Source organism: Neopsephotus bourkii, unplaced genomic scaffold, assembly GCF_033783945.1.
Source record: "Neopsephotus bourkii isolate Nb327-2 ecotype Australia unplaced genomic scaffold, CSIRO-AGI_Nbou_v1 NB_360, whole genome shotgun sequence".
NCBI classification, from domain to species: Eukaryota; Metazoa; Chordata; class Aves; order Psittaciformes; family Psittacidae; genus Neopsephotus; species Neopsephotus bourkii.
In genome coordinates, this window is record NW_026900866.1 from 475,042 (window position 1) to 619,220 (window position 144,179).

The following is a 144,179-nucleotide window of genomic DNA, read 5'->3' on the forward strand; positions in this document are numbered from 1 at the left end:
AGTCGCAGGCAAAATCCAGTCCCACTTTCAGCTAACTCTCAGAGCAGGAGCAATGTTTGGTAAAATCTTTGATCCAGTGTTTTCTGCCTTTCAAGCACACAAGCACTGAGTCCTCTACTCCTCGTAAGGATAGCACCTTGAAGGCTGAGAACTGAATTATAAAAAGAAAAGAATGTAAATGGGAATGGCATAGTAAACAGTTTTCTCAGACTGGCAAGCCCGGGGGAAAGGGAAATGAAGCATTTATGAGCCTTTACTTGAAGGTACTTTTTTTTCTGGTTTTCAGGTTCTTTGGAACATCTGTTTTATGATCACTTCTGGAGACCTCAGTTGTATCAGTGTTTTCCTTCCAACAAAATATCTCAGTGAGTTAAGCAGTAGTGACAAGAATAAAAACTGTTTGCTAAGGTGGATGTTGGTTTAGCTGCTGATTTCAGTACAGTAGGACTGCAATTAGTATTTTGACACTTTTAGTGTTTTCAATTACTTCTGTATGAAATAATGTAACTAATCATCATCATAAGCTGATTCAAAAGCTCTCTTGGCAACACTGTAACACAATGGCTACCTAAATAGTAAATGAAAACATAGCTAAAGTGAGTCATTGTGTCTTTTCATATCCTCACTTGGCTTCCAACCCCCCCAGGTTTAAAAGCATGTAGCTGGTGGTATATCTGTCATTACCTGCTCAGTGTTACTTAGAAGGTTTACTAAAACTGAAACTCAAAAGGTTTCATATAAGTGGGACAGGGCTGCCACTGCTAGTGGTATTTACAGGACCTAGCACATTTCTGGTACTTGACTAATAGTGGATAATAGCAATAATGAAAAAAGAAATTGTTGATCTGAACACTGCTCTATGCCCTGTATAGCATAGACAGTAAGAGCTTCTACTGTAGCAGTTGTGTAGTTGTAAGATATCAGTAACAGTCCAGTAAATTACTGTTTCAGTGAAAAAAGATACTTACAGACACAGCTTAAAAGGAAGATTTATTAGTCAATATAAGCTGGTGTAGCACAAAAGTGGTATTTCCTATTAATGCACGAACATAATTATAGAGATTGTGTACTGAATGACTATTATTAAAGTAAAATGGAACAAAATCTGGAATAATATTTCCTGAGAACCAGAAAGATGCACTTCAGGGGTTTTATTAAGTATCTTTTCTTACTTCTTGAACTGCGGCCTGATTAAAGCTTAATCATTGGCACCTAACAGTCCCTCCTTGGGATTAGCCAAAGCAAGCCCCTCCTGAGCTTCTCTCTCTTCCTGTCCCTCTTACTCCTTGTGCCTTGTGCCTTGTGCACACTGCTCTTTATTTAGGGACCTGTCTCAGAGATCAGCGATGGACAAGGTGTGAAGATGAATCCTGGGAAGGATTTTGGTAGTCCATCAGTGCATAAACATTTATTTAAGTAATAAGAATAACCACAACTTTGTTATTATTAATTACAATAATATTGCAGAGTGAAAGTAGAATGTTAACCTCCACCTCACCAGGACTAGAGAAAGGCTTTTACCATTGTTGCAGTGCAAATCTCTCAGCACCAACTCAATTTGGCTAAGAAAAGAGGGTAAAAGCATGAATGGGGATGATTTCCTTAAGCAACTTAGCAATCAATATTCAAATAAGTAACAAGCCCGTCAATGTAAAATGGGATTTTCTTTGTATAGCACTGACAAATAATTTCATCCATGAAACACTTACAAGAGAGATGAAACTATAAAGGATCTCTTGAATATTTGAATCCAGGCCTCATTATTATGTTACTACATGAGTAAAAAAATATTAGCAATATAATTTGTATATATTCTCAGTTTCATTTTAATATTAGAATTAGTTGTCTTGTGCTCTCTTCCTTCAGCTTTAATAAAGGTTAGATATAATCATATCATTAAATGGTGGTCACATTGAACATTTTAAAAGTATTTTTATGTGTTTTGAACACAGGAAAAGAAATCCAAACACAATGTAACCATGACACGAAGTAACTATTATGTCCATGAAAGAAGACAGTTATGTTACTGACATTGGAAAAGAGGATGAAATCTTCCCACATCCAGGCCAGTATTTTGGGTAAAAACATTTTTATTGAAAAGTAAAATTAAGATTGAGCTTTGTTTGGTTGAGATTTGTGTTTTGTTTTTTTTTTTTTTTTCCCCAAATAGAAAGTTCCAAAAAAGAGTCCAAATGAGTGCTATAAATTATTTCATAAGACATATTACAAAATAACTAAATCAAACTAACCAGAAAGCCCTGGGATTAAGCAGATGAAAAGCCCATTCAGATGGAAAATAGCCAAGAAACAAAGCTGCCCAGAGTCCAGAATGCTCTGTCAAAATTAGGTTATATTACTGTAGTCTTAAAAAGGAGGTTTGGAAAAGAGGCACAGTTAATACAGCAGTTAAACTGTGCTTGACAGGCTAAATGGAATACATTTTCTAGCTCAAATGGCTGCACAGATCTCCTGTAATGGGTGTTTTGCTCAAAGGATAATGAGAAGTGAAGAGGGAAAATTATTTCATTTGTCCAGACTATAATCAGTCACTTCCAGGAAAAGATGCCTTTCATGATTTTCCAGCAGCAATAGGAGTTTTTAAATATATTAACAAGTTGCACAAATTGCTTTGTGAAGGAAAAATATAAAAAGTTATTAGTAAAACAAGAGGCACGGAATTAATCTGTAATTTTCTAACTATTAGTCATTCTGCTGTCTTTGTGCCTTTTTTCTTTATTATCTCTAACCTTCTAATAGCCTTAAAAGCATGAAAGTAATAGAAAGGATGGAGAAGTCTCAAAAGAAAAGGGATTTTTCATCTGGCAGCATATCCAGCCCAAAACCTGTAAAGGCTTTTACTGAAACTTTAGGATTACGGAAGTTTATTGAGTTTTGCCAGATTATTTGTTTCTGATAGAAATTCCCTACTTGTACTGCTGGTTTCTGGACTGTGATAGAAATGATTACATAAAGTGATGGTAGGCATCTGATTAAAAAATACTCTGCACACCTATACTATCCAAGAATTTCTGAGCACCTAAATCTGTGTTGTCTAATCTAGTAATGAGAATATTATCTTTCCCAAATTTAAACAGCAGGAAAGTTAAATCACAGGCAAGCCAGTCTTGTTCCTATTGAAGACAACACTATAGTTCCTACAGTCTATCTTTGGTATACAGGATGTGAGACTGAACCCAGGATAGTAAGGATGTGATTTTACATGCCTGTGTGCACTTAAAAGAGCAGAGAACTTCTCCTTTATTTTTATGTTTGCTGCATGCTCTGAAAGCCACTCAGGGAGCACAAGAATGGATTCAGTGTTTCTGTCTTTCCTAAGCTCTCCAGGGGCTTGGACAGAGGGAAAAAAGGTTGAGCCCAGACTAATGTCCCCATGTCCATGAACCAAGTAAAGAGAAGTTAGCAGGTGCACTAATTATTAGCTTCCAGAAATTTCCTACACAATATTATGTCTAAATGCAACCCCCTGGAAGGCCCCCTGCACAGACTAATGTCAGGTAAAGTTATAAATGAAGGAGCAATGGATGGATGGAGGTCTGTGGTCCTGAGCATGACTACTCAATGCTCTCTTGCTTTGTAGATGTCAGATAAGTCAACTCTTGTCATATCATTCTCCTTTCAGTGCCACCTGAATAAATCTAGTATCTTGGAAAAGGCTGGGTTCTATAAAATAATGTCAGTTCTGAAGCAGAAAGCTCTAAAGTGTATCTTTCAGCATTATGTAGCTGCACGCCAATTTTATGGACATAATCCTTCAGTTTTAACAGGGCTTTTTAATTTCACTTAAAAAAGCCAGTTGCATTCTTCCAACACCATTTAATTCCCATCTCTGTGTGCACCTTTGCTTTGTTTCTTGTAACAAAAAACGCTTTTAAATTTGATAAATGGCTGCAAAGATTTTGCTTTTACTTTGTTGCTTTTCTGTTTATTTAACCAAGAGCGGTTCTTTTTAGTTCTGACCTCAGCCTTGTCAAAGAGACTGTATTTGTCAAACTGCTTCTGCTGCCATTAACTCAAAACTGTTTCAATTGTCACGCTTGATGAATGGCTCAAATGCTGAGCATCATTAAAAGCAGGGATACTGAGGGAAATATTATGTTATACTGAGTACAAATGCACACCAGAAATAGGAAAATTCCAAGCACAGAAAATCTTTTATTGCATAAAGGAAATTGCAAGTGGTTTAAACTAATCTCTTTTAATGCCATCTTTCATATGTGGAGAATACAAGAAAAAGCCCCTCAGGTTTCATGGTTGGTATTATCTCTTTATGGTTAAAGAACATTAGTAGTTTTATAACTTTATTTATACAGAGTTCATGCATACAGCACTTGGGTCTGCTTGAGGGAACAGGTCTGCTTAGTGTGAATCAAAGCGGCAGAACCATTCCCAACAGTGCTCTGTAAGTCCAGAGGGTCTGTCCCTTCCCAACACAGAGCCTGCTGTTGCTGTAAGTTAGGGCTTCCTCTGCATAAAGTCATTCAGCACAATTATCATGCATTATTTCTCCTCCTAGATGGGTGGGAGGAGCAGCTCCAGGGTGTTTGTCCTGGCCCACATCCAGTGCTGCCCTTGGCTCTGCCCACCTGAGCAGTAACCACACCTGAACTTTATCTAATGACCCACCTGGAAAAGCTTCACAAGTTTGGGCTTGCTAGGGACTAACAGGACTTGGTTCTCCAGTTGTCCTCGAGTTAGGATTTCAGTTTATGCTTTCTGGTGCTGTCTTCTGCCCTTTGCTGTACTTACAGCACAGTGGGAGCAAGAACCAGAGTTCAGGATTAGTGCTGGGAAGTTCGATAATGGCCTCAGCAGAAACAATGAATATTGTTATTGGTGTTGTGGCGTTGGTTTGGATTCTGGGGTTTCTTTTTAACTGTTGAAGTCCAGCTAAAGGCCAAAGAATTTCTGTTTCGATAATGTTTTTACATTCTTAAGGCAGATAAAATGATTCAGATGAATATTTATACAGATACATTTCAATATGAAAAGTTAGATGCTTCTGGACTGGGAGCTGTGCTTATCAGGCTTAAGACAGTTACTGGGGTGTTCTTTCATAATTTTGCTTAAATTGTAATTCTAACTACATGTGCATATACTTGTAGGCTGGTTCTGATATTCCTGGTTGTTACTCATGTGGAATTTTCATCATGAATAAGTACACTGTTGCAGTATATTTTTCCTGGACTGTGATACAAACCATCACAATGAGAACAGCAGACAAACCATTAAAGCAACTCTGTAATGGCATCAGAAGTAGGCCCTCAAAATTTATTTTTTCCTAAGCTGCAGCAGCATCCTGTGGTTTTTCCTTAGTAGTGGATAGAAGCGATTTATTGATCTCTGTCTTTTATGAAACACAGAGAAAGCAAAAAAACTTCCAGTTGTGTCAGAAACTCAGCCAGCTTCAGTGTGTCTCACTCTGCTCGGTTGCTTGAGTGCAAGCAATGGCAGAAACTGTTTCTCTGCTATCACAGGTAACTCAAACTTTAATTTTGAAGTGCCGGTTACTGTGCTCTAGGCATCATACCCAAAATTAATAATTTGCATCACAGTTAAAGCATAAAACTTTAAAGATGTTGTGAGAAGCATTAGTAATTAATGGATTCACTTGAGACCTTTTTCCCTTTCTTAGATGCCATAAGCAGCAGAACACAGAGGTGGGCTGTGGGTTGCCAGCAAGTTACTGCTGCCAGCTCTGCAGAAGTGACTGCGCCTTGTATATTCAAACTACCCCTCTCACCTCACGCACCCATGGGGTGATTGATAGTGTTTGTTGTTTCCTCGCAAGTGGAAAGGTACTCCACTTTGTCTGCACTAGATTACTCAGGTGTGTATGTATTTAGATTGCGGTGATCTGGAAATTGACAATACAAAGGTAATGAAGACTTTCCTTTCAGGCAAACCATAAAATAGTATTTCTGTATATAATCATGAATGTGTGTTTCAGTTCTGGCATGCATCAGGTAACTGATGCTTGTTGCCTAGGACCATAAATATATATTTGGTTTCCTAAACAGTTTCTTTAAATCAATGGAGTTCACAGTTTTTTTGTTATTGACTGAGTGGTAATACAGTTAGGAAGCAAAATACTTTCCTTAGAACAAGTGCTTTTTTTCAGCCTCAAATGTATTCCTTTTTGTGTCTGTATCAGAATTAAATATTAATCAAAGTAGGAAAGCTGCAATCATTTCCTGGTGAGACTCACTGCATTTTTAATCACAATTTGTTAGTGTCACTGGATTTCTGTTACTCTTAGGAGTACTGAAACCTGCAGAACATGAATTGATTTGTCTAACCACATTCAAAATGAGTCTATAGCAACAGCTTTTGTACTTAAAATTGCTTCTATGGGACAGGATTATAACCATCAGGGTAGCTGCATCTCAGAATTAAATGTAAGTATGTACTATACACAGGCAGGTACCAAGCCCCAAACCCACACATGCTTCTCACTAAAATCCATGAGATTTCTCCATTTAGGGAGAAAATAGACTTGGAGATCTGCAGACTCGATTGGTCTCTAGAGAATTATGATCTTACATAGAAAAGTTAGATTGGAAATGTCAGTATCTGCACACTTCTTAAATTAGTGAAATGTAGAATTTGGCTCGTAGTTCACTGGTAAAGTGTCAGTAAGGTTCAAGCAAAACATAACAAAAAGTTTGTTTGCTGTGCTCCCTTGTTCAGCACATAAATGATGTTTCAGGAGTCTTGAAGTGAGTGCTGCAGGCTTTGCCTGAAAAGCATCAGAAGCAGAAAAAGAATTTGCAACTGTACTCAAGAACTGAGGGTTAAAAACGGCATAAATCAGTAAATGGTTGACCCTCAGGCCACTAGAGAGGCCCTGTTTCCTATGGGTTTCTGTCTCTTCAGCCTCTCTGTCTGCTTTTCAAACCTCTACCACCACCAGCCCTCCCTTGTCCTTCATGCCTCCAGTGCCTGGCAGGCAGGACCCTATGTGTGACCAGCGCAGAGCTGCTGCATGTGTTCATGGGCTGTCCCCATTTTGCACAGGGCTTGTAAGAATTTGACATTCATTGAGACCTCTGCCCTTGCGTAACTGGGGATAAAGAACAAACAGATGACAGGCACACATTCATACAACACAGTTATGTTGTAACCTCATTTTCCTAAGGAACTGTATGGTTTTGAGTATCTGATATTTTTGGAGGTTAGATATTATGCTTATTTTTAAAAGCAAATAAAAAGATGCATAGAAACAATCACAGGGAGGTGGCACCATGCTTTCCCTGAGTGAATATAACCACAAAGCCATTCTGGATTGTCATAACCCGCTACATACATATCCTAAACCTACTCCTATACCCCTTGGATTAGGCTGCATCTCAGACATTGAGAACTCAAAAAACAGAAGCCCTGTAGCAGACAAGTCTGCCTTCCCTGTGTGGTAGTCTCTAGGACTGCAGCATTTATGCCATCTGGACATGCTAGCATTTGATAGAGAATTAAAAATTAAAGGAATGAATCCTACTTGACAAAACAAAGGACACCAGCTTCTCCCTGGGAATGATGCAGTTGGTGTCAGTGTTAGCGTAAGAACTGACACATAACCACCGGAATGGTTATATGAGGTGCTTTATTGCAGCGCTGGGAAACCAGGGGCATGGGCCCAAATCTGGCTTTGACCTCCATCACATCGTGTCCTCAATTTATACACTATTCAATACAGATTACATCACTGACTTATACATATGCATCAAGGATTACCACATCAGTCTATTACGTCATCAGCCTCCTCTGCGCTTGCGCAGCCCCCTCTGGTGGTCGTTCTGATGAAGTAAGGAGTCTTCCTTGGATGAAGTAGGAAGTCCTCCTCGCTCTGTCCTTTTCACCTTTCCGTTCTTTGGACATGTCCCAACCATTATGTGGACGCCAGCATTCTCTTATCTTCCCTAGGTTCTGCTTGGGTAGAGTTTCACAATATGCTTCTCTAAATTCACCCATATACCCTTCACCATATATGGGTATGTTAGCTCTTGCTACCAAGACTGCCATTGTAACATTTGTTATAGAGTAACCATGATACAAGACCGCAAACCAAGCTACAAAGTTACAACATTTCCTAATATACAAAACCACACTATTGATTTATAAATTTCTCTAATATAATCATTTCTACTATTTTATATGATTATTTTATCTTAAAAGCTTTGCCCTTTTCTAACATCAGTAGGATTGCAACTTTTTAATGTATTCCAGCATTTCAGAGCTGGGGGGTTCTCTTTAATAATGTATGCCAGATTCCCTTTATAATGACTAACTAAAATTATAGGACCAACTTGACATAGCTGTGATACCCTCAGTATCCTGCAACATAGCTGGCAGAGCAAGTACATGCTTAATTTTCTCTACTTGTTTTTCTTGCTTTCTTGTCACTTCAATTTGCCCCCGAGTGTTTGCCTTGCTCTCTTCCCACCCAATAAGAATACTAGGACTGGATGGTAAATGAGGGACAAAAATAGTATCAAACATAAATAAGACTGAGATTTTGTGCATATGCCCTTTAAGAGAAAAAAAAAACCATGTTGTGTCATTTGAAATTTTCTAGCTTTTATTAAGCAAAATGACAATTATATGTTTGCATTTGTATTCAGATCAATGAAGCCAGAAGTGGGGGGTTTTCTCTGTTTTGAAATTCATAAAGATGTGACTGAAAAGAATGATTTTCCCTTGCATTAAAATCTTAAATCATCATGAGAACATTCTTTTATAGCACAGGTGTTCTTATCGCCTGTTCTCTATTTCACTCTCATCTCACATGCATAACACAAGAAGCGTTAATCACATATTAATAATTTAGACATATTAACCTGGACCTAAATTGTGTTCTTTTCTTTCACTTTGTCATGTATGGACTAAGAAAAGCACTTCTAGCCATAGCAAAAATATTGGCATTGTCCCACAGCGCCCAGAAATCAAAATAAAGTCTAGCCAGGGCAATTGGTAAATTAAGGTTTTAGTCGCATTGTGTGAACTCCAGCTCTCACCAAAGAGAAAGAAGTTGGAAATTCCTCCTGTTGTATCTCTGTGCTATAAAATATGATGTTGCCTGGGCTGCATCAAGAGGAGCGTGACCAGCAGGTCCAAGGAGGTGATCCTGCCCCTCTACTCTGCTCTCATGAGACCCCACCTGGAGTTTTGTGTGCAGTTCTGGTGTCCTCAACATAAAAAGGACATGGAACTGTTGGAACAAGTCCAGAGGAGGGCCACGAGGATGATCAGGGGACTGGAGCACCTCCCCTATGAAGACAGGCTGAAAAAGTTGGGGGCGTTCAGCCTGGAGAAGAGAAGGCTGCATGGAAACCTCATAGCAGCCTTCCAGTATCTGAAGGGGACCTAAAGCGATGCTGGGGAGGGACTCTTCATTAGGGATTGTAGTGACAGGACAAGGGGTAATGGGTTAAAATTTAAAGAGGGGAAGTTTAGATTGGATATAAGGAAGAAATTCTTTCCTGTAAGGGTGGTGAGGCACTGGAATGGGTTGTCCAGGGAGGTTGTGAATGCTCTATCCCTGGCAGTGTTCAAGGCCAGGTTGGAAGAAGCCTTGGGTGACATAGTTTAGTGTGAGGTGTCCCTGCCCATGGCAGGGGGGCTGGAACTTGATGATCTTAAGGTCCTTTCCAACCCTAACTATTCTATGAAAGTTCTGAATTTATTATTTAATGCTACTTTCTGCTTGCCCTTTTGGTTGTTTTCCTCTATAATGGTGGGAATTTTCAGTCCACCCAGCTTGACTCAGCATTTTTGTCTGGAAGCATATTGGAAGCAGCTTTCTTCTGAGGTACCTGACACTTACTGCTTTAGCTTGAGCATGCTAATAATTCAGAAGACTTTAAACGTGAGAGCTTCTGCACTCAAACTGTAGTTTTAGAGGTGAGTAATCAGCTGATTACAGGACTATTTCAGTTGGCTTCCCTGTGATTCTGTGTTGCTGCTGTGTTTTCATCTCTAAATACTCTGTTATGGATCAGCTCCTACAAAATATTTAGAGCCGTCTTCCAGACTAGGCCTTTGTCCAGCTTTAAATTAAGTTTTTATGGGTTTCACTGGGCTATCTGGTCACTGCTTGTTTTGAGTCTTCACTGAGACTTGACTGATTCAGAGAACCTGACTGACTCACAAAAGCTGAGAGTATTCAAGTGGCTATGGTCTGGCCATAACTGTCCTAAGAAGGAGTTAAATATCACAAAGAGCTGGGAATCCCCATGTCGGAATTCTGAACCAGAGTTATTAGATTCTAAGTCATCACAAATGCTTGTTTTTCCTATAAACACATACATCCTTCTGACATCTCTGATTTTCTGGTATAGATGAAGAATCTTTTAATGGTAATCAGAGTCACGTATCAGTTCCAGAAAGCCATCACTATGCATTATAGGCACTTACGCACATTAGAAAACAAAACAAAGCAAACAATCTACCATTTTCCAGGATTAATGCTATGAAACATTGTATGGGTGGTCCATAAGTGGACAGAATGTTGCACTAATGTGTGACTGCATGGCAGTTAAGCTTAATTAGGGAAGGGCTTGAAAAAGCAGATGAAAGTAAGTTATGGGAATGAAAGCAACTGTGCTTTTGGGGACCACATTCTGCTACACTGGTTACCCTTATATGCCCTTAATGCTCAGCTCTATGGTTTAGTTTAGCATTCCCATCTTGTAATTTTGTGCCCCCCCCTTGTCTCACTCTGTTCTACATGGAGTAACAGAGGTAACAGTGAATGTGGATGTTTATTTTTGTGCGTATGCTCTCGGGAAATTTCTGCACAATTTGATCTTTTCAGTGCTTTCTGAGCATCTGATCCTGAGTCCTGTGGTTTTCCCTGGTGGGAATACCCTGGTAAGCAGACCTGGAGTAATTGCCAGGCTTCCATGCTGCGTGGTTCAGAGGCATGTCATCAGACTCTTTCAGAGCAAAGGAGTTCAAGGTTTCTGTGCTCAGAGTCAGACTGTTTCAGTGCTAAGTGTCTACTCCCTCTCCAAGGGAATTTTAAAACAAACCAAATTTAACATGCTGAAATCCTCAATAAAACCAAATTGCTTTTTAATGTTCTGGTCTGATAGGCTATTACTGCAGGCACCATTCTGTGGTATGCTGTGTTATACTGGGTATTATTTAATTATGGAAAATAATTAAGTAGAAAAGCAGGGAAAAACATTCTTTGCAAACAGCAGTCAGTCGTTGTTAGGTTGGATAGGGTTTGGCTTTGCTTTCCACCAGGACACTGGGATGCATTTTTTCCTCTCATGAGCTTTTCACGTCCAAGATGAAATAAGTATTCTGTGGACAGCTTATTTAGGAAAACACCAGGTTCACATGACGAGTTCTCAGGGAATTATATGTGGAAATCACACATGGGTACAGGGAAACACCACATAAAAAGAATGACTATATGGTCAGCAGCTGTGATTTATGTGCATTCCTTTTTAACCAAAAAAAAATGTGTGTTCAGACCAATTTTTCTTTCTTCATTGCAGCTCAGCAAGGTGGCCTTGACTGCAGTTGTTTTACCTTCCCATTCTCTTTGTTTTTGAAAACAAGAAAGCTAAACCTAGCATTTTGTGTTTTCCGTTACAAAGGTTATTCACATATGAAAGGTGCAGAAAGGACACCTTTCTCCACTGAAGAAAGCTGAAGTAAGTGTTGAAAAAGTATCACACATAAAAGACCATGTCAAAAATGAAAACAGGGAGACAAAAGGATTCCTGAGCTCTGTGTGTTTGATCCATATTTACCTGCACATACACAGATGTAAAATGTGCAAATAATGCATGTGAATGTTTCCTACAGGTCAGATTTTGTGGAAATCAAATTACAAATTTTATCTCTAGAAAGGATTCTCTTGCAAAGCCTCTAGGTGGGAATCTCATATTTATTTAGCACAAAGTGCTATTTCTGAAGAGCACCCTTAGCTGGGCAGCCTTGCTCAGATCCTCTACTTGCTTCCACATCTGTAGCTGGAAAGCAATTGCTCAGCTAAAGCGTTGCTGGACCGTGAGGTAATGAGAAAATCCAGGGTATGCTTGGATCTGTGGTAACATAACACTTGCTGGCATGGTCTCCTTGGCAGAGTTTTTACAAGCCCTCCATAGACTCATTCTTTCATGGAAATGATTAGATACTGGCGAAAGGCTGAAGTGGTTATGAAGGAGTAGGTGAAAAAGCCATTTCCGTACTAAAAGCTTAAAACCAGTGTTTATTACTTCCTGTTAGGTGACCAAAACATCACTCATCTGTTATTTTGATGATAGTCACCCTCTTTTCATCTCCTTCACTGCCTGAAATTCTCTGTCCCACACCTCTTTTCAACATGCTGTAAGTGCTCCCCTCCACCAGGTTTCTCGGGATCTGCTGGCACCTTCTGCAGCAAGCAAACTTCTGCAGTTACTGAGATGGACTCCAGAGGGAAGTCTCTGAGTTGAATCAATTAGTCAGACCAAAAGCTGGCATGCAGCTTTTGCTCAGTTAATGACAGGGAGAATACAGCTGGATTGGTACTAGCTACTTAACAAGAATCTACATGGCATCAGGATGTGGTCTTCTATGATTTGGTATTTTTTTAAGGTATATTTGATGCCAGGATGTTGCAGTGTTACTTGTTGGAACATCCTGGGAAAAGTGAGTTTTTACAGCTCAGAGTTTGAGAGATCTGTGACAGCAGCTGGAGCTATTCTCTCTGCTCTCCCCCCAACACCACAAGCCTTCATGAGGCCAGAGTCATTGAGGCATATGAAAGGAGCCTGCTGAAAAAATACACTAGAGGATCAAACAAGTCCATTATTTCCAGTGTTCTAGTAGATGCATTTCAGTCCCTATTTCTGTAAGACATGTTTGTTATTTACAGGTGAAGAAACTCATGCTTGCTGGTATTTTTGGCCTCCTTCTCCCTACGCTACCATTTCACTTTCCCCACCTCCTTCCCCCTCTTGTGGCTTTCCGGTGTAAGCTGCCACAGCAACCCCCTGCTTGGGATCCAGGAGCACTGCATCACCCCTGGCCCAAGGTGAACCTTCATGACAAACACCTTGATCTCATGTTCCCAGCACTCTGCCCTGCCAGCAGCAGGAGGAAACTCCAGTATATGTTAATAATGTGTGGAGGGTGGCCAAAATGTTTTGTGAGTGTTCTGGCTTGAAAGGGTAATGAAGCTGCCTCTGTCTCAGTGAGCTGGCACGCAAGCAAGCTAAACCGCTGGGGAGCATGTTTCAAAGAAGTACAGAGCACAAACTCCCTGGGTTTTGCACTTCCACTGCGGGCTGAGCTTTGCCTCTTTCCACCTTTCTCTAGGCTGACTGGTCCCTGTCACACAAAAAAGTCATGGATGGGAGAGGGTGAGTGGCTGTTTCAGTGCATTAGCTTCAGACTGAGAGTTACACTGGGAAGCATTTCTTAGTTTATACTAAAATAATGAACTGTTTAACATGTAAAGTAAACCCAGAAAGTTATTCCTATAAATCTGGTTTAAAATCTACCTATTTATGAGCTCAGAGCAAAAGAAACCTCCACGATGCTACAAGCACAGCCAGATTCCTTGGGCTTGCTTCAGAAAGCTCATTCTTTTTGTCATTCCTCTCTGACCTCCTCCCTGCTAGCTCCAGGATGAAAAGTGAGCCAAAAATCTGCTGAGAAATGGGCTGAGCCACTGCCGACCTTTGCAAATCCAGCTTCTTCAAAGTGAGAGCTAATAGACGTGTTCCCACTCTGTGTATTGCTGAGACTTACAATGCAATTCAAGGAATTAATTCACTGTGGTGCAATCTCATTTTGAATCCAGTTCTCTTGCTATGTGTCAGAGAGTGAAGGAGGCAGAGTGTCGTACAAGTTATGAAGAACAGTCACACATAAGTTTCACAAACCATGTAAGTCTGTCTGTTGGATTTTGTACTTTAGAGGGTCTCTTCCCTTACAATTTAAAATGCATTAGCCTCTCCCTGCTTCTATTTTCCTCCCCCTCTAAGAGAGAGAGACATTTTGCAGTGATTTAAAAGGAAAATAAGCCCATAAGAGTTTGTACTGAATAGTCTGCAAATAAAGAAAAAAGAAATAATGGTTGTCTGAGAGTATTATCTGAGAGGTGAGGTGCATGTCTGGAGAGATCTGTGTGCACAGGATCTATAGGTGAATGGAACAGTGATTCAAGGAGAGCTTTAAAATTGATATCTACAATTCAGATTCTCTCTCTCACTTATGGTATCTGGCATGAATGCTGCTCCTGTTTTACAGTGGTGGGAACAGTCCACTCTGTATTTTGCAGTCTCTGCTGGGTACTAAAAGAGTGCCCGCAGGATCCACACAGGAAAAGCGTGTTGACATTCCTAACCTAAATCCTATACTCTTGTTTTAACATTTGCATGCAGACTGGTCTCTTCACTCTGTTTTCCAAAAGGAGCTGCACTTTGTTTCCTGTGCAGCTGACCCCATCGCAGGGTAGCCTGATGCACCAAACAGAAGCAAGTAGCAAGGCACTGCAGCCTGCTTATGTGTCCCAAGAGGTGCCTGTTTGAGTTACGCTGCTGCTATTTTGTCTAGGGCCAAAGGGACAGAAGAGGTCTCTTGTTCCTCATTTAATTACTGTGTGGCATGTGTCACAGGTAGCACATCTCAAAGCCCTTTCATCAGTGCCAAAGAGAGGAGCTGTGTCATTTCCACTGAAGGGCTGGGTTTGGTATGCCTCATTGGGGAGCCATGGGAAGCCATGTCATGGCAGACAGAAGCTAAGCTGCTCCATGCTTGGTGCCTTTCCACGGCCCTCCAAGCATGTGGTGTACCTGCCCAGTGTGGTTATATAGTAGAACCAGAAATATTGCAACCTATTTATTTATTTAATTGTTGTCTTCATTGCATAATGTCATTCCTTTAGAGCTGATGTAATGGAGAATCAGGCCCTTGGTCTAGTGGGCTAAGTATGTGCTGGATGTGTAAGCGAAAGACTTTCAATGCTCTCATTTTCTAGTTGTCCCTAGCAGAACAAAGGAAAATATATCATCGTTCTCAAGACTGCTGAATAAAACAAGTCCTTTTTTAGATTTTAGTTCCGTAATCATGAATAGTAAGTTTAATCCATTCATGCCTAGTTTATAAAAGAGCCTGCTAACTAACCAGATCTGGAGAGGTCACTTTCTCAGCAAATATTGCAGCAAGAGAATTGTTTGTGTTTTCATTGATTTCTCAATATTTTTGTTATTCTCTTTCCCAGGACACAATTAGATTTTCTAGTCTTCTGGACATCAAAGGTTTTGGAAAAGAGACTGTATGAACTGGATAGGTAACAGCTGTTACAGATGGATTTGCTGGTGGAAAGGGGGGAGGGCTAATTTGTTTTATGTGCTTTCTACCACTGCTGGCACTTTTCACTGTGGCACACTGTTCCTATCCTGGGACAGGAAATGGCTTTGCACAGGAGTCCTTGTCTACAGGCTTATACCTCCCTTTCGGTTTCGCTCTTGTTTATGAGTAACTTTTCCAAATGCCTTCATCATAGCTCTTTCACCTGCTCTTCCAGTAGTTAAATCGAGTTAATAGCACTAATTGACAGATTTTCATTTCTGACTTTTAAAAATCAAAATATTTTGTTTATTCCACTTCTGGATATTTTGGGGCACTTTAAAATGGATTTATTTCTGTGAAGTGAATCCTCAAGAAAGTCTACACAGGTCTGAAACAGAGTTTCAGCTTGAATGAAATGCAGTGTCTCTGCTGTGTGCTGCCATTTCATGTGGGAATGAAGATTTGCATAAATCTTTTATATTTTCTCATCTGGTGTAAATTTCCTTGAGCTCCTCTTTTAGACTACTCACTGTTTAGGAAAGATCTTGGAGGAGAAATGGTGATTTGTAGTATTGCAAAGTACTAGCTGGTAAAACAGTTTGTGTATAATGATAAGATTTTACTTTGCCAACAATATCTGCTTTTATTCAGCTAAGAGTAAAGAGACCTACAGTTTTAATCAGATTCAAAGAAAGTCACGCTACTACTTCTTTTTCTTACTTTAGATTTGTATATACTTTCACATACGCATGTTGTGGGTTTAAGCACTTAGCCTCATGTTCTCCAAGCTTCAGCAAGACAGCATTTTCATTATATACCATCTGAAAAAGATGTTCTATGTTGTATAAATATTATAAGACATCTAGTCTAATCTAAAAATTCAAGGGGGACTAGTATGTTCTCAATCTACTCTTCCTGAGGTAGCCTTGATTAATATTTTCTTCTTCCCTGCTTTGAGCAACATCAGAATCCATTGCTGTTGCAGAGAGGAGACTGGCTTTACCCAGTCTGTGAGGATCCATCCTCAGACCTTTGCAAAAGCACTCAGGATCTTACAGAGTTTGAGCCTTTTCTGCAGAATGGCCTGGGGGCACGGGGCACCTCTTCTTGGAGAACACTAGGGGAGGAGATAGTCTGTGTCAAAGGCTGCTTGGGCTGCTGTTGGAAGAATGAATCCTTATCTGGAGACAGACGGAAAGGGAGCCATGTACAGAAAGCTATCTCTAATGGAATTTGGGGTTTTGTTTCTTGTTGGGTTGTTTTCTTCCATCTCTTTAATTTGCTCCTGACTTATGCTCTGTATGTTTCAAGTAAATGGCCCCAGAAAGGGAGGAAGTCCCTTTAAGAAATAGCTACTGAGCTCTTGTGCAAAGCACAGAATAGTGTTTTCTGCACAACCAGTGGAGAAGTGAGAACAGCTCTGCCAATGTCAAGAAAAAATTCTCCATCTTTAAGGATTATTTATAGACTGTGCAGTATAGAACAGACAACAAAGGAGATTGGTTAATTGAGGAAGATCCTTGATTTTTCTTCAATGCAAACCAGTTTGCTGTGTACAGTTCATGCAAATAGGGAGAGAAGAAGATGTCTAACTAATCATGAAATATATGGTGAGATCTAGATTGCAGGCTCTGCTTTACACATAGCCTATTCCATATGCCAAGTAAGGATTCATGAAGGTGAATGTCACCCTAACGGCCTACTTACACTGAAAAATTACTCCTGTTATCTTGAGTTCCTCGGGTCATGTACTAACACACACAGAATTAAGCACTCTTACTGCTGGTACATTGACAAAGGCTGGTGTAAGTCATAGCCTTTTAATGGTGTGTTACAGGACAACCAGAAGAGCAGCCTAAGAATCAGCAGGAGCTTGTGCAAATGATCACACCGAAAGATTGACAACCTATGAACACAACAGGTACTTCATCTGCAGTAGCTCACAGACTATTGTAGTTTTTAAAGTTCTCCTTCTCTGGGGACATCTAAAACCCACCTGGACACAATCTTGTGCAGCCTGATGTAGGTGAATATGCTTTAGCATGGAGATTGAACTAGATGATCTTGGGAGGTCCCTTTCCAACCCAAGCATTCTGTGATTCTGATTCTTTAAGCGTTTCCCACAAAAGAACACTTATTTGTGGTGACTTTAAAATGTTATAACACTGCTCTGAAGCAGAACAGAAATGGTGAAGTTTAATGTGTGTAATGAACATGGAATTAAAGTTCTATGTCTCAATAACTCCACTATGAACATGTATAATATTTTTCCTCTCACTTGCACCTTCATAGAACATGTGAAACTGTAGCTTGCAGAGGAAAGATAAAAGTACAGGGCAAATTTATCTAACCAGGGCTGTATTACTTATAGGAATAAGTACCAAGTCTATAGATTGTGTACTTGGTCATAGATACTTGGACAGGCACTTTTCAAATGAGTTTAATCATGTTTCATTGTTTACAGCTTGTGTCTTTCTTTGACTATTACATCCATAATTTAATATAACTTAAGAGCACAACCTGCTTGTAGGCTTAGGTGTGGGCAATATTTGAAAGAAAAGGAAAAATTGGTTAGTTATCACAGTTTGTAACTCCAAGCCATTCATTGTTTACAGCTTGTGTCTTTCTTTGAGTATTACATCCAGAGATAACTTAAGAGCACAGCCTGCTTGTAGGCTCAGGTGTGGGGAATGTTTGAAAGAAAATGAAAAATTGGTTACTTATCATAGTCTGTAACTTCAAAGCATTCAAGCTTGACTTTCTTGGTGTTTGCTTTTTTTGTTAAAGAATTTTTTCTTTCTATGAATTTCTGTCTGTAATTTTGTCATTTCTGTTCCTGTAAATACATACATTATCATGTAGTTTAGGAAAGAATGATAGAATTACAGGGATTTTGGACAGATTTTGAGCTCTGCTACTTTGCTAGAACATCTCAGAATTTCCAGGGGCCTCAGATGGGTTGATCCAGATTTACAGTTGTGTAATGGCACAGAACTTAATACATTTACATTTGTTTCAGAGCTAATGTTTTAGTCATCCAGGTCCCTAAACTGGTTATCCAGTCCAGTTCTTCAGTAGTGTTGCGCTCACAACTTTTATGAATCTCATGTAAAATTAGATGATGGCAAATAGGTATAAACTGAGCTTTTCAAGATGGAAACTGCTGATATTTTATATTAATTTCTAGATATATTATGACACTGGGGCTCTTTGGGAAAGTTCTCATTTTCAAAATATGACTTTATGGTGTGTTTTATCTTATTGGCTTCTTGCCATATTGCCAGAATGTAGTGTATTAAAACAGAGGCAACCAAAATGTAGGCTTCAGCAGCATATACATGCAGAGAAAGTGCAAATCTGGTTTTAATTTTGTAGAAACAGACCATGGTTACAGTATACCTCCATCTGAATGTCTTTTTATTATTGGTTTTGTGGTTTTGATTTTTATTGGGGTTTTTTTTGTTTAATGTTTTTGAGGCATGTATATCATATGCTCACAGAAAAAGTCCAAGTTTTAGAAGTTTTCTTAGAGTGACTCTAATGTTTTTGAAAGCTTTACTAAAAACCATCATTCTCTGCCTGCTAACAAATACAGCACCTCCAACCCTTTCTGCAGTCTTTGTGAAAGATCCCTTAAGAAAGAGACCCCTGAGTGCCTGGCTCAGGTGATACTATTCTTGAGAAGAAAAGATGGACACTTCGCTCCTATGCTGAGTTTCTAAGACTATCAAAAAAATTCTGTGTGAGGAAGGTCAACTTAAGAAATAATATCTTGAAGAAGATATTAACTTATGAAAACATATTTTATTACTAACCTTTATGAACAGCTGTTAGTTTTCAAACTTCTGTGTAGTTCAGCTGAACTGTCAATTCCCTGCCCTCAGTAATTTAAATCCCATATTTTCCATAGAACTATCCTGCATTATGCAAAATGTTATTAGCAGAAGGGGAGAAAAAAGGGATTCTGATCAGAAATCAGAGCTGCCTCAGTAAATCCTGGTTCAAATATGTAACGAATGGGGATTAAATTGCCAGGAGCAATCTGTGGGCAGTTCTTGGGAGATCACTTACAACAATCTGGGTTTTCAGGAAAAGGTGTGGGGATCAGCCACTCAGTAATGCTAGTTCTTACCTTGAGCATTAACATATATTTCTCCTTGTCATCTTTTTGTCTCTTTTCACCTAGCTGTATTTATAAAATTGGTAATAGATGGTTGTAGATACAATCATTTCACGTTTTTTGCTCTCTTTTTCCTTCGTATTTTATTTCTGTTGAAGAAATGTAAATATTATATTCACTTCTCAGATGATTTTTCATACCAACAGGATTTGAATGGCTAAAAGTTAAAAAGCTGATTTTGCCATACCTCTGGTGGTGTGGACTCCTCTTGTTTATTTGTATTTAGGCTCCTGTGATAATATTCTGGTAAGATCTGAGATGGGATTTCATTTCCAAGAAGTAGACTGAACATCACTGCAAGTGGAATACTCAGTACAACTTCTCAGGTGATAAGACAGGGATAAGATCAAATAACTCAGTGAAACAGCAAGATGTGTTCAGCGGTTTTGCAGAAAGAATTATCTTTCTGAGAGTGTTGAATCCAGATAGAACCAGGAAGTTTAACCATTGTTTAGCAGTTCATGCCCTCCTGAAACCTGGTTACTGTCTAGGTCAGGAGTTACACAAGGCTAGGAAAGGTTCACATCCGGATGGCTTGCCATCCATAGGTGAAAAAGCTTATATGAAGCTGATAAGAGCAGCTTATATGCAGCTAGTATACAGTTCATTTATTCTGAACTCTGCTAAGTACTTCATTTTAAAAATCTTCCTCTTTTTCAGCCTGAATGATATTTCTCTGACAACACCTTTTATGTGGCTTTAGAGCTATGCCCAACAACTAGCTCTTGTTTCTGGAGCATTGTCTACAATTTCTACCAAGTTATTGGTATATATGAAGAACTGTGCATTTGTTGAAATCAAGGGTTATTTCAATTTTGTAGGTTTATTCAATAATCATCAATTAAGCATGATTCAGATGCTTGTACAGGAGATGGATTACTTTATGTAACAGGTTAAATTCTTAGTCTTACCAAGATAAGCCTGGAGTGATTCTTGTAAGCAGAGCTGACTCTACAGTCTGTCTCTCTGTTAATTTGACTACAGTGATGGAGCTGTTACGCATATTAGACAACACCAGCAATGTGGTATCTGGTCCTACATTAGCTTAGCAGGAAGAGGGTGAATTTGTCAGCTTGATCTGTGTCGGCCCCACTTACTTTCATTCAGAAAATCATTTGAAAAAAAGCATGTCAGTTCCTCTCTGTTATGTCATAGATGGTTAACCTCCAAACAGCTTCCTTTATTGATAATTTCTCAGTTAGAATGTAATGCATGTTTAGTACTTAGAAAATGTGTATTTCACAAACTGCCTTGATGACTGAGAAGCTTTGGTTACTTTTTTTTTTTTAAAACAGCTACACATCCTTACATTCCCAGATGGACAAAGCCAATGAAGAATAATCATTCTTATAATCTTTCTGAAATATCAAACTTCTCATGGCAGAATATACCAAACCATCCAGTGAGAAAGCAGGCCATGTGAATAGCCTTTCTGAATTCCCAATTGTTTGCTCTGGCAGTTCCCAGTGAAGAAGCCTGTTGTCTTTGGAAAGCTATGCTTGTTTTGGGTTTGAACATCATGTGTCTTTAATTTTCAGCCCTAGCCACAGGGATAAGTATCACAAATATCTGCTTGAAGGCCTTTTGCTCTCTATACTTGGCAGCCTGTTTGACAGTGGGACTGAGGGGAGAATCAAAGTTAACTCATTGCCTTATACCCCCTTAGGGAGAAGAGAGAATAAAAAGGTCAACTGCTGCTTCCTTCTGTTGCCTGAAGCAAGTCTTTCCTGTTTTGCAGAGAATAAACTAATGCCATATTCTGAAACAATCTACCCTCTATACGAACAACTTATTCCATTCAGTACCATACAGCAATTCTGGAGCTTGCCTTCCTTGTATACCAGTGCCATCCTGAGTGGAGTTCAGAAATACATAACCCCATGCATAAGAAGAAACAGATACATCTTCCATTCGAGACTCAGCTTTGACAGAATCTACTGTCATGTTCTTCAGCTCAATGTGCAGTAAACTCTAATGAAAATGAATTTGTAGAGTGCTGTGTACTCTTTCAGATGGAGACACTGCAGTGCATGCTTTGTTTATTGTGCCCAAGCTGTTAACATATTCTGATCTCCTATTGCGGGATTAGGACTCGTACAAGAGAACATCACCCTATAACTTTCAGTGAAGGTATGTTCATTACTCTGCCTGTGGATATAACATCCCAAATATTCCCCTTCATATGCCACACTGAAATGAAATAGTCATTAGTGACTTGGTAACATCATAATATATAGGGGGAAGCCCAAGCCCTAATGTATGCATTTGCTCAAAATTAAGCAGGATGCCAGGTGAGCTTTGATTCATTTTAGAAATAATGCTAGCAGAGCTCCAAGCTCACATCAGTATGTCAAGATATTTGCTCATGTTTCCATTGCCCCTTATCGCAAGTGATGCAACTGCCAGAAATAATTTTCCTTAATACAAAACTTTCACACATTTTGCACAGTGCTCTTTCCTGTGTAAATCTCAACAGTTTATGCTTCCCTTTGTGTTTGACACTGTTTTGCATGATATCCTTGTCTCTAAATTGGAGAGACATCAAATTGATACATGGACCACTCGGTGGATAAGGAGCCAGCTGGATGGCCGCACACAAAGAGTTGTGGTCAATGGCTCAATGTCCAGCTGGAAACCAGTAACGAGTGGTGTCCCTAAGGGCTCAGTGTTGGGACCGGTCATGTTAAACATCTTTGTCACTGACATGGACAGTGGGATTGAGCGCGCCCTCAGCAAGTTTGCTGATGACACCAAGCTGTGTGGTTTGGTTGATACGCTGGAGGGAAGGAATGCCATCCAGAGGGACCTTGACACACTTGTGAGGTGGGCTGATGCCAACCTCATGAAGTTTAACCATGCCAAGTGCAAGCTCCTACACCTGGGTCAGAGCAATCCCAGACACAGCTACAAGTTGGGCAGAGAAGAGATTCAGAGCAACCCTGCAGAGAAGGACTGGGGGGTGCTGGTCGATGAGAAACTAAACATGAGCTGGCAGTGTGCGCTCACAGCCCAGAAAGCCAACAATATCCTGGGCTGAATCAAAAGGAGTGTGACCAGCAGATCTAAGGAGGTGATCCTGCCCTTCTACTCTGCTCTCGTGAGATCTCAGTTGGGGTATTGTGTACAGTTCTGGTGTCCTCAACATAAAAAGGACATGGAACTGTCGGAACAAGTCCAGAGGAGGGCCACGAGGATGATCAGGAGACTGGAGCACCTCCCATATGAAGATAGGCTGAGAAAGTTGGGGCTGTTCAGCCTGGACAAGAGAAGGCTGCGTGGAGACCTCATAGCAGCCTTCAGTATCTGAAGGAGGCCTAAAGGGATGCTGAGGAGGGACTCTTCATTAGGGATTATAGTGACAGGACAAGGGGTAATGGGTTAAAACTTAAAGAGGGGAAGTTTAGATTGGATATAAGGAAGAAATTCTTTCCTGTAAGGGTGGTGAGGCATTGGAATGGGTTGTCCAGGGAGGTTGTGAATGCTCCATCCCTGGCAGTGTTCAAGGCCAGGTTGGAAGAAGCCTTGGGTGACATAGTTTAGTTTGAGGTGTCCCTGCCCATGGCAGGGGGTTGGAGGTAGATGATCTTATGGTCCTTTCTAACCCTAATTACTCTATGGTTCCCATTTGAAAATATAATTCAGCTCCTATATTTTAGATCTGAAAAGCAAATTCCTTTAAGACAGCATTTTCATCTTGCTAAGAAACCTATTCTTAATTTATAGTCAGTTCAACTCAGCACAAGAATCTTCTAAAAGAAGGTAGTAATTACCAACTGAGAGTCCATAATTTTCTTTTTCTTTCTAAGAGTTCGAGTTTTGGTGTTAGTCCTGAGCTTCAGTGCTTTTCTAGGGAGTATCCGTTTGAGTTAATGGGGGGGAAGCTGGGGAAGAAGCTTTCAAAGAGGAATGAATGTATTTGCTTAGCATGAATTTGAACTTTGTCTTGCAAAACACTGCACAGCCTTTAAGTGATACAGAGCCTGCTGGAATCAGCTGCTGTCTCACAGCTGAAAATAATAGGGCTCTAAATGGTTCTAACTCTTCCAGATTTGAAAGGCAAGTTGGTATGACTTTTTAGATGCTTCATTTAAATATACTTGTATATTTATCATTAATATTATATAATTATATAATTATATGTATTTAATCACCCTTTACATATTAATATATGTATTTCATAATCACTTAATCAAGATGTATTTCATCCGTGTCCAACACAGAGAATATATTCTTGATCTGTAAGCAAGATCCACTCTTTACAGTTTCAGAGGTGTATGCCTGGACCTAAATGTTTAATTAACACTTTGGGTTTGCTTTGTGACAAGTTACTTAAGTTATAAGTTCTTTAGGTTTCATCAGCATATGGCTCTATTAACGTATTTTATATGTATTTCCAGCAATTTATTGACATGCAAGGACAAAAGCTCCTAAGTCAGGGTTGTATATTTTATATGGAAGAGTGAGACAGAAGTGTGGCAGAAGGTAAAGTCCAGTTGTTTGTTCTTCTTTTAGCCCTGCTTCACACTGAAGTATGGAAACTGTCTTGCACAAGATCACTCAGATACTCTGTACTTGAGCAAGGGCTGAAGTGAGCAAAAAAAAACCCAAGTGTGATGTTAAGAGCAAAATACAGCAGAAAAGACTTTAGAGAGGATCTCTAAAAAGTTAAAATTGGTAAAACATGTATGTGAGTGCGGCAGAAAGAATAAAGTGTAATTAATTTACTGAAGCCTCAGCAGGACTCTGACATTGTTCAGTGTGTGCTACAGTTGGCTTTTAAGAAATCTTAAGATTACCCACATCTTTAGAAAGGGGACTCTTTTCGAATGAGTGCGTGAAGTTTGTGCTTTCTGGCTGTGTGTAATTCTGCTGCCGGGTACTGAGTGTATTACAGGAATGTGCAAATGCAAATATCCCACCTTCCATGAACTGGTGACAGAGATGGTTGATGTACAGCTGAAAACCAGGAGGGAACTTCGTCATCCTGCACTAAAAAAGGGCACTGGGATGCATCCTCTTTTCCAGACTGGCCTGGGAGCCAGGCTCCTGTCTCTGCCTTGGTGGGGTAGCCCCCTGTGGAAGTGTCTGCCTGCACACTAATAGCAAGAGAAGGGTGGATGAATGAGAGGGCTAGCTTTTCCCTCTCTTCCTTAGAAGTAGTGGGAAGCAGAGCAGAGTGCCAAACACAGAAAAGTTTTACTATAGCTACTAGAACAGCATTTCTAATTGCTCTACAATGTGGACAGTTTCAGTCTGATATCCCCATGCCGTGAGTGACCTCTTCTGCCCTCTTCTCCCCTTTCTTGCCCTTCTCTTTTGCTGGAGCTTCCCAAGGGTGACCCTGAGTGACAACCAGAGCAAAGGACAACAAGCTGCTCCTGTGTTGCACCTGAGGATCACAGAAGAGAGCAAGACTGTGAGCTTCATAAAACTCTCAGAAGTAACGTGGTTTATTGAATGATGTTACTTCTGCAGTCACGGCAGCAGACCAGACCTCCTGAGCCTGACCGTGTGAGTGCCGCTGTGCACACATAGGTAGGTGGCAAGCTTGGAGTCAGACAGGGGTTTTGGTCCCAACTAAAACAGGCAGCCTCTCAACTGACTGTCCTCATGGTCTCCAAAGCCCAAGGCCACCGGGAATCTGTCCTGCCCCTTGTCCCTTATTCTGACATATGTGTAGGGAAGTCAGAGTTGTGTCATTTTTTTCCCTGGGAAGAATTAACATACAGTCCCATGTAAGGGGAGAGGCCAGAGCTGTATTCCAGCAGGTCAGTGGACGTGAGGCATTCAGACTGCAAGAGAAATGCAGTTGGGCCCAGCTGTGGGGAACAAGGTTATCTGTGCAGGACACTGCATGAGCAGCGTGCTCCAGGACTTCAGCATTTGCCTACACAGTGTCACAAAAGAGATGTAATTCAGACGTTTGAGCTGCAAAGTCTGTCTGCACACCACACAACTCGTTTTGCTCATTGACACCCATGTGAATGTTAATGGCTTGCACATTCTTTAGGTGATTTGGAATGGACAACAGAGGAAAGGAAAGTTGGATTAAAAGAAAGGTATGAAAAATGGAGTAGACAGTAAAAAGAAACCCTGGAATCAGAATTCAAGAGCATAGTGCAGTATATAGCAATGTAAATATCAATACAACCAATTAGGCTGTCTGGTTCAGTGAAAGAACATCACTTTGTTTTTAAAATAATAAGTTCCAGCAAATATTTTAGTGTTTTGAGAGGAGATGGTCATGATGATAAAACAAAGTAGTGATGTATATGGATTGCCTGCTGCTTTACTTTCTTGTTGAAACAAGAAACAAAATTGTTGAAGGACAATAAAGAGGAAACTTTATTGTGGAAAGAAAATAGCCACAGTATGTAAAGGATTTTCTCTTCAGGAAGTACCTTTTCTTTAAGTGTAGGTGTTTTCCTTTTCAAAAGATATCAGAGAAAACAGATCTCGTTCTCTTATTTAGTTGGGACTCCTATGGATTCAAAGACATTGAGGCCAACAGTCTGTTATGACCACTGGTTCATCTGACTCATATATTTCAGCTTGTACAATTTCCCCCCAGTAATTGTTTCACCAAGCTTATAACAACATACTGCTAATTAAAAGGTTGTGATCTGATAGTGTTTTCACTTATGCTGAGTCCCAATGACTTATAAAGAACTGATCACACCACCATTAGGGATGCAAAATACCACATGTATCTTATAATATATTGATACTAAAAGCATGATGAAACTACCATCATCACATATTCTGGGTAAGGAATCAGCAAGGAGGATTTGGGCCTTGTTTTATAGTTGTGGGCTAGGTGCATAATGCAGATTTACTAACAATTGTTATGATTGCACAAACATGCAACAAGGAGCATTAAGACAGATTTTGCTCTAGAAAGTCAGTTAAGGTCCTGAGAGGAAAACATGGTAGCTAGTGAATTCTGTGACTCATGGTAGTTCAGTGAAACATCGTTTGGCACTCCCAAGAATCATAGAATCAGCTAGGTTGGAAAAGACCTTTAATATCATCAAGTCCAACCATTACCCCCAGGAAATGTGACTAGAAGAATAATTCCTAAAAGACTCCTCAAGAGCAGTACAAAGCTACAGGCCAGACTATTTGTTTTAGAAGACTAATGACTGAGCCCATCTATTGTTGGGTCTGCTGCAGCTTCTCTTTTATTCTTATCAACTTAGTATCCTCAGATTTCTAGTAAATAATTTAGTAGACATTGAAAATGTGCCATGGTGGAGGAAAGAACACCACAGTATGTGTTTTTTTTTTTCTGAACAACTATCATCCTTCAGGTTCCAAAAAGCTAAAAATATCTTCTCTTTTGCAATATTGCTCCACACAATAAAAACCCCAGTACTCACTGGTAAAGCAGGTTCCCTGGAGCTACAGAGCTGTAGTCTGATTAGTTTCGCAGATAGAGCTAAGAAACAGTCAAGCACTGTATCCCACACACTAATGTGAGTTTTAACAACACAGTTCATGAATGTTTTAGAAAGCACAGAGGATACTGAGGGTGGAAACAAGAGAAGTTTTCAATGGAGGGATATAGGAGTCACATTTCAGTAAGCTCCAAAAATGCATTTTCTGATAAAGGTGCTTTTGCCAGCACCATTTCTGCTGGCCGTTTGGGGGATTTTCATTAGATGTATGAACTTCATAAAGGTCAGGCACTATTGTGCCTCTTTATGATACTGACTAGTACAAATCATGCATACAAACTCAGGAAATATTTATTTATGTGGAATACATACTTAAATAGTGGACTACACATCATTTAAAGATGCCTATGATAGGAATCATATCACAATTTCATGGATAATTGGAAACATTATGCAACTTACTGAGTTTTTAAAGCACTAACAAATGTGAACTATACAGCAGATTTGAGCTGGACCTTTTCACCCCTTCTAATGTATGCTGTGACTATTTAATATTCCTTACTGGGGAGTTAATGCTATCGTATAAGTCAGCAATATATTAGGCACTGGAGCCATGAACCTGGGGAGAAAATAAACTAAACTGATTTTCAATTCTGGTACGTTACAAAAAGGACTGTTATTGTGAGGTTAAAGATGTCAAAGTTGGTGACCTGCTATAATGAAGTATTCCCTGCCACATAGTCAAGCATGAAAAGTAACTGGGAGGTGGTATCAGCTTTTAGAGGCTTATCTGTTGTTGGGGTTTTCTTTCCCTCCCAAATTAAATATTCTTTTGCACACTATTTATTTACTGAAAATAGTATATTTTGTTTGTGAAGCATTATAAAAGGTGGAAGAATGCTCCTGTGAAGTTTGCCATCAATGGGGACTTGAGGTCACATCTTAATGCTTGGGTTACTTGCATAAGGCACTGATGAAAAGCAAGCTGCTACCTGCTGGCTAGGAATGACATTAAAAAATATAGCAGCATGTGACCAGCTTTAGAGCTTAAAATCCCGAAAAGACACAGACAATGCCCCCTTTGAAGAACTTTCCTGATGATCACTTTACAGTTCCTACTAAGCTTTAAAACAGCGTGAAATGTCCTATGTCTAAGCAGCAATTTTAAGAGTTGCTACTTAGCTGCAACATTTAGATCTGAAAAACCACCACTAAGTGTGCACAGGTCTCTCAGCTTGTCTGCCAGAAAAATGGTTAGCATTCAGTCTAGGGAATGGGGTGTTAGTACTGGGAATCCCATACGCTTGGCTCCACATTCCAGTTTACTGCACAGGCTGGATTTGACCAAGTTATTCCTAGTTTCTTCTGGCATAGCTTTCTGTGAGCTGGCACAGCATCACTCCCCAGGAACAAGACTGCAGAGGGCACTCCTACATAGGAATGAATTGCAATCTCCAGGCTTATTTACTTTTAGCCTCCATGATCTATTGTTATTTTTTCTTCTTTAATAATTCATGACATTATTATTACACTAAAAGCAAAATCTTATTATTCTTGACAATTGGTTTTGTTATGATTATTTAGTTTCACCCCCTCTTTCTCCCCACAAGTTTATACAATTACAATGTCTGTCAGTGCTCATACCATGTTCAGCTCATCAGCCTCAGAAATTAAACTTACACAGAAAGGCGACCTATTAACATACCATCCCTAGGCATAACTTGAGCAAAGCAGCACAGGGAGTGCATGGATGAAGATGGAGAGGGCTTTTGCCATGTGCCTGGGAAGCCAGAGAAAAGCTGTCTGAGGCAGGCCATCCATGGAGCATCATGAATTCCACCTTCCTCTTGTCCCATCTCCAGGAAGGTTTCTTAGGAGCATGACTTTGATCTGGATTTCACCTGTGACAATGAGGAAGGATGTAACCTCTCAAACAAGATCCTGAGTCTCATGAGGATGTTTTCTGCCCCTTGAGCTGCTCTTCAGGAGATGAGCCTGGAAGAGCAGGCTACAGATAAACGTGGTCAGAGATGTGCACTTTGGTGTCACAGCAGAGGCAGAGTGATGGACTGGGGACTCTGAATAGCAGGCAGCTGGCTTCAGGCTGCCATAATGCAAACAATTTTCTAGAGCTGTTATACTAGGCCATTAAAATCCTGAGATATCCTCAAAGTAGACAGAAACAGTGTAACTTACAGATACTTTAGCCTTCCCCTCCTTTCCCCCACCCTTTTTATCTCTTAGAGGTAAAGCCCATAGTGGCATCATACAGCATCTCAGCCTTAAGGCTGAATAGTTTAAAGCCAACAGAATTAATTCTGGACATTCAGCTGGAGCTTATGCAGCTCCTACATTGCAGTTTAAATGTGCTTCCAATTTTTAGCTTTGTTTAATGATAACAAGTCCGTACTAGATTTGGCTTCTGTGGGGGATACAGCTCATATATCATTTAGCTGACAACAGAAGGGTCATTTCATTTCCTGTGGGTAATGGAAAGTGACCTGCCTTTTCACACATCTGGAAACTTGTCACAGGGAAAGTAGAAGATCTGCTTAATTCTGTGCTAAAGAGCTGACTGAGCAAGGATAGTGGGACCTGGCTGTCAGAGCAGCAAGTAGACTTCCACAGCTGAGCCTTGAATCATGGTTACTCTATTCTGTTGCCTTGACATTTTCCTGCCTTTCCATGAACAATTGTGTCTGACCCAGTCACTTTACAGGAATCTTTTGATAGGTTTTCAGATTAGTGTTTAACCATCTAGTGACTGCCATGACATAAAATCGGCAGCCTCCCTTGCCAGCACAATGGGAACCATTTCCAATACTGTTGCATATAAAGCATGAAAATGTAGCATACCATTTAAATGATTAACCCACTTACTGTTAGTAGGCTGGAAGGTAATTACAGAGTGATTCGTAACAGTTTGTTATTGCAATAGCTGCTCCTATTTGCATTGCGGCAACACACAGAAGTTGTTTAACACAACTGCAAAAACACTGTTGAACTCTATAAATACTTCCCAGGCAATCAAAGACAACACCACTGTGTCACATTGCACATGCTAAGTATGGAAGATCCTCAAACTAGATAGATTTCCTTTTTTCTTTCACAATTTCTGCTTTTCACCCCTCCACCCCCCCGCTATTTTTTTTACCTGTTTACTGTAGTTAGCATTCAGTGAGACATTTGCTGTTTTTTTGTAAGACTCTGGAAAATACACTTGACTGGTATATATATATATATCATATGAGTATGTTATGAGTGCTATTAGATCATCTCTTTACTAATTCAAAATTCTAAGTAGAATGTATCTCCTGTACCTCATCTGCCCAGTTTCAGCAATGCCTCAATCACCGAGTTCTTTTAATAACAATGGTCAGGGTGATTTTCAGGATCCTTGTCCTCCCTATCCTGTTTTACTCCTCAAGGTACTGAAAAGGGGTGCAAAATATAATTGTATTTCTTCTAAAATCTAGCTTTAGTATCTGCACCTAACTTTAGTCTACTTCTGTGTTTGGATATCTTTTGTTCAGGAATAGGGAACAGAATGATCCTATTATCCTATAATAGAACAGAATAGGGGTTCAACAGATGTGATTATAATATTGTAACATCCATTAGGAGTTTCTCACCTTGTTCTCTGAGGGGCCTGGGGAAAGTTAGTTATTATGTGTTTACTGGGATTTGCTCCACTCCTGCAATATGAGCAATGCTATTTAATAATAATAAACCTGACAATGAACCTGATGATTGGAATGCTTCCTGACATTATTATGCCACTTCTTATGTCTGTTGACCAGATTAGCGTCTGTTGAATGAGATAAGAGAAGGTATAAGTGCAAGGGTTTTCTTAAGTGCCTTGGAGGTGGAGGCAAAATGGAACACTGGCAGTGGAAAGGAAATAGGAAGAGATCCCTTAAGGCCCAACAAAAAGACTGAGAAGCTTGAACTAGTGTTTTCCTCCTTTGAAGAAATGTAATAATGACAAGTCTGCAAGACCTCACTTTTCCTGATATCCTGAGCTATGGCAAAGATTGTTGGGCTTGGTTCAAGACTTTCTCAACTGAAGACTTGTAGAAATAACTAAGGTGTTTTGCCAACTCCCTTCTGTGCCATGCATGACAACTCAAAACAGAACCAAAATTGTCAATTTAGAAACAACAGTTAAAGGACCCAAAAGAGAGCATTTCCATCAAGCATAAGTTATTTTTATGCTCAGTCAGGGGTGTTTGAACTATTTATGAAATCCAGATAGAGAAATGAACATTTCTGACTAATCCTATAACAAATTACGAGGAGTGAGATCATACTGGGTTGTATGACATTTTCTTCTATACAAATGATTTCCATTCCACTTTGTGGGACATTTATAACCCAAAGGATTCATGAAAAAATAGAGGGAATTATTGTAACAATATAGAGAGAAATAAAACATAGTAGAATGATAGTTGTTTAGCATGAAGTATGGATTAAAGTGTGGTCAATGCCTTTGCTTGCTTCTAACTTTTGAATGAAGGCACAGTAATACCATGGCCTCCATATAGTGGGAGCAAACTTGCATGCAATGCAAACTCTCTTCTAGTACTTTTTAAATTCAACTGAGTTTTATTCAGAATATTAAACCAAAGAGATAGCACATAAAGAATATAACTCTATCAAAAATATTTATCCATCTAGGGGATGCACAAAGGAGACTGTTTTCAACATAATCAGTTGTGCTGCAAATGCATTGTACAAAATGGTTGAAAGAAGGACCCTAACCCTAATTACATAATAAAAAGGTAGTTCTTGCTCTGAATTTTGTGTTTAAAATGCATACATCAGATGGCCAAGGAGAGGGAGGAGGAACACCAGCCTTTGACGGAAAAGTTGGAATTTTGGGGGATTGGTTTAATTTTGTTCAACTGCAAGCAGACAGCAGATTTGGAAACAAGTTTGGTCTTTAGTGGAGACTGAAGCCTAAGATTTCTCAAACAGAAAAGAGGTAGGTAGGTTAGCTGGAGTGTGGATGTTGTTGCTGGAATCTGCTTCTCGGGAACACTGGGTGTGATGAGATACTGACTCCACCACTATCCGCCACCTCTGGGCGCTGCTCATGTTATCATTCTGCTTCTCAGTTTCCCCATCTGCCCCTAGGAACAACAGTGCCTTCAAGTGTTAAGTGCCTTCAAGTGCCTTAAGTGCCTTCAAGTCTGCTGGTGAACAGCTTTACATAAGAGCTTCATTCAGTCAGAGGCCAGACCAACCCAGCCAGATCCTGCCTCTTTGTGAGTACTTTACCCTAAATTAAAACTAAGGTTGATCCTGTCTTACTTTTTTAATGCTCAACAGTTTAAGTTGAAAAGGTCACTCCTTTCTCTGGTAGTTCGAGTTCTGTTTTTAAATAGCTTCAGGATGTATCATGTCAGAGGATGTCAGATATTGCATTCCTCCACACTATTTAAATCATTTCTTCTTTCTATAAGAAAGTAAAATTTTATTGGAAGCCCACTCAAGTCTGTTTTCCTTTTGAAAAAAAAAAAAAAAAGTATTTTATTTTACAAAACATTTCCTCATCCAGAGCTGATTGACATTTGCCAGATCAGGTTTTAGACAAATGTGAACTTTAATAGGGATTTATCACTCATTAAATTTGATCGAGAGAGTCTTTTTTTTTTTTTTTTTTTTTTTGTAAGAACCATTTCTCAATTATTCTCCTCTTTTGAAGACAATCGGACTTTTTTGAACAGAATGGAATAATGACATAACCTTCATTCTAACATCTCAAATGCTACAATATAATACATTTGCTTTAGTCTGGGAGAAGAAAAGAAAACCAATATATTATAGCCTGTTGATTCACACTCACATGCTGTGAAGTTTGTGTGAAGGTCCCATTTACTTTTTCACATGAACTGCCACAGCATGGTTTAAATAGAGATTTCTCTAGCAGCAGTGTTAAGGTTCCTCATTAACATCATTTCTGGAGTCACTGGGCCAAGTATATCCCTAGTGCAATTCCACTGATCTCAGTGGGGTTATCCTTGAGATATTTTTGGTCCATTGTTTCTACAGAATCTCTTTGTTCTTTTTGATCTCTAAGAATTCTGTTACTTTGAACATTTCTCCCATAGCAAGGCACCAGCTAAAAAGTTTGCATCATCTATAAATAATTTCTCAGCTACTTCTACCTCTTTGTACACTGCAATAAGAGATTATAGCCAATAACAGTTAGTTATTATTTATATTTTACAATCTACGCATATCTCTTGCTTTCCAGGAAAATCAATAAACATTCTAAAGTTTTCTCTTCTTGTTTATTTTTCTTTTTAATGACAAAACTTATTGCAACCACCAAAAATAACTTCAGACAGTCTGCAGAGGCATTGGGTGCTGTTATTTTCTTCCCAGCTCTATCCCTTGCAATTTGGAAACAAACCCCAATTGAATAGATACTCCCAAGATGATATATTCTCCCATAGAAAACTCTGATCTTGCCTGATGTTCTATATCAATACTGATTGTTTATCTTCTTTAGGTTGTTTGTTGAGTTTTGGTTTGGTTTTATTTGGGTATTTTATTTCTGTTAGAAAATACATGTTAACATAACTGAGACTCTAAATTTTGCACAAGTTGGATTTGCAGTTAATGGCAGTTCTGTACATTGTGCATATACATGGATTTACATGGCTTACTTGGGTTTTTGTTAGGAGAATGAAAGGTCTGGCTAGGGAAGATAGCATACAAATGGGGATAGAAATGCTAGCATGGTAACTAACTCTACTGCCAACATGGCCTTTTCTTTGCACACAGACACACATTCAGGAAGGACCTGCAAGAGAAGTGTCCCTCTAAGCTGCATTACTTATTCAGATACTTCTTCACAGATCAAGCTGTGATATATTTATTGCAAACCTTCCAGTCCCTTTGGGTATGTTATTGACATTGAAGGCATAAATGATACAGCATCTAAGTAAGGATATGAAAAACTCTAAAGCTGCTCAGAAGCAGAGCTTGTGTTTGAATTGCACACACAGGATTGGTTCATGTTTGTAGGGATTTATGTGTGTGACAGAACGGGAAAAATGTAATTTAGTTTTATTTAACATCTCTCTCAAAATCCTAAAGACTGCTTTCAAATTAGGTGCTAGTAAGTACAGTGACTATGTAGGCAAACATTAACAGCCAAGCTTTAGTAACAGCCCCACACGTTGTATTATGTGTTAAGAAAGAGAACGTTAGAAAACTGGGGTTGTCCCTGTACCCTTTTCAAAAGTGCAGTGTGATCATTTATCTACACAACACTGGAGCTCAGATAAAGAGTTTAAGGTCTCCTCTGAAAGCTGGTGCCTTTAGGCAACACCTGGCATATCACTGAAGTGTTTGTACTATTAGCCTGCTCCAGTCTGTGTGTGAATTCATGTCTTCCTGGTACACAGATCACTGAGTGAATGGCAACCTGTTGAGCTATCTTTTAACTCTGATCTTTGCATGCAAAGTGATCCATGAACAGCATAATCCAGGAAATGAAGCAGTAATCTGTAGTCTCCACTTCTCCATCAGCTTTTTGAATTTCCTTATGTTAGCATTGGTTGATTTACAGAGCGTGTGAAGGCATGATTTTGGGTCATGTAACATCTGGTCTTGTGCAACACATCAGAGCTTCCTGAAGCACAAACATAAGAAACAGGTCACACAGTGTATGCTGAGCGTACCCCCTCGGGATGTACTTCCTGTAAAACACAGCAGAGATTCAGAGAGTCAAGGTGCCATTTTGACATGTGCAGGGTGCTCCTAGGAGGCTGATAGCTCCTCTTCTCCCACTGAGCCTCAGGGCTGCCATGTGTGGCGCATGACTAGAAATTAAGAGCACATAGGACCTTTCACTAGTAGAACTTTGCATGCATGTCCTAGGGGTATTTCCAGTTGGTAGCCATCCTTGGAGCATTATGGCTTTGTCTATATTGTGCTCCTAAACACTCTTAACTCTCCTCCTGAGAGTGAGGAAGCTGGGGAGCTCTTCATTGATGCTATCACTGCAGGATTTCAGAGAGCTCCTGAGCACTATGGGAACTTCACATCCTCACTGTACTTTGGCACAGGGGGAAGAGTGAGCTGAAAGACTTTTCACAATCAGAGGTACTGATTTTTATTGATGCTTAAGGTCTTCATTGCAAAGGTAAAACCCAGGCTTTAGTTAAGGGGGAGCTTACATGCTAACAGCTTTCTCACACTGGAAGTATAAGAAAACTCTATGATATTTTTTCACAACCTTTCTTAGCTCAGGAGCCTGCCCTTAGAGTGGAAAGCCTCAGTTACGCCAGCTTTATGAAGGGAGGAAAATACCAAGGACTTAGGGTCTCAAACTGCACAGATCTGGATGCTGTGTTGTAACAAACCAATTCAGGGCACTGGTAAAATCTGCTTTCCAGCTAAATAAAATAGAATAAAATGAAAATAAAATTACCTCATCAGATTTTGTGTTTATTATAATTAAAGAAAACCCACCCCAAAACAAAAAAACCAAAGCCCTATTTGAAGACTCAAGCATGGCCTTTTTAATAACAGTGTTAGTTGAAAGACACAGTTTCTTGGATGAAGTACTGGAAATTATTTTACTGTTTTCAGTAAGAATAACTAGCAGTGATGAGTAACTTCCTGGATAATAAGTGCATCAGGCAATGCACATTGTTCCTCAATCAGGGTTGCTGCTCTGCCCTGGGCTTTTGTCTCTTCAGAACAGGCAGACCTGTGTAATCTAGAGTCAAATGCTGAACAATTAGTACCACCAGAGCAGTGTTTTTAATGAGAAAAGTAGTTAAATAAATGGAATGTCATTAAGACATACAAATGTTTTGGAGATTATGCCAGCTGTATAACAGAAAGTTACTTTAAAATATTACTTGCTATACATTTATTTTTAATGCATACAAAATTATACAAACAAATCACTTTGGCTAGCTGAAGAAATGGAGACTTTGCACATGCTGTTTCAAATCCCAGTAGTATTTCAGCCTCTTGTCTCTTGAGCTGTCAAAGAGGGATCTGGACAATGTCTCAGTGTCTCTGACTATTAAATCCTTAAGTCACATGTGTAGATGCTCAAGGGAAGGGTCATTTGCAGACAAAAATGTCCAACTAAAAAAAAAATAAGGAATAAAGAAAAGATGAGGCAGATCAGTGGTTCAAACAGTGCTGAGAAACCCTTGCCCTCAGTTCACTGAGTTTGTTCCAAGATTCAGTGTTCATTTAAACATGGTATGAAAAAGAAAAGTGATGTGGCCAAATATTCCTGTCATATTTTGCTTTTGACAATGCTTTGTTGTGTGTCTGTTTAGTTCAATGCAGTCAACATTCATTTCCAGACCTGCCGTACCATTCCTCCTGCAGCAGTCAGAAATCTAAAGATATATTAACCTAATAAGAGGCTGTATGTTTCTTGTTTTGTGTTTATAGCTAACTTTTACCATCCAGAAAGGATCATTTTTGAATGCAATTGGGCATATGCTAAGGCCTAGTTGTCTTCAGCATGATAGTAAGTACACATATAGTAATCCTCTTCAGGGTCTTGCACCCATCCTCCTCATCTACCACTTCTTTCTTCTTAGCTGTAAATCTTCCATATAACTGCAGCTCTGCCAGAGTCACAATGTTATTAATGAACCAGACAAGCTTAAATTCTAGTTCTTGCATTCTTCCCCAGGTGAAATGAAGATCATCACTTTCTCTGAAAATCAACCTTTAAGTGCTGTGGTTTAAGACCACAGTTCTGCAAAGTGCTGATTCACCAGTACTGAACAGTGGGAACTGGGAGAATCACTCAAGAAAAGGGAAAGAAGAAAAACAAGGGTTGAATATCAGAGTCCCTATACCTGCTGCTTTGGGTTGTTATTTGTTTCTCTGTTCTAAAGATGGGAGGGCTCTTTGGTTTTCACAGTAGGAGCACCACTAGAATTGTATTTCTTTTACTTTCTTAGCAAATGTTAAGAAACATTTTGTACACATGGTAACACAGACAACATGACAGGACCTTCTGTGAGTTATTGCTGTCATTCTCGTTAAAGTTCTCAGACAACAGGGCAGAATCTGTTGAGAGTCATCACTTTCATTCTCAAAGTTCATTATTTCTCAGCTTTATGGCAGCCTCGGTGTATCCTCCATGGTGACCACAATGATGATATAATTATGCTGGTTTCACCAGGATATTTAGCGCCTTTTTCTGACATGGAACTGAAACTCTTGGTAAGCAGAATCTTCCCTGCTATCCAGGGACAAGAATCAAATTGCTCAAGCTGTTGGACTTTACACAGCTGCAAGGAAGACCAGCTTCAGGGAAGGACAATTAAAGTTATTGCATGACAGGTTATTTCTTATTGCATTGTAATTAAATGCAACATCATCACCTGGAAGCAACACTATAAACTAGATAGCATGGGATGAAAGAGACTATGTTATTATTTTCAGCCTAGATTCCCCAGATATCAGATTCCCATGAGATGCCAAATAAAGTAATATGTTGATTGATGCTCATATCCTCTCTCTTTTTTCCAGGAAGTTCAAAAAACTCCACATGACAGAGTCAGATGGGGTGCAACTTTAACAGTTGTTACAGACAAGGCAAAAGGAACTTAGATGATTGCAAAATGTTGAAGGAATAGAGTTGTTTAGATTTCCTGCAGCCAGCATAGCATTTGGACTCTTATGGTATCTAGCACTGAATGGTTTTGCATATCATGACATCTACATCTAAACCAACAGTGTTAATATTAGCAATGCCAGCTGCTCCAATGTAATCTAAAGCACATATAAAAAACAAATTAAAGGATGAAAAGGTGGCTCCACCATCTTTCAATACTATAGACCTGTGGGAATAAAAAAGGCATAAAACCAATCTTTAGCAGCTTTTTACTGTGCACTTCTTGAGGGTACAATTAATTCCCTGCTTTTGGGGAAGAGGGCAAAGAAAAACCTACCTACAGTTTTACTTGAAAAAGTACGTCCAAATTCTTTGCCTCTGGAAATATCCTTGCAGAAGAGAATAGTGTGAAGGCTACTTCAGCAATTGGAAAAGCTCAGGACAGAATGTAAATGCATTTTCTACATACTGAAATTGAATCACCCCAAACAATGTGACCAGCATGCATTGACAGAGCAAAGAACTTTCGTTCCTAAGTTTAGACCAAATGGGGTCCTGAAGAAGGTACATCACAGCTTCCAATCCATATAAGCACCTTGCTGCAGCAAAAGGCTTTCATGTCCTGCTACAATTAGCAGAGGGTTTTCCTTTAAGTTGAATAGGAATTTGATAAAGAACAAGAAAATACCTAGTTAGAGGTGAAATCCAGAGAAGGAACTCATAAATACCTTGATTCACTAGACTCCAGTTAGGTACAAGCCTGTGTTGGGCATGTAAGAATAGGCTTTTGCAGAACAAACTCTGACATAATGTCTGGAAAGGCACCAAAGCCAGGCAACAGGAAATGTTGAGCACTGAATTCTAGATTTCCCTAGAGTTATGCTGTATTCATACCCCTCACCTAGGTTGGGGTGACATATAAAAGAGAAAAACCAAACAAAGAAAGAAATGTGTGAATAGGACTTCAAAGTAAGGCTTACTTGGAAGGAGAATGTTAGAGGTCTCTCCTTGGATTAACATAAAATAGCAAGGTATTAATCAGAGCAGGCTGAAATATTCATGTCTCCACTCCCAGGCAAGTTCTGAAACCCCAAAGCCAACAGTTTAACAAGTATTTAATTATTTCATTCCAAATGGAAGAGTTTCAACAGAAATATTGGGAGGCTCCTCCCATACCAGCTTGCCCCAGGGCACCTTTTGGATAGAGCTTTTAAATTAGAATTCTGTTGCACAAAGGGAAGAAAATCCCAGGTTTTTCAAATCCCAAGGGGTTTATTTGACTGCTGAGGTGTGAGGCAAAGACATTGAAGCATAACAAAAGGCAGTGTGCTAAGAACAGTCAAAAAATCCATGAATCTTCAGATATAAACTTTTCATGACACACAGGGCTGACTGAAATATGAGGACTATTGTCCCAAAGGCTCTATTGAGACTTCTTGTGGATAGATACTGGTGAATAGATACTGGTTTGCGAATAGATACTGGTTTAGCTCTACTTTCTTCTGGGGGGAGCTGGGATTTTCGTTTGGTTGTTGCTGCTTTTAAACCATTTCTGTTTGTAGGTGTTTTTAAACTCTCGGCCATCATTTCATTTTCTTCTCAGAGCTTTATTTGTTATTGCAGATGGTCAGTATAGATCAATGAGTGAGGTAACCATTGTCAGAACTTCTTTTCACCTCCTGTCATTCTGTTGTCTTGTTTTTTACTTATCTACAATATCCTCATGTTCTGCAGCTATCCTGCACAATTTGAAGAATAGTAAAGAAAGTCAGGATGAGGTTTCTAAGGGAGTTTTAGCAATCATCTCACAGAAAAAAAGTCAGAATCATTGCTTTGGAAACTACCTAGTGGAATTGTTTATATCCAGAATATTCACAACAAGTATTTGTCTTTAACACGGTTTTAAAAACTTCTCCTGAAAGAAACTCCACGACATTTCAGGAGCTTGCCAGAGTGACAGAGAGACTGGAAAGTAGAGATTCTTAGAGGAGTCTGATTTCAGAAGATACATGCTCAGGCTTCCATAGAAATCACAGGCTTCATTTTAGGCCCTGCTCAGCTATCCAGTGGTTTTACATAATCATCAGTTTAACAAACTACATGTGTAAATGAATTTGCTGTTGACTTAGATTGCATGGGCTGCAGGTTAGGAAAACACAAGAGCAGCAAGTCAAAAGCAGGTGAATTGAGGGTTTGGAGTTAGCAATCAGTTCATTCGTCACCCTGATTTCTTTCTACAGTTGTTGGCTTTTGCTGGGGCGTGATGGCAGGGGTGGGGCAAGTTCCCTCTTGACAGTTTTTGTTGTGATTTGATGGGAATGTCACAGAAGTGTGTTTTGAGGAAGATGCCAAAGAAAAATTCTCAGTAAAATGAGAAGTGGATGAAAATACTGAGAGCTGAGTAGTAATAGGAGGATACAAGGTTATGTTTTTTACTGAGCACTGAAGAAGTGTATTGAAGAGAACAGACCTTAACTGTAGTCTCCATGTGGCCTCTAATGTCATGGTAATCGTGTCACCATTGCTAACCACTGTTTACCCATACTACCAGCAACAGTACTACAGGCAACTTTATCCTCCAGCAATAGAGCAGGCACCCGATTCATCAGGAGAGGAGAAGGTTACAAGTACACAGTGAGTTTCCCTTAAGTCCACTGGGGATGCATGCCCAGGCCCCATCACACTGGCCAAAAAGGAAAGGGAAGTACTCAAAGAATAAACCCTGATGGTTTTAGGTGAAAAAAGAGTATTTCTGAGAGTGGGATGCTCTCAGACTGGAAAGCAGCAGCAGCTCCAGCATGATGAAAAGACAAAAAGGACTGAGAATTGGGTGCTTTGTAAACGTAAAGAATTTAAAATCAGTAACTTACACAGTGTAAGTAACTGGGCATAAAGGAAGTGTATGAAAAAGAGGGAAGGAGATTAGGAAGTCTCCCAAACAGGAGACTGAAGAAAGATAAAACAGTATTGCAGGCTTCAGTGTGTTGTACCAGGCCTTAAATAAAATAAAAGACTGGCATCTAATACAGAAATTGAAAAAAGGCATAGAAAGGGATTTCTAGAATGCCTGATTTGAATAATGAGGAAGGTACAGATCACTGGGTATCAGTTCAAGTGATGCCTCTGGTACACACAGGATGATGAGGAAAGATGCTGCTGTGACAACACAGAGGTGTAGTGGTTTTGCATGAACCATTTTTATCCTGGACTATTTCTTATTCAGATCTCAAAAATATCAGGGGAGTTCTCTCATTTACTCTTTGTTTCTCTCCCTAGAGTACTACAGCCAACAAAACAAGCTACAGTAAGTTGTAGGTACCGAGCCAAAGTTCTGTAGATGCTTTGTTTTTTACATTGTTATGTGGCATCTTCCAATATATGTAAAGTACTAGAGACAGCTGTCCAGCTGGAAACTTGCTCTTCTCAGCTAAAATAAAACAGCTAATTGACTTGGTGTTAGCATGAATGTCTGTGGATTTCAAGGGCTGGTGGTTGGGGCATCCTGCCAGGCACAAACAACTTGCATGGGAAGAATATTATCTGTAAGAATTAAATGCAAACTCTTTATTGTTGATTATGGACTCATTTTTGCAGAAGAAAAGTCACTAAGTTCAGAGCAGCACCTACTGCCTCTTTCGTGGTATTGGAAGACAGGGTAAATGCAATGTTTCTGTGTGACAGTTACTGAAGTTGGAGAAGTTGAGTCAAATGGAGTTCATTCATAGTACTGAAAAAATTTGCTTTCCCAGAGTCTGAACTTTCTGAAAAAAATCCAAGAATTTTAAATTATTAACAAGCACTGTTAAAGAGCATCACGTTCTTAAGAGTCAAACCCAGGCTTTCCAGATAAAGCGGTATGTTGGGCAAAGGAAAACAATAAATTTCCTGACTACTCTGTAAAATTGAAGCAGAAAAGACATTTTGGGTTGCTGAACGATTGTAGGAACCAGACTGGAAAATTTCATTTTATGTCTGACAAAGTTAGACCAAAGTCCCTGTGATCCAAAGTTCTAAACCTTCAAATACTGTTTTTCTGTATGTCAGAATTACATCAGAAGAAGATTTCTAAGTGAAGAATTGTTTCCTGAACTCTTCACCACCCAAAAATAAAATGACATAACACCTTTATCTAATATTCAGATTTTGCATTAATGATAAGGTAAAACAGAAATAAACTTGTGAAATGCTTCAAGTCACGAGGCCTTACATGTATTCTCAAGGAAAAAAAAACAAGAAAAAACAGCTTAAAGTGTTTTTTGAATCTCCTGAAGAGCACAGCCTGTCAGATCCAGTAGATCACTTGATCATGTATTTAATTTGAACCATGTGCAAAGGCCTGCTAACTTCATTAGCATTTGGAGTTAATCAGGAGTGATTCTTAAAGCTACCGCTTCATACAAAACTAAACTGGTGAACATGCATTTCAGACACATTAATTCCTTTTTCTTCCATGAAAAAAAAAATCTAACTTCTTTGGTATACTTGTAAGGAATGTGTTTCTTTAGAAAATCAAGCTGTGATTTTAAAGTGGAACCTTGTTTAAAAAAAGAGGAGGAAAAAAGCATTTTTACTAAGGAAATAGCTTGAATTTGTAATCCAAGAACCTGGCATTATAAACAACGTTTCTTGGGTGAGTTCAAATGAACGATGCCCAGTGAGTTCTCTGAGGATGACTTGTTTTATTTGAAGCCTTTTCTCATTTTAGAATTTCTTGTCCCTTCTAAACTGTAGAAATGACCCTTTCTTGAAACGTTTTTCAAAATAACAGGGTTAAACACAGACCAGCAAGTTCCCATCTGTCTTTCACATCTTTCCCGCTAGCTACAAGCAGTAATTTCTTGTGTGTACAGAACACAAAGTCTGTTGCAATCTTTCTTGAGCAGCATAAGCCTTACTAAAACAGGTGCTGAATATACTGACAGCACGAATATAGAAAAAAAAAAAAAAAAGGAAATAACAAAAAGAAACCAATAATTTAACAGTAACTTCAATCTGAATCCAGTTACCCAAAAATGTGAATCCAGTTACCCAAAAATCTGAATCCAGTTACCCAAAGGGTAGAAAGGTAATTGTTTTTATGGTAAAATAAGTAGCTTCAAGGATTTTACGTCTCAAAAAGGAACGAGAGGAAATGTACATATAAAGGCACTCTCTTTTGTCATTGTTTAGCTTCATCTGCTTCTGACCCACATGGCGTAACACTATATTCCAGGAAAAAGGTTGTTTTCTCTTTCCACTTGCCCTAATATTCCCAGAAATACGTTGTTTCCACTAATGCAACTAAAAAAAAAAAAAAAGGAAGACAGGAGGAAAAACCCATTTACTCACATCTACGTTTATCCAATTAAACAAGAGCTAACAATTAAACAAGAAATGCAGTTTCAGTTGTCCAGCATCAGACCCTTATCTTCAGGCTGAGGGGCCATTTGTATGAAGGAAAAGGAAAACCTCCTGCACCCCTCTCAGAACACTGACAGGAAAGCACTTGGTTTGACACATGCACTGCAAATTCCTCTGATGCACAAAAGGCTGCCCACTGTCAGGCTGTGTCTCCTCTCAGGACTCACACCAACCTTTTCCTTAGGGCTGCCCTGAGCATTGCAAGGAAGGAGCTCCTTTGGATCTTTCTTTGGTTTGGATAGACCGTGGCATGCTAACATTAACTTCCGTGTTGAAAGGAGTTGGTGGCTGCTGCTGCTTGGAGGCTAATTGCCCTTTATTTCAGTTATAATGAAATTTGCTTTACCCTGATTTCATTTACAGTCAGAAGGCCAGAAAAAGCTCTTTGAAAGTCTCAAAGAATAAAAAAAATGGTAAGTAGAAGCCTTCTCTACAGAAAAAAAAAAAAACAAACAAATCCTAAAGAATCTGTAAGAACCTGAAATACAAAGCTGAGGAGAGCATTTTATTTGCCTTCTGGATTCTGCAGTTTAAAGGAGCATTCTGCATTTTAGAACTTTTGCTTCAGTCACAGAAGCTAGAAATTTGCTTTGTCATTTTAAGACAAACTGAGATCTTGACCATTATGTATCCAAAACACCGTCACGAGACCCAGGTGATCTAGAACCAGAGTCACTTGCATGATAAATAACCCTTCCTCAGACAATGGAAACTCCCAAGATCCTAAAGACACAGAAGGCTGTGTGAGATGTGGTCTGACTGGTGAATTTGGACATAAGCAGTGTGTCCTTACTTACACAGGAGCTGATGAAAAACCTGTTTGGGAATTTGTAGCTTGAAAAAACTAATTCATAGGTCCATTAAAAAAAAGGGATTGAATTTATGAGAAGACAGAAAGAGAAACCCATAGATCTGCTTTCAGGGAACATCACATTCATGGGCAGATTACTAAAACATGCTCAACTAGGATATTCGGTTTTAATTTATCTTAGTGTTGTACTTGAACAGAAAGACCAAATTACTGTCTCTGAAGATATTCGGTTTTCTAAAGCCTGCATTGACATGTGGCACACCTGGAACGAGATTGCAGCTACATGTTCAAGTAGCCACTGTGTTGGTAGAGGTATTTCAGTACGCAATCCAGCTCTCAGGGAATTTTTCTTCATGGGCAAGGGGATTGGGGCATGCATCCTTGTGTGTGGACAAGTTTGAGTACAAACATTTGTCTTCACCAAACAGGACTGATTGTATTTAAAATAAGGCAGAACCATACCTTCATGGCTGTAAAAGCTTAATTATTTCAGTTGAAAAAGAAAAAGAAATTAGTCCCCTCTGTTACAGTTGCACAGCCATTGCTTATAGATGAGCCCTGCTCAAAGGAAGCAGGGCTGACATTTTACAAATCAAGAATCTTTCATCTGGGTTTTTTTTTTGTTTGTCTTCTCTTGGATTGATTTTTGTTTTGGAACTTCTCTAAACGCTATTTAACTTCAAAAATATTCTGACCAAACTGTACCACATGACATGCTGTAAACACAAGATCTACAAGAGCTGTTTTTATTCTCTTCTGAAAGTCAGGCGCTTTTATTTAGCGGGACAGGCTCACAGATGTTTTGGTGGATCTAATGCTAGGAAAAAAAAAAAAGATCTGACAATGTGATCTGTGGTAAATTCTAAATAGGCTTTCTGTATGTACCACTGATACATGAACCCTTGAGGTATTGTTGTGCTGAAAGAAAGCAAAATCTGGTTTATAAACTGCAGAGAATTATGAACTAAATCAGTGGGTGTCCCCTAGGGATGTAAAAAAAAAAAAAAAAGGAAAAGAATGGAGCAGTAACTAATCATAGAACAGAATTAAAACAAGGATCTATTTTGCATAAAGTCCCCAAGGAATTTTTACAGTCTCATCAGTTTTTGTAGTGTCAAACAGGGCATGTCTGTTGCGGTTAGCCAACATTAGCATGTCCTTTTCATAATCCCATCCATGCCTAAAGTAAAAGGGACCCCATGTCAAAAATCTTCCAGATAATGCCTCTGCTGACTCTGCAGATGTGGGTCTGCTCACTTCTGAGGTGTTGCTATCCCCTTAACCTGCTTGTAGTTCAGCAGTACCAAAAGCCAAACTAACTTTGTCCAAACTGTGTCCCAAGGTCCAATCTCACCTCCAAAAGCCGACGAGTGAGGGGGAAATTCACAGAGCCTTCTTTCCCCTTAGAAGCCTTTTCTCAAGTGAGGACTTGTGCTGTGAACCTTGAGTCTTTTTCTTCCCGTGCGGCATGTGTGAGAGAGCTGTCAGCCCAGTCAGCAGAATCCCCAGGTTACAACACAGGGATAAATAGCTGCAGAGCATTCTCTGCATTTACTTGAACCAGCCCTATTTACAGAGCCAAGAGAGTTTCTGAAAACTATAAGCCCCATAGAAAACCTTGTTTTTCTGCCCCTTGCGAAATATTTCCATAGTTGGTGCCTCTCAGTCATACATATCCAGAAGCTGAAAGGGGTGGCCAGGTAGGCGGTCTTATGTTGTTTGCGTCTGTGGTATTACAAAGATTTCATCAGGGATCCACAGTGACTATACTTATATTTTTAGAGATGTAAAAACTGTGACACATCATTACTGTTTTTTTCAGCTCTTTATTTTCATCACCTAAGAAGCTTCTAAGGTAAAGCAGCCATTTCCACTTTGATCCTAATCCTTCCTGCAAAGCATTTGGGCTGTCATCCCTATACCTTAACATTACTCATTCTACACCCTTCTCTTTTTCAGGGAATATGGGGTTATCATACATAAGAAATTCTAGTGGCCAGTTCCTTAGGAACCTCCATAGTTTCAGCTCTGTAATTAAAAGCAGAATAAATTGTCAGGAGTTCCAGAACATGCTGAATATACAGCTCCTTTCAAAAGCTGAACCACCAATTCTGCTCGTAAGAAAACAACTCCTGACAACTTTGCCACACCAGATAAAAAGCAGTGTTAGCTTCTGTATTTTGGAAGCTCTGAAATACTGAGAATGAAGTCCTGGGATACTTTAGCAGTAGAAATTTGGTTATTTCTACTGCAGCTGATACAGCACCAAATTTAACATCAGAAGATCTTTTTAAAGGAGAGGTTTTATTTTATGATAGCAGTTGTATAAGGAAGCAGTAACAAATTTTCACCATTTCTTGTTTCATTTTCCCATGTGAATTTATGTGTTTCCCAATCAATGACAGATTATCCAGTTACCAAAGGTTTAAGAATAAACCAAACCATTCTGAAATTGGGACATCTTAGGACTAGGGTAACTTCACTGACTCATCATGAATTCCTCTTTTTAATACAGTAAAATCAGATTTGTTAAAGGAAAAACTCCATTTACCAGTGCTCAGATAAAAGAAAAACATATTTTCTTATCCACAGCTAGTTAGATAAATACAATGAGATAAACCACATACTTGCACAATCTTTGGATTGTATGGAATGGGTTTTCTAAACAGATCTATTAAAAAACTTAAGAAGTGAGAAAAGGAGTTGGTCTGGAATAACCGATATCACCAATTGCTCTTAGAAAAAATTGTTTCCAGGGAACTTGAAGTCTTTTTTGTTTGCTTTAGTGGAAATTTCATTAATTAAAATTTGTCTTCCTAAATCTTGTCTGCTGGGCATGAAAAAACTGATAAATCACAAAATTACTGAAACTGTCCCATTCACACTAGCACTTAAAAAGGTCCAATGCAAACTAAGATAAAACATTTGGAGACTTGATACAAAATATATGCTTTGCATAGTTGCTTTTTAAAGGTTCCTGCATGCCTTATATCTTACCTATTAAACCCTATAGGATGGTTCAAAACCTCTGTAAAGTATTGAGGGCTATAGATTCTTTTAAATGTTATTGATTTACAGAATAAATGTCCAGTTCTATAAAATTCCTTTTTTTAAGTTTTTTTTTCACTTCCAAATGCTGTGGGCTTAAGCCCTTATTAAACAGCCTCAGTAGTGTTGACTACCTGCAACTCCACCTGAATTAACTGAGGAAGTAGGTAGAATTGGTTCCAGCAAAAGTTCCATGTACACATGTGAGGCACAGATGGAAAATCTACTATTTTAATATATGTGTTATGATTAGTTAATAAGCTATCGATGCATTTGCCTTTATAACTAGCTGTATTTCTGTTGTCACATAAAAATGTTGCTGGCACTCACTGGGAATGATCGTATTACTTGTGTCTTAAAGATTCAAGTTACAGAAAAATTTACAGAAAAATAAATACAAGTAAAACCATACTTCAGACCGTCACTTAGCTGCTAGTTCATGTTTCACAGGAATGAGGTAGAAATCATTTAAGAGCTCTTTAGCCTATTTTAAGCCATTTGGTAGTGCTGGTTTGTGTCTCTGCAACTGGATAATGGATAACCAGCTTGCCTCAAGTGGAAAATGCCAAACAATTGGAAGAAAATGAGAATCTGCTAAATTATAAGAAACTTAGGGTTTTTTTTTTTTTGCTATTGAGTCTCTCCAGGAGTTTCAGTTTCTCTATTGATGGTATATACAGTTATCCTCTCTAGCAGCATGCTATAGGCAAATATAAAAGCACAAGATGTCAGCCATTGTTCAGGAAATTGTGTTACGGGTAATGTCTTAATTGTGCAGGTGACGATAGTACAAAAGTATTTGAACAAGCTAGTTAAGTTCCACACCTAGAAACAGCTTAGGAGTGACAGCAGAGAGCTCTACTATAGCTAATTATACCATTTAAAAGCTTGCAAGAACTTTGTTCCACTTCAAGGGAAATGTGCTGGAAGAACTCAACCAAAGGAAAACAGCCTTCAATAAGTATAAATCCTTCTGTTTTGAAAAGGAGGTCCATGTTCACACAACCTTCTTATAGCTCATCACTATGGATAATACTGTTTAATCTTAGATGACTCCCAAAAACGTAATCCTGGATGCATTAAAAATGACAGAAATTCTGTGAATGGAAATTTGGAGCAAATGGAACCAATGGAGTCTCTTTTCCCTTCCTCACTCAAGGAGTCCCCTGTCATCACTTCTCACATATAAATTTAACTTAAATTCCCCTGAAAACAGTGTTACGATGAAGATGGAATTGTCATCCTGCAGAATTCTTAAAAACACAGAAACAAAAATCTCCAGGGCATTGGGAAGTAAAAAATAGATTTTGTGTACCCTTTTTGCACTTTTGTGTATAAAGATTCGCTCTCTTTCAGGCAGAAATTATTTCCATATATTTTATATATCAGATCATGAGTGTGAATGATCTTTTATCATCTCAAGATGTTTTATCAGCTACTGGATCCGCCATTCTTCAGTCCTTTCAACTACCAACTATTGATCCCACATCACATCATTGGAATTTATGAGAGGAGGAGCAGAGAAAAGAATAATATCACATCTTGATGGAAAGAAGACAACAGCTGTTTGAAAGAGCTGGCTTTATTTTTTAATTGGTAGCTGTTTGAAGCTGTTGACATATTGGGAGTGTTGGAAATTCTCCTAGGACAGATGGATTAGTGATCTGGGTTCAGGTGAAGTGGTGCTTCATAAATGCCATTTTCCACATAGCTTTTACCACTACGTACTAGTACATGTAACAGTTATCTCATAACATGTAATTGAGTTATTTTGGATAAGTCCCACACAGGTCAGGGGTATGTACTTTTCTGTCATCTTCCTCCCTGTCGTGGTTTAACCCCAACCAGACAGCTTTCACTCACTCCCCCCCCCTTCTTGCCCTCCCGCTACTCTCGGAGGGGCGGAGAGTGAGTGGACAAGCTGTCTGGTTGGGGTTAAACCACGACAGTTCTTTTTGGCGCCCAACGTGGGGCTCGAGGGGTTGAAATAACAACAGATCTGACTGGATTGATAGTCATTTGTCACAATGCTGATTTATTGGCTCTCAGAGTTGTTCCTCTTGATTTCACAGCTTCAGGATGTTGTAACTTACTTAGAGCTGGTATTTGCTGTGTTAGTGCTTACCAAGTGTGGGGCTTGGGCTAAGGTTCCTGTCTCAATATACTTTATGGCAATGACTTGTAATACAGGTGGGCTCCAGCAGCAGGACGGGACAGACGTGGCCGTAGACTGGTACCTGGCCGTCTGGCTGCTCCTCACCGTCCTGGCCCTCGCCCTCGCCTCCATCTGCGTGAGGCTCTGGGAAGCCAAGAGGGAGCAGCCCCGGGAGCCAGCGGCTGCTGAAGCGGCCCGGGAGAGCAGCCCCGGGGACCAAGCGGAGGCGGGAGCGGGGCCGGAGGCCGGCAGGGAGAGGCTGCCAGTGGAGGAGGTCGAGGAGCGGGAGGAGGCGGCTGCCGAGCAGCGGGAGAAGGCAGCGGAGGAGCCGAGCCCTGCGGCCGAGCCCAGCCCCGTAACGGCAGAGAGCATTCCCTGGAAGCCGCCAGCCAAGCCCCAGGAGGACGCAGGAGACCCCTCAGCATTTCCCAGCAAGGCAGAGGAGGAAGATCTGGACTCAGGAAAAGAGAAGCTGGTGGTGAGAGAGCCGGCAAGCACAGCAACTGCACCAGCGCCAGTGACAAGTACAACAGCATCGCTTGAGAGTTCTGAAGGTTTTGGATGGCTTTTGGGTACCCTTGGGACCTGCCTGCTGATTGTGATGGGGATCAGCATGTTGGCATACACACAGAGTGTGTTTTACCCACTGCCATTTTGTCTGACCCCGAAATTTAAGCAGAGTCAGGTTTGGGTCTTCTCTGGGGTTAGACAAAAATATAGGAGGACCAAGAGGTTTTTCCCAAGGCTGGACAGTCATGAGTGGCAGGGCATGTGGGACAGTATGGGCAGGTATCTAGTCCACTGGGCCCCTCCAGTGCTTTGGAAACGTTGGAGATGGAAGGTAGCTGTATGGAGTCCCCAGCAACAAGCTGCAGAAACTGCTGAAGGGGACAGTGAATTATTTTGAGCCTGGTGGGCCCATGACCCTTAAGGCCATCAGAGCAGAGATGCAACACAGAGATGGACTCATGATCGAGGGGTGGACTTAGCAATGGACACTATTGCCCAGGTTATTCACGAGTGTGAACACTGCACACAGCCTCTCCTGCTCTGAAGAACTGTTACAAGAGTTGGAGCCTGACATCATGGACCAGATGGACTCAGCAGCTTTATAGGGATTGGTCCATGCACTAAGATAGAAGTGCACTGAGATCAGAGTGATGGTATATTCAAAATGTGGGATCTGAGCATGACGTGAATGGTATGGAATAAGGGGTGGATAATGCCCTGGGTTTAGCAGTAGCAGTCATTTTTCTCCTTCTTGGTAGCTGGTGCAGTGCTGTGTTTTGCTTTCAGCTGGGAACAGAGCTGATAAAAATGATGTTTTTGTTTGACCAAGGACTTTGTGAGCCTCATGCTCTGCCAGGGAGGAGGGGAAGCCGGGAGGAATCAGAGACAGGACACCTGACCCAAACTGACCAAAGAGGTATTCCATACCACAGCACGTCATGCCCAGGATGTAACTGGGAGTTACCCGGAAGGGCTAAGGGGACTGCAGGGTTGGAGGAGGTATCGGTCGGTGCTTGGTCAGGCTGGGGTGGCAAGTTATCAGTCGCCTGGTGATGGGGTGTTGTATTCTCTTCCCTTGTTATTTCCTTTATCATTACTATTATTGGTGGTAGCAGTAGTGATTTGTGTTATACCTTAGTTACTAAACTGTTCTTATCTCAACCCGTGGGAGTTGCATTCTTTCTGATTCTCCTCTCCGTCCCTCCAAGAATAAGGGAGGGCAAGAAAGGGGGAGAGTGAGTGGATAGGCTGTCTGGTTGGGGTTAAACCATGACACTCCCCTTTTGCCGTAGCAATCACAGTAATTTGAGACATTCCTACTACTATTCCTAATTGAAATAGAATGTGCTGAATGCAAGATGTCTGGGGAAGGGTGGTAGAGAAATAGCTCTTTAAGTCAAGAAATCACTAGCAGTCTTTTTTCTCTCTGTTATTTCCTGTGACCTGAATACATTGATCAGATTCATGGTCATGTTGTAAGGAATTTTCCAAGGACTAGAAATGAATCAACCAAACAAGAACTGGAATGGGGAAAACCATGAAGTTTCATCTAATCATGGGAATTTTATACTTTTCACTTCTCATACTCTATTCTGCTTCATTTTATTTTACATTACCATGCATGTTTCTAGAGGACAAGTAAATTTTAATTTTATTTAAAATGGAAATAATGGAAAATAGAAAAAGCTTTCTCTCTCCATGCATGCACAACATGAAATTTGTAATTTAGTCAAATGAATAAGTATAGAAATTGAAGACACGATTTTTTGTTAGTCTGCTTGGACTGTACGGATATATCTCAACTATCCTGTGTGGTCTAACTGCAAAGTCATGTTTTGTCCTATAGTGTCCTTCCACATCCCTGATGGTTCTTGAAGTACATCTCAGAAGTACAGGTCAGACCCCTAACTTGCTCATTAGCCTGCACTTGTGCAAAATCCTTGGATTCTCTGTCAAGGATTGTCCTTCCCTAAACAGGCTGCAGAGGTTTTTTTGGGAATAGCTGCCTCTGTAAATTTAAACTTGTTCATGCCGAGTTTCTAGGAATAAAACTTAGTTGTTAAGACCTGTAAGTGAAGATAAAACCTGAGAAAGCTTCTGACAGAAGTGCAATACCGTATATTAATTTATGATCCAGACCCCTCTCTGGTTTGATGCTGAACGCAGCAGTTAGTGAGGTAGCTTTTTCGCAAGTGATTAGTGAAGGTTCCCCTCTCTGGTCCTGAACTGGCAAAACAAGTCAGTTTTTCAAGTAAGCTTTACACCCAGTGGGCTAGAAAACAAAATGACAGCAGTCAAAGGTGTGTGGCACAACACAGAACAAGCCAAAAAAAGTTGCTATACATCATTTCGAAGTCATGCATCTACAATGTAGCAGCGTTCTAAGAAGATATTTTACATCTGCTGTTGAACTGAGAGAAGCTGTATTTTCACACAGCTGTAATGAATGGATTAGAAAATGTAAATCTATGTCTTAAATGAATTTAATTCTTTCTTTTTGTATGATTTTTACTACTTGAATATAGTACAGAAAATCTGTCTGTCATTCCAGGATTCAGTTTCAAACCATGTGCCAGCAGGACGGCTGCAGTTTTCGGGATCATGTCCTTTCCTGCTTTTACTACACAGGCGACAAAAATCTTTAAAATCTCAGCGATTATTGTTCTGAATCATTTGAGTATAGCAAATAATCTGTGGTGAAACAATTGCTGAAACAACTATTCACTTTGGTTCACAACTGCAATAAACAGTTGACACATTATAGTTCACATGCTAGACAAGGCAGAATGTAGTAATATATTCTGTGGAAACTGAGCAATACTTAAACTGGTACAGATAACAGACTGCTTTAGGCTGAGAATAACTTTGGGAATAGGATATTTAAAGTAAAGTATATTAATTAGGCTCTGTTTGACTGTTAGTACAAACTATACTTAATTAAGCTGAATTAATCTAATTAAACCTCCAGCTGACAAGGGTTTCCAGTTGGCTGAAGTTTTGCAGGGCCCATTTTGTATATGCAAGTAAACATTAACGTTTTCTTTGAGCAGCTGACCTTTAAAAAGATCCCCCGTGTGATCATATCATATACAGTAGTCCAACCATAATCCTGACTGCTGAAAAGTCAAGAAGTTCCATCAACTTTCAATGTTAGTAACACCTCAGGGAGATTTTTTTCTATGCTTCTCAAGGAAAACCATGTTTGGTGAGCTTCCTTCTCTTTGTTTCTCTTTTATGAATCTTGAATTATTAATAGCATATACAGTAAAGCTGGAGGAGTCCAAGAAGATATTCTGCACTTCAGACAGGATGCAACTTCTTCCATTCTAAAAGCCCAATTCTATGCTTTTCAGTGGAAACATTGTTCAATTATGAAGAGCCGAATTTGCTCATGCATGTATACACATCCATACAACACATACAGATATTTATATGCATGTATACATATATACATCTGTATATATGCATGTGCATGTATTTTATATTCTAGAAGTCTGTATGAAAGTCCATTCTAAGGAGCTTTTATGAAACTGGAATCACTGGTTATTTTGTTAACCATCAGCCCCTCAAAATTCTCCCAGTAAACAGAGATTTTAACTGATTTTTATGGTTAAAGTCTCAAACCTCTCTTTACGTCAAAAAGTGTGTGTGTTTCTCATAAGAAAAGGCATGCTAATGGAACCAGTCACACCATGAAGCAGTGTTCTCAAGGCACAATGTTACTGGCATGCCTAATTGCATGAAAGACTTTGTCTAAGCAGAGGTTTCAGGAATTTATGTATCTATCTCAAACACAAAAACATATATAGGTAAGGAAATATGATATGTATGGCATGCTGGGGACAGAATTAAGTGCCAGAAACATGGGAGTGTTTTACTGGCTCTGTTTCTGGTTTGTTGGGGTTATTTTCATCTGAGACAGGTCATCTTCTGTTACGTACCCTGATTTCCTAACCCGTTTTCAATTTTCCTTGTTTACTCAGGATGTCTTTCTTTCAGGGAAAAGATTATATTTAATTATTTCTTTGAATTGTACACAGCATTTTATATACCAGTGAATACCTGTGAGCACTCTGATAACTACACTATAAAATCCTTACACAATTGTTTCTTCTATCTCTCATTTTAACCTTTAGTGTTGAATCACAATTGGTGTTGGCAGAATAAAACATGGGTGTTCTTGCATTTCCTTAATAAATAGATCAAGAAAACTGCCTTCCGAATATGCAATACCTACAAGGTGACAATCTGCTTGGCAACCAGGCACATGGGAACATGTTCAAAAGCTCTCAACAGGAATCAAGTGCTAATTAAAAGAAAAGAGGAAAGCAATGAATGCTGCAATGATTTTGCCCATACACTTGAGAAAGGATAAGTGAAGATCCATTTAAACTGTATTTCTCAGGGCTACTATAAGCAGAAAAAGGGAATATATATTTAGTCATCTCAGGTGGGTGCTTAATAGTAATAGGCTTCATGTCTCCCAGCTGTGCTCCCAAGACTGTTTTAGCAGTTATATAATATGCACATATATTAGAGTGTCTGGCAACCCTGTTTTTTTCCCCTCTTCTAACCAACTGTCTGAACCTTAAGCTAGAGTCAGGTTTCTTCTTGGCTGTACTCCTTCTGGCCCATGATACTAGCATTTCTGGCTGCACTTCAAGAGAAAGGGTGGAGAACAAGTTAACCAGAATACCCTGTGACCTGAGCACTTCATTAACATGTGAAAGTTTTGGGTTCAAGCATTCCCCTTGAAGAAAGCATAAAACTTACAATTGTTGGATGAGTTAGTGCAGTATTATGCTGAAGAAATGATACTGAAGCATCCAAGTGCTTGCATGTTATAACATCTAACTTAATAGAATGTTAAGGTGGAATTTTTATGGCACTCTGCCCAAACTTGGACTACAACAGAGTACTATGCAGGATATAGTCCAGGGTTGATACTCCAGAGCAGACACTTTCAATCATGCAGGGCTAAGCACAAAGATCACATAAATATATGTGTTAATCTTGTGCATGTTAAAAAAAAACAACAACTAGTCATGGAAGACACTAAACCAACGATAGATCATGATTGATTATGATCATTTCAGAGGAGATAATAGTCTGGGAGGTATTGCTGTAATTGTTCTAATATTTTTAAAGTAATGGAACAATACTTCAGAAAGAGCAGAGATTTGGTTAAGTTAAAAGTTGAAATAATATGACTTTCTGATGACTGATTGTCTTTACCTTCAATCATTTCAGAAGTATTCTACTTTTACAAAATCTACTAAGTTTAACACTACATGACCAACACAGTTTCATTCCTTCTACAGCTAGCTAAACCAAAGCAAAGTATTTGTACAAATGTAGTCAAGTTTCCCTAGAATTATTTCCAATCTACAGTCATTGTGAATGTATGATTTAAAGTTCTCTCATGATCACGTAGATATAATACTAAGGACCCAGTTCTGATACATTTGCATAGACCCATTGTCTAGTCTGAGAGCATCATATCAGAGTGTCACTATCACTATATTTAAGTAAAACACATGCTCAACTGAATTGGGCTCCTTTAGATGTGAAGGTGAGAGGTGCCACAGGTACTTTTGCAATTGCAATATCTAATTTAGCTATGTTCCACAGGTCGTAATGTCCTGAAGCCATAACAGAACTAAAAGATTGCTGGCAGGCATTACTGGAAATATGAGAAATGTGTCCAAAGGCTTACTCTTTATTTACACACCTAAACATAAATAATCGCCTCATGTATCATTTTTATCCATAGGCTAAAACACACAGTTTTACAGAAGGGTCATATTTGTCCTCATGGTTTGGAAACATAATCTGTCTTTTAAGGTTTGTAATTCATTGTGTTCAACCTGTACATTTATAAATCCCTTCACTTTAAAATAATTCAAAAGATTCTTAAGATTGTTTTATTTTAGATAGAGCAAGTATTAAATCTGATATAAAAGGAGGTCCATTACAGTGTCTCTATAAACATACCGACACACACAGATTTCTCATGTATATTTGAGAAGGTATAATCTGATATTTGAAAACCCAAGATATTAGAAAAACTGGCAAACAAGAACTTAGTTTTTCTGAACACAGGTGAGAGGTGTATCACCTTTATATGTGCCACTGAAAAGACAGTGGAATTAATATTTTTAGCTGTGTTGAAATTCAGTATCAGAGCTCATTAAAATTTGAAATTGATTAAAACAACTGTTTAATACAGTTTAAATCTCTTCCTTTTACATATTCCTTTATCAGTCCAGAATGCTGCAGGAAGTGTATGTTTGCCTAAATGATTTATAACATCGGGAAGCTGAGGTACTGTGTACAAGATCTGGGTAAGCATTCAAACTGCTGGACATTCAATCTATGTAGGGATCTCATTCCAGTCTATGGTATAAATATTTGGAATTTTTTTCAGGCTGCAAGGGTAAGGAGGCTGATTTCAAGAGAAAACTCTGGGTCTTTTCTTCGCATGGAGAATTATACAAACAGTGGTGTTTGCTCAGTACTGTGCCTTTCTGCAGCAGTGGTGTTATGGTTTAGGGAAGTGAGTCTTATTGAGGTAGCATTTGCTCTAAAAATCTTCCTTGGACCATAGCAACTGGGATACTTGACCAGTCTAAACCTAAACCTACTGTCCTATCAGCCCTAAAGCAAAACAACTCCTGTTCTGGAGAGGCCTAATCAAGAGAATCAGGCTGGTTGTTTCTAGATACGTTCCCTCTGTGACCTCCCACACCTCCTAGTACTACAGAATGGAAAGCTGAGAGATGTCCATTGGAAGCTCCTCCTCTATGTTACTGTTACTTCAGTAAAGCTTTCAGTACAGCATGGTCTAAAGAAAGCTAATCCTGCTGAACAATCTAAAGACAGGAAAGGAATACCATTTAATTTGAAGACTAATATAAATATATTTACTACATAGACTTCAGCCTGACAAGAAACTAGTATCTAGAGGAAAGATTCAACTTGGGGCAAAAATATTTTGATTTTCCAGTTATTTTAGTAAACAGATTGGGATAGTCTAGAATACTCTCATCTAAATCTAAGTATTTATAAACCTCAGATGATCCTGACATTTAGGGAGCCTAGACCAGTGCTTTACTTTTTGTTGGTTTATGACTCAAGTACAGAATTGAACATTTCCAAAAGCATCCTGTGTAAAAGCAGAACTCAGTCCAGAAATTACTTGTTCCCTATTCTTCCACAGACATCCCATATGAATTTGATAAGTTGCTTAAAGTTTATTCCTGTGTTTGAAGCCCTCATTGGATCAAATGTCTTAAGTTTTCCAGTGCCCTGTCTGGTTTAGACCACAGACTCCCTGGACTGTGGGCTGCCTTTTTGGATAGATCTCTACACAGCATGCCAGCACAATAAAATGTGATTACTTGTCTGGAGATCTTAACATAAAAAGATCTAATATAACACAAACATTAGGAGACATAATACCATGTCATATCATATCGAGAACTGGAGGTAAACTCATTCACTCAAATCTGAAGAGCCTGCAGAGACCCTGTAATAAAGAGGTAGTATAGAAATAGACAGTAGTTTTAGGTTCTCAAGAGCTACAGATTTATTCCTTACAGCCAGTAAGCAGGATAAATAGAATGAGGGCCATAAAACACAAATGTTCCTTTTAATTGGAAAAAGTGGTAAATTAGCTGCTCCTTTAGGATCAAAGATGCTATTAAAAATGAAAGATATTATTATTGTTGTGATAAGGTTTTATTAGTAGCATTTACCAATAGCCCTTCTAACAGCGGAAATTGCTGTAAATACCCAGATGACTTACAAGCAACTGTTTTGTTCATAACATCACATGACTGTCCAAGCATTACCTTTTGTTTCTCTTTTTCTCTGCTTTATGCCATTGAACTTAGAAAATATTTTTTCAAACAAGGATAATAATATGTACTCTGGTATATGGCTGAGGGAACAGCATAGCTGCTAGTATTAGGGAAAATTTACATCTCTAAAATCTTGACATTCCGCTTACCTGTTCCTCTCACTGTTCACTTTCAATTGTTTTATAAACCTGAAACTCTCTCCAGAACGCCTGAGATATAGTAACATGCTGCACCTCTTTCTCTCATCCCATAGGCTATATTTGGTAGATTTTGGTAGATGCCTCTGATTTCATGTTAGTCATTCTGCAAAGCCAATGAGACAAATTAAGAGAAAACTGTTAGTCTAGTCCCAGGCATAGGCTTATATCAAGATAAAACAGTAGGTTAAAAATAAATTGCAATTTTGAACTTCAAATTTCCTTTATAGGAAAGACAGACTTAATGTCATCAAGATGCTAATATCCAAATGTCTGAGGAAGAACCACTTTCCTAAGGACTATTTGCACACTTCCCTTGATCTAGTAGGTTCCTTGTGATACAGCCCAAAATGTTATTGATCTCCTTTGCTGCCAAGGAACACTATTAGCTCATGTCACCTTGCTACCAAGACCCTCAAGTCCTTTCCTGCAAAGGTGCTCCTCAGTTGGTCAGCCCCTTGCCTGTACTGCTGCAGGAGTTCAATTGTTTCCAGATGCAGGACTTGACATTTGCTCTCACTAAATTTCAAAAGGTTCCTGTTGGCCCATTTCTCCATTTGTCTAGGTCTGTCTGGATGGCAGCTTTTTCCCTAGATTTTATTGACTCATCCATTCAGTTTGGTTTCATTTGCAAGCTCAGTGATCATGCACACTTCTAGCAAGTCCTTGTTAAAGACGATAAACAGGTCAGGTCCGCGACAGACCTCTGATGTACCCATCATCAACCTCCAGGCAGGGCTGGTCTATTACCTACATCCTTCAATGCCTGATTAATTAGACAATTTTTTTACTTATATAGTTATCCACTTAACAGGACCACATTTCCCTTGTTGTAGTGCTAAAGGATACTCTTGTTTCCCTTTGGCATTCCTTTGACATTTTCATTTAAGCTTAACTCATTTTTGCACCGGAACTGCTTCAGGAGTTTTCTGCTTAGACAAGGTGGTGTCCTGACATCTACTTGCCTTCCTGTGTATTGGGATGGACCATTCCTGTGCTTGGAGGATACTGTCATTAAGGATCTGCAAACTTTTCTAAGTTCCTTTGCTGTTTGAAGCCTCCTCCTATGGGATCCTATCTACTAGCTTACAGAATAAACTTAAATCTGCTGTCTTGAAGTTCAGGGTTTGTAATTTGCTGCTGTCCTTCCTCAGGATCTTGAACTCCTATTTCATGGGCACTGCAGCCAAAGCTATCACCGGTTATTACATATCAACTAGTTCTGCTTTGTTAGTGAATAGCAGGTGCTGCTATGTGTCATCCTTGTTTGGCTCATATAGTACCACACCTGCTTGCATCCTGCCTTGTTGCTCTTCTGGCAGTGAACAGGGAAACCAAAAGGCCCCAAAAGAATCAGGGCCTGCAATACAGATATTTCCTGAGTTGTTTAAACAAGGCTTCATCTACTTTGCCGTCTTAAGAAAGCAGTCTGTGACAGTTCCACCACAGAGTCACCTATGCTGGCCTCTTCTTTGACCCTGACCCGTAAGCTGTCAACGAGATTGTCATCCATCTCATAGAGCAACTGTATACATTCAAGTTCCTACTTCACTTAAAGGGTGGCATTGCCATTGTCTTTTCTGCCTCTTTGTGCTAAATATTGTGTATCCATCCACAACAACCTCTCAGCCATATAAGCTGTCCACACCACATTTATCCCAGTGATGGTGTAATCTGGTGACCAGAGCAGAGCCCTAGGTCCTCCTGCCTTTTTCACTGGCTGTAGGCATTTGCATACACCCTTGGGGATGGGATCCTTTTGCCCTGTTTCATCACTCCTAAGGTCTGTCTTGTACACATTGCCCTGATATCACCCTAATGAGCTAGCTCAACAGTAAAACTAGTAAGGTGGCTAAAGGAAAGCTAAAATAGGTAGATCAAATACAGATTGACAGAGATACAGACAGATATGGATGTTACAGTTTTAGATAGCTCTGTGTGTGTTTTCCAAATGAACACCTGAAGACAAATTCAAAGGCTAACATGGCTGAACATGTTACCCTCTGAACATGCAGATACTGTGGAATGGGCTGAGGACAGAAAGTGTAAAACTGCCCTGCAAAACACATAAGAGAAGACTGATAACTTCATGTATGGTTTCCAACTAGCAGATGGTTTTTTTTAATAATACTTACCTCTACAATCCCTAAAATGAATTCCCATTAGACAGTCTTGTTGATGTGACACAGAATTATATTGTAAATCATAAATATAAAGCAGACCTCTTCATGGTAGTTTAGTTTTCCACTGAAGAAGACTTTTCTTATTTTTCCTTTTCATACCATGCAAACTCTACAAAGGCCACAGACAACTTTCTTCTTCCTAATTAAAAAGCTAAGTGATCCAATGTCATTAGCTATGACAGTTTTTCTGTGATTGAAAATATAACTAAGATCAGTATTATTAAAAATGCATGGTCATCGATGCTTTTAAATTATTGTATTTTTCTAAAAATAATCTATTAAAATAAATCTCTGAAATATTGATACTGTGCATGTAGCTAACTAGTTGGTCTGTATCTTCAGCTTAACCTTTAATCACGTATTTAAAATGTATGCACTTGCTTTTTTCACAAGCCCCTGCAGCTGATTTCAATTGGCTAAAGATAGTTGTGCAAGACATGGCATAGTAAGCATATTTTGCTTTATTAAGGGTTTTATCTGAAAATATTTTAAAGGGTGAGCTTATCTTACCCAGTCAAGAAGAGAATGCAGCTCCTGGCATACAAATCAAAAGTGTCAGTAACAAAAAGTTAGTGATAACTAAATTTAGTTACTCTGCACTTGCAACGGACTTTTGGGATTGAAATGGCAGAAAAAAGGATAGTAATGGGATGATCTTTTGAGGTCATACCCTCCCTCTGGTTTTATGAAATGCAGATACCGAGTACTCATCAGAATTAATAATATAGTGGCAGCTCTTTTTAGTTTTGAGTTTATAACCTGTCTTTTCTACACTAAAATCGCAACATTATTAAAAATAAAAACTTTGCAGGCAGCAATACGGCTTGTAATCTTCTACTTGCAGTACTGGATTTGCTAACTTCCCTTGCTTTATTACAATGCTCTTCAAAGCTAAAGAAGTTGTAAGTATTTTGACTTTTATCTATCTGTCCTTACTATTTGCACAATGAAGTCACTAATCATGAAATTAAGTCTACAAGTCTAGTTCCCAAGCAGAGGGTGTGTGCGATATGAATAATGCATTGCTCATAACTCAAACTGAGTCAAGTGCACTGTCTATAGACATGACTGCAGAAAATGTGCAGTAAGAAGTTCTCACAGTGGCCAAGCTGGCTAACAATGGAACTGAAACTGTCATCAGACATGACAGATTCATGACTCCATTTCTGAGTTGTTCCCATTCCAGAATAATAACTGTAAACTGAACATTAAACATTATTGAAGCATTTATCCTCCTCGTGAAAATAAACAGTATTCAGTCGTACCACAGCCTGGTATGAATGCCAAAGGCTTTTAAGTTTTTCTACATTGTTTGTAACTTATCCTCCAACCAAGTGATGTCTATCCCTGTTCAGCATCATTTCAGCTACTGAAGAAAAAGCAAAAGAATTCCTTGGTTTACCCAAAAAGTGGGTGCCAATGGCAAAGGGCTCAGTCACCTCTGATTTGCTACTGATTTTGTGAACATTTGGACTACTGAAATATTCCACCTAAGTGATGTTATCAACTACACAGGAGCCTTGCTCTGAGCAAATTTATCTTGATACATGAAAGCTAATAATTAACTAGTATTTATCCATGAAACATTCATGGATGTGTAAAACGCCAGGTTGGACAGTACTGGGTGACATGGTCTAGTGTGAGGCATCCCTGTCCATGGCAGGGGGTTTGGAGCTGGATGATCTTAAGGTCCTTTCTAATGCAAACCATTCTGTGATTCTATGATTCTATATTTCAATTTGGTAAAAACACTATTATTTTCTTTAATTGCTAATCAATTGGTTTTGGTTTTAGAAAAAGAACATTCAAAAATTCTTCAATCTATTTATTGTACGTTTAAAATAGAAATGCAAGCTCTTACACATATTTTTTCCTGTGTTTAAGCAAGGCTACTGATCAAGGTGATTCAGATAGGTCAGGTGACATCTTGTCAACGTACACTGTCTGCTGGCCATAAGCACAGCCCAGTCAGACCCAGGAGACAAAAATGTCTTCAGCTTGATGTTTACCTGATTCCAGATTTCATCCTCCCTTTGCATGAGCTAGCAGTATAACATTCCCTCACCCCTTTCACATTATTCATTTTGCATGAGAAATGGAAGACTTCAGACATGAAGCCCTGGAGCTCCCTTCAATGCCAAATCGAAAAACTATCATCATAAAGAAAAGGGACTGAAAGTGTTTTGGGGGTTCTTTTATTTAATATGGAGTCACAGAGAGAAAGATTACAAGGGAATACTGCAGGTGATTACATCTATTGCTAGCAAGAGACATTAATATCGAGGAGGTTTTATTTTCCAATAACGCAAAACATGAAGGAATTTACTTAGAATCAGAAAAGCTTTCTCAAAATCTTCAAGATAGGGTGATATTGAAACTTCTCAGTGCCTATCCTACCATGGAACAACAGGGGTCTTGGAACAAAAAGCATGTAATCTCATAAAACACTCAGCACAGTCAGGTACCAATCCTGACCACTGTGCGTGATTAGAGTATAAATAGATAAAAATGGTAACAGTAATAGAAGCCAATTCTGAACCTCTGGACATGCAGTGTAGAAGTGGGAAACAGCAAAGAAATATTGGTATCTTGCCGTTAGTATCTTCTCTGTTTATCATAAACAAATTATATAGAAATCCTTCCTTGTTGCAGACTATAAATGTTGTATACTTATCTTGCTATTATTCCTTATTTTATTCAAAACAAGGAGGATTGCTTTGAATATTCAGTTGCTGGAAACCATTATAAAATGTCTATAGCTAATATTCATGCTGCCTAGATGAGTTTGTTCACTTACTAATCAATAGAACACTTCCATATCTTTAAGTAACTTATCTTAAGCAATCTTACCCCTTTTGAAAATGCCAATAAAGTATGAATAGAAGTGGAGTCTGGTTTAACATTTATACCTGTGCTATAACCTTGCGATGATACTCATATTGTCTCCCTAGTGCTTTTTCATCTCCTAGTATCTTTTCAATTAGAAAAGGCTATTAGGGTTATATAATTATTATGATTGCCATTCTCCATTTGCTGCCCAACTTTTATACTATGTAGTCACATATAAGATCTTTGTCTTAGGAACAGTGCTGGGAATATTTCCAAGTGGCAATAGTAATTCATGAAGCTGCAAAGCATACACTCTGATTGAAGGCCAAAGGCTTAAGTCAGAAGCAGTTACATTGCTGTTTGCCTACCAGTAACCACAGTGACATTTTTTCTTTGATGACTTCGAAGTTTTCATTAGCTTTAGCAATGATTTTTACACTAGAAGGTAGAAAAAACATCACAAAACTGGTGCAAAAGCAAAATACTGTAAAATACATGGAACTAGAAATTATTAAGAAAAACAAAATAGCCTTCTCCCCCAAATAGTGTCTGTATCTCCAGTTACAGAGCTTCAGCCTATTCTAAACCTTTTCATAACACAAAATTAAACACTTTTCAGGCAGCCTCTGCCTGACCCTAAGAGGGGTGTTTTTTAGCATGGATGTGGTACCTTTTCCATATGCACCTTAAGGAGCTTTTAACAAACATTGTAATTATAAATCTATGTAAATGTGAGCTGGGATTACTAGTAATAACACAGTAAAATCTTAATCCATCTTCTTTTTTTCTAGTCTTTTCAGGGGAAATGGGACTTGATGGGCTGTCTTGTTCAAAACCAAATGGGAAAAAAAGATTGGTTGCTGTTCCTTATCTGAAAATTGAGTTTCAAGTGCTAAGAAGATTGAAGCTTAGAAGAAAGGCTTGAAAATAAAGCTGAATTTTAATTCTCCTTCTATCTTCCATTTTGATCCCAAATTGGTGGTCTTTTAGATTATTTGAAATGAGAAAATCAAAGCCTGATATCATGCTAATGGATTGGATAGCAAAATAATCCAAATATAATAGGGTAAAGAAAAGCATGGTGTCTGGGAAAATGTGGCTTAACTCAGCACATACTTTAGATATTTCTGTCTCCTGCTGGAACTTGGTGCATAAAAAAAGAGGAATCTTGAGCATTAAGATGGTTCCTTTATTAAAAAAAAAAAAAAAAAAAAGCAGTAGTAAAGAAGTTCATTAATATCTGGGCTGGCCTGAGGGAATAGAAACTGGCATTCTGTGATTGTAGTATTTTTCCATTCTAGTTAGTAGGACATAGAATAAATAGAGAACTCACAGAGTTTTCCATATTTTTTTATAAGTTTTGAGCTTTTTTCGTATTGTTTTGGTTTCTATCAATTGATGAGACATCAGTCGACCTGTGGTGTTTGGAATTTCACACCATTTAAGTACAAGAAAGTACACGTCCTTCAAACTACCTCATGTTGTATGTGTATGACCATGTAGATGTGAAACCAGCAGCCAGTCTCTGCAGAATATATTACAGGGTCACCTAACAGATACATAGTGTTCCCAGCCTGTGTTGTGAACTTTGTGAAAAACAATCTTGAAAAACTGCTGCTTCCATTTCTGCCTCCTGGGAATTTTGCCATTAGCAGCTTTATGAATCTTTGACAAGGAAAAGCTGGTCCCTTAGTGATCTTGCTTTAATGTAAAAGAGAGAGAAAGAGAGGGAGAGGCCATATATATACACCTCTTCCTGATTTCCCAGCTTTAAAAAGGAATAAATGTGGATGATGTGGAATAGACATGGTTGGATATGAGGCATAAAATGAAAATGCATGTCCAGTGCACAGAAAAGAGGTCCTTTCACTGTTCTGTGTGTGTAGAAATCAAATTGACAATAAGTATCCAGCTTGAATAAAAGCCATCCACCAGCAGAATGGATGTTTAAATGTGGCTTAGCATTATTAATATTTCTTATTGCCCAGCAGTGACTTGGAAAATGCTTTTCTACTACTAAAAAACAAACCATAATTTTAGTGAGACAGAAAAGTTTGTTTGGTGAATTCCAGCTGTGTATTTTCTTTGATTGCTGAACACAAGAGAAAGTACAGTTTCTCTGCAGGTGAGCTGTCTTTTTCTTTCAATGAATTGTTCCTTCTCTTCCTTTCTTCTTCCTTATGACAAAAGGCAGCATGCCTATCAATGTCTGCCAAAGGAGCAAACACTGCTGGGAATGTCAGATGCAAAGAGAACCAGAATGCACAGCACTCTCCAGACACACGCCTAGCAATGGTGTTAGTATCATGACTCCAATCAACCATTTCTTCCTGTCACATCCTCCCCAAACCTTCCTTTTTTTCCCCGTGTTGTTCTAAGGCCAGTGGCTGTGTGTAAACAGGATGTGGGAGCTGTACTGAAATACATTCAAGTTCTGTACACCTCTGCACCTCTGGCTGCAGTGTGCATCCTGCCTGGAACATCTGCTTCAGATAAATATATGGAGAGTTCAAGCTGTGCAGAACTTCACAGCCTGAAGTTCTTCAGCTGGTTTTCTTTTGTCAACCTTATTTTTTAACATTAAAAAAAAAATATGGGAAAAGCATTTTACTTCATGGTTGTACTTTACATGCTTGGCAGTGCAGTTCTGAAAAATTGCCTCTGGCCATCCAGCTAAAATGGAGCATAGGGCTTTATAGCACATTCACACAGAAAAGACTGAATTCCAGCTTACAAACTGAAAGCCAAAGTCATGGAAATGCTTGCTGCTTTCCAGCAGACTCCCCTTCAGGCAGACCCATCCCAGCTGCCATTCAGGCTGTCTCAATTCTTTGCACTGTGTGCCCTAACTGCTCTGCTCTCTGCAGAACAGGGTGGCTCTGACAGGAGAACTGGGACATATTTATGTGACTGCCAGCTTATAATGGGACATCTCTGAACATGAGAGCATATCTATACATAGACATTTTGGGAACACTGCCATCTAAAATGAAAACTTAGGAGTTTCTATGACCAGGTAGCCCTAAGTAACACACAGCAAGTGCATCTCTCCTTGACAGAATTTAGACATGTCGATCTACAGCCACCATCACAGGTATCTAAGTAGACAGCCTGACTTTTAATGCTAAATCTTCTGATATAGAAGAAAAATGAATGTCAAAATAATTCAGTGTTAATAAAAGGTACAATGTCCTTACTCATTACAAGAGTAACAGAAATGGCAGTATGTTAGAACTAAAAATACCTGTACAGCCACACTTACAGAGCCCATGGACATGCACATTCAGCAGGCTGGCTCCATTTCCAGTAAAAGTGGTCATCAGGCTGTTGCTGCCACTGAGGAGGGCATAAAGGCTCACCTTTATTTACACTTGAAAAAGGAAAGGGAACCCTTTTCCACTTCTGGAGTTGTCACCTGTTCCCCTCCTGTGCTGGGCTGAATTCAAACATTTCTTGCTGTCCCATTCACGGGGCATAAGAAATCAATTCTGTCTACAAACCTGAGGAGGCTTTGAGACTACTGCCTCCACACATGTACACACACACAGAGATATACAAATGAGCTGAACAGGAACAGGGGTCCGCACATAAAGGAGACAAAGACTCAAAATTAGAAAACAGGTAAAAATTAACAAACATTAGCAAATCTCATTTCTACTTTGACTGACTTAAGAATAAATGTTTTCAGAGATAATACATGTTGACTGGAGACTTTAATTAAGCCTCCCTTTAACTTCACACGTCTCTTGGGCATTTATTGTTTGAAGCTCCTGTACAAGTAGTTTGGTCATTTTATCTAATCAAGCACAGCTATCTGCAGTGTCTCCATCTCCATCTGGCTTAACCGTCTATTCGGCCTTGATAGTGAACAGAAAGAAACAGCACTTCTCAGGTACCATTCATCTCCTATTAAAGTAGGTCTCTAATAAATCAGTGAACATCAAATTAAGTGAGTCTAGCTTCAAGGTGCCTGCTTACTCTAGGAACAAAAGCCAGACATAGGCAGCTATGTAGAAAACCTTCTAAAATATTTTAGATGACTTAGAGTTTGTGTCATTAATTTAATCAATTTTTTGAGGAAAATAAGGATTTTCAACTTAATTAAATAAAATTGAAATATTGCAGATTAAATGAACCATTTTAATATACCCTAAACTCACAAGTAGTCTTTCAGGTGCCTTTTGTAGTTCAGTTTGCTATCATTATATAAGGCTTTTTGAGGGAGTGTTACTTTACTTTTTGTTTTCCCTTTTTCTGGCAAAGAGAGCCACCAAATAAAGCACCCAGTGTTAGCTAGGGTAGACCCGAAACTTTAGATCCAAAACTACAACAGTCCTAGTCATGCAAAAGTTTTCTGTAATATGTAGTAACCACAAAGGTCTCACCTTTTTTTCCACAAAGGCAAAACACCAGTGGAAACATAACATTTCAACTGATAATACCACTGTAAGCTGGGATTTAATCAGGTACACTTATTCACATGAACTTCCTAAGTGTGGGTGATAAGACTATGATACATAGCATACATACCACTTTACATAGCATTTTTAGGTTGTATCACAGTATCACAGTAGGTTAGAGATTGGAAGGGACCTCAAAAGATCATCTAGTCCAATCCCCCTGCCAGAGCAGGAACACCTAGATAAGGTTACACAGGAACGTGTCCAGGCGGGTTTTGAATGTCTCCAAAGAAGGAGATTCCACAACCTCCCTGGGCAGCCTGTTCCAGTGTTCCGTCACCCTCACTGAGAAGAAGTTTCTTCTCAGGTTTAAGTGGAACCTCTTGTGCTCCAATTTGTACCCATTACCCCTTGTCCTTTCATTGTTTGCCACTGAGAAGAGCCTGGCTCCATCCTCGTGACACTCCCCCTTTATATATTTATATACACTAATAAGGTCACCCCTCAATCTCCTCTTCTCCAAACTATAGAGACCCAGCTCCCTCAGTCTTTCCTCATAAGGGAGATGCTCCACTCCCTTAATCATCTTAGTTGCCCTGCGCTGGACTCTCTCCAGCAGGTCCCTGTCCTTTTTAAACTGAGGGGCCCAGAACTGGACACAATATTCCAGATGAGGTCTCACCAGGGCAGAGTAGAGGGGAAGGAGGACCTCTCTCGACCTACTAACCACCCCCCTTCTAATACAACCCAAGATGCCATTGGCCTTCTTGGCCACAAGGGCACAGTGTCGGCTCATGGTCACTCTGTCGTCCACCAGGACCCCCAGGTCCCTCTCCCCTACACTGCTCTCTAACAGGTCATTCCCCAGCCTATACTGGAACCTGGGGTTGTTCCTGCCCAGATGCAGGACTCTACACTTTCCCTTGTTATATTTCATCAAGTTATTCCCTGCCCAACTCTCCAGCCTGTCCAGGTCCCTCTGGATGGCAGCACAGCCTTCTGGCGTGTCGGCCACCCCTCCCAGCTTAGTGTCATCTGCAAACTTGCTGATAGTACACTCAATTCCCTCATCTAAATCATTGATGAATATATCAAATAATACTGGTCCCAGTACCGACCCTTGAGGCACTCCACTAGATACAGGCCTCCAACTAGACTCCGCCCCATAGACTACAACTCTCTGGCTTCTCTCCTTCAGCCAGTTCACAGTCCACCTCACTGCCCGATCATCCAGACCACACTTCCTTAATTTAGCCGCAAGGATGCTGTGGGAGACCGTGTCAAACGCTTTGCTGAAGTCGAGGTAGACCACATCCACCGCTCTACCATCATCCATCCACCGTGTTATTTCCTCATAAAAGGCTACAAGATTGGTCAAGCACGACTTCCTCTTGGTGAAGCCATGTTGACTGCCCCTCATAACCCTCTTATCCTTGATATGCCTTAAGATGGCACCAAGGATAAGGTGTTCCATCACTTTCCCAGGAACGGAGGTGAGGCTAACCGGTCTATAGTTACCCGGGTCCTCCTTCTTGACCTTTTTGAAGACAGGAGTGACATTTGCTTTCCTCCAGTCCTCAGGCACCTCTCCCGTTTCCCAAGACTTGGTAAAGATGATGGAGAGCGGTCTAGCAATGACCTCAGCCAGTTCCCTCAGCACCCGCAGGTGCATCCCATCTGGACCCATGGATTTATGGATATCCAGATTGCTCAACTGGTCTTTAACCCATTCCTCATTGACTAAGGCAGACCGCTCCGTTGACCTATCTTCATCCGGGGTCTCAGCGGTACAGGGCTCTTCAGGACTGCCTCCAGCAGAGTAGACAGAGACAAAGAAGTCATTCAGTAACTCTGCCATCTCTGTATCTTCTGTCACCAGGGCACCCGTCCCGTTCATCAGCGGGCCTACATTGCCTCTGGTGTTAGTTTTACCTGCCATGTATTTGAAAAAGCACTTTCTGCTGTCCTTGACCCCTCTCGCCAGCTTTAATTCCAAGGAGGCCTTAGCCATCCTAGCAGCTTTCCTACATCCTCTAGCAGCAGCCTTATATTCTTCCCAAGTGGCCAGCCCTTCTTTCCATGACCTGTAAACTCTCCTCTTCCACTTGAGCATACCGAGCAATTCCCTATTTAACCACGCAGGTCTCCTGACCCTCTTCCTCGACTTCCTACGTGTCGGGATGCTCCGATCTTGAGCTCGGAAAAAGCAGTCCTTGAACGTCAACCAACTAGCTTGGGCCCCTTTCCCTTCAAGCAGCCTAGCCCACTGGATTTCCCCTAGCAATCGCTTGAAGAGGCCAAAGTTTGCCCTGCTAAAGTCCAGGGTTGCGATTCTACTTGCTATTCTACTGACCCTACCACACAAGATCCTGAATTCTACCATCTCGTGGTCGCTGCAACCAAGGCATCCCTCAACCTTCACTCCTTCAACCAGACCCTCCTTGTTAGTGAGGATGAGATCCAGCAGCGCACCTCTCCTGGTTGGCTCATCCACCATTTGCATGAGGAAGTTATCATCCATACACTGGAGGAACCTCCTGGACTGCGGCTGGGTTGCCGAGTAGTCCTTCCAGCAAACATCAGGGAAGTTAAAATCCCCCACGACGACCACGGCCTGTGACCGTGAGGCCGCTGTCAGCTGCCTGTAGAAGGCCTCGTCAACTTCCTCACCCTGATCCGGTGGCCTGTAACAGACCCCCACAACAGTATCGCCCCTGCCAGCCTGCCCCTTAATTCTCACCCACAGACTCTCGACTCGCTCATCATCTGTCCCCGGACAGAACTCAGCGCATTGTAGCTGCTCTCGCACATAAAGAGCAACCCCACCACCACGCCTGACTGGCCTGTCTTTCCTGAAAAGGACATAGCCCTCCATGACTATATTCCAGTCATGTGAGCTGTCCCACCACGTCTCTGTAATTGCCACCAGATCATAATCTCCCGACTTAACACAGGTTTCTAGCTCCTCCTGCTTATTTCCCATGCTGCGCGCATTGGCGTACAGACATTTCAGGGAGCGAGCCGAGCACACCGATTTCACCCTAGGATTACAGGAGGCCTCCCAGTCTTCATCAATTCCAGAGCGCTGTCCCACTGAGGCAAGCCGAGCTACAACCCCATCCCCCTTCAAATCTAGTTTAAAGCTCTCCAAATGAGCCCTGCTAATTCGTGCCCCAGCATCCTTTTACCTCTGTGCGATAAACCTTTCCCACATGCCAACGTCCAGGCCGGTGCCCTATAAAACCAGCCGTTATCAAAGAATCCAAAGCCCTGCCTGGAGCACCAGCCTCGAAGCCAATCGTTTATGGACTGCATTTTCCCATTCAGTCCCACATCATCAACAGAAGATGGAAGGAGCGAAGAGAAGATCACCTGAGCCCCAGAGTCTTTCACCATCCGCCCCAAGGCCCTGTAGTCTTTCTTCATCTCCCTCAGACTGCGGGAAGCAAGTTCCCCTTCACCCGTCTGGAAGACCAGCAGCGGGTAGTAGTCTGTCGGGCGCACCAGGTTGGGGAGCACCCTGGTGATATCCCTGATCCGGGCTCCAGGCAGACTACACACTTCCCTATGATGAGGGTCAACTCTGCATATCGGGCCCTCTGTTCCTTTCAGAATGGAATCACCCACTACAATGACCCTTCTTTCTTTCTTACCAGAGGCAGTCTTGAGGTGCGAAGTCAACCGCTTTTTCCTATGTGGCCTTGTAGGCGGGCCTTGCACCACATCCTCACCTACCTCTCCTTCCAGATCCAGGGCCTCAAACCTATTACAGAGGGACACCTGGGGAAGCGGGGCAGGAAGGGAGGAGGGCTGCCCACGACACCGAACCGGAACTCGCTTCCAACCCTCCTCATCTTTTTGGTCCCCTACCTCCGGGCGACAGCTACATGACAGGGGCTATCTCAGTCCATCCCCCTCTGTCTGAGAGGGCAGGGGGTCCATCCTCTTTTGGGGGGTATCTCCCTGGAGCCGTTCCAACTGGCCAGCCAGGGAGTTACTCCAGCAGTCGATCTCCCTTTCACACTCCCTGATGCTCCTGAGCCTCTCAACCTCCTCCTTAAGTTCAGCCACTAAGCCAAGCAAATCTTTCACCTGCTCACACCTCACACAGGTGGAATGCTGTCCTCCCTCCCCCGGCAGCAGCAGGCTCTGGCACTCCCTGCATCCAGAGACATGAACAGCCACGGTTAGGGCCGGGGTCTCTGTCTGCGTTGCTACAGCCCTCTTACTGGTAGCTCTCTTTCTGGAGGCGACCATACTGGTCAGCACAACGACCTACCTGTTCCTCCCTGCACCAGGTGGTCAGCGACGGGTCGCTGCCCTCTCAAAGGCTTTTTCAAGTCAAGGGGCATCTGGGTCCCCCCAGATTCCTCAAAATTATTATTCTGTTACATGAAGATCAGAGCAGCCAAGTCAGATATGGTGATGCACTCTCTGAGCCCTTCGCAATAACCAATGGTGTGAAACAAGGTTATGTTCTTGTACCAACTTTATTCACATCTTCGGCGTGATGCTCCAAAGGGCTACGGTAGACCTTGACGAACAAAACAGCATTTATGCTTGATATTGTACTGATGGAAGCCTATTCAATCTAAGACGACTGAAAGCCCACACTAAGACCCTAAATTACCTTGTCTGTGAATTGCTTTTTGTTGATGCCACCACCCTTGTTGCCCATACAGAAGCTGTTCTGCAGAGCTTAACATCTTGCTTTGCGGAGGTGGCTGAGGTTTTTGGGCTGGAAGTCAGTTTGAAGAAGGCAGTAGTTCTTTACCAGCCTGCACCACGAGAAGATTACCATCATCCCCACATTACCGTTGGCGAGTCAGAGCTTAAGTCAGCTCAGCAGTTCAGCTATCTGGGAAGCATTATTTCCTCGTATGTCACGATCGACAAAGAGATAGACAACAGACTAGCAAAGGCATATAGAGCCTTTGGAAAACTCCATAAAAGAGTCTGGTGCAATAAACACCTGAAGAAAAGTACAAAGATCAGTATCGACAAAGCCGTTGTACTGTCTACTCTTTTATATGGGTCTGAACCATGGGTTATCTACCGCCATCACCTGTGACTCCTCGTATGCTTCCATCAGCGCTGCCTCTGTACAATTCTAAACATCCATTGGACTGACTATGTGTCAAATATTACTGTCCTCAAACAGTCAGGGGTCACCAGTATTAAGGCCATATTCCTGAAATCGCAGCTGTGCTTAGCAGGGCACGTCTCCAGGATGGAGGATCACCGCCCCCCTAAGATGTGTTTTACAGTGAACTTGCAACTGGTTGCCACAAGAGAAGTGCACCAAAGAGGAGATATAAGGACTCTCTGAAACAATACCTCAGCCTTGGCCATATTGACTACCATCAGTGGTCCACCTTGGCTTCCAATCAGGAGACTTGGAGACACACCATACATAACGCTGTTGTCTGAGAACACACGCAGAATTAGTCTTGAGGAGAAAAGACAATGTAGAAAGAATCGTGCCTCACCTATACCACCCAAGGAGACCTTTTGCTGTGCTTTTTGCAACTGGATTTGCCTATCCCATACTGACCTTTTTAGTCACCAGCACACTTGTAGTAAGTATGGGTAAAGCCCTTCCCAAATCTTCGTTTGCGAAGTCAAGCCATCACATAGCATAATCTCTTCTGAAAAAGCATAAGACCTGTTAACTGAAGCATGGCTAATCCTGTGCATTGGACTTACAGTAACAAAAATTTTTCCTGCCTGCAGGGGAAGTAAGCATGGAATCTCTGAACAATCTCCACTTTTTTACACCTTTCAAAATATTCTTTTAATGGACAACACATTTGTTTACTCTAACTCATCCCATTCCAACTCTCCTTACCTCTAAAGTTCCACACAGTATAGCTGTGTTACATATGTGTTTATTTTCCCTATGAGCTTCTATGCAGAAACTCTTGGTTTTCCTTGTTTCAGCTACTTCTTTCTGACACTGCCTTACTAGTACCCTGATCCAATTACCTACGCCTTCAGGCTGTAAAATGTATATGCAATTGCATCGTAGCTTTGTGATGGATGTGACTGACCTAAGGTTATGTCAGCAGAAACCCAGAATGACTAATGAGCTGCTAGAACAGTTCAAGAAAAATGGTCACATGCTTCAGTAAGGCACTGTGGTCTGCTAAGATGGGAGGACCCTGGGAAATGGTTAATAATCTACTTAAAGCTATTTTTACTGGCTTTAACGTTCCACCATGTAACAACCAAAATGAGATCAGCACTCATTTCACAGGGTGCTATAGAAAGCCTTCCAGCCTACTGCAAGTTAAATAATCAAAGGGAAATCAGAGCTGCAGTGATGCGAAACTGAACACAAGAGAAAGTACAGTTTCTCTGCGGATGAGCTGTCACACTTTGTTACTAAAGGTCACTCAACAGGTTAGTAGCAGGACTAGAAACTGAGCACTTCAGAATGCTTTTTCTGCAAATTATCTTCAATTCTTACTGTCACCTAAGCCTTTTAAATCAGGGCTTCATGCTCATCATCCCCATAGTGATAAAATGATAAGTCTTCTTCTAAAAATAAAAAGTATTTGATCCTTGCAGGGGGAGGCTTTTGAGAGCGTGATATTTCAATGCAAACAAACTGTAGCTATAAGGATGTAAAAGACAAGCAACAATAGGTCAACACACTGTGCTGGGAGTCAGGGTTATAATTTGCTGTGTACACATGAAAAAAACTAATACAGAAGGGATTCTTTTAATGTGATCAGGCCTGAGTCTAGGTTATAACAGGTCCTATTTATCAGCTTTTGCTTAGGCTTAGTACAAGGGGGCACTTTTTGTTACTGGGTCTAGGATGCTCTAGAATTTCTTACTTTTCCGATTTTTACAGGTAGTTTCAGCCTTTCCTAGCTGTCTCAAATCCAGTTTTGAAAATGCATATTTAAAAGGAGTTGACATTCAGTGGGCCAAAAATGAAAAGCTACAGAAATGACAAAACAGTGTATTCTCATATTTTCCCTCATCACCCAAGTATCAGCAATTGTAAATGCCTCTCTCACCAAATTCTCTGAAACCACCTCAGCAGCACTAGCACAGAGCCCACTCTTTCTTAAGCTCAAATGCAGCTCTCCAGAAAGTATTTACAGCCTCATAAATATGATTTCTCCTACTTCCAGTACAGAATACTCATTAGCCTCATAAATGACACACATCTTCCATGCAGAAGGCAGGGCAATGTGTAGTGGCCACTGCTGCCGAAATTAACAGGACAATGCTGTTTTCCTAACATTTCTACATGACACATCACAAAGAAATGCCACATCGGGATCAAGTTACACTAAGCTGCACTGTGATTTTTGGTCTTGTGATGTGACGTAACCCCTTATTAAGAAATGAAAGAACTGTAAAGAAAGGCTTTTGAAAGATATGCTAGAAGTAAATAATTGTTGAGCATGGAAAGAAACTAAGTGGCTGGTGTTACCCAGGTAGTAAGTGCTGACTCCATGCAGTGCTTCAGGGTTGTGCCCTAATGGAAGGGACAGATGTCAGCTTCAGGGGCCACCCCATGCCACTGGAGAGTGCCAGATGTCGCCTGCTCCCCTGAGGTCTCGTGCCTCCTTTGGGTGACTGAAGCCCTATTCCATGTTTTTTGTTTGTCAACAGGTTATATCAAGGCACTCATCTGAGGTCAGACAAAGCATTCATTGGGCATGGACAAACAGGAGAGAGAAAGCAAAACTGTGATGTTACTGGCATAACATGATAATAAGAAATTAAATGGGGACCCTGCATCCTAAAGGTATTCCTTTCCCACCCTTGCATAGTTTTTCCATCTTTGTTTTCAAAGCCAACTGTTTCAGGCCCTCTGGTTTCTGAACGCTATGACAGTGGCTCAGGAGGATTATCAGACAAGGAAACATTTAAAGGAGTTGGAGAAAAAGCAGATGAAATAGAAGAAAATGGCAGAACTAAGGTTGGGAAAAGTGAGGGAACAAAATAAAGTGAAGGAAAGGAGAAAAGTCACAGAAAAAGAAGGGACAGGGCACATCATCTATAAAAGCTAAAAAGTAAATAGTAAAGCCCTAAAATATTGTGAGAATTTTATACTGATTTCATGTAAATTAGAGGGGTAAATTGAGAGTCTAATGTAAATGATACTGGGAACTTCAAGCAGGCATAACTGCTATTGTGCAGTCCTGGATTCAGAAGGGCCACTCTTGTGCCCCAAATCATAGTTTTTGTATCATGCAATAGAGAACATGTTTTCCTTTATTTGTTAAAGTGCTCTATGAACTTCACTGCTTATTGGAGGTACTTTTTAAAGCTGGGCAAAAGATTGTGGCCCAGTCCTACAAGAGTACTGTGTAGCCAGTTCTGGAGATGTTGATGTTTGTAGCAGGATCAATATCACTTAGTATGTGGAAGTTGAGATTAGAGTGCTTGGAAAAGCATCAGTAAGTCAGCCTGGACAGAAAGAGATGCAAAATATAACTGCAAGATCAGAGCCAGTTAAGAATAACACTTATGAAAAAAACCCTTGTACTAGTCTGGTAGTACTAAAATACACTTATTCTTCTGAGATTTCAAGCAGCAAGTAGACACAACATTCCCCATGCACACTGGGCCAGTGACAGTGAGTATGGCTGGAAGGATATAAAAGAGAATGTTTTCTTCTTCTATTTTCACCTCCCATAATCCTTACAGTGGCAAATCCATATTTGGAAGCTTGCTGGATAAGCTTTTTTTAGAGTTGCTTCATCTTTTGCAAACACTGCTTTCTTTCACATAAAAAAAAAAAAAAAAGCCCAACAAACCCATATTTTCTTCTTGTATTTTTAATTTATTTTTTTTGCTCTTTATATATTAAAACAGAAGTGTTTATTTGCAACTGAGCATTCAAACGGCCATTAGAAAGCTATCATGTGATAGCATACTGCAACTCCACAGTAGAGCAACTCCACAGTAAAGCAGATTAGCTAACAGAAAACACTTCTGTTTTCTAAAGTTGCCATTTTATAGATCCTTTCAGTTTCCCATTAAATCATGTATTTCAAATTTGCTGATACAAAATGCTGCTTTGCCACCACATTCACATGCTCACATTTCTTTTGAATATCTGCAAGATTTCATTAAAATGACTATAAAAATGGGAATATGATTGAAAGCTCGCCAGCAACAGCTGTGGGTTACTGCACACAGTGGGTTTACCATTCAAACTTCTTCCTTACCTAGTTATGATAGATCACATATTCATTGAGTTCCTTTTCTTGAAGTTCTGAATATACTGGGATGAAGTTCTGTGCATATTCACAGGATTTGGGGTGTCACTAGGTTTGGCCCTACAAAAATCACATTCCTGCAGTAGTACTTGAGGAATTTTTGTTGTCACTATCTGTTTCTCAGAACCAAATAATGAGACAAGAATCACAGGTTATAACCTGTGACAGAATGTATCATTCCACTGCACTTGAGGAATAGCTCACAAATCACAGACCAAATGATATATTGACTAGAAAGAAACCATTGGTCATTTGAGTAATACAGCTCTTATGAGCTCTGTAAGAACTAAGTTCTGTCCCATAAACCTGACCTTAATATCTTATGTTGCCTGCCTGCTGGGTGTTTGCAGACTAATTCACGACTGTCTGAAAAGGTCCTTTTCTTACTCAGAAGAGTTTTCACTTTTCCTTGTAAGGGGAGGAAAGCATTGCACTGCATGTACTGAGAGGCCACAGGGCTGCCATCTCCTGCTCCCCATCATCAATCAGGCTCCATTCTGCCTGCTGCCTTGGATGGAGAAGAGTGTGAGGAGACCAGGAAAACACGGCATGCCAGAACTCTCACATGCCCCATCCCAACAAACCAGCTCATTCCCACCTGCACAGCCAGATTAAACAGGGTTCAGAAAACAATCTGGGATCCATATTAGCACTTGGTATCATGGCTGCCAGGGCATGGGGTGGGGGGATTACTGTTTCAAGCACTTTCCAGTTGACACTAGTTGGGATGGCTCTGCTCCAAGCAGCAGCCTTCACTGCGGCCCCACTGCATTGCCCTTCTGTGTAGAAAGCTTTCTTTTGGCTAGGGAAGTGTTTGTTGAGCCTGCTTGTGCTGGAGTCTTACCCAGAGGCTTTCCCTTTGCCTGTGGCATGTGGCCCTGCCAACTTAGAGCCTTGCATCCCCAATCAGAGGAACAACAACAGTTAAAAGGAGAAATAGTAAAGGTTAATTAACCTCAGGTCTTCTCTCAGCAAAGCAGGGCTGCCATTGCTAAGTAATAAAAATAGCTTCTCAATGTTGCTGTGTCTGTCAAAGCCTCACTCTGTGATCCTTCATTCAAAATCATAGAAGCAGGAGGGGGAGGAGAGGCTGATTTGCTACTGTCCTTTCCTTGTGTGTGTGTTCCCAAGGCTGCTCAGCTCTGTCCTTCAAATCATCTCCACCAGTAAATCATTTAGCTCAATCTGTCACTCCCAGCCATTGTGAGGAGACAAAAGCTATCCATTTAACTCCAACCATGGCTGATTCACACGGCAGGGAAGGCAGGCGCACAAAAGGAGGCTAGCAGGGAAGGTGGCAGTTGGGTTGGATTTCACGTAGACTGGTGCTGGTTTTCCCTCTTTTTCTTTTTTGGCTTCTTCCCACACACCCCCCACACCCCCACCGTTATTTTAAAATAGCAGCACCTCTCATACTGAGATTGGTTTTTGAATAACATGTTTTTCAACAGAGCTGTTCTGCTTGAGCAGTTTGACCCCTGCCTGGCTTCAAAGGTTTGAAAGGCCAAGAAACACACATACCCACATCAGTATACATCTATTACCCTTTTCACCTGGACAGCTTTTTGGACCATCCTTGTTGCTTTAAAAAAAAAAAAAAAAAAAAAAAAAAGTGGTAACAAAACATCCAATTAGTCACAGGGAGCCAGGGGTATTCCAGGCAACCTGCTATTTGGGGAAATCTGCACTGCAGTTATCAGGCTCATTTCACCTGACTTTTGCTCTAAACTATAAGTTAAAACACTGCTCCCTTGAATCATACTCTCTGGCCCAAATCTATGCCTGAAATGGGCATCTCTTGTATGCCAAGAAATCACCCTCCCATGATATTTTAAAACTGAAAGTGCTTTGGCATAGAAATCAGCTGATATTTTATGACTTCTTTTCCGTAATTGCTTTAGCCAAAGTTGAATTTTCACGTAACACCTTCTACCTCCAAATAACCCAAACTCTGAGAAACTAAACTGGCCAACAGAGAGCAACAAATTCACATGGTGCTGACAGTAAAATGAAATGCATAGAGGAACCAAGCAACACTGCAGATAAATTCACAATATATTCCTTTCAACAACAAATTCCAGGATATCCCTAGTGAGCACAGATTCTGTAGTTTATATAGAAAATACATCTGCAAATAGCCAGGTTTGATCTCTAATGGTACTGTTGTTAATCCATAGGAAAGTTCTTCAGTAATTACCAGCCAAGTGTAGCACCATGTTTTAAGAACCAAGCACTCAAGTTGACAAAGATTCACAAGAACAAAATACACCACATCTGTGCTTCTCCAGGTATAGTTATGATTTTTGTTATGCATGTGAGATCCAAGAAATAACAAAAATACTTTTGTAATCTTTCTTTTGTAATCTTTTGACATGCCTTTTAACAACAAATAGTTCAGGATGTGGTTATTGCTTAGTGTATTAGTTAGACATGCTTACTCTTTTTTGGGCATTTAGAACGTTTAAGACCTCTTTTCACTATGAATTCTGTGTCCAAATTTTGTGGTTTGGATATCAAATTCTCTCATAACCCTGTCATTAGGAAGAATCTATATCTGCCTGAGTCACTTTTTTGATTCTATTGTTGTTGGGTTTTTTTTTTGTGTTCCCCTGACAGGTCTATCCTACACCTTTCTATAGCTGGACCAGAGTTGGGCAAACATGTTTTGAATTACTGAGTTTGCAGTCTCACTGTAAGCTTTCTCACAGATTCCTCTTCAATGAAGGGCAGAGGGGTGGGGGAGAAAACCCCAGCTTTTCCCTGAGACTGCGGAGTATGTGAATTGCCTTCTTTTTCAACCTCTGGGGCAGCCTTCACAGACTTCAGCACAAATGGAAGAAATATCTGATTTCCCATTCCATCTGGATTCAGTTTCTTTCTTCCTCTTTGTATAGTTTCTTAGAGACATTGTGGAGCTCACTGGAGGGGCTGCTTACACACTAGGCATACTGACAGAATTTCACTCCAGGAGGCTGCAACACAAATCTTTAACTAACTTGAACCAAAACACTGAATGGAAAAGAACAAAAGAGTGGGGGGTGAATGAGGGGAGGGAGCAGAAAATAATGTTTCCATATTAGAGTCTCCACTTTTGGTCATGGGATGACATGATCATAATATTGTTCCTTATATGTATTTACTACAGCACAGATATACATTTACATGACATCTACAGGTCAACATTCCTAACTCCTATCTCATTTGGTAAATTTTGCCTTTCTGTTCATGGAACTAGTATCTGTGCTTGCCCTTTGTACAATGTAGCAATCAGCATTCTCTTGACTCTTCTAGTAACATACAGTTCAACTGCATATATCCACTACAATTTACAAGATTCTAACTATGAGATTAGTCTCAAGTGTCTTGAGCATCGCAAAAATACACTGTAATATTGCAACAGTGCATGGAAGTATCAGACATTGGTAAAGATCCTCTCCTGCTCAGCATAGTACTAGCATGGTATGTCCCTGTTCTCAAAAATTTACATTCTAAGTAAGATACAGATAGATGAATAACATAACCACTTACTGAAACATTATTAATTGTTGTGAAATGTTTTAAAAACTGAATGGATAATGTTTCACACTTGTTTTGCAGAAATATAAAAGATGCAAAGCAGTAGAAAACCAGGCCTGAAATAACTTTGTTACTTGAGCTCAAGGACTGAGTTGAGCTGTTTCTTTGCTGTCCATTTCCTTGTTAAATATGTGTGCTGAATGATTACTTTAAATGCAAAACTAATGGTGATTTCATGCATATTCATTCAAGTCAGTTTGTGAACAAGGCTCTGATACTGTTCTAGCTAATGAGGCTCAGTTGCTAAAATACCTGTGAAAACAAACACAGAAAAGACTTGTACATGCTCCACATGAACTTATTTACACATTCAAAGGAATACTGAAGTGTGGATTGATTTGCCAGTTGGTGGTTTGGAGTGTATTATGCTTGCATCTTCTCGCTTAATGATATCCTAAAAGAAGCCAGTTTGTGGTATCTCTGATGTGAACCAAAACATGGTAGCTGGCAACAAGCAAGAGATTCACTTTAAAAGCACAGTCCTGACCCACACTGAAATGCTAATGTGGACGTACCCAAATTCCAAAGAATTATTTTGTCCTCAGGAGCATATATCCTTTTTCCTATCTTAAATTTCCAAAAAAAAATGAAATAATAATTAAAAAAAAACACCTTAATTTCCTGGTTTAAACTGATGTTTGGTATCGCTGCCTAAACATTTATGTCAAAAAAAAGTAATCGTATTTTACTGGTCTGTAAAGCAATCCTGTACTTGCTAAGTATAGTGTGAAAATCTGACTTAGAGAGAGGCTCCAATTTCCCCTCAAAACAGAAAAGTTTCCAAGAAGGCCCAAGGTTATGTCTTCCTCAGGTCATAACAGGAGTAGCTGCAAAAGCATTTAAGAACCTTTAACCTGAATGTGACATCTTTGGTAAGATCCTGCTCAGGTTTACAAGGAGCATGGGGTAAAAGAATCACTGAATATGCCTTAGTGAGGTCTTAGGAATTTTTTTTGCAGCTACCTTCATTGGAAACCATAATACACATCGACAGCAGACTTGGAGAAGTATCTCTAATATATAAATATATATATACCCAAAGTTTTACATAGTTACATATAAAATTACATATATATATATATTTCTAGATAATACCTTTTTATGAGCCAGTTTGATTCACCTAACTTAAAATTAAAAACTATACATGCTCTGTATGAGGACTGCAGTTAGAAGAATTCAGTTTATATAACAAAATTTCTATCTGCAAAAATACAAACTCTGTTCTGAGTTAATTCAGCGCAACTACAGAATAACTCTATTGAATTCAGAGGCATTCAATTAGATTTAATGCCACAAGAAGAATTTCTTTTCCAAGTTTTCTCTCTCTCTGTAAATATATTTATATAACATTTATGTGTGTGCCTGTGTGTATGCATGGATAGATACACAGATGGATAGATACATACATAGACAAATCTCTGCTATGTTACCAAAATACACTTACTGATGAATTAAGCATGTTTGTTGGAACCTGTGAAGCATTTGCATGATCTGATTGTTGTCCTTCACCAAATCATTAGGATGCTGGCTCATTCTGGATTACATATGCATTTAAACATGCTCCATATATCTACACTGAAGGCAGCATAGTTATTTGTGGCCTTACTGTGCCAGATGGACTGATCTTAGCAACTTAAACCAGCCTCTCACAATATAGTCCAACTTCAAGGTTTCTCTGAAATCTTCTGTTGTTTTTTAATTTCCTAAAAAATATCAAAATGAGTAAATGGTTTCAAATCCAATGTGACAGCAGAATAAAATCCTTTGAAATCCCTAATCAGCATTCATTCCTCATGTAATAGTTCCACTGAAGACAGTAGAGCTGAGGCAAAGTTAAGTAAAGCTTAAGGCAAAATAAGCTGAGGCAAAGTTAACTCACGTTATTTTCAAGTGACTAATAATCCTTTAACTGTCAAGTGTTCACAATTAGAAGTAAAGTTATTGCTGTGTATATTAACAACCTTTCACTACAAAGGTGAATATGGGCTATTGTATTCCATTTTCTTTCACATCAGCTTTCTGTCAGAATTTAACAATTCCCTTTTCTAGTGAAAATAAGTCCATTTTGAATGACAAATGGCTGTTAGAAATGGTGGATACATGTCATCCCAGTAAAAACAAAGTCACCATCATTAGAAATGTAAAAGTCATAAAATCACCCAAGTCAAAAAAGGTCATTTTACGGGAAGGCTCACAGACTTTTTTCACTAGCTAACATATCCCCATGCTCAGTGAAGCTTTCATTCCACAGGAGCTGCTCTCTGGTGTGCTAGTACTGCTTTTCAGTTTACTCTGTGATTACAGTTCCCACCACTCTCCAGGGATTCCTAAATAAGGCCTAACAATTCTCTGCATTAAGAGTCTTACATCAGACTTCAGCAATTTTCACTTTAAAAAAAGTAAGGAGGATATCTGAGAATTCTCTTGGAGCAGAACTTAAATTAAATCTCCTTATTAATGGTGTATGAATTTCTTTCATTGTTTAGGAGGCCTGTGAGCAGTTGAAAGAAACAAGAAGGCTTTTAGTAATGGGCACTAATAGCACCATTGTAGTTGCATGGAGGCTCTTGGCCATTCAGTATCACAGGTTCAAAACCAATCCATGCTCCCACACCAAAGCAGTTTGTAGAAGGCCACACAGCCATCACAACACTGATTCTTTAGAACCTGGGTGAGTTTTTGTGAGTGATGTGTTAAGTTCAGCGTTGAGAGGTAAAGAGGAAATTAATTTTTATTACTGTTTGCACTCATTCAAACTTCCCAAGTTCATGTTTGATTTTCTGAGTTGGAAATCTGATGGGAACAAGCTAAAGCATAAATTAGGATTGTTATGAGACAGACTTCTTTTCTAATGCCTTTACTTCTGGTCATGTGGCACATCTCTCTGTCTAGCACTGGGCATAATGCTGCTGCCTTGCAAATAATAGTGATAGAAATCATAAAGGTATACAAAGCAGAGGGAGGGGAGAAAGGACTAGGAACTGAGTTTATTTGACTTGAGAAACCTTATGAACCATTGTATTTAATTACTAAGAAAATATTTGAGTCTATCTTGTCTTCTTTTCCTAGCCTTTGCAATGTGTGACCTGATGGAATCTTCAAGTTGCAGATGGCAGCCAAAGAAGTCTCATGTACTTCAGAGAGAAGCTAACTGTATACCCCTGCATAATGAATAAACAAACATCAAATTCTGCATTTTGATGCATATTATCAGGCACAGGTTACAGATGTACATTGAGTATACATATGCACATCCATATGTACAAGTTCTAAAACATGAAATTGTTGTGCTGTTACAAAGCACATAATTTATAGGGATTTGTTGTGTCAGTGAAAACAATTTGATAACCCAAAAACCCCAAATGTTCCTAAATATAAATATATCATAAAAACTTTTCATTTCAAAAAAGTATACTATCCCATTCTCACTACTGTCAGGGAAATGTAATGAGGTGGGAGAAATAAAAAGCTTTTCATGCACACAATGCACACCAACATTCCTGTTGTCCAAATCCATGTAGAGCACAGTGCTTTTTTTCCTGGTTTACTTTCTCATGAGCGAGGAAATTTTACTTCTGGAATTACAAGACTTTCTTTTCAGTCTTAACTATTACCCTACTGCAATCTTTGCCACACCTATTTGAGAGGGTATTTTTGTTTCCTGGGGGTTCAGAGGTATACTCTAAAACCAGTTTTGTTTGGCTCTTACACTGGAACCATTCAGACGGTGTTCAGAACTATAGGGAGCAAAGTTGGTAACTGAGGACTTCTGTTTTGACTGAAGTTTTAAAGTAAAGAATATTTAACTTATGTTTTGAGTGAAGTAAATGGTAAACCACAGAAGATCTGTTAGTGTTGTGTACAGTGATGTTTCTAGATTAGAAGCTAAATTTCCTTGTGAAGGGGGCTAACAGTACTGCAGGGGGCCATCTTGCTTCACTGAACGGGGACATCCAGTCTTTTGAGAGCACTCACACATTAGGTTGCAAGATTACTCACACTATAGCAATCTTCTCCACTACAATCCTTTTCTTATTTCTTTTTTCTGTTTATTGTTGTGGTTTGGGTTTTGTTTTTAAAAGAAGACACTTTATAAATTAGCTCTGCTACTGGCTATTATCTTCCCCAAAAATATTCCTAAACTTCCTTCGCTATTGCAGCCAGTTTCAGTTTGGTTTTATTCAGTATTCAACCTCTGCACTTCAGTTTGTATGTAGTGTTGTTTTCCTTACAGAATTGAGCAAGTACAAGAATGTGGCTTACTCAACCCTGCAATGTCACAAAATTCATGGCTCCTTTTGATCTTTTTGATACTCTGTGTTTTAGAAAACCAGACTTTGACCCTGTAGTCAAGTGATGGCGCAGTAGTGAATGAAAAGTAGATGCTCTCCAAAATAGTTCTCATCTATCTGATGAAATTGCTGTACTATTGAAGGTGTTGAAGTAAAATTAATCAGCTGGCTGGTATCAGAGAAGAGAAAACTTGAAAATCAATGACCAACTGTGTACCCAAAGAACACCTTCAGCAGTAACATGACTGAAATCTAGGGAGGGGGAAAATATTACAGGCCAAAGTAAGCTGTGTAAGCCTGACCAGATGCAGGGAAACTTCAAGGTTCATGAATCCAGTATCCAAATTCAGCTGCCTGCTGAGTGTGGAAGACGAGCCTGCTCTGTCATCTTAAACAAAGACTTACTTGCAGTGTGCCAGTGGCCAGATCCATAAGGACAATGATTGGTACCTGTCTTGAATATACTTGTTCCTAATATTAGTGATATTTCAGCCTACAAAGATGTTCCATCCCTGGCAGTGTTCTAGGCCAGGCTGGACAGAGCCGTGAGCAACGTAGTTTATCTAGTGTGAAGCACCCCTGCCTATGGCAGGGGGACTGGAACTAGATGATCTTAAAATCCTTTCCAACCCAAACCATTTTATGATTCTATGATTCTATGTTTCAGAGGCAGGCAACACAGTTTATACCGCTGTTTCTAATTTTGACATAGACTTAGACATACCAAAGACCTATAAGAACAAATTTATAGCAAAACACATTAGATACAGTATGAGAAAAACATAGACTGGTTATTACAAAAGGTAACTCCACTGTAAGTATCTAACACAGTATAGTTTATCCAAATAAAGATTTCTCTTTTTTCCCAACCTTTTGACAGCTAGCTGGCAATAAAACACTGTTCGAGAAACTGTGTCAAAAGAACAAGCTAGACATGTTGGTAACAGTGTTTGTTTTAGCTGAAATATATACTCAATGCCTAACCCACTAACAGAAAGCAAAAATTTAGATTATGTGCTGCAGCTAAGAAGAGAGTTTCTAGACCTCAATCACTACAGGAAGGGAGGGCCATTATCTTAGTGCTGAAGTTTACTTTTGTCCCTGAAGAGTTAAAAAAATGGGCTAGTCAACTACATATGAGCTGGGTTTAAGTTGTGTTGACAGAAGCTGGGAAAAAGAGAAAGAGGCTTTCTTGGCTTGAATCTTATGTTCTGTCAAAGCTATTTTGAAACTAAGTTGGAAATTTCCTTGCAACACCATATGTAATAACAAAAGTGACCTTATAGACAAAATATTTAACTTCCTGATTCAGGAACCCAGATTACTGTTCATATAGCTCAGAATAAAATGCAAAAGAAAGAAGAAAGTGTATCACACTCTGCTAAACTGCATAATGCTAAGAATACTTGAGAATATTTAGTCATCCATCACTAATATGTAGTATTACAGGCACCTTGGATAAAATTACTAATGTTATTCTTCATGACATTCTTTTATGTGATCTTTTGTTGTGATCTTCCATCAAAGGACTAAAAGCAAGAGCAATACAGTCTAACTTGCATCCAGGATTATTAACTTAAGAGTGTCCTTTTCAGCAATAATTTTTAAGTGGCTTTGTATGGGCAGGGAGCATTTTCTTCGCTACAGATTTATCTCATTTTACATACTGATATGACTGATCAGGAGATCACTGTTTCTTTTCTGTAAGAACAGTGCAGCTGGCTCAGTAATTGGACTGCTATCAGCTAGCACAGTCTAGTGTACAAGGAGTATTTGTCACTTTGAAGAGTGTAGCTGCCATTGTATAGCTTTTCCCCTTCCCGGTATATAGAGCAGCTCCATCAGTGCCTGATACAGGCCACAGATTTCAAATTATAGTAGAGCTAGCACTGGCAAATGCTTGCTGCTTCCATGTAGAGAACAGTTCAGTGATCTCAAACCATTTCCTAAAATAGAAGCCACACAGTGCAGAGGGATACCTAATTGGGCAGTCTAAGGCCAGAGCCTAGGATGTTTATGATTGTAGAATGATTTACCTGTTAACGGTAGGGATAGTCCATGTCAGATGGCACTACAAAGGCTGGAAAAGCAGTGCGAGAAAGCCTGCACTACAGCCTGTTTGGTACTCGTTCTGTGGCTGAAAAGAGGTGCCACTGTCAATGTTACATTCAGAAAAAGAAATGTTAAAGCTTCAGTTAATAAAAGCTGCTGATGTCCAAGTCAGCTAACTCTGTCAAGCAATAAACCTGGAAGTCTTTTCCCCAAGGGCTTCCTTTTTTGTTTCTGAAACCAAGGAAAGTGAAATTGAAAACAAGAAATACAGACTATATAGCTGAGCACCATGTGATTAAGCCAGCTGTTGCTCCGATACTATTATTTTTGTAGCCCAGTCTATTCTAAAAGAAGGAAAAGCCTAAATCTGCCTATAGATCTGTTGCTTTTGATAGCTAGAGAGGATGTTATACACTAATTTGATAATAGGTAAAATTATAATTAATGATAATTTTAGCCCTGTAAACCTAAACAGTTATAATGGGAATCTGAGCTGCCAACAGCATTAGTGGTTGAAAAAAACATTTACTATCTATTTACTTCTATTAGTCAAAGAATACTGTGAGTAGTTTGACTAAATCTATTGTTTAGGTACTCATTCATTAGGTGCTTGCTTACTTCTAACGCTTCCGAAAGTGCAGCATATTATTTACCAAAGATTCCAGCTTCAGCAAAGATGCCCTCCAGCCTTGTGAACTTACAGCTATTCAGGCACTAATATTTTAATTAAAGCCAAGCAAATATCTAACAGGGCTACGTTGAGGCAGTGGCGGTGGGGGGAGGTTTGTATTAAAATGCAATACAGCGCCAAAGACAGTGATAGAGACTAAACAACAGGAAAGTCTTCCCTCCCTGCTCTCATTAACCAAGCACATAGAAATAATTGTTGGCCCAGAGACACATATCTGTAATTCACACTGTGCCTTGAGAGCCAACATACCAGCCCTACACACCCTTACAAAGCACTCTGAGTACTGGAATGCAGATCTGCACACCAAGCATCAGAATTTGCGCAGCCAGTATCCTCACAATAAGCAACATTATCAATTAGAACAAGGCTTCTCAGACCACATCAGCAGCCATGGAGCTTGCAGGAGTTCATCAGCATGGGAAAGACTCATAGCTGAAGCAGCTTTCCTATATCTAAAATAATTAGTTTATTAATCATGTTTGATGAAGCCTGAGGCATGTTAAAATAAGAAGAAGCTTGCTGAAACAAGTAAGTGCAACACAAGAAGTTCAATCAATTGTGGTTGGTATTTTGATAGAAATTAGTTTTTTTAAGTTCATGGATATTTCAGATGAAATTATGTGTTGCTTTTGACTAAATGGTCATGAAACAGCCAAAGCCTAAACCTATGCAGCTCCTATGAGCTGCATTGAGGAACTGAAAGGGTCAAAGCTGTGTGCCATGCAGACATGTCAAGTTGCTTCTCTGTCAGTCAGTGTGCCAGACTGCTTGAGGTGACAAAAGCAACTGGGTAGGTGACACGGAGGGAGGCAGAGATGTTCAGCTCCTGTTAGGGAGCATGCTGCCCAGTCTTGCTCTTGCTCCACCTCCATCCCCAATTGCATTTTCTGCCCCAACATGTCATGAGTGCACCAGTAGCTCACAGACCAGACTGCCACACTGCCTGGGACTGTGAAATGGGAGAAAGCTGAAGTCTCATAAGAGAAATGAGATGCAGGTTCAACTGCCAGGAACTCAGCTACATGAATCAAAGGGTAAATTGCCACAGGTCTCAATTCTAGTATTTTACTCAAGGCAAGCAAGACAGACTGTTATTACTGAGACTCAAATTCACCCATTTACTAGACTGAGGTAAAATTTCATTTTACAAACATGGAAGATTACTGTTTGCATTTTAATCAGGGTTCTGGAAAATACTCTAATTGCACCAAAATCCACTGCTGCAGACAAGACCCACTGACTTAAGAGAATGCATGAAAATCAGCATTTCTGCACTCAACTGGGTCTCTTGAACTTGGATTCTACTTACACTGGTAAGATGGGTGGTGCTTGGGACAACATAGTAACAGCTAATGGAAACAGAAGATTCATACTCTGCCCCAGACTCCTATGTGCTTAATTAAGGAATAAAAAAAGATAGGATTCCTGTGAATTTAGGCCTTTAGATCTTTAGCTATTTTCCTGCTTTGGGATAAAGACAGAAGAATCATCAACAAAATGCCTTTGCTAAATTGGGATTAATGACTGAAGTAGGTTCATAGTGGGCGCATTTGAAAGGTGTCAGTTGAAGACTGAAAAATGATTTTTCACAGAAACAGCGAAACTGATTTCTAGGTTGATAGGGAAATAATAAACTTAAGAACTACAATTCCACTTTCACACATCCTTTTTATATCCCACCCTTTCCAAAGAGAAATTAAAAACTGGAACAAATCAGTTAGCACTATATATAGTTATATATTATTTATATTATTATGTTGTTTATGTTATTTTATATAGTATTCATAACAACCAGACTTTTAAACTGACCATAGTTAACTAGGTGTATGTGGAAATATACAAATAGAAACACTGATGTTTATTATCAAAAAACAACACAGGAAATTAATATTGTAAGGTTTTACCATCCTATCTGACAAAAGAAGAAACAGATGTCACAATAAACTCTGCTGGTGACTTTATAGCATGAAGACTGTTTTCATCAAGAAACAACCACTTCAAGCAAAAGCAGGGTACAACAGCTTGATTTCTCCCACATACGCTTCCTCTTTGCTGTTACTGCTGTTGCCTCACTGTCTGGATCATAAATGGGAGTTGTATATAACTTAGAGCTGGGAACCACCATCCCATGTAAGTTTTCTTGACTATGGACTCTAAGGGATTTTTGCCACATCCTTCACAGCCCTTTCATTGGTGTGGCACTACAATTTGAAAACAACAAAATAAAATTTATAGTAGAAATATTGCTGTATTTCAACAGGATCTACAAAGTAAGTCACCAAACCAGGAATATTAGGGGTTTTAGCTATCATAAAGGATTCCAGGATGAAAAAGTCCACGCTCTGAGCCTAAAGCCTGAAGTCGTAGAAGAGTAGGACTGCATGCACTTGGGAACACATTTCCAGCCTGTTTCCTCAGAAGCACCAAAACTCCTGCCTAGTAGCAGTGCACTAGTAATGCACTAGTGCCCTTACAAATTATTTATTTTACTTTCTAATGTTTGCAAACAGAGTGTATTGAACCTGCCACGTTTAAGCCAGGTTTAAAGAGACTGGTAAGCAATATTACTAAGATGGATATCCAGTATTTGTGATAGAAACTAAACAAAGGGTTAACAAAGCCCTACAGATGGTAACAGTTTGGTTGGAAGTCACAGTTCAGGTTTTGATTTCTTCTTCATTTCCTAGCTAAAATATTCTGCACTAGACCAAAGAGTGGAGCTTGCATGTCTACTCTCACAACCCATCTGACAAAAGAAACAGCCCTGGAGAAGCACTTTCGGGTTTCTCCCCTCTGTCTCCCATGCCAAGGCAGCACAGCTAATCTGCAGATGTAGAAAAGCTCAACCTGAGCACTGTAATGCTGTACCTGACAGCAGGGAAGTGGAACACCTCCCCTAGAAAGCACCAAGGTGCAAAGAATTGCTTTCATTCCTTTCTCACCAGTTTTCTTCCTTTTTGTTTTTCTTTTTTTTTTTTTTTTTTTGTGCCAAAGATGTGAATACTAACCAGCAATTTCAGTTGTATGTTTTTTTTTTCTGGGCCACCTTTCACCACCAGGTTTATTCAGAGATGACTGTTGAAATCTCTGCTGTCACTACACATTCAAGGTGTTACATCTTTTTTAAGATCAGTCTTAATACCTGTGTAGACTGCAAGTCATGCCAAAAGTATTTGGAGTCATTGTTTACTTCACCAGCTAACACAACCTTTTAAGGAGCAAGATGGGTTAAATAAATAACGTAACAAGATACTACCAATTTTTTTTTTCCTTGAAGCTGCATAATAGTGATCACTGACTCACACTACAAATCAAGTGTACTAAAAAAAGAAAAGGGGGGGGGACAAGAGGCAAACCATTAAAAAAGGCAAGTTTGTGCTTCAGAAAGGTAATTTCTCAAAAGACTATTGACATTGGTGAGGAAAGAAAATTTAAGTGGTTTTAAGGGATTAAATAAGTATTTTCTAGATTCATACTAAGTATTCATTAACTTTCCTCTGTGTAGTTTACTGCAATACCTAACCTTTAGTATCCTGTTACCAAAGTAAGAAAGAGAGATTTTGCCTTTAATTTACTTTGAACTCTGATGGTTGAAGACATGAAAAAAAAAAACCCTCTGCCTCTTTTGAGCTAACAGTCAAAGGTACCTTTGCAGCTCCTTCACATGGTGAACTAATCTGTGACAACTGTATCTAATCTGATAAGTAGGCCCACATGTACACTAATATGCTAATATAAGGGGATTCAGAGCTTTCAACGGCCAGGAAAACCCACTGTTTCCTAAATGGACCCTCATATGTGATAGCCCTGTCAACATACATGCATTTTGACACCCGCTTAACAGGGAGACAATGCAGTGGCCTTTGCTGAGCAACACAGAGGTGCGATTCTCATGGTGGGAATTCCTACCTCACAGGTGACATTCTTTTAGATGGGATGCAGGGGCTAGTGGCCTGGACATGGCCCCAAGCTGGTCCTCCACCAACAGTATTGCTTGCCAGAAAGTTTAGGTGCAATGAATGCCCCTCCACTTACTTCTTCAATAAGAGGCTGAAAACCTGGGTAATGCCTGCAGGTGTGAGTGAGAGGGAGGTAGAGAAAAAGGCAGAGAAAAGAGGAAGGAGGGAGTACTTGGCTGAAAAATGTTGGGCCAGGTCTCTAGCCAGGATAAGGTCAGCTTGAAGACTACAGTGCTTTATCTAACAGAGCTTTAAATATGTTGACACCAGTTTGTAATACCGTGATGTGCTTTATCATATGTATTGTCCTTGCAGGAGAATTCTTAAGTGTTGTACTGGAAAGACTAAATTATATCTTTTTGCCCTCTTGATTGTTTTACTTCACCCTCAGGAAAGTTGTCTGACTGAGGATAAGAAACTTATTTTTAGTATAAACTGTGCAATAGGGAAGAAGACTTCATCGACATTGAAACTCAAGAGACAGGCTGTCAATACACTTCAACATGGTTGTGATGCCTCCTCCAGACACAAATGTGTCTCCTGGAGACTATGCTGGACTCTGGTCAGTTCCCAGTATTCCTTTGTTTTCTGGTGTCCTATAGCTTAATGCAAAATGTATACAAAATTGTGAGCCAAATACATATCTGGAGACACAGTCCACTCAGCTAAGCGAGAAAAGTTTACTAACCATTTCTAGTGAGTTCAGAACAGACCAAGGTTTGCTATCCACTACTGTGAGTGTGCCTTCGTCTGGTTGATGCTCAACACTTTTCCAGTATGGCTGGCAACAAAGCAGCATGGTTATCATGAGTCTGACAAGAGCACACAGACAATGGGTACAAACTGAAATACAGCAAATCCCATTTAAACATAAGAAAAAGCTTTTTTACCATGAATATGACCAAACACTGGAGCAGGTTGCTCAGAGACATTGTGGAGTCTTGACCCTTTTGAGATACTCAAAGCCCAACTGGACAATGCCCAGTGCAAACTGCTTACATTGACCCTGCCTGAGCATGGTGTTGGATGAAGTGATCTGCAGAGGGCTCTTCCAACCTCAGTCATTTTGTCCTTCCAAGAACTCAGTGTATTCCCCACCCACTAGCTTTCTCCAGAGTTATTTAATTTGATTGGCAACTCAGTGGCAATGACAAAGGGAAAGCAACACTGGTATTAACTCTTTTATCTCAAACAATAGTCCTGTTTTATCATGATAAAAAAATTAAACTCAAGGAACATCTAAGCCGCAAATATGGCCTCAGAGAAGTGCTCATTCAGAGCCACTGTGATTCAAAGTAGTTTGGTCCAAGACACAGGCCAGACCTGACCAAGCATTCTGATTAAAACATGACTCCTATTTTAAAGACCGCAGGCTTTTTAACCTTCTTCCATTTAAAACATACTCCCACATCAGCCATAGAGAAGTAACAGAGCTGAAAAAAGTGAGATTCATCAAATACTGGGGTACCTGTGAAACAGTATTATTCTAGGTACTTGACATGTCTGATTTTTCTCAGCTCTCTGAAAGTATTGGTGAGCAAGAATAACCATTGTACATATTTCTAAATATGAAAATAGATAAATCCTATTTACTCTTTTCTACTTGGTTGCATTCAGCAATGCTATTTTTTCCTTTGACTTTTGGATGCATAAAAATTGACCACTACTGAATAGTGATGACATTTCCTCTCAGAGAAGGTCCTGAGGGAAAGAAGGTCCCGCATAAACAAACTTAGAGTCAGTACAATAGCATAGCCCATAAACGTGGCCATTTTTTCAGGGCATGGGTGAGACTGACCCTCTTTTCCTGCTCATGCAGTCCACCAGTTATTGCGGGCCTGGTTCCCTGTAATTTAAATGGTTGCATAGCTTCTAGTTCATTTGTATTTTTCCCAACACAGTGCAGGTGTATCCCATTTTCCTGTCGCTGTGGAACACAACCACAGTTTCCAACAGTGTTACATAAATGACCATCTGTGGCAAAAAAAAAATAAAAATATGCTGATGCACAAGATTGCAGTGTGAGAATTTTAGCCAGGCAGCAGAATTTATACTATTAATAGTTTTGACACTTCCTGATGATAAAGGCAAAATGTGGTATTCTTTCTGTTTTAGCACACTGGAGCTATGTGACAGACAGCTACTGTTGCTGACTGCAGGGAAGAATCTCCAGGGAAAATTTAAATAAATCCTAGCTGCTACGTCTAGCTTTCCTTAAGCTTTTCAGGGTAGTAAAGGTGGACCAAATTAGGGAAAAGTTGTTATATGATCACATGGGTGGTATCCTGCTTGGAATTGTAGAGGAATACTAAGATTTAATCAGCCTTTGCTGCCTCCCAGATTCAGCAGTGCTGGAAACACCGCAATCCATCACACAGTACTCTCCAACTAGCACCACAGTTGTCATAGTAGATGGTAGCAGTAGTAAATTGCCAGTGCTCATGTGGCTGGGGATAAGAGGAAATAAGATCTTCAGTGACTTGCACAGACACTTGGTGCTGTCCCAAGTACTAGAGGGTTACAAAGACAGGCTTTTTTATTGATAACCTCAAGACTGACACTTTCTGCCTCATCCCCTTCAACATACTGATATAGCAATCTTTTTTTTTTCCCTGCTTTTGACTCCTCCTCCTGTGGTCACTCATCTTGCACGGTAAGTCTCAGTTCCTTTCTTAAGAGTCACCTTGCCCAGATAGTCCCTACCTACTGGCTTTATATCAAATTTCACTTTCCCCACCTTCCCCATTTCTTAAGTTCTCCTGGTTCAGATCAATGTTCTCCTCAATCCACTTTGCTATTCGGAAACCTAGAAGCCACAGTGACACAAATTAAACCTTTTCAGAATGTCTGATTAAGAATGAACCAGTATGTATTTTTCTACTTTTTTTTTTCTTCCTTTTTTTTTTTCGCAAATGTTGAACTGTTATGTTTGAAATTTGCAGAAAAAATAAAGAAAAAGGTGCAGGTAGACACATATCATGTACCATTTCATTCCAACTGGGTAAAGTTGTGAAGCCTTATACACCAGGATCAGATATGTTTGGGCAACCTTAATAACTTGTGCTGATAGGCACACAGAGATGTAGACACACACCGTCTTCTGATAATCACACCTGAAGTGCACTCACAAAATGAGCATACTCATTCACCAACAAGCAGACATGTGTACAAAACAGAACTATGACTATTGCATGTAGCTGCATGCACTGAGGCATCAGCTTTCTCAGTTGTGCCCTTTGCACATACACTTGGTTTCCTGCACTTACAAACCATTTTGGAAGTGTCTGCGCTCATTCAAAATTGTATCTTGTGTCTCTTTAGCTGTAGCACTTGAGAGCCTCTCAGTTTTCAACCATTTGACAGAAAATGATTCTATATTTATTTTCTACAGATGATTTATATGAACAGCAGAATGTGATTTTGTTCATTCATAAATAGCAGCAATGGGCAGATGTACATTAAGAATAGATTAATAACAAACTGTACAAGGAGGAGAGCAATTTGCTGGAGAGATCTACAGAAAATTACTAAAACCAATGCATTTTTTTTTACCCATGACATTCAAATTTCATTTCATGTGAATTTCATTCTCTTTTCTCTCATGTTTTTTGCCTGTGGACAGGACACTTTTGTCAGCCAACGAAAAGAATGTGAATGAAAGGTAAGTCATTCACATAAACAAACATGCTGACACAGAAAAGACAAGCAGTGTGAGCTTCTCAACATTTTAAGCACATCTCCTTTTTGTGGAGGTAAGCCAGCCTTTTTCCCAATTTCATAGAAGTGGTTTTGTGAATTTCTCTAATTTTCTCAGAGCCACTGTGAACTGCTTGTCATTACTTTAAGAGACCCTGAGAAATCAAAGCACCTACAAAACTTCTGCTTTGGGATTAGTTTACATAAACTCAAATATCCTCAGTATGCAGTTTGGAAAAAAAGAATGAATATAAATGTCACATTCAGCCATTCTCTTTCAGTTCACAATACACATTTTTCTGCCAAAGGACTACACACGGTATATAATCCTTAGCTCCTTCAGGATTTTAATCTGCCATGAATCATATGGTAAAAAGGTAAGAATCATTAACTAGTAGTGTGGATGTTCTTTATTTCTTTCTTGAAAGACAAAGGGCATCTGAAAGTCATTAACAGCTCAAACTCCATAGTTTGCTGAGGCAGCAAAAAATGAACCTGGAAATGTCCCTGTAGTGCTGAGTTTTATGGTAATTAGTCAATTCCAGGGGAATACTTGTACCAGCAAGAGTGTGTTATTGTTGTTTTGTAAGTACCAAGAATGTAAGAGCACAATATATAAATACATTTATCTATCAGCACCAAGAGCATCAGGGGCACTGTGTTATACCAAACCTACAGAGGACAGAAAAATTTCAGCAATCCCAATTCTGATCTCACTCCAGTGAGAGAACAGAATTGTCCCTTTAATGCAATGCCACTCATTGCAGAAGGGATTGCCTTCAGAATATGTAAAGTCTTAGGTCAAGCTTCACCATGTAAAAGCCCATTCAGTGGCATTCATGAAGAACATGGCTTTTAGAAGTACTGGCTCAACCAGCTCCTGGTGCTGAGGAAGGACAAGTCAAAACTGCCAGAAAGTAGTCCAAGGAAAAGTAGCTGAGGATTTGCTGCCTTCTAAGGAAGTTGTGGAGTGGCTCAGCCTGAAGGACATGGCATTCCTGCTCATCCCCATTTTCCCAGCCTGGATGGGAGGCTGTAAAACAGCATTAAACAAAGGTCAGATAAGCTCTGGAGAAGCAAATACCCGGTATGGCACCAGCCCGTTTGTGCTTCCTCACCCAGATTTGGTGTGGGTGGCTCCTAGAAACATGCTGATATATGGGATTTGATACACGTAGAAAAGAAGCTGCAGAAAATAGCATGAACTCTATAATCTGTCCATTGCAGTACTGGTTTGCTCCCTCCCCTTTGCTGCTGTCATCAGCTCACATGCTGAAGAAGGCTAGGGAAAATGAGAGGTAAAATGAGAAACTACAAAAATAGTGTTCTGGAGTAAACCCAGCTGTAAACATAGAGACTTCATTGAAAACAAGTGATTTTGGGGTAACAGTTAACAGAGGCCTCCCTTCTGAACCTTTGTCCTGTTAACATGTCCAGAAGCACTTTCCAGCACTGAGGATGAGTGGTATTAGCGTGGTCTGGACTCACACAACTAGCCCTCCTCTTTGTACCTAAACCCAGTTGCCACATTCGTGCTACTTCTTGGTCCTTAGGTTCGCAATAATCACCCAGGAAATTTTTGGTCCTTAATCGGGAGAAGCTGGTCAGCCCAGGCCAAACTGGAGCATACAAAGAGCAAAGAAGGAAACAGACTGTGAGAAAGTGCCATAATAAACAGACCCTTTGGAGAACAATAATGAGAGATGTTTCAGCCTATCCCAAGCGTTATGCCCAGGGACTATTCCAGAAAGGGCCTGATTCAAAGTACATCAAAATTGTTTGCAGTTTTCCCAGTGGTTTCAATGGGCTTTGCAACCTAGTCTTCAACATTTGACAGCAATCAGCATTTTCCCTAGAACACACCACTTAAAGGCACAGAAATCTAAATAAAATAATTCATCATTTGGAACTCCTCATCTGGATCTGTTTCTGATTTAAGAAAAAAAAATATATTCATTCTTATTTTGCTCAAGAGAGCCCATACATCTCTGGTTTAAATAACAGAAAGCAGAAAAAGATTTTTGAGGTGACATTTTCAGTGATGAGTTCCAAATTATTTCTTTTTGGGGGGTGGAACATGAAAGAATAGAGTGGGATTTTGTTAAAGTTAGAATGACAGTTAATGTAGTTCGACTGTTAATTGTGCTGATTTCTTTTCAGTCGGAGACTTTCCAACATATGTACTTTCAACTTGGGTGCAATATTTAAAGGTTTGTTATAAAATGCTTTTATTCAGAGCTTATTACACAGCACAACCCCCAGCTATGTGGCCTGAGTTGTGCGTATTTCTTTTTCTTATGCTAAACAATGAAAAGCCATTTCCCTTAGAACTGTGACATGCAATATTTCTGTAATATTAATATAATTTTCTTCCAGCCACAGACTTTGTGCGTCTTCATGCTTTTCTGGGATAGAATTTGCAGAGAAACAAAATCCCTCAAAAAGAAATGAATCATCTGGTTCTGGTTATAAAAATGGCCTGATTCTGTGACCTTCAAACCTTCCTCCCCCTCAAAGAAAGAGTAAGAATGTAGAGCAGAGAGAGAGAGATTTTTAGAGGAGTGGAGGCTCTGAGTCCCACTGACTGTTAAAACAATCACATCCTCAACACTTCATGCAATACGTGCTATGTGCATACAGCAGTGGGACCTTGGCTCCAACATGCATTTTGGTTTTCTTTCATTGATAGATGCAAGTCCTTCATAATTTTACTCTTACTTTTTATTCTTTACTTATAATTCAGGCAAACTTTAAAGGGTATTTTGAAAATTCAAGCTAAGTTTAAAATTTGCAAATCAGTGTTTACCAAAGATTTATTGAGAGTTGCATGCATTGCTTGTGAACTTACTTACATTCAGTAGCAGTGTATTACATAGTACTTCATAACTGATTTTAATTTTTGACTAAAGCTAATGGTCATTTGCATACAACCTTCATCTGCTGCACAAATTCTCACTTAACTAGTGCATAGTAGAGTGAAGTGAGTAACTTTCTGTTAGATGCCTCACAGCAAAGCACCACCAGGCAATGCTGTTCTCCAGAAAGGAGTGAAGAACAAGTTCTGTGAATGATAACAGTGGTTCAACCAGGCCCATATTTTGTCCCAGCAAGGTGAAGAGGTGAAGTTTTCAGCCCAGCTCCACAGGGGGGATTCAGACAGTATCAAGGCAGCCTACAGCCATTACCAACCATGGCCTTGGCACTGTACCCAGGCATAGCTGCTAGTGAGCCAAATTTCTTACTTTCCAAGAGTAATAATAAAAAAATGTATTTCCTTCACCCATAAAAGATGCTGCTCCCATCAAAACACAACATTCTGCACGAGAAGAGAGATTCTCAGGTAGTCCTCTGGGTACTTTGGTTCTAGACAGCCCTGGACAGTAGCTGCTGAAGGAGACATGGAACTCAGTTCAATAGGTTTTTAGGGAACGCCAAGGTTTTGTGAGTTTGTATTTTATGTTGGATAACCATCACCATCAGTGTGCTGCTACATTAAGAAGTACAGGGTGCTGATTATTTCTATTGGAATTAGACACCAAAGTATCATGAAAAACAATCAGTTGACATGCCTGTTTGCATTCTGGGGGGATCAAATATTTCTTGAGAATCTGGTTTCTATAAATTCCAATCAAAATCAAGGCCTTATTAACAGTTCCTGAACAAAGAAGTTTTAAAAGAGTAAGAATTTCTACACTAGACCAATCCAAACTTTTTAGGCTAGTCAAGACTAAAATTAAACAAGAATTTCTGGTCACCATTTCATCAACAGGGAACTGAAATACAGGTAGTGTAAGTCACTCATTCAAGGATCACATGCATTGACCGACAAGAGCAAGAGTCAAACTTATATCTGTGTCTCAAATTAAAACCCTAGCTACAAGACCATGTTTCAAGTGCTATGAACTAACTGATCTTTCAGAGCAGTTCTATATATCCTCTTAATAAGTGTTCAATTAGCAGTAATAGGTCTTTATAACTCATTAGTGGTTATGGCATAAAGCAGTCCCCTTAAATCCCATTACAACTGTTAACTACTGCTCCCACATGTACTTGGGTCCTGAACCAAGGGGGTTCTGTACGAGAGACATAGGATTCATAAAAGCAGGATGAGACTAATAGTTATAAAACTGTGTACTGTGTAACACATTCCTTTTCCTCCTCTTCTTTTTTTCTTACATATTACCTGAGTGAATTCATGCAGGGCTAAGTTATGCCTTTGGGAAAACATGTAGTATGCATCTTTTCCCCAGGTATCCAAAACACTCTCCAGTCGATCTGTAGACTCTTCTTTGGCAGTACTAGGCCTGTGCCAGAAGTTGCAATATGATGGAGTGCTGGTGGCTGCTTTATTGTTTACATGATCAATCACCCTTAGACTATTTTAAGGAGCTGATGTATAAGCTTTATAAATTGTAGATAAACTTCATTTCTTTTCTGATGATTGATGCTGACCAGTTATCTGGCAATTGCATTTTCTAGTATATTCCCTCCAGAACTTGAGAAGCATTTAGAACAAAAAAAGACGTTGCTTGGTTACTTGTTCTTTCTTTTCTTCCTTTTTTTTTTTTTTTTTTCTGAGGAGGGGAGCTGTTGTAATAAAACTAACAAAACCAGGGCTTGTGACAAGTTCTGGGATTTAAACCAAAGTCAAACTAAATGTACGGTTTAAGAGGGTGAAAGGTTTTACTGGTTAGTCTGGTTCTCCTTCAAAATGCCTTCATTTCACATGTAAATGTTAATAGAAACAAACAGTGGTAGTACCATTAACTTCTATTTTTTCCTCACCACCTCCATGTTGTGCAATAAGCCAAGGAAAGAAATCTCAAGTAGAAAATCAGGGGAGAGGGGAAAGAGCAGGAAAAAAGAAGAATAAAATGAAACTCTGTTAGATCCCTCTCTCCAAATTCCATCTGGCCCACTGAGACTTGCACAGAATTATTGGCAAAATGTGTTACTATTCTGGGAGGAGAAGTGGAAGTTAAAGGAAGGAAAGGGAGGGCTCAGGCTAACTCAGAAACATCTATAACTACAAAAAGCTGCTTTTTTGTTCCTCCCAAGCTTTTCTTTTCAGCACTAAGACAGGAGAGTGGGAAGTGCATTTATTCATTTGTACATACCTGATCATTTTGTGATGAGCCCTGATTTCCCACCCATGGCTCTGTTTAAGACAAAACTGTTTCTGAAGTCTATGGGAGCTGTGCCTAAATAAGCTGCAACTTGAAGCAGGAGACTCCCAGGGCTTGCTGTGATACTTGCTGTGATACTATACACATAGCAAGTCTACAAAAAAAGCATGCTTGCACTATTCTTCCTACATCCTTTTGTCTTTCAGCTCTTATCCATTTGTTTATTTCCTTCTCTAATTGCATCTTGTAATAAACTGATAGCTCCTTAAGGCAGTGGCTTTGCATTTTTTATGTGTTTACAGTATACTTCAACAAAAAGTACATCCTTATGCCAAAGTTTTATATCAGTGCCTGAATGTGATATATTTTTAATTTTAATTTCACATATATATTAAGTAATTGTAAGCAATCTCATGATTACTGGCAAGTAGAATTTTTCTATATTAGGTTAGGGTGGTGAGGCACTAGAATGGGCTGCCCAGGGAAGTTGTGAATGCTCCATCCCTGGCAGTGTTGAAGGCCAGGTTGGACGAAGCCTTGGGTGGCATGGTTTAGTGTGAGGTGTCCCTGCCCATGGCAGGGGGGTTGGAACTAGGTGATCCTAAGGTCCTTTCCAACCCTATCTATTCTATGATTCTATGATTCTATATTTAAACTCCTTCCGCTCCCACTGACTTCCCTGTATGCAAAGCTGATGCTGAGACTGCAACATCTCACTCCTTAGCCAACATTTATTTTGCTCAGCATAGTAATTTTCTCCCAAGGCACAGTTAAGATGGAGACCTATGCATTCTCTTTCTTTTGAGGAACCATAGCTAAAACATTTATGAGCACTATGCACAAACAGGAGCATTTCCATTTGTCCATGTGCTGTAATTGAAGAGCAAAGGAACTCTTTGATTAGTATTTGCTTTGTTTTTGCATGAATAAGCTAACTGATTCAGGTAGTCTATCTGGAGTCCAACATCCGCAGAAACCTGAGTGTAGAGATACAAAAGATGTCAACACATGTTGGATCCTGATCTCATAACTCTGGGAATTAATATAATGCAGTACTCACGTATGTACAATGGTACACAAAAAATTCAATGACAATCATAGGTTCAGTTATGCTGCTTCAATCTTGTTCTAATTAATTTAATTCTCTCTCTTTGAATGAAGTTAACAGCATATCTTAGAGCAGTTCCTGGAAATTGAGGAGAATTAGTCAAGACTATGCTCTCAGCAAAGTATTAGAATACACTTTGTGTCAGGAATCAACTTCAAATCAAAACAAAATGGGAAAATCTTCTTTACTGACTTGTCCTCATCCTGCCTTCCTTAGTGTTCAACTGTTGAGTGCAAGGCACTTTGCAGAATAGCTATGTAATCTTAAAAATACTTGATTAAATCATTCAGCAGCCTGTTAGAGAACTTCATGTAGGCTGTAAAAATATTGGTGGGCTCTTCTTGTTGAAGACAGCTCACAACATGCCTCTAGGCACAGGCACGCATTAAGGCTTGATAGCACTTACTATCCCGATGTGCATACTGATCTTGTGTAATTTCATAATGCAAGCAGGATGTCTCATGACTGACTCACATTATGTCCACACTGCAATCAGGATGTGAAATTCCTAAAGACATTTCTCTGGAGGCCCAAATAGTTACCAAATGTGGCTAGTCTGAAATTGGGCAGATTCTCCTTCACAGGAGTTTGTGCCTCTGAGTTTTAAGCCACTTGCACTTATAGAAGAGGCCTTTGTTTCTCCTATACATGGATTTGCAGAAATGAGTTAGGAACTTCTAAATATGTAGGTTATGATATGGACAACAGAGAGAAAGGGTGCTTCTGAATGACAGTGTAGACTCCCTCCCTAAAAACTGATGAGGGGTTCAAGCCCCCGAATATAATTCTTAATCTAGCCAGTTATATTATTATTGGGAATATGCTTGTTACTGATTTACATAGAATCATAGGATAGTTAGGGTTGGAAAGGACCTTAAGATCATCAAGTTCCAACCCCCTGCCATGGGCAGGGACACCTCACTCTAAACCGTATTACCCAAGGCCTCGTCCAACCTGGCCTTGAACACTGCCAATGATGAGCATCCACAACCTCCCTGGGCAACCTATTCCAGTGCCTCACCACCCTAACAGGAAAGAATTTCCTACATAGCTATTCAGTGTTCCCCTGCTTCAAGGGAGCATGTTCTTTGCAGGTTTGGGGAGCTGTTATCCCTTTACTTATACTCTGTTGGTAGTTAATGAATCTTGCATTCCCTTTCTACACAATAAATTCAGTTTTAACAGAATAGTTCAATTCTAACTCTTCTGGATGTGAAGGTCAGAAATGTCTTCCTCTGTGCCAGTATCTCCTGTACAAAATACAGATGGGAAGAAATCCTGCACCACAACTTTGGTGAGAAGCACCAGGCTTTGTGGAAACACATGTAGCAAAAGAGAAAGCTTTCAGAAGCAGTCTTCTATATATTTTCTGGCTGACCCATGATTCTCCAGAGCCTTTACTAAGTAAAGTGACTCTACCAAATAGTGCTCATAAGTGTTAAATTTTGGTATGTAAATATGACCCCATGAGCCAAATGTCTGAATTCCTTACTGGATATGGACCCAAAAGCTCCTGCCTGTCTGCTCAAAAGGGACCTAATTTGTTTTAATTAAAAAAAATTAGCTCGCCTGGGATCTGCCTATGATTACTGAACTAGCATTTCTGTATAGACCTATCTATATATATTCCTGGCTCATTATGAGGCATATGATCATGTTGGTTTGTTTTGGAAAAGAGAAGTTTACTTTCAGTGTTACAGTGGCAAGAGGAAAATACTGCAGCATTTTTCCCTGCTTAGAATATAACTCAGGCCCCACTCTTAAAGGGACTGAGAATCCACAGCTTTGCTTGAGTACAGTGGGAGTGATAGCAAACCAGGCAAATGTTCTAATTCTGTTAGGCACACAAAAAAAGCAATATGGGCAACTTGACAAGGTGTCAAAATATTAATATCCTGTTCACTCAGTTTATTCTTGGCACCTTTTCGTTTCGGACAGCTCAGTTTTCCAGCCTACTGCAGCACTTCACCAATAGCCCCAACACTTTTGCTGCTTCTGAATTCTGATTGCCCCATGAGCTTGTGGAGCGAACAGTACCCTGAGGGAGCAATAGAAAGTGTTTGAACAGCAAGGCATCCCACTATCTCCTCTCATCGAGGAACTTGCGCAGATATTAAAAGCAAACTGATGCCGGAACCCAGTTCTGTGTGAATTAAGAACACGCTAAATGTAAACCACAAAGGTGGAAAAGACAGATAGAAGGTAACAAGGCAGGAAGGAAGTAAAAGTAACCAAAATTCAGTCTAAAGCATTCAGCTCAATGACTAATTAAAGTTTTCTTTCAAAGTTTTGAGTTTAAAAAAGAAATTAAAAAAATCCTGAGAAATAGATTTTTTTCAGGAGGGGGGTGGGGGGGGAAGTGGAAAGCCTGTTTACCAACATTCGTCTTTCTTCTTTTCTACCTCAGGGAGACACTGTTCATCTTCCTGGAACACCAGTCCAATTTGTTGGTTATTTCGGTTCTGTGGATATTCTGCTGATAGCTCAAATGTAGATTCCCAAGCCAGATATTTGAGTTAATAAGCCTGTGGGTTGCTAGTGTCAGACTTGTTTAGCGTGGGGGAAAAATAGCTGACAAGATCATCACTGTATGAGATCTTAATTATTGTTTCGATGCAAAAAGCAACATGCTGGCACCACTTTACAATTGTTTTCAATCACAGAAAGATGTTCTAAGGCTAACACAATGATGCTGGCTTCTTTTAGGAGAAAAGTGGCAGGTCATTGATGACCCCTGGTCTAACACACTTAAATTTCATTTAGGTAATCTTGCCTTCTCCTGTGAGGTCATAAGGTTGAGGTCCCAGGTTGTCAGTTTTCAAAGTAAGTCTCTAACAACCAGTTGCCAGAATACAGGAGTAACCTCTGAACATACTAGATTCAGATGTTCACACAGATGTTAAATACATGCATTTCACATTCACACAGATGTTAAATACATGCATTTCATCACTGAGGGAGGTTAACTTTCACACAGGCTGAACAAATACAAGAGATCTCCTTTATGTGTGTCTGATTACCTGCTTCCATGCTATCACTGTTCTTTTGAAGAAGACATTTATTGCTCACGGCAATTATCCTTGCTTTGGATCTGTGCTTTACTCCTTACTGATAAGCATTGTACCAGAGTATCATTCTCCACGAGGCAAAGGGTAGATGAGATTCTCAGAGTTTGCAAGGTACAGGACTGCAATGACAGTACAAGGCAAAAAATTTCTCCAGGTCTTCCCTTTGCAGAGTTTACAACTTTGGGGTGAGTTTTGGAAAGGCATGATATTTTTAGGTAATATTAAGATGTTTGGATCTGTGGTGTTAAGATCAAGGAGATACTCACAAAGATATATATTTGCTTTTGCACTTCGATCTGCACATTCCTGCAGTTGTTTTTTGTCTCACCTCAAGTGTTGTGATATTCAGATTTCAGGCAGTAACCTGTTCAAGTACCGACTGGAAAATAAAAGGGACAATTACCACCTGAAATGTTGTGTAACTTCTCTTTTTTTTTTTTTTTTTTTTAGCTTCATCAAGATATCCTATTGAAAATATTTTTCAATCTCATTGACTGCAATAACATTATAAAGAAAATGTGGTTCTCACATATATGCTTTCCAGCGGTATTTTTCAACTTCTTTGGTCTAATTAGGAAAACAAAAGGAGATTGAAATTGAGAGTCTGAACCTATCATCAAAAAACTTGCTGAGTCAGGATATCAAAAAACTCCCTAAATCAGGGTATCAAAAAGCCACAGATTAACCCTCCAAGGACACTGTAATGACTTATTTTGACCTTTGGAAAAGTTGCTTTTGAATCACCAAACCTCAGAAGGTTGATAGCTGTAGAATCATAGTACAAAGGAGGTTCTGCACTTTGTAAACTTGCACAAGCAGCAGCAAGCAACTCAAGCCATGTAATTAGCTTCTTTATATGTAATTAGCATAATACATAATTTGGAAATCTTGGAGTTAATTATACAACATACATGCCTGAATTTATTCTATGGGTAGCAATTTGTGCATTGTGCTATGTACCTTCAATGTGTAAACAAAAGTTTTTGGTGCTGAAGGTGTGCATGAAGTATATGCATACAGCCTGGAAAGGAGCATGGAATCCCTCTGCATATCTTTTAGAGAAAACAGATAGTGGCAGATTTTATGAGATGTGGAAATTCAATACAAAATGAAATATCAGTGTCAACTTATTACACCCAGAGACACAGACAAACTGTACCAGAAGAGCAATGAACATGACAGTAATTTTAGCTATGACTTGTCTGAAAAGACCCTGAATACAGACTCCCTCTAGAAACTGCAATATTAACCAGACCTGCAACTTTCCCTGTTCATTTATAAGCCTTAAACATAACTCAAAATATAACCCCAAGTTTAATCTCTTCTTCCTGAATAAAATAAGGATGTTCACCAAAAAGATTGAGTATTTCCAATAGTTACATTCCTCCTAAAACGTCACCATTTCAGCTCAAGATTGATGCTCCTGGATTGATAAAAGAGTACCACAGGGTAAGTCTATTTGTTCAAATCACTTGGAAATTTGTGGGGAAAGTAAAGAGCTGGTGGATTCAGAAGTGTTTGAATTATTCATTGTAAACATTTAATCTATCAGATTCATTAGATTCCAAGGACGTGGTCAAACAGATGTGACCAGGCAGCTGGACAGAGGAAAGAGAATTCTTTTAAGTACCAGTTTGTCAAATGTGCCTTCTGGTTTGATTTTCTATTTCACAGTGAGATTGCTTGTGCCAGCTCATCACTGGGACCACTCAGAAGCATCTGAAATGAAACCAGTGGCTCCACACTAATTTCCAAGACTCATATTACAAAAAAGGCCCACTAAGCTGTGAAAGCAAAACAGCTAGGGAATGTAAGCCTTTTAAGCGATCCTTGCTAGTCAGGACACTGTCAGGTGATATATTGATAGTGTCAAACCCAGTGATAGAAAACTTTGTGGAAATGTTTGTTCTGAACAGAACAGCACAAAGCCAGCTAAAAAAGCATTACACATCAAGAGCTCAGATCACAAAAAGGAGAAGGAGACCAGTGTCCATTACTAGTTACAGAATAGAAACCAGCATATTCACCATGATAATCAAATTTTTGTAGTCTTATAGGATTTAAGTCAAAGTTTTAAAGTGGTAAAAATATAATGATGCAGAATACAACCACTGTCAAATCATTTCCTAAAACCAGAAATTTCCTACACTGAAATAAGAACACAATATATTCAATACCTACTTAAAAAGTCATTAGGTAGACACTCTTGGGCAACAGCTGAAGCTTTATTGGCTAGAAAAGTTGTGATTTAGTGAAATAACTTCCTTTAATTAAACAAAGAACCCTGTCAAATTCATAACACTCACAGTTCTGTCAGATCTGCTGCTTTAGGACAAACACATTATGGGCAGGACACTCTTTGCACTTATGTATTCAGACCATTATGTTTCTTCCAAGTAACACATCTGCAGCCTAGCCTGCTTTTTTTGCGAGTCAACTGGACAGTTATACAGTCTTTAAACTCAGGCCACAAAAAGGAAGGTCAAACTCCTTTTGTTATTTGTTGTAACGCTTCTGACTGTCATATCCAGCATTTATTCTGAAGATTGTGTTTAACTTCTTCCTCTTATACTTTTGAAAGGAACCTCATGAAACTGACTCTATTCCTCATGATAGCTGACAGAGGCTTCCTGCAAACGTGGCAGGGTGGGACAACGTGCTCTTGAATGCAAATTTCCTGTAACTCAGGACAGTGTTAAACAAGATTTGTGACTAAACAGCTGAGAGTGAACAGCCATCAGGGCTCATGAATTCTGAAATAGCCTCTCTCCTTAGGTTTCTTTTCCTTGCGGGTCTAAATTGCAATGGCCATGACTGGCAACAGAATGGCTGTGCCTGAATTTTTGATGCATCTAAGTCACAACAACTCAAAGACCTTTTAGAAAGGATTAACCTGAGGGCATTATAAAATCTGCCTAAGTAGAAATAAGGAATCAAATGTGTAAGTTTTGCCTAAATCGAACATTGGACAATTTATAACAGCAGTTATGATAACTAAATTATTTTCCTTCCCAAAAGTTAAAAACTTTTGTTTTTTTATCATCTTTAGCTGTTGCTGCATCTGTTTCCCTGACTAGGACCTGCAAATGTTCACAGGGTTAGGTTTTAATGCTAAACACATCAGTAGAAAGCAAGGTCTGGGGGAGGGTAGCAGATACGCATAGCTCTCCAGACCCAAAGATTTAGTTTGCATTTGCTACTCTGCACGCCAGAGCTGCATGTGCATATGTGTAGGCAAGTTGCAGCTCAGCAGCGCAGCTTTTATTTCCAGGACTCGGTAGTTGCTCATCAGTGTAAAATACTACCCCCTTCGACTGTCTTGCAAACATTCTGAACCTAACCAAAACGTATCAGCTATTATTGGCTGTTTCATTATTCTCTCAGCTCTATCTATGTGGGTGTGCTCTCACCAGTGTTTTGAGAAGTCAGCTCAAATAATGGAGCCTGCTTATGAGCCCAGCTCACCATATGAGCTAATGATTCATAAAATACAGTTTTGAATTCAGTAACAACTGTTTTAAACAACAGCAGTTTAAAAACTGCTGTCTAGCCTCACTCTGAAGCTGATTAACATCAAATATCCCTATCTACCCACCTAGCAAAGAATGTTTTGACACTAGCTTTGACAGACTTCTTAAAGTCAGCTTTACTAACCACTGTGCAAAGCAGTGGGACTGTACAACTGGTACAGCTTCTCTCCAGGACGAAATGTCAGCTTCATGTGTGCACCCATAATGCATTTCTCCAGTATGAAGTTCTCACTGGTTTCAGCCCAGAAAAAGGACAACTAGATGCACCTGATGGGATAATTATAGTTTTTAAACAATTTAGACTAAAGAAGATAATCCTTTGATTTCTACTACCAGGTGTCGCTATGGACGAAGTGCTGCTAGAGTACCTGCTAAAAGTCAATGCTAAAGAATCAATTTAGCCCCTGACAAATGCCATGGACAATTCTGCGTATTCACAGTATGTCTTCAGACCAGCCAGCTTTTAATTGGACATTCATGGCATGTGCATTTTGCCTCTGGGCCAATTTGAAAGAGCTAAAACCAAAACACAGTAAGGCAACAGCATGTGAAGGCTGGAAGTACCCGGAACACTGTAGGAAAGCTTCACCTCAAGGATTCCTTCTCGATTTCTAGAGCAATAGAACATGCTGGTAAATTTGACAAACCAAAACTAGCTGATATATTTCTTTGCATAAATACCTCTTTATCCCTACTCTGGTGACCTGCTTGACCGAGGTCACATATGAGCAGATCAAATCCATTTGGCAGACGATTTAGCCTCTACAACTACTCACATGGAATCATACAAAGTCAGATACACCATTAAAAATTCCAAAGCTAGTATTTATCTCTGTGGCACAACATAGTCCACACAGCCTACAAAAAGAAGAATGTGTTTTTTCCTCCTTACTTCTCAGCTGATTCTCAAGGAGCTCACTGGATAGCACATAATAAATAGCACAAAAAGGACATTTATTATGAAAACTTTTGATAAGAGGAAAAAAGATGATATCTATGTCCATCTTCATCATCTTAGATATAAAACATTACAACCAAGAAGCATGGATGGCATTCAGAACTCTACTCATCCTCCTCAAGAATATTAAAATCCAACTTCTTCCCTGATGGCATCAATGATCAAAAGGCATAAACAATCAGGCTCTATATGCTAACAATTGCACTGAAATACCTTCTTAAGTAGTTTAAGCAATTAGAAGGAGCAGCAGCCATTAAAAGGAATCTTAATAATGGGTTAGTTATTCAGAATCCTTTAAAAGAGCTCTGTCAGTTTTGAACTCATGAATTGCTTGGATTCTTCTTGAGATTTCAGCTGGTTTTCAGTTTGTTTTTGTTTTGGGCTGGTTGTGGTGTTTTTTTTTAAACTTTTAAAATTTTTAAACCCCTTCCAAAACTCTTAGAAAAGTATGAAGCTACTGCTCACCCTGCTTCTATTTATTAGTTTAATTTGTAAATCATTGAAAGTTAATATATTTGTGGTTCACACATGAAAAAGAAGACTTGAATGTTGAAGTAATGAGTCCCTCTTCTATGGAAACTCTAAGGCAAAGGATTTCTAATTGTTATGAACTAGTAAGGACAGAGCAAAACTTCTCTAAGTGAAATCACATTTCTGTAATTAGATTTCATTAAGCAGCAGTGTTAGGGTGTCCTGGGTTCAGCAGTAGCAGCCATTTTTTCTCCTTCTTAGTAGCTTGTGCAATGCTGTGTTTTTCACTTTTGGCCTGGGAACAGCGCTGATAACACCGATGTTTTTAGTTACTGCTCAAATGTTTAGTCTGACCAAGCACTTTCTGAGCCTCATGCTCTGTCAGGGAGGAGGGGAAGCTGGGAGGAAGCAGAGACAGGACACCTGACCCAAACTAGCCAAAAAGGTATTCCATACCACAGCATGTCATGCCCAGGATGTAAACTAGAGGCAGTTATCTGGAAGGGCCAGATCACTGCTCGGTTGGGTTGGATATTGGCAGGTGGTGAGTGATTGTGTTCTCTTCCCTTGTTATTTCCTTTCTCATTATTATTAATGGTGGCAGCAGTAGTGGTTTCTTGTTATACCTTAGTTACTGGGCTGCTCTTATCTCAACCCATGGGAATTATACTCTTTTGATTCTCCTCCCCATTCCTCCGGCAGCAGGGGGAGGAATTGGGGGGGGAGTGAGTCAATAAACTGCGTGACTGGGCTTAAACCATGACATAGGGTTAAAGTCTGCTTGAAGTAACGAAAATCTGTCAATAAGAAGTTACTGTGTTTTATTCAGATGGGAGCAGAGAACTGGAGATAGTTTATGGTTCAGGAATACATTGCCTGCAACATGTTTAGCAGAAATAGCGTTCTTAACTAAACATATCTTCCAGTGCTGATTAGATTAATACTTGGCAAAATTTGGTCATTACATTAACAGAAAGTCACACAGCTGCAAGCTCTCTTTAGGCCGTATGTTGAGCAATCAGTGTTGCAGTGCATGTGATTTTCTTTTTTATGTCATAAGAATTAGCATGCAGAAACACATGTTTAGTGGGGGATTCTGTCTAAAGGTCTTCCTGACTCAATTCTGCTGTGCCCAGATTCATGTGCCACCAGGAACTGGCCTCACCCCTGTCACAACAGGTAGTTCGTAAGCCACTTGTGTTCACTCCATCAGATCGGATGGAACGTATTAGTCAGGACTAGCTTGTAAAGCTGCCAGTGAATCCCTGCATGACAGCTACAGGGCAGGTGACTAGTGAGTCATCAGTCTCCTAAAGCAACATTGCCTTTCAAAACTAATTCAGTTCCTGCTCTGCTGTGCTGCAGGTATGTTTTGAAACCAGTCTGGCCAAGTACTTGTGGGGCCATGCTCCATGCTGGTTCCTACTAATTTCAAGACTTCTGATGGCCTTCCTATTAACCTGCAGAGTGCTCAGCCAAAAGGCAGTGTCCTGCTAGAGCAAGCCTGCTCAGGCCCTGGGTAGGGAATAAAATCACGGAGCAATTCACTTTTTCTTTAGGAAATTTGCATTTTCCTTTGTTGGTCAGGGAAAAAAAAGAAAAAAAAAGGAGGTATTTTGAAGTTGAAACTCCTGGGGGGTTTCATCTCACTCACATAATGTTAACCCCCATACATGACCACAAGCACATACTCCTGCCTTTAAAGGGGGTTGGTTTTATCTCAGAACAAAACAAGAATGTTTAGGAAAACACACTTTTTTTTCAGGTTAGAAAAGTATTTCCCACACAACTCCAGCCTCAGTAATGGGAGGGCTCCAACGGTATTTCACATTTCAAGCAATTTTGGTTTCAATTAAATTAATAGAAGGGAAAATAAAAAAGAAAGGGCTGTGAGGGGGGTAATTCTTTCCTATCCTGAGGGAAAATTTGATTACTTAAATTGTTCTTCTGCAGAAGAATGAAACAATTGCTGCAGAGGGAACGCTGGAAAATGTCATCCAATCTGCCTCTGAAATGCAGTTTATGCAATGAAGCACCATTTGTGTACATTTCACTGATTCACTCCAATTTAACACACCAGCTTTGGTGTTACTTGAAAATCATTAGGATTATGAAGAGTGAGGGATGCAGCCGCACCTCCTTCCCAGAAGCACCTGGATGTTTCAGGGACATACACTAGTGAAGTTCTAAGCATGCCTCTTCACAGGGCAGCTTAAGGATGTCAGCCCATTCCGCAGGGGGGATTTGGGCACACAGGTTCCCTTGGCACCACAGGAGCTGCCCCAGTGACTGAGACTTAGAGTTATGCAGACAGTTATACAATACAAGATTACCTACAGTCTCTAGGAATAAAGATGCAGAGAAGGTCACAGTGCAACTTTCCAAAGAAGGACATTAAGATTGTATCCACACAGACAACTGTTGGGCATCACAGCATGGCAACATTTAACACCAAAGCAATGACTATTCTCAAAGGCTGTTAGGTGCTACCAATCCAGTCAATTAGGATCATTACTTATAACTGGAGGACATGGTCTAAATATGACCCCTGACATCCTACAGGCTCTAGGAAGTCTCACCTTGGGCTCCTGTGGATAGGTTTGCAGAAGTTACTCAAGATCTAGTCCATGGTCTTCTAGAAAACTTGCATACAATAGAAGTGTTTTCAGAGAGATGATTCATATTCTCTCTGCTTGTTTTCACTAATAATTCTTATATAGAAAATACAAGAATTTGCTCCTTCCATCTTCTGTTGATGATGTGGGACTGAATGGGAAAATGCAGTCCATAAACGATTGGCTTCGAGGCTGGTGCTCCAGGCAGGGCTTTGGATTCTTTGATAACGGCTGGTTTTATAGGGCACCGGCCTGGACATTGGCATGTGGGAAAGGTTTATCGCACAGAGGTAAAAGGATGCTGGGGCGCGAATTAGCGGGGCTCATTTGGAGAGCTTTAAACTAGATTTGAAGGGGGATGGGGTTGTAGCTCGGCTTGCCTCAGTAGGACAGCGCTCCGGAATTGATGAAGACTGGGAGGCCTCCTGTAATCCTAGGGTGAAATCGGTGTGCTCGGCTCGCTCCCTGAAATGTCTGTACGCCAATGCGCGCAGCATGGGAAATAAGCAGGAGGAGCTGGAAACCTGTGTTAAGTCGGGAGATTATGATCTGGTGGCAATTACAGAGACGTGGTGGGACAGCTCACATGACTGGAATATAGTCATGGAGGGCTATGTCCTTTTCAGGAAAGACAGGCCAGCCAGGCGGGGTGGTGGGGTTGCTCTTTATGTGCGAGAACAACTACAATGCGTTGAGTTCTGTCTGGGGACAGATGATGAGCGAGTCGAGAGTCTGTGGGTGAGAATTAAGGGGCAGGCTGGCAGGGGCGATACTGTTGTGGGGGTCTGTTACAGGCCACCGGATCAGGGTGAGGAAGTTGACGAGGCCTTCTACAGGCAGCTGACAGCGGCCTCACGGTCACAGGCCGTGGTCGTCGTGGGGGATTTTAACTTCCCTGATGTTTGCTGGAAGGACTACTCGGCAACCCAGCCGCAGTCCAGGAGGTTCCTCCAGTGTATGGATGATAACTTCCTCATGCAAATGGTGGATGAGCCAACCAGGAGAGGTGCGCTGCTGGATCTCATCCTCACTAACAAGGAGGGTCTGGTTGAAGGAGTGAAGGTTGAGGGCTGCCTTGGTTGCAGCGACCACGAGATGGTAGAATTCAGGATCTTGTGTGGTAGGGTCAGTAGAATAGCAAGTAGAATCGCAACCCTGGACTTTAGCAGGGCAAACTTTGGCCTCTTCAAGCGATTGCTAGGGGAAATCCAGTGGGCTAGGCTGCTTGAAGGGAAAGGGGCCCAAGCTAGTTGGTTGACGTTCAAGGACTGCTTTTTCCGAGCTCAAGATCGGAGCATCCCGACACGTAGGAAGTCGAGGAAGAGGGTCAGGAGACCTGCGTGGTTAAATAGGGAATTGCTCGGTATGCTCAAGTGGAAGAGGAGAGTTTACAGGTCATGGAAAGAAGGGCTGGCCACTTGGGAAGAATATAAGGCTGCTGCTAGAGGATGTAGGAAAGCTGCTAGGATGGCTAAGGCCTCCTTGGAATTAAAGCTGGCGAGAGGGGTCAAGGACAGCAGAAAGAGCTTTTTCAAATACACGGCAGGTAAAACTAACACCAGAGGCAATGTAGGCCCGCTGATGAACGGGACGGGTGCCCTGGTGACAGAAGATACAGAGATGGCAGAGTTACTAAATGACTTCTTTGTCTCTGTCTACTCTGCTGGAGGCAGTCCTGAAGAGCCCTGTACCGCTGAGACCCCGGATGAAGATAGGTCAACGGAGCGGTCTGCCTTAGTCGATGAGGAATGGGTTAAAGACCAGTTGAGCAATCTGGATATCCACAAATCCATGGGTCCAGATGGGATGCACCCGCGGGTGCTGAGGGAAGTGGCTGAGGTCGTTGCTAGACCGCTCTCCATCATCTTTACCAAGTCTTGGGAAACGGGAGAGGTGCCTGAGGACTGGAGGAAAGCAAATGTCACTCCTGTCTTCAAAAAGGGCAAGAAGGAGGACCCGGGTAACTATAGACCGGTTAGCCTCACCTCCATTCCTGGGAAAGTGATGGAACACCTTATCCTTGGTGCCATCTTAAGGCATATCAAGGATAAGAGGGTTATGAGGGGCAGTCAACATGGCTTCACCAAGGGGAAGTCGTGCTTGACCAATCTCGTAGCCTTTTATGAGGAAATAACACGGTGGATGGATGATGGTAGAGCGGTGGATGTGGTCTACCTTGACTTCAGCAAAGCGTTTGACACGGTCTCCCACAGCATCCTTGCGGCTAAATTGAGGAAGTGTGGTCTGGATGATCGGGTAGTGAGGTGGACTGTGAACTGGCTGAAGGAGAGAAGCCAGAGAGTTGTAGTCTATGGGGCGGAGTCTAGTTGGAGGCCTGTATCTAGTGGAGTGCCTCAAGGGTCGGTACTGGGACCAGTATTATTTAATATATTCATCAACGATTTAGATGAGGGAATTGAGTGCACTATCAGCAAGTTTGCTGATGACACTAAGCTGGGAGGAGTGGCCGACACGCCAGAAGGCTGTGCTGCCATCCAGAGGGACCTGGACAGGCTGGAGAGCTGGGCGGGGAATAACTTGATGAAATATAACAAGGGAAAGTGTAGAGTCCTGCATCTGGGCAGGACATCTCCCTTATGAGGAAAGACTGAGGGAGCTGGGTCTCTATAGTTTGGAGAAGAGGAGATTAAGGGGTGACCTTATTAGTGTATATAAATATATAAAGGGGGAGTGTCACGAGGATGGAGCCAGGCTCTTCTCAGTGGCAAACAATGAAAGGACAAGGGGTAATGGGTACAAATTGGAGCACAAGAGGTTCCACTTAAACCTGAGAAGAAACTTCTTCTCAGTGAGGGTGACGGAACACTGGAACAGGCTGTCCAGGGGGGTTGTGGAATCTCCTTCTTTGGAGACATTCAAAACCCGCCTGGACACGTTCCTGTGTAACCTTATCTAGGTGTTCCTGCTCCGGCAGGGGGATTGGACTAGATGATCTTTTGAGGTCCCTTCCAATCTCTAACATACTGTGATACTGTGTAATTTTTCTTGTATAGAAAATATGTTCTAGGAACCCCTATCTAACAGTCAGGATTGTTGCTGCAGAACATGTGTGGAAGCTGTTTCAACAAGACAGCAAATGAAGCCAAAGCCTAGAAAAATGCTGTAGCCAGCATATTCCAAAATCTTACTTCCTACAGCTGGTTGTTGTCCTATGGGAGCCTGTTCTATTGCAGGTACTGCTTTCTGGAAATTACAGCTAATAAGACTCCAGGGAGAACAAGTCTTGAAATTGCTTCAAAGAACTCTGTAAAGTTTAGATCACTGTCAATATTCCTATTTCAGAAAGATAATCTAGTTTTCAGCAAACCAGTATACATCCCTTTCATCCTAGAGGTCAGCAAAAATTTCTTTGGTTTCTTCAGAGTCTTCAACTCTAAATCCAGCCATTAATTGCTAGACTTTATCCTCTTCTCATCCAAAGCAGTATGTGCATGATGACAACCCTGTGCTAAGTGAATCTCACATTTACACTGAGAGCAACAGAGTGCTTTTAAAACCCTGACTCTGTTTTTAATACTTCTGTTATAAGTCCATACAGAGCAAAGAGCATGGTCACTATCGGGGGGTGGGGGGGGGGGGAGGAGAGGTGAGGAAGAGAAACTCTTTAACATTGCTCAAGAAAATACTTTTCCATCAAACTCCAGCAGTGTTCTGCCTAATTCCTGTCTGCAGCAGCCCAGCTAAAACTGACTGCTTAGGGGCGATTGGCAGCCTGCTCTGGCTTCCTTCACAGCACTGCTAATCTCCACTAACATGCTCCCATGCTTCATTTAATTTCACTCTCAGGACTCTCTTTCAAATTATTCCTCTAGTCTTAAACCAATGTCCTTATTGTTTAGGATTTCTTTACCCTGACAAGGCTGACCTCAGATATCCTCTCCTCTTTCTTGCTCTGTAAGGAAGTCAGTCCACTTACTCATTCATATGGTAACCACACATAATGGCCTCCACATAATCAAGTAATTTTGGTTCTTTAAGATACTACAGAGTGATTTTCAATCTCCCAGCACCTTTCAAGCCAATTGAACTCACTTTTTTTTTTTGTTGAATGAGCCGGAGAGTATGTAGAAGAGCCAAGGAGAGCATTCTTGCTCTCCCTCTGGGCCATTCTTTTCATGCTGCTTCAGGGTTAGTCCAAAACAGCATCAGCAAGTCTAATTTACCCCAGCAGCGGATGAGAAAAGACGAAAAACCCTGCAGATTAATTTGTGTCAGATGTATGCCTGAAAACAAGGGAGAATGAGAGAACATTTACAGAAAAACATCCTCTTGACATGGAAATTAGAAGGGCCCTCTTGTTTCAGATCTCTTGAGACCTGGGTTGCCCTGAGAAAAAGAAAGAGGTCCTACCTTTACTGTATGTTCTGCTTTTGTCTTTGATGCCTTTCAGTAATCAGACAATTCAGCAAAAAATATCAGAGAGATAAAAAGAAGTAAAACTGTACAATGCATGATGGGGTCTGCAACAACTGCCAGCCCTTCTAGCAAAGATGGCTTTGCTCCGTAAAAATGAGAAGTCAGAAAAAGAAGGGGATTGACGATTTTTTGAGGGACAGGTGCCCCACATTATTCCAGAAAAGCAAAAGGTGGTGGAACTTCATGGCCCCCTGAAAAGTAGTAATGATTACACAATCAATGTTGTAATAAGACAGAGACTGCAGATCAACATGATATAGGCTGGCTGACACTGTGACAGTCATAGGGAAGCTCGATTCCATTTTTTTAATTGAATCAGCAGACTCGAAGTTGCTCCCTGATGGTCAGATGTAATTACCCAGCTGTGGTGCTGTGATGGGAGGAGTCCTGGAGTGGCATATGCAGCCCAGCAGCTCTAATACTTAGGTGCCACTTATTGTGGCTTAGTACAGCACAAAGGAATTCTTGCCACCCTAGCCAATAAATCAGCTTCATTGGAGGCCCAGCTGAAATGCCTCTATGCAAACACACATGGCATAGAGAATAAATGAGAGCTAGAGACATGCACATGCCTGCATGGTGCTGATCTTATTGGCTTCACAGAGACATGGTGGGATGCTTCCTATGATTTGAGTGTTGGAATGGAGGGATATAGGCTCTTCAGGAAGGACAAGCAGGGGAAATGAGGAGAGAGTGTCACCCCCTATGTCAGCAACCAGCTGGAGTGCACAGAGCTCTGCCCAGGGACAGATAAGGAACCAACTGAGAGCTTATGGCTCATGATTAAAGGGAGGGCAAGAACAAGCAACATTATAGGGGGGATCTGCTACAGGTCACCCAGTCAGATGGGGACCCCTACAGAGACAGAAGCAGCCTCACATTCACAAGCCCTGATCCTGATGGAGGACTTCAACCACCCCAATATCCATTGGAGGGACTACACAGTGGGGCATAAGCAATCCAGGTGGTCCCTGGAATATGCTGATGATAATATCTTTCTCCAAGTAACAGAGAAGATAATAAGAAGAGGTGCTATGCTGGACCTTGTTCTGACCAACAGTGAAAGACTGGTGGGGATTCTAAAGCTGGAGGGCAGCCTTGCATGCAGTAACCATGAAATGGTAGAGTTCAAGATTCTTAGAGTGATGAGGAAGGAACACCACAAGCTTGTTACCCTGGACTTCAGAAGAGCAGACTTTGGCCTCTTGAGGGACCTGCTTGGTAGAGTACCATGCGATAAAGCCCTGGAGGGAAGAGGTTAGGGTTAGGGAATCCTAGAAAGCTGGTTAATATTCAAGGATCACCTCCTCCAAGCTCAGGAGTGATGCATCCCAACAAAGAGGAAGTCAGGCAAAAATGCCAGGAGGCTTGGGTGGATGGACAAGGAGCTTCTGGACAAATTCAGACACAATAAGGAAGCCTATGGAGGACGGTAGCAAGGGCAGGTATCCTGAAAAGAACACAGAGAAACTGTCTTAGCAGCCAGAGATCATGTTAGAAAACTGAAGTTCTGACAGAATTAAGTTTGGCCGGGGATGTCAAGGGCAACAAGCATGTCAGTGATGAAGGCAAGGGAAAATATGGGCCCTCTCTGGAAAGAAACTGGAGATCTGATTACCTGGCACATGCAGAAGGCTGAAGTATTCCATGACATTTTTACCTGAGTCTTCACTGTCAAGAGCTTCAGCCCCATTGCCAAGTCACATAAGGCAGTCAGGGACTGGGAGAATGAAGAACTTCTTGCTGTAGAAGATCAGGTTTGAGACCATCTAAACAACCTTAATGTGCACAAGTCCATGGGACCTGACGAGATGCATGCGTGGGTCCCAAGGGAACTGGCAGATGAAGTGGCTAAGCCAGTATCCACCGTATTTGAGAAGTTGTGACAGTCCAGTGAAGTTCCCACTGACTGGAAAAGGGGAAATATAACCCCGTTTTTAAAATGGGGAAAAAAGGAAGACCCAGGGACCTACAGATCAGTCAGTCCCACCCCTGTGCCTCACAAGATCATGGAGCAGATTCTCCTGGAAACAGTGCTAAGCATATGGAAAATAAGGAGATGATTGGCAACAACCAAATGGCTTCACTAATGGCAAATCATGCCAGACAAATCTGGTGGCCTTCTATGACAGGATTACAGCATTGGTGCATAAGGGAAGGGTGTGTCTACCTGGACTTGTGCAGAGCATTTGACACTGACCTGTGCAACATCCCTGTCTCTAAGGTTTGATTTTTGTTGTTATTATTTTCCTGTATATGGCTAATGTGAGCTTTAAAAGAGCACAAATGGCAGTGGTAGACACATTACTGGCGTTCTTGCAAGGCCAAGAAGAGTCATCTGTGTGTTCAATCTCTCTGGTCAAGGTTTGCAACATTGAGGTCGAGACACATGTGGTGCTACCACTGTGCAAGGAACCGTTCTGTGACTAAATAAAACTGACTTAATTCTGCACATTCTTAGAACACATACCCAATCTGATCTGCCCACCACATATAATAGCACTTGTTTACTTTAGAGACAGCCATGCTGTTTAGTTCTCTGATGACTGCCTCAAGAATTCTCAGGAAGCTCAAAATAAGCCCCGTAAAAAAAGTACAAGATTAGCATGGACTCATCTCTGGTGGGAGCTAGATCTGCTCTAAAATCTTCAAGCCACATTCCTACTGTTCCTAATCCTTGTCATATCATCATTATGAGATAGAAATAATAATACCCAAAGTCCTAAGTCTGAATCCTCATCTGATTTGGTAGCAGAAACCCAAATGTAAAAACCTTAAAGAGAACCAAACAGACAAAAAGCCCCAATCTAAAAAGAAACATTCCACATTTCGTGGAATTAGAACCTAACTCCTGGTTTCAAAACAGACTTGCACTTAGGAGCCTACATCACAACTTTCAACAAGATGTCAGATGCTGTTAATACCACATTTAATATTGCTGCAGTTATACTAGTACTCTTTGCAGTATCGCCTATTTCAATCTAGAAAGGAAATGACAGTATAGGAAAAGAACAACATAGGATGTCTTTATATCTATAAATGTGTTCATACTGGGATGTCTTTTAATAAAAACACATATCAGTAACCTAAATGGCTGTACTAGTGCCAGGTCTTGGCACCAAAAGTCCCAGAAGTCTTAGATGTCTATATCAAACCAGTTTCACTAGGATTTTGGCAGTTAATAACTTTTCCAGGGCCATATATAAGCACCAGATCACATATGAGAAAGAGAGGTGGTGTTTGGTTACATTTTAAAAATATTTTTAAGGCCGATGAAATGTATAAGTATTAGCAAGCTAAAAAAAAGCAGAATTGAACCAAGCCATTCTGAAGATAAAATAATGACAGAAAATAGAGTTCTGTAATAATGCTGATTATATTGGCAACCCTTTTCTCTCTATAACCCATACTTCTGGAAAAATGGTAACAGCTATAATGGTACATACGGTGCTGTCTAAGCACTTCTTATCTGAGACAAAACTATGTTGTTTTCTTCATGTATATAAGAACAACCTGAGTCCTGGAGAAGAAAAAAATCAATAATATAAAGGTCTTAATTCCCTGATTTAGATCCTACTAGAAGCTTAGAAACTTTCAGTGGAGAGAGAAAGGGGAATTTCCTTTTCTTAGGGAAAACCTCAAATATATTGATACAGTCTATCAGTTTGATTGTGCCTAGCACTGGAAAGAGGTGTCTTCAGCCTTTAGATAACTGGTTCGGTCTCTTTATATCTGTTTAGCACACTTGCACCTCAGTGTTAGCTCCTGCTCAGGAGAGAAGCTCAAATGCATGGCTAGGGGTCTGGACAACAAGCCTGCTCAGCTCTGGCTTGGAGCAACTTTAAGAGCCAGGGAACCAGGGTTTATGCCATAGCATAAGTCTAGAATTTGCAAAACTTACCTTATGGCTACACTGTTAGAAATGAGCTTCTGTGTCTGTGCTAGTAGTACGCACCCAGTGCAGTACTAATCTTCCTGGCACCAAAGCCACTGTCACCTATCCCAGTCCAAACAGTGTACTATGGAAATGTCCCACACTGGCAGCCCTCCTGGAGATTCACAAGAATATCTGAAAAAATGATGTCCGCACTGCCCTCTCTTTGTCTGAGCAGCTCTCCTATCCAGATAAGGATCATTTCTATTGCTTGTCTTAGGCTGGGGGAGCAGTTGCAGTGAGGACTCTGGGGTATTTGATCCTGCAAGACTATCAGGATTACACAGAATCTGGAGTTCATGCCAGACACAGGCTTAGTGAGTCTTTCCTGATCTGTGCCTCAGTAAGCTCAAACTTGCATTTCCAGACAGTAACAAAAGTGTAATTGCAACAGCAGAGCTCATGGCTCTGGTATAAAGAGCCATGAAGACTGGGAGGGTCTGTAGGGTCTGCCTAGAAGACTGCGCATAGGAAAAGTGAGCTGAATGACGGTTGCAGCTCTCAGCATTCCTCCTGCCGTGAAGACCTTCAGCTCCATGAAACTTTGTTATCTGTTGACAATTACAAACCATCTCTATCAAAGACTTTTAGTATTTCCTGATTTAAACACCTGAAAGATGGTAGAATCTCAGGTAGTTACTGATCATTACTATCATTATGTCTGCATTATATATTTAATAACAGAGGAGGAGCACTGAAGTAATTATGAAGGTTACAGATAGCTTAAAATCTGATATCCGTCAACAGCTGTTTTTACACCTTTCCTCATTTTGTTTAACATTCATTATCCTTTGAATTAATAAAGCAGTTAAACACTGCTGCTTGCATACATACCCATACAGATTTCTGCCATGAATAAACACAAAGGGAAAATATCACATTGCTTATCAGCAAGGTACATTTGTTCTGTGTTTTCAAGAACATCTATAGAAGTCTGAAGGGCAGAAATCAGATCCCTGGAAAACAGTTTGCCACAGCTACTTCTTTGGAAAAAAAACAAACCACAAAACCCCAAACAAGCAAAAAACCCCCCTCACTCTATTGAAGAAGGAAGGGGACAGTTCTGATCCCTGCTATAAGCCTCAAAGCTTTAGTTACAAGATAATTCAGTGAAGGATTGTGCATTCTGAACAATTCTGAATAATATGAAAAAAGTTTATGAAAAATTAGACTCTAGAATTTATCCATGGGCTTTAAATGAATGCCTGATGTTTGCCTCTCCTCGTATTCAGTTTTAAACACTGTTCACCTTTCCAGGCATTAGTAGACATTTAATTTTACTTCCCCTTACTTTTAGATTTGCAAGTCCTGGGCCAAACTGTAGCCTCAGCTGTGCTAATGTAAACCAAGCAATTCTGTTCACTTAAGTGTATTTGCATTAGTGAAGGCGAAAGCAAGACCTGGCTCTCACACCTGATGTGTCTTAGCAATGTAATAATCTCACACTGGGATCTCAGAAATACTCACATGCTCATAACACTGTGTTAAACATGTGTCTAAGTCTATTCCTATTCAGGCTTTTACTGAAGCATAATTTAAGAATGTAAGTTTGGCAAAAAGAAGAGCTAGATACTTTGACCTAAGTTTCTAAATATACCATTTGACTATAGACTTTTCTTTAAATGTGCTATGACTCAGACATGCATTCATCTGCAATCTGTGTACTTAGTGAATAGCTATACACATTTTGTATGACCAGCCCTGTTTGCTTTCTGTGTAAAACAGGTCACCGTAGCTGAAACAAACCTGAAACTTGAAGCTAGAGTAATAACTAACTTGAATTCAAACAAATCAAGCAATCTCACCCTGAAGTAAGCATGAACCAATCTGCTTTCCTTAATGAACCCCTCTAAATAAGCTAAGTGGGAAAAGAAAAGCATATATTTTTGGGAAGTCAAAGTGGAGCTTTGATAAATTCAAAGCTGATAAATTCAAAGTGGAGTCTGATAAATTCAAACCTTCACAGGTCCCACCCTGCCTTACCAGGTGACCCCACTTCTCCCTCCCCAATACCAGCATGCTCCAGCATGTCTGCTTTCCCAGCTGTTAGGAAGCAGGGGAGAAGTTTGCTATGGGGAGAAAAAGATTATAGCCTACCAGCTGTGTGAACAAACTCAGACTTACTTGGCTTCTGTGAACTGGGCTAAATCAATGAAATTTCAGAGCTGAAGCCTGATGCTTCATTTCCTTCAGTCCGAGATTCTGCTTGCTATAAGCATCATCTGGAACAGTATGTGTGAGTCTGTGAAAAGAAAAAGGAATGAAACTGGAATGTGATTGTACGCGAGATCAGTACCATGCTGACGTGATAATACATTCAAAAATCTCATTTCTGTAGAAAGACGACCACAGGCACTTCATCAATCAGTATTTTGATTCGTAACGTGTTCCGTATGGTTCTCTGTCATTACATAATGGGGAACATGCCCTCTGAAAACATCTGACTCAGAGCTCTGCATTGAGTGAGCTGCTCATGTTTCAACCACATTTCCCAGAAACTGAACACTCAGCGACATATTCATTTTGGTGACAGCCACTAATGAGAAACAGCCACATGTTCACCAAGTCTTTTGCAACCCAGAGAATGTTACACTAACAAAAACAACAACAAAATTCGGATTCGTTTACATGACAACTGAATGTCTAGAATCTCAATTATAACATCTTAACACTCATACTTAATCAGTGTTTGTACTTCTCCTTTCTTACTTCTTATAGTTTTTCTCGCTATATTTCATCTCTAGTTAGGCCACTTGTTCTGGCATGTGTTCTGCATATCAGAAACAGGAAGCTGGGGCATGAACTGGAGGGTTTATCAGAAGCTGAGGTGAAAAAATAAACCAGTAAGGCTATCAGAAGTAAAAGGCCCACACAACAGTCAGTAGCTGTGTTAGATCAGAAAGGCCTAAAGAAAGAAATTAGAAAATTGAAGAGATAAGTTATTTTCCTGCATCAGTTTTCTTTGCTCAGAACATCAGGAGATTACTAATCTCAAACGTATTTGTTGTCGCTTGTCTTTGGTTGGTTGGTTTTGTAACACAGAGGAGTAGGTCCCTGATTTTGAATTGCCTATACATGAAACAAAAACAATTTACCAGACCCACAAGGCAAGCAAGTTGTGAAGAAACTAAGATTTTAAACTGCATGAAAACAGCTGCTCTTCCAGAAGACTGGAGGCAGCAAGTGCTGTACCTTTATATAGGAGAGTCTCTTACTGGTTATTTAGCTCATTACTTTGAAATGGTCATTAAAAGCAATATAATACAACACCTGGGTGTTCAGCATGCCACCCTGTCTGAGCAGCAGGACCTCTGCAGGGAAAACCTCTATCTCACTGGTCTGCTAAGAATTATTTAAATCTACCAACAACATACTGACAAAGGACAATTAATTTTCATAATGAACCTGACAGAGACAAAGCAGGATAACAGAGCTGTGCTAAGAATGAAAGGAGCAGCTCTCCCAGCCTGTGGGCAATGGGGTTGAGTCCCTTACTCCCGGAGTCTTCAGCAGGATTTGTTCCCAGACTAAATGCTTAGAAATGTAAAGAGGACTTTTAAAACTGCTTAAATTGATGCTATGACTTTCATCAAGGTAACAAATAAAAAAAATAAAAATTTAAAGAATATTTGAATTAATAGTGTTTTGCCAGCTGATTTAGTCAAGGTCAGAGTTAAAAAGTCAACTTGTGCTATGTTCAAAGCATGATTAATTAGCACTTCTCATTTTTTAAAATGTACTTCACAGGACTTTATTATGTTTCATCACTAAGAAAGTTTACATTTGCCTCTTAAATTCATTGCTTTTAAGACTTTGGTCCCTCCAGAGCCTCAGTTTAGCTTGAATGGCTCATAATTTTCTTCTTTACTACAGAAAGTAATGATGACCTTTGGCTGTTGGTAAAAGAAGAAAGAAATGAGATACTAAACCTTCAAAGTGGCACAAACACCCTGTAATTTTTGTTAGATTATTTACCAGATTCAAATGGAAAAGAAAGTAAATACATCCACGGGGATAGTAATCATAGAAATAGACTCTTAAAAACATACATGGTGTGAGAAGCAAAGTCTCTGAAAAATCATGACCATGACAAGTGGGATTAGGAAGCTTTGAGCACTTAAAAATACAAACGAGAACAGTTAGAAATTAAAAATCCTGCTATCTGAAGCAAAGCAGTTGTGACAGAAGATAAGGAAAATGCTATAACCAGAAATTATGAGAAAGTAGCTAATTCAGAGAAAGGGATTAAACAGAGCTCAAGGAATTTTGAGCTGAACTTGCAGGTTTAGATAAAGGCTGGTTACTGAACTTCAGGATCTGACAGGTATCATTTTACAGAAGGAAAAAATGGTAATGATGAAAAAAAAACCCTAAAAGGTTTGTTGATAGATTTCTGGAAGCAAAACCAAGGAAATAGGATCATGAATGTTGTAATGTATAAGAAAAGATCACAGCACCTTAAACCCAATCTCTAAGCACCAAGGCCCAGTGCCACCACAGGCAGCACTGGCAGGAAGGACAGTGAAACGACAGGGCACATGTTAACCATTAGACTATGTGTGCTTCGTTGAACTTGATCTTTTTTGTTTCATCTTATCCCTAGTTGCCTCAAAATGGCTTTTCCCCTGGGCAAAGGGCTTGGAGGCTTGATATATGTCTTGTATCTCTGTGCTGTTTCCTAAAGATGTTGTCAGAGTTAAAATTCAGCAACTACCTGTGTCCAAGAAGTATTTTCTTCTAAGTACTCTCATGTTTATCTCTGAAAAAAGAATGATGCCAAATATCACGCTGGATAAATTTTGAACTAAAACTTTCAGAGATGTTCCATTTTCCCATATGTTAAAACTGTCAGGTATGTATCTACCATATTTCTGCTGTTTGGAACCCAGGTTTGAAGCGAAAACAAAAGGGCTGCTGCTGCCAATGTCCTGCCTGACCTGATGCAAACATGAAGATTATCCCAATCTTCCTGCAGTGATAGGGAGAAGTATTAGGCCATACATAAACATAGTACTTGCCTGCCTGAGGAGAGAAATGAATCCAAATTTAGTACACAAAAAGGTCACAAAAGTAGGATGAATGCTGAATTTTAGTTACATTAACAATTGTTTAGCTAGCTTGCTCAGATGTAGTCCAGCTCCCATTTCTGAGAGAATTACAAAGGCTACATATATGTATATATGTATTTCTAAACAACAGCAGTAAAATATAAACCACAACACTGGTGAAGACTGAGGCAAAGAAGTTGTCGAGAACCTCAGGCTCCTCCAAATCCAGGATAGCCAGTTCTCCTGTTTTCTTCTGGAGATAGTCCATCCATTCTTATGTCCTCAACATAAGAATGATATGGAGCTGTTGGAGCAAGTCCAGAGGAGGCTACAAGGATGACCAGGGGCTGGAACACTTCCTGTATGAAAACAGGCTGAGAACACTGGGGCTGTTCAGCCTGGAGAAGAGAAGCTGTATGGAGATCTCAGAGCAGCTTTCAGTTTCTGAGGGGGACAATAAGGATGCTGGAGAGGGACTCTTCATCAGGGACTGTAGTGATAGGACAAGGGCTAATGGGTTTCAACTTAAAAAGGGGAAGTTCAGGTTAGATATAAGGAAGAAGCTCTTCACTGTGAGTGTGGTGAGGTGCTGGCACAGGGTGCCCAGAGAAGTGGTAAATGCTCCATCCATAGCAGTGTTCAAGACCAGGTTGGATGGAGTCTTGGGTGACATGCTTTAGTGCAAGTTGTCCCTGCCCATGACAGGGGAGTTGGAACTGGATGATCTTAAGGTCCTTTCTAACCCTAACTGTTCTATGATTCTATGATTCTTCTCAGTAGGCAAAATCTGACTTTGGCAGCACTACTTTTCCATTTCCAGAGTAATTACCACCAGTAATAAACTTACCAAGTTATTCTGCCAGAACAGATGAGCAGCCACTCTCTTCCTCTACCCTGAGGGCACAGAAATTAAATTCTAATCATATTATTGTTTTAGTTTGGTTTGGGTTTTTTATTTAAGAGTCAGAGAGAGGGTGACTCGTGTTTCTGTTTGTAATCAGCAGCTGGCTCCTACTGTCCCCCTGAATCATCAGTTCTGGTGAGGCATTACTGCCATGGTCTTCAGCATTTGTAGAAAGGGCGTAATTAACTGACCCTTCATTTCTTAGCCTTATAAAACACTCTTGTACAATTGGGCTAAATAGCTTTTGTTTGGAAGGGGCACAGTGAAATTTGAGAATTGGATTTTGAAAGCAATTTGCAGCATCAAAAGAAATTTGACCATGATTATTGTTTTCACTTCTTTTCACAACGCAAAGAACTTGTTTTGATATGAGGTTAATATAGGAAAGAGGAATGGTCATTTCAAAGGGACCTTTCTGTAGCCATAACTGAACATTTTAAATAACTGTCAACAGCCTCTTGAGCTTTCTGACTTTCACTCAGTGTAAAAGCTGCTCTTCACTCTGGAAGGTCAGTATATATTTGCTGTGCCAAAGATTATCAATGACATAAAAAGTAGAGATACAAACTACAAAAATTTAAAAACTTCAAAATAAAATTTGGAAATTGAAAACTTTGAAAATGATTTAAGAATTCAGACATACCCTCTTCTCACATTTCTACTTTCCATGGTCTCACCAGTGAAGAATCCCTGCAAATGGCTGCTGGTGACAGAGGTGAACCAAAACATCAGGTCCCACGTGCAAGACGTGCAAGATGAAAGAATGCCACTTCCATTCTCTTTTTCCTTAAGTGCGCTGAGAACAACCTCCTAAACACTTGGGTCCTATCATAAGCTAAACTTTTTAGATGAGGTTTGACTGCATGAAGTAGTTCAGGGACTTAGTAAAGGCATCCTCATTTCCAACACATTAAGTGATCACTGTGGGGATCTGAGACTTATGACCTTTAAGCTTGACCTTTAGTATTCTCTGATGTCCAGCATCCTTCACTAACTTTAAGAAGGAATTTATGCCATGCTGCTAGTCATGTGTGACTAGCATAGCAATGTGGTTGGTTTTCAGCTCTTCTTATGCAACTCTTCATAACAAGTGCTCTACAACAACAGTTATTAGTGACAAAAAATAATTATCACCACCCTAATTTATTTTATTAGTTGCATGGAATTACAGGACATTATTTAACATTGTATCTGCCCATAAAAACATTAAAGTGCCTCCCCAAAATACAAATTAATTTTAGTTCTTAAGGAAGGCTGCTAAGTAATAATAAAAGAGTTATGTATTTATTAGGATTAGCAAACTTAAAAGGAATACACAAAGCTCTGTAAATCTGATGTTGATTAAAACAATATGCAAACATTCATAAAAAAATAAGTGACTTCATATTAACAACATTTTTACTGTGTCAAAGCAGATGTCACTATTGAAGAGCAACTATTGAGTATTTTTGTCAAAATATGAAAGAAAATCTTAAATTCGTAAAATACAGGTGTCTTCTTGGCTATTACTGTTCTATAGATTAGACATTAATTCCAAGGTAAACTAAAATTTATGCTTACTACAATTTCATGATGCTATGTAAATATATAAGATTATATAAGTATAGAGATAGCTCTCTTTCACGGACACCCCCTTGTTGTGGGGAAAGAGCTTGCGTGCCCTTGTGAAGTTGGGAGCTATGCTGGTGGTGGCTTATGCTTTCGGTAGGGTCTCCCATGCCTGTCAGGTTTCAAATGAAGGGTCAGACAAAGTGGGTCCATGGGCAGGATGGGCTCACTAACCTTCAAGCAACCATCCTAGGAGAAGGACAACTCTAACTTCAAACCCGGGCAGATGGAGCTCATATAGCCCTGTAAGGCCATCCATCTAAGAGAAGGATACTCTAATCAAACCTACAACCTGAAGACTTTGCTGTCACAGTCCAAGCTTGCTAGGCTCTGGCAGATAAACCTCAGGTGTAAAGGGTGAGGCCAGTTCTGCACACGCTATGCCTCACCTAAAATAAATCCACTGCACAGGCCTGAAGGGTTTACCCACATTTGCAAAGCCCTGTAGCAACAGGCGAGGGATGAAACGGCAGGTGATAAGGTGCACTGGAAGTCACAGACCCAACCCTGCATGCAGACAGTTCAGGACATTGGTCACTCGAGACTGACCCAGGAGATGACAGTCTTGTTCAGCAGCATCCTGAATGACCAAGCAGCCTTTTTCAAGGACAGCACTGCTTGCTCCATATGGAGAGAGGCCTAGAAAAGGTGGCCTAACCAAAGCTCATCTCCCCCTCCACCTGGTTGGCTAGCCACGGCCAACGGGCATCTTTTATTGCGGTCATTTAAAGACAAAGAGACAAAGGCATACACCTGCCTCCAAAGGTGTGTCCAGATTGACACTTGCATGTTGGAACATCAGAACCATGCTTGATACAGTGAACAGTGGGCATCCTGAGCGCCGTTCTGCACTAATTGCCCATGAAATGTCACGACTTAACATCGATATCGTTGCTCTCAGTGAAGTTCGCCTTCATGAGGAAGGTAGCCTCAAAGAACATGGTGCTGGCTATACACTCTACTGGTCAGGCAAATCCAAAATTGAAAGTCATCTTTCTGGAGTCGGCTTCATGATTAAAAACTCCATCATCTCTAAACTTGAAAATTTGCCAATAGGTAATTCCGATTGTATTATCTCCCTACGTCTTCCACTAGACAATAAGCAACATGTTGTTCTTTTCAGCATATATGCTCCAACTCTGCAAGCTGACCCTGCAGACAAAGAAAAATTCTACTCTGACCTGCGTCACCTCACTCAAAAGGTTCCTGTAGCAGATAAGATCATAATCCTTGGTGACTTCAACGCCCAAGTAGGAATGAACTTTGAAGGAGTACTAGGCAAGCACGGTGTTAGCAGCTGCAATGATAACAGTCACCGCTTACTAGAGTTCTGTACAGAGCAACAGCTTACCATCACCAACACTATCTTCCAGCAGAAAGACAGCTAGAAGACAACCTGGATGCATCCTCGATCTAAACATTGGAACCTTATTGATTATGTTTTAGTGCACCAGAGAAATATTCGTGATGTCTGTCACACCCGAGTGATGCCTAGTGCAGAATGTCAAACAGAACACAGCCTTGTGCGTTGCAAACTTAATTTCCACTTCAAGCCCAAACCTAAGAGGGGCGGCATTCCGAGGAGGAGGCTCAATGTTAATAATCTCCAAATAGCTGCAGTGAGTGACAGCTTTCAGGCTAACCTTCAAACTAGGCTTGAAGACCAACTTATAGATTCTTCTCCTGAAGCGCTTTGGCAACATATCAAAAACAGCATCCTGCAGTCCTCCGTAGAATCCATCGGGTTCTCCTCAAAGAAAAACAAAGACTGGTTTGACGATAGCAACCAGGAGGTCCAGGAATTGCTGACAAAAAAGAGATCTGCTCATCAAGCACATCTCGCTCAGCCACTCTGCCATGTAAGAAAAGCAGCCTTTCGTCTTGCATGTAGCAAAGTCCAACAGATACTTAGAGACATCCAGAACAAGTGGTAGCTCAACATAGCAGAAAAGACTCAACTATGTGCAGATTTGGGTGACCACAGAAGATTCTATGAGGCTCTGAAGGCAGTGTATGGACCCACATTTCAGGTTCAAAGCCCCTTACTTAGTGCAGACAGCCAAACGCTTCTTACAAATAAAATCTCCGTCCTGAATCGTTGGTCTGAACATTTTCAAACCCTCTTTAGTGCTAATCATGTAGTCCAAGGTGAAGGAATCCAGCACATTCTGCAACATCCGGTGAAAAACGAATTGGATTTAGCCCCTACCATGGAAGAGACTTTTAAGGCTATACAGCAGGTGAAAACTGGCAAGGCAGCTGGGGTTCATGAAGTCCCACCTGAAATATGGAAGCATGGAGGCCAAGCACCTCATGCTAAATTTCATGAGCTAGTTGTGTGCTGTTGGGAACAAGGCAAAATACCGTCAGACTTTCGTGATGCAATCATCGTCACTCTGTATAAGAAAAAGGTGTCAAGTCAGACTGCTCAAGCTACTGAGGTATAACTCTGCTCTCCATTGCTGGAAAAATTCTTGCAAGAATACTATTGAACGGACTAGTACCTGCTATCGCAGAAAAACTTCTACCTGAAAGTCAGTGTGGTTTCAGAGCTAATAGAAGTACCACAGACATGGTATTTGTTCTCAGACAACTGAAAGAAAAGTGTAGAGACCAGAATAAGAGGCTCTATGTAACTTTCGTTGACCTCACCAAAGCTTTTGACACTGTGAGCAGAAAAGGCCTGTGGCTGATCTTGGAACAATTAGGTTGTCCCCCCAAGTTCCTCAAAATGATTATTCTGTTACATGAGGATCAGCAAGGCCAAGTCAGGTATGGCGATGCACTCTCTGAGCCTTTCCCAATAACCAGTGGTGTGAAACAAGGTTGTGTTCTCGCACCGACCTTATTCACAATCTTCTTTAGCATGATGCTCCAAAGGGCTACAGCAGACCTCGACGAACAAGACGGCATTTATATTCGATATCGTACCGATGGTAGCCTATTCAATCTAAGGCGACTGAAGGCCCACACTAAGACCCTAAACCATCTTGTCCGTGAACTGCTCTTTGCTGATGATGCCGCCCTTGTTGCCCACACAGAAGCAGCTCTGCAGCGTTTAACATCTTGCTTTGCGGAGGCGGCTGAGGTTTTTGGGCTGGAAGTCAGCTTGAAGAAGACAGTAGTCCTCTACCAACCTGCACCGCAAGAAGATTATCGCCATCCCCATATTACCATCGGCGAGTCAGAGCTTAAGACAGTTCAGCAGTTCAGCTATCTGGGAAGCATCATTTCCTCGGATGCCACGATCGACAAAGAGATAGACAACAGAATAGCAAAGGCATATAGAGCCTTTGGAAAACTCCATAAAAGAGTCTGGTGCAATAAACACCTGAAGAAAAGTACAAAGATCAGTGTCTATAGAGCCATTGTATTGTCTACTCTTTTATATGGGTCTGAATCATGGGTCATCTACCGTCATCACCTGCGACTCCTGGAACGCTTTCATCAGTGCTGCCTCCGTACAATTCTAAACATCCATTGGACTGACTATGTGTCTAATGTCACTGTCCTCGAACAGGCAGGGGTCACCAGCATCGAGGCCATATTGCTGAAATTGCAGCTGCGCTGGGCAGGGCACATCTCTAGAATGAAGGATCACCGCCTCCCCAAGATCGTGTTTTACGGTGAACTTGCCACCGGTAGCCGCAAGAGAGGTGCCCCAAAGAAGAGATATAAGGACTCCCTGAAACAATACCTTAGCCTTGGCCATATTGACTACCATCAGTGGTCCACCTTGGCCTCCAATCAGGAGACTTGGAGGCACACCATACATAATGCCGCTGACTCCTTTGAGAGCTCACGAAGAACTAGTCTCGAGGAGAAAAGACAATGCAGAAAGAATCGTGCCCCACCTGTACCACTAATTGCCTATCCCACATTGGCCTTCTTAGTCATCAGCGCGCTTGTAGTAAGCGTGGGTAAAGCCCTTCCCAAATCTTCATTCACGAAGTCAAGCCATGATGATGAGAGATAGCTACTTATTTAATCTTGTCCTTCCATAGGAGCTAAGAGCAGAGAAACTTACAGATCTCTTTATTCCTGATTACAGAAGTCAGCATAAGATAACCACGTTGTGATGAAAAGCACTATTGTACTTGATCCACGTTGCTTCTTTTCATAGATAGGCAGCACAGTACTTCTGGTGTCTGGTTTGTTCTGTCCTCTGCTTTTGAAATACTTAGGTATTAAACAAATGTGATGTTAAGTGCTTTAGTTAGACTGGTCTCACCTCAGAAGCTTTACTGGATTCCAAAATACCACTTTTTATCTCTGTCTAATAATTCCCTGAGTACAACAGACATATGAATAATTCATGACAAACAAATCAAGCCAGTATTTTCCCCTAGGTGTTGCATATTTACTCAGGACTCAAAATCCCTTCTTTTAACAACTGTAAGACAAGTTCCCTGAATCTGAATCAGGAAAGTGAACGCATTAAAATGGTGATTTCCTGCAGCAGCTCGTGGATGGTGTTTAGCTGTAGGCACATCTGTTTGAACCGCTCTTTGTGTGGGTTACCAAAGAATTCCCACAGAAAGCCTGTTCGTATGTTTTGCTGGGGGAATGGTGGGGGTAACTTTATGTGTACTGAAATGTATTTTGTACTCATGTTGCACTATCTCCTCCCGAGTTTTGAATCCTCTGGTACGTTGACCTCATAGTCATCATTTAAAACATGACGAAGAAAGAGAAAGCAGGTGGAGGCTCAGTTCTAGTGCTTCCCATTTTACCCTTGCTGCTTCTTCCTCCCTTGGCTGTCTTCCTTCTCCTCCTCCTTTCCCCACTTCAGTTACCCAATGAAAAGCAACAAGTGAAAAACTAACCAAGGAAGTGTTTCACAAAAAATTGCTCCATGGCACCCTCTCCCTGACACACACACACACACACACACACACACACACACACAGAGAGAGAGAGAAAGCAGCCTCAGTAATAACCACAACCATCCAGCAAAACTAAAACAACCTACAGAGTGAACATACACAAGTGTGAACTGCTAAACTGTGTTACTCTGTTCTTGGCAGAACAGTTTTAACAAATAGTTTGATGTTTAATTAGAAATAGACAAAATAGACACTTGTTCTCCCCCCCTTCTCTTATTTTCTTTCTTTTTCTATTTTTTCTTTTTAATTTTGCTAGAAATTAATGACATTCAGAGCTCACTGGAGCATAGATAAATGTGAGGTAACATATTTTTAATTTTATTACATTCTGAAGTGAGGTATTAGAGGCACATATTTCAGTAAGTGATTCCATGGAGAGAAAGTAGGAGGGAGGAAGAGATGGTAAAGCCATCCGCAGATATGATAAGGAAAGCTGGGATGAACTGTGGGCTCTGTTCTCTGTTATCCAAGGGTGTCTAGCTGCTGCTGTATTAAAGACCTTTATTCTCTGCCTGTGGGAAAGTGGTGGGCGAAGGCTGCATTCTCAGTTACACTGCACATGCAGACTTTAATTAGATGGATTAAAAACAAGACCGTATCCTGTCCTTTAGCAGCATTTTATCTTGAAACAAAAGATTTTCTTTCCTGGCTTCTGCAAGCAGCACGGTAGAGCATTAATACAAAACCGGTCATGGCAGTTCAAGATGAAAGGTCACACATGATAGAAATTCTATTTGAGGGGGACATCATGTTTATCTCTGTGATAAAGGAGCTCTGTCCAGGCAGGTCAGCACAACATGCCTCAACTACTGGAAAATATAAACATACGGGGTGGATAGATGGTAGAGTGTGGAGTTTGGCATAGCAAGTTCAACAGTGGAAGTAGAAGGGAATAAAAAAAGTAGAGTTAACTTCTAGAAAGAGAATAAAAGCTGAAAGGATACAGCTTTACATAAAAGAAAAAGAGGGTCAAAAGGAGCCTGGGATAAAGCCTGGGGTGATGGCTGCACAGTACAGCTCAAAGCCTGTACATTGTGAATAGGCACTGAGACTGTGGTGATACCTTCTGACAGCAAGCAGGGAATACCAGCTCGAGCCACTGGGCTACATCCTCGCACATCACAGCCCAATCACACATGGGCAGAGCCTTCATCCCTTCAGCCCACAAAAACACCGTGGAGATACTTGTCTCCGAGTCAAGCTTCAAGCCTCTGCCTTATTCCAGATGATTCCCAAATTCAGTGCTTGGTCTGAGACAGGTTTTTCAATGTATCATGTGGGCCACTATGACTATTGTGTTTGGGGGTTTTGTGTTGAGTTTCTGTTCTTTAGTTTTGTTTTGTATTTTTAATGGAGACCCAGGGTTTCCCTCAATGAAGACCAAAGGAATCTGCACGTACTTCCAAAGGATCATTAGTGGCTGTCTGACCCACAGCCTTCAGGGCTATGCCCTGGAATGCATCGAGCACTTCCAACATCACCGTTATCAGTGGGAGGGAGATTCAAGCCCTCCTCGGTTTCTCAAGAAATCAGGCTGAAAAAAATAAACACATTATGGCTTTGCAAACCTTAACTGATGCAAAGGTCTCACTAAGTCTGAGTAGAGCTACTGCCCTATGCAAGTCCCTATGGGAGAATGATTCAGGCTTGAGGAGCAACACAGAGAGGGAAGGGAAAGGGAGCCAAAGGTAGATTAGGTTAAATGTTTCTGCTCTGCTTTGACATACATCCTGCTTTTCAAAATCCAGCTCAGAAAAAAACCATCAGTTTCCACATAAATAATTCTTGCCAACAACCCTTTTCTTTTAACATTTTCATTATATCAGAGTTGTATAGCCCAGGCCAGGTATGACTGTGTACGTATTGGGCTCCATAGCCTCTTTCATGAGACTGATCCATGAATAGGTCAATTAAGAAACAAAGAGTCTTTCTACCCTAGAAGGAACATTGGAAGAAAGCACACAATGAGGTTCTCATAATTCAGCAAGGTGCTGCACATCAAATGACCACATTAATTAAAAACACACTCTTAGTCTGTAGTAAACTGAGGCAAAATATGCGTTAGCTTTAATGTCACTGAAATAAGTACTCGTCAGCTCTAGTAATTCAATCAAGAAAAGTAAAGGCTAGTGTTAGAAACCAAAAACCTTCTGGATAAAACAATACAGGTTTTCATTTTGAGCAGCAATTCAGTATAGTAGTTACTACCAAACTGATAATGCAATGATTAAAGTGTCCCAATTCTGCTGCTGCTTCTGAGATCATTGGAAAAGCATGGTTTAATTCAATACATCTAGGTAATTTTCTGTAATCTCAGTAATACAGCATGGCTAGCATAACCATTTTGTATAATGAGCTTTTTAAACTCACTTGGCTTTCCCTGCCCTTTATCTTTAGAATTGAGTAAAAGATTATTGTGTGAATTGCCGAATTCTTATTTGTATTGCTGCAGGCAGAAGTATAACATAGCACTGTGAAGGACTACAGTGTTACATGGAATAATTGAGGTACCAGGTGCACAAAGTTAACACTAGAAATACAGAGCACCAGTTCCCCAAGCTATCTCACAATATAGGATCCTGCAGGCTTATCCAAACCCACCCCCAGTGCTCTGACTGTGATATGGGGATGAAAGCAGTCATGGCCATTTTGCAGGGTTTAAAACAACTTCCCTTCCCAGACTTGTGAAATAAGTTGTCACTGAAATAAAAGGTTTTATGTTCATACCAGTGTAGTGTGCTTATGTGATCTCGAGCATCTGGTGTGTTTGATGAGTTTGCACCTCACTGCTTTTTACTCTTTTATCCAAATGGGGTGCTGAGTCACAGAAGATCTTGGTTACTTGCTCAAAGCCATAGGAGATCCTCAGTCAGGGAAGAGATTTCCCCCCCTGCCCAGAGCATCGGCTCTGTAAAAAACTTCTCAGTATTACAAAACTAACAGCAATTTTTGAGCAGGCAATAACCCCATTTAACAATCCAATAAATTCTATTAGATCTAAAAAAAATATTTATTTCAGTACTTAACTGGTAAAGAACAGAATGAGAGAATAAAGAATCTAGAGTGAAGGGGTGAGAAAACTAATGATTATCCATCCCAGTGGCTTCTGTCACTCAGGCCAACAGGGAAATTTCTGCTGACTCCTGGCAGTATTACTGAGGTTTCACTCTGACAATAAATAAACTAAAGAAGACCAGCAAGGCATGGGCCTGACACCATCTGTACTACTAAACTGGCTCTTGGCATATTTTGGCATAAACCTGCTTGTGCTTTTACAAACAATGCCAAAGGACAGCTTGGGTATTAACCTGCATCATGGACCATATCCAACAAGTTTTTTGGATGTGGCCACTATCATTTGGAGGGTAAAAGAGTTTAGCTGTGTGAATGTAAGCTCCTTCATGTCAGTTGGCCTCCAGGAAAAAAACCTCTCTAATTAATTATATTTAATAGTTTAGATATAGTAAGTGTGACTAGGCTTTCCTTTCCTTTCTAGTCTTGCCGAAGCCAACAGTCAGGGCATAGTCCAAATGTTGGTAGTGAGATAAGACACACATCAGGGTGATAGGAGTAACAGAACTTGACCATGCAGCTCTCATAAATGCAACACAGTTCATTATATTCTAAGGAAAAACACTGTTACTCAGGGAGTGGACTGAAGGAGACCTAGAAGTAAATAAACCAACCACAACATAAAATGATACAAACAACTGAAGAATGAATAGGCCAATTTGTTTCCATATTAGGGCTAGTCCTCTGTTACCATAAAGCTGACTATACAATAAATATAGTCTTTTTTATGAACACAAAATGTGATATGTAAATCCCAAGTATACCAACATTAAAACCAGAAACTCTCACTTTAAGCATCACACAAACCCCAGTAGGTTCTAGATGGAAGAAAACATCGGACAAAGATCTTATTTAAGCAACAATCATCAACATGTGGCTTACATATAGTGTGTGGCAGCTGCAACAACATTCATATCTCAGTGTGCCTGGTCTTAGTCAAAGCAAGAGAAGTGCTGAAAATGGTAGCATTCCTCATGGATCCACTCCAGATCCCACTGAAATCAGGGAGAATCTCCCCTCCATGCTTTCACACTTGGGCAGCACAGCTAACGCTGAGCAAACAGACCATAGCTATGTGGCTCTGTCCCAGCAAGCCAGGCACATGAGAAAAGAATCCTATCCCCTCCCTAAAGTCAAGACTTATAAGGTTAAAAAGTCAGGATTTTTGTTGGTCAATAAGAAACTGAACATGAGCAGCTTCAGTGTGTGTTTGAGCCCAGAAACTTCCTGTGTGCTGGGCTGCATCATAAGCAGTGTGAGCAGCAGGTAATGAAGGTGATCCTTGCCCCTCTGCTCTGCTGAGACCCCACTTGCAGCACTCTGTGCAGCTCTGGTGTTCCCAATACAAGAAGGACATGGAGCTGTTGGAACAAGTCCAACCCTGACGTAGAATCATAGAATAGGTAGGGTTGGAAAGAACCTTAAAATTATCAAGTGCCAACCCCCCTGCCATGGTCAGGGACACCTCACACTAAACCACGCCACCCAAGGCTCTGTCCAACCTGGCCTTCATCACCACCAGGGATGGAGCATCCACAGCTTCCTTGGGCAACCCATTCCAATGCCTCACCACCCTCACAGTAAAGAACTTCTTCCTTATATCGAATCTAAACTTCCTCTGTTTAAGTTTTAACCCATTACTGCTTGTCCTATCACTACAGTACCTAATGAAGAGTCCCTCCCCAGCATCCTTATAGGCCCCCTTATAATGTAGCTGTATGTCTACAGGTAGACATCTGTAAATAACCCAAGATCCATCAAATAAATAACCATTATGAAGGTTGGTTTTGGGAGACACAAGGGAGTATGGTTTTGGTTTTTACTACACTTAATATGATGTTGCAAATCATTGTCTCTGCTAGAAATCCTTATAACACAATACCAGATCATCACACTATGAGCCTGAGTCCTGGGCTTGGCTGGTTTACATGTGCTGGAAAGATCATTAGTTTAAAGATTCTGCTGCTGGGAACTGAGAAACAGTGACATCTCTCAGGAAACAAATCCACCTTTTCACTACTGCACTGTACTCTTGATGCTCCTGCCCCAATTCAGATTATGTTATGGGGCAAGAGAACACAGAAGGCTAGCTGATGTGTTCTCCAAAGAACATGCCTATTGCACTGGATAAGAAGATAAGGACTGGCTCACAAAAAAAGAACCTTCTACAGCTTCCCAGTGACAGGACTGTGAAAGGTGAGCTTGGCAATTTAAGAGATACACAAGACACATCAAAAGCACAAGTGCTTTTCCATATCCTCAGTGCACATGCGATAAAGTTGCTAAAGGAGAGCTCGAGCAGGCAGAGTTGCATCTACCTTGCAGAGAAGCAGGTTGCAAGTTTGTGTTTGGCTTGCTTAGCTTTCCCACAGTAAAAACATTTTGTGTCAACATGAGTCAAGCTAAAACCACAGATTCACATTCCTTGATCAGACGCATTCATTCATATGTTTTCTCCTATCTGTTCTGCACTGGGAAGTCAATAAGAGGGAAGCAGCCAGGAGATGACACTGTCAAACTGAAAAAATGTGAGTCTATAGTGTGAAGAGATGAAAAAAATATCACACTTGGGAGGGTTGACAGGAAATAAACTCATTTCCAAATAGTTTTTAAAAGAATTAGTTCTTTGTTTTGTCGCTGGGTTTTTTTGTTTTAGATTTGATGGCATTTTTTGAGGTTTCATTTCAAGTTGAGGATGTCTGTTCTAACAAAAAATATACAGAATTATAGACTCTGTACACCTCTGACCTCTACATTTGATTTGAAACCCAGGATTCCTTGGTATATGACAAATCACTGAAAAAACACACCCTATACCTGATATTAAATCATAAAAAGCAACAAATAAGAAACCTAAGCAATTCCTTGAAAATCTGTTCTCTATGGATCAAAAATTAATAATAATTTTCTTTAGGGCCTCAGTACCATAGTACCATGGCATGCACAACACAAACATGCTTTGCTCCCAAAGACCCGTCACCAGCATTGTTATTGTTTAGCACAGCTTTAAATAAGCTCTGAAGCCATGCTGTAAATCAGGACTTATTTCACTGAAGTCAATGCAGTTAAATGACTGTAAAACTGCTATGAGAGAGAAATCAGGCTGTTAACCTTTAAATAGAGCTTGCACTTGTCCCATAACCTGTGTTTGGTCAGGCTATATTTTATTCATTCAGAGCGAAATGACAGCCACAAGACAGGAAAGAAGTATTTGACTGTAGTTGAGCTATGCTTGATATAACTTAATAATACTAAGCTTTTAGCACAAACTTCTTGGCCCATATCCAATAACACTGCTTGAACTGAAATGTAAGTGCTTGATTCTAACCTCAAAGAGCAATCTGGACCATCCTCTGCCCACACAGCCTAATGATATGGGAACACAAAAGCAGCTACAGGTTTCCTTCTTTGACCTGGAAGTTTCCACATTTCCCCAGAAACTCTTAAGTATCAACAAAGGAAACAAGAGAGGTGACTTACCTATCAGATAGTGCTAGTAGATAGGTTCTGGTTCTTGCTTTTGGGAATAACTTGATATTTTATGTTGCATTACTGAAAGCACAAAACTAAAGCCAAGAACCAGAACATTTAAATTCTCAGTGACCTGAGGTGTGTAATACTGAATATTGGCTGGCTGGCAGGAAATTCTCCCTCAAGAACACTGAGGCACCTTCATTGCACTGTAGAATCAAAACATGGGTATGCAATTTTGGTTGTCTAAACTGCTCTCTGGAGGACATAAAATCCTCTGAATTCAAGTGATGTGGCCCTATGTATCCATGGGCCAGGAGAATAATTCCTCCTTACAACAGACCTTTAAACCCTGTAAGTCAGACAGCACACAGGATATTAGGAGTCATTTGGAAAGGAAGGAAGAACAACACAGAGTTTTGCTGTTCCGTAAGTTCAGGTGAATACCAAGTACACCTCTGATCCTCTCATCTCCACAAAGGCACAGAATGAGGAAAGCTGCAGCAAACTGCAACAAGGATTACCTGATGCGTACAAAAGCTTCTCTCCATAGAGTTTAGGTTTCAAAGAATTCCTTTGTTTGGAAAAATGACTAACAAGTAGTTAACAAGGTTATAAAAAATGAAGGTATTCTGCAGGAAAGAATCATTCAGCATTTTTCAGAATATAAAAACTAGAAAGAAAAACTAGGAAGACTAAGAGATGCCAGACTAGGGAGACCAAGGGATGCACTGTTTTGTTTCATACAGCCACACAATGTTGTAAAGGACAAAATTATCAAAGACCCAAATAAAATATAATTAGGTGTACTCTAAAAGATCAAGATCCATAGAAGGCTACTGAACATGGAGATACAGACTATTTTGCTACTTCTTTCTTTACATGCATTTTGCAAATCTGACAATTTCACTTCACTTAGAAGAGATTCTAAAGTCCATTTCGTTTCATAGGTCTGTAAAAAATGCCTTAGGATTCGCCACCTCCCAGGGCTATATATTAAGATAACAGTTTCATATGCATATTCCAAAGGAAAAACTACTAACTAGATGTTAAACTTCCCCATTTAGATCCGGATTTTAGGTTCTTCGCTGTTGAGAGTCATCTGGAACAAATTTAATGATCAGTCTCATTAGCTGTATGTTTAATACAAATTCATGTGTGCAAAAATCATTGAGAAGGCAGCTCCCGATTTCTGATTTCCAGCTACATTGTCATTTTAAGGCATTTATTCATGCTTTTTGGGTTTGACACTTATTTGGATGGTAGAAAGTCATGATAAAAGCCACCAAAAAACTGAGAAATAAAATTCAAGGAATACACAGCTTGGGGATTCTTTGTTTGTTTGGGCTTTGGGAGGGGGGGTTGGTTTTTAATTTGGTTTGAGTGGGTTTGTTTTCTATTTTTCCAGTCAGGTGTCCTAAAGAGCAAAGCCCTCCTCAGAGCTTTTGCCATTGCAGACCATATGCCTGTCACTGTGCGGATGGGAGGACGACGTCAGAAACAAAAGGGAAGAAGCTCTGGCCCAGGTCAAGTGGGTGTGTTTCAAGGGTTTCACTGAGCTCCCACCCTGGCATCAAGCGCTCTTTGCAGCCTGCTTTAGTTTCTGTTTTCTTGAGGTGGAAGGAGCTTTCTCTTTCATCACAGCGCAAATCTGGGTTTGACAGACAAAAAAACTAAGTGCATTTCTCTTTCTATGGGAAATGTAAACAGCATCACACCCAGCCCGCACCACCAGTTAGTGCAGCATCAGGGAAGCTCTGCTTTCTATCTGGATTTCACCTCCTGAGTGGCACATACAGAAGAAAAAAGTAAAATGTTGAGTTTGAAAAGGTTCATCCATTTCTCCTGTTGGCACAAAGAGCTTCTCTGTTTTCCTTTATGGCATCTTAAAGATCTCATGTCTGATTTTTTATTATGTAAAAAAAAAAAATTGCTATTTTTGTGTAAAAACAATAGCAGCAAACTCTAAAAACATTCAGAGAAGGGAGCAGTGGTTTTAGCATTGTGTTTGTATGACTCCAATAGGTGTATTTAAATGTAAATGCTACCCTTTCACCCTTGAGCCACCTTTTCTTACAACCAGCAGAAAGAGAGCATTCACAGTATAATGTCTTTATGAGGACAGACCTTATACTTGATTTCTCATGTGAATCCAACTCTTTTATAACACAGTTTTGCCAGATTAAAAGAACAATATTAGTTAGTGGCTCAGCAGCCAGGTCACTGCTCTGTCACATAGGAGACATGGGTTCAAAGGGATGGCAGAGAGACTTAGCTGAGAAGTGCATGGTTGAAGCTGCAATCATGGAAAGATCCAGTCCTCCCTTCTCACAGAATTGTTTAACTTTGCATTATCTCCTCCCTCAGGCCAGTCAGAACCACTCTCCCTCCAGCTCCTTATCGGAAACTGTATCCAGCCACTTCTCCCTTACAGACGGTTATCAGGAGGAGGGCTTGAGACCCCAAGTCTTTCAACTATCTGCATTAGTTTGCAATTCTACAGTAGTGATGATTGGCAAGCAGAAGGGAGATTTTGCGAACAGGTTTTGAATTTCAAGACAAAGTTTCTTTGACCATCCAGCTTTGCTAGTGCTTGTGCACTGAATCAGTGCAGCCAGGTTACCTGTGCTCACGGCATGTGGATGTCTGAACTGCACAGCCTGTGAGCAGACAGCATCCGAGACTCTCAGCAGATGTACAGTGTGATAATAAGATTGACAGAGAAGCTCAGATCCCTCTATGCCACCAGAGTCTCACAGAAGCCTGAAGAGCCCTGTGTGCTTTATATTAAGAAATTATTTCTTGAGCAGTGAAAAGTTTTAGTTCATTTTGGCTAAAGAAGCTGAAAAAAGAATTAGCATAGGCCAAACAAAGTGTTGTCTCTTATTTTGGCTCTACTAAATCAAAACAAGGTGTTGTTTTATTCAGCACATTTTTTTCCCTAGGGTCTGAAGCATGGTTGCATGGCTGTATGGTTGCAGGCAGCAGAGTTTAGCTTCACATCAGCTCCATGCAACAGCAAATAGAGTTTGGAGGTTGGCTGGAGGATGGCTATATTGTGGACTGGTATAAGCTCAGCACTGCTTGTTACTTTCTAATTTGTGATGCTGCTCAGAGGACATAGTGACAGGGTTGTGAGGTATATAGGAATGATTCATGTCAGAAACTTAGGAGTCCTTGTCATCATTGCACTTTGGGAGGAATCGAAAATCATGTGTAGAATGTATACGAATGATCAGATTAAGATGGGAGTTCCTGTAAATACAATGATGAAAAGAAAAGAAGGAACAAAGGAATAATCCTTCCTAATCAAAGTCTTTGTTACTTTAAGGGGTACTTTGTTTAACTACTTGAATGTCTCAAATGCTTTGCTAACTACAGAGGGTGTTTTGTTTAACTGCTTGAATACCTTAAGGGGGTTAGGTAATCAAGGGATACATTCTGTTACGGGATGAGGTGAAACTTGTGTATTCAATATGTAACTATATAAGAAATGGAATTGAGGGGGCTAAGATGGTGGTTAAGCTTGTGATAGACATTCCCTGTTAATGTATTGCCAAGGAATTCAATGACTTTTTAAGAAGTTTCATCACCCAAAGATAAGATCCCAGCAACAGGAGGAGAACAATGAAAAAGAACCACGTCGATATTCGGGTGAAGGAGACGACAGGATTGGCTGAAACCCAAAACCAAGGAGTATAAGAGACTGTACCCCAGAAATCTCGGTGTGCGTCTTGGGTGGAGCGGAGACTCCCCGGCGCACCCAGCGCTGCTTGCTTATTGCCTCTCGATATTAATCAATTGTAATAAAAAATTAATTAAATCAGATCATGGCCAAGATGGAATTTTTATAACAGGGTGTTGTTTTTTGTTTTTTTTTTTGTGCAGTGACATTCAAATGCTTAACAAAATGATTTTTTCTCCTCACATTTGAAGTACAAGCCATATTACTTTCTCATTCTTTACAAGCTGTGTGATACAAGACAGAAATCTATGTACGCTGCAAGTGCAGGCACCAATGTCAGGCAGTCCCACTTCTCTCACTTCCCCTTCACTTGATACAGAGCATACTTCTCATTGTGGCACTAAGCACATGAATACCGAGGGGAAATAGCCTATTATTTTAGGAGGTGGAGGATCAAGCACCTGGAACAGTGAAATACTTTGAAAACGCTTCTGTAAATGTTTTAGGCTGTAATATATTAAACAATTAAGAGGTGTTGGTATTTCTATGCCTGAGGGCATTTAAAATAGGGAAGTCCCCTTTAAAGGCATAAGAATGGAATGTGCATGGTCCTGTTCTTTAAAAGAAAAACTACCTCTTTTTTTTTCACCTCCTTTCAGCAAGATGCCCAAATTTCAGCTGACTTGCTCCTTCAGCAGAAGAAATGAAGCCAGATTATTTTAATGCTGGTCTAAACAGTTAAAATAAAAAGATTAAAAAACCCCAAACTTTCCAAAGAATACAATCAGTTACCTTGAATGCTCTACTCAGGTAATTAAGAAAATAGTTTTGGTTTTAACCTTAATGCATTGCTTGTGTACCCTGGACTGTCAGCACCACAGGTTACTACAGGTCAGTCAGTAAATTGCTGATAGTAGCTATAACCAGCCCTTAAGAAATCCAGTGCCTCTTACATCCTGCTTCTGTTTTTTTGATAACAATAAATTAGTTTCTGTGCAACATCAAATTAGCATGAGAGACCAAGAACTTTGTACTGACAATTTGGAGCTGAGTACATGGCCAATATTAATTGTAGTTAATGAATGCTTAGGTAATTCTTAGAAAGCTCTTCTTCATGCCCTTTATAGTACACAAGAGTGAAATGCAACTTCTTTTAGACAGGGAGACAGACAGCCATGCTCACACACACATGCCCCACACATCTGGACAAGCTCTAGGAAACTTCATAAGAGAAACCAGAAAAAAATTACCTACTCGCCTCTATAGCACTAAGTACACAGATTCTCTGGGAAAACTTTAGTTTCTGTTCTAACATTCGGTAAGATGATGTTCGCTTTTTCACCAAAATATTTTTTCTGACAAAGAAAGAATAAAATCTAAAAGACTGAATAAAATCTAAAATTTCTCATCCATGGAAAATGCTTTCTTCAAGTAGCTTGTAAGAAAACAAATACCGGAATTGGCAACCTCTATGTAGTTTTACCCCCAGAGTAATTATGCCATGCTTTTACTTTAATCATTTATCTCAGGCAGCCCATCAGATTAACAAGAAAAAAAAAGTATTAAAACTTAGTGAGTTACTGGAATCTTCTGGAACTGAAAACTATACAGCTGGTCTGCAACATAATTGGGCATCTTCTATACAAATGTTGATGAGTTTCCAACTATTGTAGTAGCATAGTAAGAAGGCAGATACTGGGCACTGAACACTGAGCAACTGTTGTCACCAAGCCTTCCCCTCTTGGCTGCAACCCAACTAGCTCAACTAGCAGTTCTGGTCTCCCAGTGCAAAGACAAAGGTTGCTTTGGAGAAGCTGGGAAGCCTAAGAACACCATGTAGATTTA